The following is a 125,453-nucleotide window of genomic DNA, read 5'->3' on the forward strand; positions in this document are numbered from 1 at the left end:
GGTTTCGACTCCCTGGTCCAGCTCCTCAGGGCTCTTCTCACCCCACAGCAAGTACATCGTGCCATCCCCTGATCCTGGCACCGGACTCCACAGGCCCGAGGGAGGGTCCGGCTTGCGGCGACACACCCTCTGTCCCCCGACCCTCATTGAACCGCAGCTGTCTCTTGCGCCCTCGTGTCTGCGCCCACCAGCACCGCAGGCCCGATCAGAGTCCTCAATCTCGGAAAGGCCGCCGCTCCCAAAGCCCCGCGCAGCTTCCATCCGGCGAGAGGCTCGAACCCTGCTCCCCGGGGCGGACGGGGCGGGCTCCCGGCGGCGGTTGCCCGGCAACGCGGTGTTTGTTAGCGCGGGGGGCGGGGCCGGCGCGCGCGGTGACTCACAGCGGCGTGATGCGGCCGGGCAACTCGCCCGGCAGCCTGGCGGGCGGCCCGGCTTCTGCCGGCCCCGGCGGCCGGAGGGGCCCGGCGGCGGGGGCGTCCCAGCCCCCAAGCGGGCGCCCGAGGCCCGTGGGGAAGCGGCCGAGCAAGGCCCCAGCTCTCGGGTTCGGTTCGAACCCGGGCCCCGCCTCTCACTCTCGAGTTACGTGCTCGTTGCCTCAGTTTGCTCATCGATAAAATGGAGTCCACGTTGCAGGATGCAGTAACCCTGCTCTGGCGCACGAGGCAGCTGGGATTATTACCCCGTTAACACTCCGGAGCAGCGCTTTTGGTATAGCCCCGACCCGGCTTGATCTCCTGTGTCTTTGGGCCGCAAGGGAATCACACCGAGCCTCAGTTTCCCCATCTGGTAAAAGGAGGTAGCAAGAATTCCCTACCTCACGGGTGGTTTGAGGATCCATGAATCAATAGTGAGACAATGGCTGGCGCATCTCAGTGCCAGGAGGGGAGGAAGTGTAGGAAGTTTTCTCAGTGGTCTGAGCCCTACAGGGCAAGGAGGTCAGCGCAAGGCAGGTGCCCCTGGAAATGGGTGTGGGTCACAGGCTCAGAGTAGGATGCCATGAAGACGGCTGCAGAGGCCCCCATCCCCAAGCCGGAGCTGGCAGCACCTGCTGCAAGCTGGCCAGAGGGGGGCCTGGGCTGAGTCACCGCCCAGCAATGAGGAGTGAGTCACGCAGGGCGGGGTCCCCCCCGACAGACCCCCCCCAGCCGCTCCCACAAAGGGCCTTTGAGAAGAGTTCCCCACCCCCTCCTCCAGTCCTTAAGCCCCTCTGGAGGGTGGGATGTGGGCCAGGACCCTGATGGGCTACCCCCAGGAGCCCTGCCTGGCAGGCTACCCCCAAGGAGCCCTGCCTGGCCTGGGAGGCGACAGCCGGTTTCCGCCATGTCTGTGAAAAGTCACCGTGGGCAGCCGGGGGTCCCCCCCCCACGGAAGGGGGTTCCAGGCTGCCTGAGTCATTCCGGGGACAGCAGAGGGTCACATGCACAGAGTGGACAAACTTGAGTCAGGCTGTCTAGTAAGGCTGGCAGGCGGGGGGGGGGCCTGGATTCTGGCTTTGTGAAAACCCCAGGAAGAGCCATCTTTCCAACCAACCCCCCCCCCCCCCCCAGCTTGGGAACCTGCAGCTCAGGGAAACCCATGGCTTTTGGCAGGAAGAGGGGTGCACATCTGGCCATGTCTCCTTGGCTTTACCACCCCTCTGCCTTGTCTACAGTGGGGACTCCTTGTCTACAGTGGGGACTTCTCCCCACCTTAGCTGTCCTTGAACTTGGTGTGGAAGGAGCAGCAGGGCCCTGTGGCTGAGGAGAGTGAGGCTCTCTCTGCAGGATCGGGTCCCACAATTCACAGCGACACCCAAACACTCAGTAATCAAGATGAAACTTTTTAAAAAAATATTTTATTTTTAAGTAATCTCCACACCCAGTGTGGGGCTCAAACCTACAACCCCAAGATCAAGAGTCATGCTCAATCGACTGAGCCACCCAGGCACCCCCTGAATCATTTTTTACAACCGCTTTATTGAGATAAAATTTACATGCCATACAAATGCCTTATTTAAAGTATACAACTGGGGGGGGGAGGCACCTGGGTGGATCGGGGGCGCCTGGGTGGCTCAGTCTGTTGAGCGTGCAACTTTGGCTCAGGTCATGATCTTGGGGTTCGAGAGTTCAAGCCCCGCATCCGGCTCTGCACTGACAGCTCAGAGCCTGGAGCCTGCTTTGAATTCTGTGTCTCCCTCTCTATCTCTGACCCTCCCCTGCTTGTGCTCTCTCTCAAAAATGAATAAACATTTAAAAAAATTTAAAAAATGCACAATTAGGTGCTTTTAGTATATTCACCCCCACAATCAATTTTAGAACACTCTTATCCCCCTAAAAAGAAACCCAGATACCCATTAGTAGTCACCCCCCATTTCCCCTTCATCCTCCTTAGCCCCTGACACAACTAATCAACTTTCTATCCCTGTGTATGAATGGACTCCTATTGTGTGACTTAGGACTGGCTTCATTCACTTTTCAAGGCTCATTCGTGTTAGACCATGTATCACTACCTTGTTGCTTCTAATTGCCAGATAATATGTGGTATGGACACGTCCCCCCCCCCTTTTTTTTTAAGTTTATTTAATCATTTGAGAGAGAGGGAGGGAGAAAGAGAATCCCAAGCAGGCTCCGAGCCATCAGCACAGAACCCGACGCAGGGCTCAATTCCACAAACTGTGAGATCATGACCTGAGCCAAAACCAAGAGTCGGTCACTTAACCATCTGAGCCACCCAGGTGCCCCGACATCACATTTTTAAATCTATTCATCAGTCGATGGACATTTGGGTTGTTTGCACTTTGGGGCTAATATGAATAATGCTGCTGTGAACATTCTGTGTAAGTTTTGTGTGGGAGATTAAGTAAGATTTGAGAAAAATAAACTTTTTGTAAGTATATTTCCAACACGGGGGCTTGAACTCACGACCCGGAGATCAGGAGTCACATGCTGTGTCGACTGAGCCACCCAGGCGCCCCTCAGGTGTAGACCTGAGCCTTCCAGGAAGGTTACCACTGATCACCCAGGGCTATTGAGATATGCCGTCAACGTGGATTTTTAAAAATCTTTTAAGTATTTTATTTCTTTCTTTCTTATTTATTTAAAAAGTTTATTTATTTTGAGAGAGAGGGAAAAAAACAATCCCAAGCAGGCTTGAGCTGGAAGCATAGACTAACCTGGGGTTCGATCTCACAAGCCACCAGCTGATGACCTGAGCTGAAATCAAGAGTCAGACGCTTAACCAACTGAGCCACCCAGGTGCCCCTAAGTTTTCATTTATTTAAATAATGTCTACACCCCACATGGGGCTTGAACTCACGGCCCCGAGATGAAGAGTCTCCCCTCTCCTCCGGCAGACCCAGCCAGGTGCCCCCCAGTGTGGATTTTTTTTTTTTTAAAGAATGTAAACAATCTGCTTAATTTTTATTTTTAGTATATGTGCTGCCGAAGCGAGCACAACAATCTGCTTAATTTTTATTTGATTGCATGTTGAAATGGTACTGTTTGGGGTATATTGGGTAGATGAAATATATGATTAACATTCATTTCACCTGTTTCTTTTGCCCTTTTTTTTTTTTTTTTTTTTTTTAATGTGGCTGCTCGAAGTTTTTAGAATTCCGCATGTGACAGCTTGCGTTTGTGGTTTGCCAGAGCCTTCTGCTGAAGAGCGCTGTGCTGGAACCACTGCCTTGGTTTCCTTCCCTCTCTTTTACTTTTTTTTTTTTTTTTTTAATGTTTATTTATTTTTGAGAGACTCAGAGAGATAGACTCAGAGAGATAGAGCACGAGTGGGGGAGGGGCAGCGAGAGGGAAGACACAGAATCTGAAGCAGGTTCCAGGCTCCGAGCTGTCAGCACAGAGCCTGACTCCGGGCTCCAACTCACGAACTGTGAGATCATGACCCGAGGTGAAGTGGGACACTTAACCGACTGAGCCACCCAGGCGCCCTTCCTCTCTTTTGCTTCTCAAGGAGCTGCCTGGGCACATCGCTGACACCAAGTTGCCCAGCCCACCCGACTTCCTCAGCCATCGCTGTCCTCTATCTCTGGGTAACATCTGTCACCTTTGCTCTCTTCTGCCTTGGCCCCGGGACACTACTTTCTCCTGGTGTCCCTCCTCCTCCCAAATGCCATCCTCCCCAGGCATAGCTGTGCTCACCGTGTATTGATGACCCCTCCTCTGAATATCTCCTCCAGGAAGTCCTACAGGTGTCTCTGACTCACCCTGTCCCCATGCACGTCCTTGGTTCCTCACTCCCTCTCGCTCGCTCGCTCTCCCTCTCGCTCTCCCTCTCTCTCTCTCCCTCAGCCCTGTCGGCCCCAGTTCCTGGGCTCCCCATTCCCACCTTCCTCCAGACCCCTACCTTAATCCAGTCCCGTGTGTTTTCTCCCGGACAGCCACACTGGTCTCCCCGCTGGCCCTCTGCTTCCAACCTTGTCCCCTTTGCAGGGTGCATGACCTGGTACATGTGACGTATTTTTGCTTAAAACCTCCCAAAGACTCTGCTTTTTCATGATCCAGGCAGTGATTGCACAGCTATATTTATTTATCAAAACTCATAGAATTGTATAAAGGCTGAATTTTACTCTCTGTAAATTATACCTCAATAAACTGAACTAAAAATAAAAACCCTCCAAATGTTCCTGTCTTACTTATAATCCAAACTCCTCCCTGGCCACTGCATGGCCCCACCTCCTCCAGAAGGCTTCCCTGATTGCACCCCATACTTAGGCTGGCCCCCATGCCCCCCCACCCCGTACTCACTCGTGCCTCCAGCTCTCAGCCCTGAGAACTCATTACTATCAGCTAGCTATGTGACTGTCCCCCCCCACCCCCAAACAGTGGCGGGAAGGTGCCATATCTATTTTGTTCCCCAGCATGCCAGGAATATGGTAATTATCAATACATCGATGCAACAGATAATTGTCTGAGACTCTGCTCTGGTGCCACAACAATGATCAAGACAAAGCTTCCTGCCCTGAAGAAACTGACACTGACACGTGAGTACAGGAGACAGACAAGAAATGAGATATGCGGTAAAACATATAGTGTGGTCAAAGGTGACAGGGTGATGGGTGAAAAAATAGGGCAGGATAAAGCAAGGGGGTGTGATTTTAAACAGGCAGGGAAGGTGTCACTGTGGAGGTGATCGTTGAGCACAGACCTGAAGGAGGCAGCCATGTGGGTATCTGGGGGAAGAGAGTCCCTAGTAGAGGGAACAGCCAGTGCAAAGGCCCTGAGACTGGACCGTGCCTGGTGTGTTTGAGGAACAGCGAGGAGGCCTGTGTACACAGAGCAGAACGAGCAAGGGAGGAGGTGAGGGCGGGGGTGGGGGGATGGGACAGGATAGCGTGTGCAGGGCTGTGGGGAGGAGTGTGCTCTGAGTGAAATGGGAAGCATGGAGAATTCCGAGCAGAGGAGGGACGCGACCTGACTCGGCTGATCCCAGGTGCCCTCGGGCTTCTGGGGGTGGACCAGACAGACTGTGTGAAGCTGGGGCAGGAGAGCAGGGAGCTAGTGACTGCATGGGACCAGGAGGAGACCTGGTGGGGGCCCTGGGGCGAGTAGGATTCTGATGCATTTAGGAGGGACAGTAACTGAATTTATTAACGGGCTGCATTTTGTTAAGAAGGGTTTTGGCCCCAAGCGGCTGGAAGGATGGAGCTGCCATTTCCACAGATTGAGAAGATGGCTGAGAAGCTGGTTTGTGGTTGGAGTGAGCAAAACTCCCGCCCAGGGCCTCGTCCTGGCCCTGGACTGTCCCTTTCCAGTCTTTGGTGGGGGTGCAAAGGGAGGCATCCTCACAGTCTGGGTCTTGCCTTTTCAAGCTTTTCTCTTGGCTGACTCCTGAGTGTGCGAGCTACGCACCCATCTGGGCACGTGCAGCCACCACCCGAGACCCCCGCTGACCTGGCATGCGTACGCATGGCCACAAACTTGGGGACCCCTTGGGCCTGGGGCTCTGAGCTGTCAGGCACCTGCCTGGCGTACATCTGGGTCTCTAAGAAGACCCCCAGGGGGACAGGAGGTGACATGGGGTGGGAAATCTCTCAAGAAGTTCAAGAAGGGCTGCTGCTGAGTCACAGCCCTGGGTCCCCTATGAGTCAGCACTGGCAGGGGCCCCAGGAACTGGGGGCTGGGGCTGGGGTGGGTAGGGCAGTTCCCACGCCCAGAGGAACCAGGCGGTTGGGGCACTGGGGCTTCCCCTACTGCCTCTCCCATCCTGTTCTGGTCCCCGGGGGGGATATTCGGAGGACTCTAGGGGCAGGAAGCGGGGGAAGGGTGCTGACCACTGGACTGGGCTCCAGGAATCCTCTCTCCTGATCTGACCCGGTTCAGGAATGCAGAGGCCGCCCGCCCGCCCAACAACATGTTGCAGCAAGAAGGAGTAGAGCTAGCCATTAAGAGGGACCACGTGCAAGGGAGGCATTTGTGGGGACGTCGGTTCTATTTACGAAGAGCTCCTTATTTCTGGGGCCTCTGCATTTCGGCAGTGGAGGTTCCAGCCTGGGGGTGCAGGCGGGGTCCCAGCTGCCCAGAGGTAGGGGGTGTGGGAGGCCACGGGAGCTGAGCGCCAGCCTGCCCTCACGGAGGGGAGGGTCCTGGAGTCTGCTGCCCCCTGCTGGTGGCCTCGGGAAGCTCAGCGGGCAGAACTCGGAGCGCTTTTCGGGCCAATCCTTGCAGGGAAGGAGATGGGGAAAGGCCTCGGGCAGAATTCCAGCTCTGCTGCTGTCCAGGCTGTGCCACCTTGGACAAGGGGCAGCCCCTCTCTGGGCCTCAGTTGCCCGTCTGTAAAAAGCACAATATTCATTTCGTTGGCTTGCTGGGAAGAGTCTGAGATGATTGTCCGTGAATGAATGAATGAGTGTTGTACATTTCAGAGTAACCCTCTCCCTCCTTTCAGTTATCGGAGGGAAGGGCGAGGGAGGCGACCCCACCCACGAAGGCCCAATTAGTATTTACTCCTGTCCTCTTCCTTACATGCTCTCCCTCTCAGGGAATTATCCCCCATTTTGGGGGGAGTCAGGCATAGAATAGACCTGGACCCCCGTAGCCTCTGGGGGATCCTAGGGACATCCACCTGCCTGGGCCAGCTGGAGCTTGGCTTTCCGGGCAGACCTGAGGAAGGGTGCAGGGTGTGGGGAAGGTGGAGCTGTGAAGGGGAAACTCGGGCAGGACTATGGTGAGGGGGCCGAAGCGGGGGCGGCGGGGGTCGGGGGGTGGGGGATATGGCCAGGTAGAGCAGGGCCATGGCTCCACAAGGGTTGAAGTCTGGGCTTGAGTGGGGCACACAAAGGCTTCTCTGACGCCTTGTCAGACTGAGATGGGGGGATAAATAGAATGAGAAATCTGTCAGCTCAGCCCTGGACATGGGGAGGCCGCCTGGCTCCCTCACGGTCCCTGAGGTGAGGTGACTTCCCTCCACCAACCAGCAGCCATCATGGCCACAGCAGGCAGGGACTATGAGTGTGTGTTCGGAGTATATGGGAATACCTGTGTGTGGATCCCTGGTGGGAGTCTCAGCGAGTGTCCGTTTCCTGCCGGGTGTGCCTGTGTACCTGATGTGCGTGTATGTGAGGGAACAGGGGAGCCCCCCCCCCCCCCCGGACCTGTGTATAACTGTTGAGTCTACCTTCTGTATGTGGCCTGTGTGCATGCCTATGCCAGATGGTCAGAGGTACACGTGTCCCCAGATATCCCTGTATTTACTGTGTCCTTATGGACCCCTGTGCCCTGGGGACCTGTCTGGGTTTTTGTGTGTGTGTGTGGGTATGACTGTTGGTTTTATGAATTCTAGCATGCCTCTGCCCTTTGTACATGAGTCATTGAGCATATATTTGTGTGTCTGTGAACTTTGTGTGTCTGTGTGTGTCCCTGAGACTGTGTGTGCCTGGCATATCTCTATAGATGTGTTCCTATTCTGCGTGTATATCCATGTGTGTTGGGGTATTGTGTTTCCAGGTGTTCCCATGACTGCACCTGGTGGGTGGGGAGGTATGTCGGTTCTCTGTGTATCCCTGTATGTCTGTGCATCTTGTGTGTGTTCTGTGGCCATCCCTTCGAGGTGAGTCTGTGTATGTGCCCGTTTGGTATTCTCTGTGCATGCCCCTGGGCTCCTCTCTACGTGTATTTCAGTTCTGAACAATCCTGTCCTGTGGAAGCGATGTGTCTGTATTTTGCATGTGTCTGTGTGCTCCCTGGGCCTATTTGTGTAGCTCAGTTTTATGGACATCCTCGTATGGCCGGTGCCCCGGTGTCCCCGCGTGTCCTGACATCCCCTCCTGCGGGTATGTGTGTCTGGAAACCCCTTGCGCACCCTTCCCTGTGTTTGTGGTCCGCGTGCCTTTGTGCGCGTGTGCTCCCCGTGCGCCTTTGAGGTCTACGTGCGTCTGGGTCCCTGCGTGTGCCCGCTCGCGCCCCCGTGTCCCCCGCGCGGGCCCCGGGAGCTGCGTCCTGACGCCCCATGGGTATCCCGCGTGCGTCCCGGTGCGCCTGGCGGGAGGCCTTGGGGCACACACGGTCGCCGCCGGACCCACCGCCCGGCAAGGCGCGGGGAGGAGGGAGGGGGCGGCGGCAGCGGCGGGGAGCGCGGGCACGTCACCGAGACAGACAGGCGGGCGGGCGGGAGGCGGCGGCCGCGGGTTCGAGCCGGCGCCGGAGCCCCGCGGCCCCCTCCCCCGGCCCGCGGCCTGGGGGGGCCTCCCCCCGCCCAGCCCGGGAGCCGCCGAAATGCAATTTCCCGTGCAGGCGCCTCGGCTCAGGGGGCTTTTCCGGGCGGGTTTGGAAAGAAGAGGGGCGACGCGGCCGCGGCCCAAAACGAGGTGAGCGCGGGCGCCAGGCGGGCGGGGGCGCCGCCCGCGGGGAGGGGGCGCGGCGGGGCGGGGCGGCGGCGGAACCCGGCTGCGGCCCCCTCGCGCACCTGCTCGCGGCCCGGGGGCCGGCGCCCTGGCCTCTGCAGCCCGGCCCTCCATTGTTGCGGAGGCTGGAGAAGGGGGGCGGGGAGGCCCCGGCGGCATCTCTGCATCTCGCCTTCCTCGAGAAGGGGAGCCGGGGAGACCAGACGCCCTAAAGAGGACAGGCCCTCAAGTACCCGAGGCTGGGCCGCCGAGGGGGAGGGCAGGCCGAGATGCCCCCGCCGGGAGGGGCTGCATGATGGGGGACACCTGACCACGGGGAGGCCCCGGGGCCGGGCGGTGGCGAGCTTTGTTCTTGGGGGCGCAGAGCGGGTGGGGGCCTCCGATATCCAGGGCTGGGAGAAGCTCAGGTCCGGCGCACGCGTTCGGGAAGGCGCCCCCGGCCAAGTTCACGGGCGCGCGGGCCTGCGCGGGCCCTGCGGAGACCGATCCAGGCGCGATTCGGGCGGGGTGGGGGGGTGCCCCCATAGGGCCTGGCTGCGGCCGTGGCCCCGCGGCTGCAGCGGCGCCGCCTGCAGGAGCCCTGGCGCCCTCCGCGGGCTCCCCGCCGGCCTGTCATTACCTGCGGAGGCTGCAGGGTATTTACTGGGGCCAAGGTTTACTAACAGGAACACGCCCTCCAAAACTGGCCGAAGAAGGGAAAAATGGCCCAGAATCCCACTGCCGGGGAGCCTTTTTAAAGCGACAGGACCCCTTTCACAGGGACTTCGCCCTGGTGGGCATGCTGAGGGTGGGGGGATGAAGACCTCTTATTGGCTGATAGGAGCTGAGAAGTGCCCCCCATCTCCTTTCCCACCCATCCCCCTGCCCTGGACTACTCACAGATACATTTACGGAGCCACAGTTAGATATTCCCAAATCCCAGATGAAGTCTCCCAATCCACACGTTATACGTGGACATACATCATCCCTATTGTTACTCCCATCACCTGCGGGAACAGTCATCCGCACGCTCGCACACACAGTCACTCACGATAACACTGCCACGTGGGCACACACATCACCCACGATGACGAGGACGCGCAGGGCTGACAGCTGGAAAACATTGCTACGCTGAAAAATGCAGCCATCGCCGACAGTGGCCGCAGTGTAGACACCGCCTTGCCTAAAACGTGGACATTCACATAGTTCTCTACTGCACGCGCACACACACCCGGATGCTCAGTGTGGCACGGGCACCCGCAGGCTGTCACCCAGGGTAGCCATGACTACCACAAAGATTTAACCCCCCCCCCCATGTACTGATAGATACCACCATCCATAAGAACTGGGGCAGACACACGTACACATCGTAGACATCCACGTGCCGGCCCAAGCAAGGATCTGCAGTCCCCCAGACGACTGGACACACACACACAGCTGATATAAGGCGTGTGTGGACACTGACATCAGGTCATCATGATCGTGACGTACACACGTTCAGATCCCCAGTAACACAGCTGCACGTGAGGACACACGGTGGCCCATGGTAAGACTGACCTCCTAGACCCCCATTATGACACTGTCACCCACAGACAGATGTGAACCCTTCAGCAGTATCTACACCTATAGTCACCTACCCTAACACTTGATTAGACACCTCGACACCTACAATACCAACACACAGACAGAGTAACACACGCGCAATGGCCCACAGACCCACGGGAAAATGACAGAGGGACAAGCAGAAATCTACAGTCGCCTGGATGTAAAGCCAACACTTGTTTATTGAGCGTCTGTTATGTACCGGGCACTGTTCTAGCACTGGGATGCAAGAGATCAAAATCCCTGTCCTCCTGGAGCTGACATTTTAGTGAGGGCGGTCGGGGGGTACCATGATCAGATGACACACAGACTACAGTCACCCCCAGTGACACTGACAGACGACAGACACCCACACACGCTGGCTCACACGTCGACCTGCAATTACTCACAATTAGCCTGACACACACCCACAGTCATACTGACATCCACACACAAACAGAAGCCCACGGGAGTGCCGACACTTGTGCCGACACAAAGACACCACTGGCATAGACAGCCACCCACCACAGCACACGCCCACCTGGATATACAGACACCCACAGAACCCCCCGAATAGCCCAGCAGAGTAGCTAGGAGCCCAAGCCCACTGCAGACCCCCAGTTACAGGTCCACTGGTAGCTGCTGCCCGAGTTTTGGCAGGCACAGTCCACCCTGACCCAGACCCAGGGTCACCCTGCACCACGAACCTCACTACAAGTGTCTGAATTTCCCATCGACCTGCCCTAGGCCCCTCCCCCTCCCCCACCCCCACCCTCACCCTAGCCCCGGAGAAGCTGGACCCTTCTGCCTCCTCCATCTCTGGCCCCGTATCTGGTAGCCTTGGGATTTCCCAGCCCACCGGCTGCCCCCAGGTCTTGATGGGACAGATGAGCCCCTTGGCTGAGGACCCTGTGTGAAAGGGCGGGCAGGTGGAGAGGAAGCCATGGGGAGGGCAGGTGGGAACCTGAGAGGTCATGGAGGTATCAGGGAGATGAGGAGTCCCCTTCCCCCCAGTCTACACAGCCTGGGCCATCGATGGGACTCCACTTGGGGACCTCCAAGTGCACTTTTGCTACACACTCCATAATGGGCTCTGTCGGCCAGGCCCTGACCAGCTCCTCCTGCACGTGCCCCACCAGGGTCTATCCACGCACACAAGGGCACACACACAGGGACATGTGCACACCGGAGCAACTACGGGGTCGTGCAACCAGGAACACTCACGTGGACATACAGAGAGGGGCGCACAAAGACGTGCAGGCTGCCAGACACCCTCTGGAAGCCATGTACCTCTGACCTTGCGCCCCTGGCCCCTGTTCTTCAGCTTGACAGACCTGCCTCCTTCCGTCTCTACCCATCACGTTCTGTTGGGACCTCTCACCTCCAACTCTGACCCCCAGACCCATGCCAGCTGCCTTGCCTTGCTGCCTTGCCCTTCTGGAGCTCAGGGTGAGGGTGGGTGTGGGGGCAGGTCGGTGTGGTTTTGGGATGGCTCCCCTCACCCATCACTCCCAACCCCCTGCCTAGACAGATCCTCCCAGTTGGGATGGGAGCTGGGGGGGGGGCAGGGAGGGGTGCTCTCCCAAGGACTAAGGAACAGGAAGAGGCAGAATGAGGGCTAAAATGGCCCTGAAAAGTCCTCCTTCCTTGCATCAGGGTCTGGGGTTGGGGTAGGAAACAGCCCCCCATCTTCACTCTGCTGGGCTTCAAAGTCAGATAGGGGGATGCCTGGGTGGCTCAGTCCATTAAACGTCTGACTTTTTTTTTTAACGTTTTACTTATTTTTGAAAGAGAGAGAGACAGAATATGAGCGGGGGAGGGGCGGGGGGGCAGGGAGGGGGTCAGGGGACACAAAAGCTGTGAAGCAGGCTCCAGGCTTTGAGCTGTCAGCACAGAGCCAGACAACGGGGCTCAAACTCACTAACCATGAGATCATGACCTCAGCTGAAGTCAGACACTTAACTTTCTGAGCCACCCAGGCATCCCTGAGCATCTGACTCTTGATTTCCGCTCAGGTCATGATCCCAAGGTTGTGAGATGGAGCCCTGTGTTGGGCTCTGTGCTGGGCGTGGAGGCTGCTTAAGATTATCTCTTTCTCCCTCTGCCCCTCTCCCCCGTGCAAGCTCTCTCTCTCTCTCTCTCTCTCTCTCTCTCTGTCAAAAAAAACAACAACAAAAAAAAGTCAAATGGAAGCCCAGTTGGCCCTTCAGAAAGCCGTAGGACGCTTGATGGGAGGAACGGTCAGCTTCCTCTCTCCCACCTCCCCAAGGGCCCCAAGTCCAGAGAGTGAGATGCAGACAGAGCAGAGCCAACCCTCACCAAGGGCCAGACCCAGACTTGGAGGGGTTAGGCTAACAGATCAGATGTAAAGAGGCAGACGCACACAGGCAGACCCAGACAGCAACAGACAGGAGCACACACAGAGCAGGAGATCCAGACAAATACTGGCCCATGAGGGGCACAGTCAGACCCAGACAGACACCAAGGGCAAGGGCAGAAGCCTGCACTGACCACCATAGACAGACAGGCAGACCCAGGGTAAGCCCCAGGCAACCCCTCCTCCATAGGGCCTATAGGGGCTTTGGGTTTCCTCCCACCCCTTCCTTTGGCTGGAAACCCTGCCTTCCTACCTGGGCTCTGACCCTCCGGACCAGGCACCCTCTGATGGTCCTTGTCTTGGAGACAACCCCTTTAGGGACTTCCCTCTTTGGTAGGTCAAGGTCAGAGCCCTCAAGGAATGACGTCAGAGAGGAGACACAGAAGGAAAAGGGTGGCTTGAGGAGTCTCCCCACCATTGTGCCCAGTACCTTATGCCAGATGACCCCTCATTCTAGCTCCATAGTCATAGTCACAAACAAAGCTTCTGAGGAACCTGGGTGAGTTCTGTTCCAAACTCTTAGAGCCTCACCATCCTCATCGATAAAATGGGTATCCTAATAATAGTGATGTAGGTAAAGCATTATTATTATAAACTTCCCTTCCTGAACCACGCTTCTCCCCCATAGTTTTAGGCATTCTGTTCTTTAGGACCCTGATTTTCACTGCAGGAGACCCCACATGGCTCTCTCAGAAGGGCCTAGATATCCTGAGCCTGGTAAAGGGGGGCCCTCAAACTATCCCCACAATGGGGCCCTTTTGGCTGGATTGATGAGTGGTGGGGGAGGGCTCCCTACTCTGAACTCCAGTCTGGTGTGGGAACGTGGCTGGATCCCTGGCCAAGGTCAAGAACGTAGGCTCTAGGGAAGGGGCTTCATGAAGTAGGGGAATTTCACAGGAGCGAGCATTTCCAGGATCCCCTCCCATGGCTTCCTGTTTGGGGACAGGTCCTACAGGGGCAGAACTTAAGGACCGTGGGCTTCAAGGGGGTGGCCTTGGGGCCTCTGTAGGGAGGGGGTTATGGGGGTCTAGGCAGGCTGACTTTAGAGGTGGGACTGAGGGGTGGGGCTTAGTGGCCTTGGGTGCTCCTGAAGCTGGAATATGGGGGTGCCAGAAGGGGTGGGTTCAGAGGGCGGGGTGTGGAGGCAGGGCTTAGAGGATGTGGGCTTTTTGAAGATGGGCTTTGAAGGTGGTTTTATGAGGGATGACTCTGGGGGTGGGCTTTAGAGGACAGGTCCCGGGAACTGGCCATAGGAGTGTGGGCTTTCAGAGTCAGGCTTTAGGGAGGGGCCGGGGTGGGTGCAAGGGTCTCTGGGGGCTGGCTCTGGGTAGGGATCTGGGGACCTGGCTTGGAGAGTTGTGCTGGCTCAGTCCACCTTTGACAAGGGGCGTTTTGGGGTTAACTTAAGCTCAGCACACTTGGGATCCCTAACCCCCTCAGTATTTCCCAGTAAACTGAGAAGGGACTGGACATTTGAAGGCCTCTCCCCAGGCAGTCCCCAGACCCCGGTTGGAGGTGGCTTTTCCTGAGACTGCGCATGGAGGGTTGGGGTGGGGGACCTTGAGGGGGTGGGAGCCCAAATCTGTGGGCCCCTGGAGGGAGGGACTGGGAATGGGGAGGGGGCAGCATCTTGGTGCAGTTGGGAGTCTGAGCAGGGATTTGACTGATGCCTATTTTGAAGCCCCAGGGTGAGCGACCCTGTACCCCCACATCAAGGGGGCACATGGCCGGGGGGGGGGCGGGGGGGGGTGTCTCTCCTCTAGTCCTCAGGATTCTCCGCTGTCCGGTGGACCAAGTGGCCCTACTGCTAGCCCCGAATTTGCAAAGAGGAACAACCCCCTGGGGTTGTTGTGATTCATAAACAATCTTGCCTTGCGGGGAACACAGTGAAGCTCACAGAAGGTATTACATTGTATTAAAATGACTTGTTTATCTCTGTTGCATCAATGTCCTGGGGCAATAACCGTCTGGCAGCCAGACCTCTTGGGGCCACTAGGAATCCCTCCTTTGCCTCTCACTAGCAGTGGGTGCCCTTTGGCCTCAGTCTCCCAACTGACAAATAGGAGTCCTCTGCACCTTCCAGGACCGTTTTGAGGATGATTTGAGTAGATGCGCGGAGAAACAAGCCCACGGCCCAGTATTGCTGCCTCTATGTAGCAAAGCCTACATAAATATCTACAGTTATTTATATTTATCCTGTGCTTTTTCCAGGTCCTGGAGCAGACAGGTCCTGCTTGCTGAATTACTGAGTTAATAGGTCCCTCATCCCCTCCAGTCTCTCCTGCCCCCCCCCCCCCCCCCCCCCGGCCCCGGAGAAGTTGCCAAGGGTTTGGGGGAACATTCAACCTGTCGGTGAGTTTGGGCAGCTCAGGCAAACCATCGACCGTTGAGTGGACCCCGAGGCCTGGAACTGCCATCCACCCATCATGACCCCTGCCTTCTATATCTGGAGGGCCGGGGTAGCTCCCAGATCCAGCCTGGGCATCCCCTCCTTTAGGCCACAGCGAAGGTCACAATCAACATTCATTGTTGTCGGTGGGTTGTGAGGACGGAGGCCAGACCCACCGAGGGATGAATGTCACTGTGGCTGGGCCGGACACAGCCTGAGGGGAAGGGACTAGGGGATAAGACCCACTCACGCGACGCCCTGACCTCAGCTCCTCACCCCTTGGGGAGGGCTGGCATCTGGGATCCTTATGGACACAAGCCTGATTTGGGGAATAAATCCAGGGGAGTGGGGGGAGTTGGGAGGCACCTGGAAAACCTTCCTGACGGGATAGTGAGCCCTGTTCCCAGAGGACTCAGGACTAGGATTTCTTGAACGAGTCAGTCAACCAATGAATGGGGTGGGCAGGCAGCAGAGCCCCTCTTCTCTGTGTCTAGGTCCTGGGCCCAGCACCCACAGACCTCTGCTTTACCTTTGGTTGCCCACTTAGCACCTCGGTGCCTGCTCATCCCTTCATCTGCCGAGTCTCTGCCCCACCTGGGTAACTCTTGAGGGTCTCATTTGAGGGAGTGGGTGGGGATTGAGGTGCGGGGGGGGGGGGGTCCCCCCCTCCGTTAACCCAGCCTGTGCCTCTGCTGCCCCCATAATGTTTTCTCACTTCCTGTCCACCCCAGGGCCAGCACCTAGCCTTAGGGGCTATGGTAACTGGATGGGGGAGACTGGCTTTTGTGTTGTCTTTGTGAAGTATGGGCGGGTGGCCTCATACCTCAGGGTGTTCGTCCATGAAAGTGGTTCCGCTGAAATAGGTGTGAAAGCTCCCTGAGGGACCCCTGAGCTGGGGGTCTTGATCCTTGGCCTTCCCCATGAACCAGGCACCATCCCCCTTCCAGAGACAGCCGGTGCATCATGCGGCTCCCCACCTTCCCCAAAGAGCCCAGGGGCACCCGGCCCCTCCCCCAGCCCAGGGGAAGGAAGACACAAGTTACTAAGTTACTGACTACATCAGTGCTTGTCTTTGGGGTGGGGCTTCCCCCTCCCCTCCCCGTCTCCCTGTGGGGCAGGACTGGCTGGCCTCACAGGCCTCCAAGAGGGGTAGGCAGGGGTAGCCCTCCCCATGCCCCTCTGTGTGGGGGGTGGCTCCCAACTGTGGGTGCCCCCTGCAGCCTGTGTCCTGTCACTCCCCATCACCCCCAGCCCACCTAGAGACCATGTATCCCCTGGCAGGTGCCTTTATGGGGGAGCAGCAGCAAGCCCCCCTGTGACAATGAGGAACCTCCCATGGCCTGCTCCTCCCCCTTCACACTCCCTTGGAGGTATAAGGAGGGAACTGACAGCCCAGACTCCTAGGCTCCACAGAGGGGAAGGGAGGGGCAGAGGACGGGTTAGAAAGCGGAGCTCTGGGCAGGCAAGGCTTCTTCTCTCTGCCCCTCTACCTGGCACACACGCTGCCCAGCTATGGGAACCTTCAACCTATGGACGGATTACCTGGGTTTGGCACGCCTGGTCGGGGCTCTGCGTGGGGAAGGGGAGCCTGAGACCAGGCTGGACCCCCAGCCACAGCCAGCTCCAGGGCCAGGGGGTCAGAGGCCCAGCCCGGAATCTTCAGCAGCTCCTGAACGCCTGTGCTCTTTCTGCAAACACAACGGAGAGTCCCGGGCCATCTACCAGTCCCACGTGCTCAAGGACGAGGCCGGCCGGGTGCTGTGTCCCATCCTTCGTGACTACGTGTGCCCTCAGTGCGGCGCTACGCGTGAGCGTGCCCACACCCGTCGTTTCTGCCCGCTCACTGGCCAGGGCTACACCTCCGTCTACAGCTATACCACCCGCAACTCAGCTGGCAAGAGGGTATCCCGGCCTGATAAGGCGAGGATGCAGGACTCGGGGCATCGCAGAGGAGGAGCAGCGGGCGCGGGAGCAGCGGGCGCGGGAGCAGCGGGCGCGGGAGCAGCGGCGGCAGCCTGTGCAGGTGGCTGGGGAGACCCGCTGTGGAGGGGACCTGCCCCAGGCTGTGGCTGAGTCCTTCGGGGCCTCTATGAAGTGGGGTTAACCCAAGCACCCACTTTAGAGTGGTGGGGGGAGATGATCTGTGTAGAAACTTTAGAGCAATATTCTATAAGTGTTGCCCAATGTGAGTAAACTGGGGCTGGGATTAACTTGTGGCCTTGGGCAAGACTCTCCCTCTTTGGGCCCATGTGGGAAACGCCTTCTTTTCCAGGCATGGGGGGGATCTGTCGGGGAGGCTGTGGGGACTAGTAGTGGGATCTGCAGTTAGGTATAGCAGGGGCTCCAGTCCTGCTTGGCACTTAGGAGCTGTGTGGCCTGAGAGAAGTTCTCAGCGTCTCTGAACCCTGGCTTCTTCATGCTCCTCCTCTGTTCACTCTTTCGCCAAACAGCTTGGGTGTCTGTTTTGTGCTGAGTGCTGGGCTGGGTCAGTGATGTGAAAATGTAGATGGGAGAGCGGCATTTCAGAGAGTGTGATGAGTGCTGAATGGGAGAGTCCGGAGGAAGCACCTGGATCTGGATGGAGAGGTCCAGGAGGGCTTCCTGGGGGAAGTGACTTTTGAAAGTCTAATTCAGTTTGATGGAGTGCTGAGAAGTGTGGCCCAGGCATCGGAGCTCGTTCAGGAACCCAGTGAAGTTAACGTATCTGGGACAGAATGTGTGTGCATGTATGGTGGAAGAGGTGTCAGAGACTTGGGGGGGACAGCACAAAAGCCTTATAAATCTTGGACTTGGGTACTAGGGAGCCACGGAAGGGGCAAGACCAGGTCTGCATGTTAACAGTATGTTAGACCGTGGTAGGCTGGACTGTCGGGACAGATTTCAGAGTGTTAGAAGGCAGGAAGGAGGCTGGTCCTCCAGGCCGAGGTGTCAAGGCAGCAAGGAGGGAGAGACCCAGCAGCCAGGGAAACGTCTGGTTGTGTGTGGATCAGCTCAGGAGGGCAGCTGGGGCATAAGTTTATGAGAGCTTTGGCTGAAGCCTCCCTGAGGTCTAAACTGGCCCCACACTGCCTGGCTCACCCCATGGGTCACCCCATAGCGATCATCAAATGTGGATTCCATTTCTGCAGGTCTGGGTGGGGCCTGAGCACCTGCATTTCTAACGAGCTCCCAGCCAGGCAGGAAGGCCAGGGACCAGGCAGGCCGCAGGCTCGGTGTAGTTTGAGTTTACGTGGCAGCAGTTATTACAGATGCGAAAGGCCTCAGCTCCTGTGGGGTTTTAAAACAAATCGTTTTAGCAACTTTAATTGCTTTTGTGGAAGATGGCTAACAGAAGAGGCAGGTCCGACTGGGCCATATTGTTGCCCATTTGGGTGCCCGATGTGGGTATAGCCTCTTCCATCAGAGTGTGAGCTCCTTGAGGGAAGTGACTGGACGGGACCATCTCACCCTCACCCCCAGACGCTGTGCTGGGAACATTTGTCCAAAGAGATGAGTCCCTCCAGCAGAAGACCATATTCCCCAAGAGATGCAGTGAAGTCCAACTGGGAAATGGGGGAAGCCGAGGGTACATAGAAATGATGGCCTCAGAATTTGCTTTTTTTCCCCTCTTAAGTGGGAGGGAATAGGAAAACTCCCCAGGTTTGGAGGGTGGGGTGGAGCAGCCCTCACCACAATACTGGCAGAAAGGCCAGCCTCCTGTAACATTCTGGGTGTAACAAATGTGGAGTCCCAGAGCCCTACAGCCGCAAGGGGGCAGCGCAGCCAGCCAGAGTGGGAGTTTCTGGGCTTTGTATCCAGTTCTGGGTCCCACCCTGGGCTGCCACAGGGATCCCTGGCGGCCACAGGGATGCTATTCCAGGAGCGGCCCCCAGGTGGCGCCAGAGCCCCGGCAGCCTTGAAGTTTGAACCAGGACTTTGAGAGCCTTGAATCATACCCTATTATCGTTTTTCTCCTTCCCTCCGCTTTTTAAAATCCAGGTTCCAAAGGTGCTGGGAAGTCTTCTGGACCTTCACCCTCTTCCTGCTGTCCCTCCACTTCTGCCTAGGAGACTGGTGCAGGGAGGATGGAGATGCTGCCTTCCCCTGGGTGTGGGGACCCAAGCTCGATGGAAGATGTATTTTGGGGAAGGTCCACTTTGCAAGGACCTGCCCCTGGGCCCTTCCCCCAGCCTGGAGGCCTGGCTAAGAGAGCAGGGCCTGGGAGCACAGCTGAAAGAGCCCCCCCATGAGGAAGGAGGTGGCTGTCGGTCACCCTGGCCCTCCCTCCCCAGCACTGGCCACCCACCCAGCACTCAATAAATGCTTATGAATGGATCAGCGTCAGAAGAGGCCAGGTCTTGGGACAAGGTAGTGTGAACAGCTCCAGAGGGGATGGGGCACCTCTTTTCTATTCTCAGTGGGAGTGGGCACCACAGGGTGACAGTCCAGCACCTGAGCACGGCACGTGCTGCCCGGTTAGCACCCTGAAGCCATTTCTGTGATGTTTGGTATTTTTGAACTCCCTTCCAGCCATCTCTCACACACTGACATGCCAAATGGGCAGAATCCTCCACCCTGGAGGTGGGGGCTTGATAGGAGACTGTCCCTCCCCCTCCTCCCCAAATCATCCTGACCAAGGAGGCCCTCAGTGAATGTTTAGGTCATCACAGATGTCCCAGCAGCCAAGGCCATGAAGTCACATGCCAGACCCTTCAGAACAGGGAAGGACTTCTTGAGGGGGTTGGCAAAGAATGGGAATATGTCCTGGGGGGTTGGGCCAGCCAAGGCCTTGGGCAGAAGGCATCATGGCTTTGGCTCTGCTTGGGCAGGGGAGGGAGATCTGTCCCTACCAGGTAGTGTGATCCAGTTCTCCTGGGGCAAAGGCTGAGCTTGTGGGAATCCCCACTCCCTGTCTGCTCCCCTGGCCTCCAGAGGGCAGCAGGTGGCAAGTGTCTAAATTCTTCCCCCAAGCCAAGGGCTGGCCTGGGGTCTGGGGTTCCATCCCTAGCTCACACGGTCTCCCAGAGTTGGGTGGAAGCGGGATTTGGATTTTGCAGGGTCCCCTCTGGCCCTTGGCTTTTGGACGTGGACCAGGACCCGAGGCCACCCAGGAGGAGGGCTGGGGATGGGAGATAGTCCTTGAGGACAGCCTGGTCCCTCTGCTTAGAGAGGGGAGGGAAGGAGGAGGAAGAAGACCCAGAGGAAGGCTCCTTAGCAGCCCCAAGAGTTTCAAACTGGGTTAGGGGACACAACATCCCAGCCACCCCCAGCTGCTTGTAAGTGCTCATTGTATAGGCCAGAGCTGCTGGCACTTGAGACCCAGGGTACCAGGAGAAGGGGCATGTCCAGACAGGTTCAAGGAAGAAGCTGCACATCCAGCCAGGAGAAGGGGGACCATGACCCACCTTGTTCTCCTCCAGCATGGGGTTTCCTGGGGTCTAAGAAGGCAGTAGGAGGGGATCTCTGCCTTGACTATAGGAAATGGGTGCAGGAGTCACAGGTCAAAGGACTAATGAAGTCTCCAGTCTGGTCAACGTTTTGGTGACCAATTTAATTGAAGCATCGTGTTCTGTAAAATGGGTTGGACAGCAGCACCTGCAGCCACTAGCTGTGTTTGTATCAGTAACAATCCCCCAGGACTGCCTCCTTCCAGTCTGGGGCCTAGAAGCAGCTTTTTCCTTGGGGGATGGGTAAGGCCATCTGAGCTCTCAAAGCAAACCTGCCAACTCTGCAGTTGGGTGATCAACTATGATGTCTCAGTGGGCTTGTTGCCCCACAGATACGGGTGTGTGTGTGTGCTTGGATGTGTACACACACATGGACACACAGCCACCCACTCCTGGAGACTGACACACTTAGCATCTTGTGGGGACCCCTTGATTCACAGGGCCCGGCAGTGGCCCAACCTGCCTTCCTGGGGAGGATGAGAAGTAAAAGGAGAAAGAGGTGGTTAGGGAGGTTTGTGGGCAAAACATAAGGAACTGAAAATGCCTCAAACCCCAAACAACAGGTCCAGATCCACACTAGGGAATCATTTATTAATGCTCTAACCAGAACAAATAAAATGGAAATCTGGAGAAAAACAAAGGTACCGCCAACAAAGGGAACCCTTTTCTCCTCCAGGAAAGAAACAAATTCTGAACCTCCCATAACCTGAGCTAAAGAACTGAAATTTGCAAATCCAGATAAACGTCCGGGCAGCTATGGGCCCTGCTCAGAGCAGCTGCCTTCCTGAGTGTTGGGGGCACAGTCAGCCTCCAGCCTCCTGCCTCTGGCCTTTGCTGCAGCCCCAGGGAGGAGCAGGTCCCCTCCCGAACCAACTCCCAAGGGAGGCTATTGACTGAGGCCTGGCCTCCTGTGTTTCCCATGGAAAGCTGACTTCTGGGTAGGCTGAGGGAAGGTTTCTGGGGCCCACTGGGGAAACGCTGGAGCATCTTCTAGGGTAAACCAGGGGGCACACACGGCCTGCAGGCTTTCCGGGGTCTGCTGAGGGATTGTTTCCAGCTGTTTGGCAGGAGTGCCAGGCACTTCTGGGGGCCAGCGCAGAGGAAACACGCATAGGCACTGTGAGCTTGCACACAAGTGTGCGCACAGGGCGCTCCTGAGGTGGTCTGGAAGTAATCTACAAATCCCTCCAGGATCGCTCCCCTGGAGGGAGATTCCCAGCTCCCTTTGATGTGTAGGGTGCCGGCGCTTTCCCTGCTGGCCTTGCCTTCCTGTAGTTGAGGCGCCTGAAAGCCTCCAGGTCCCGGTGGGTGCTCATGATCAGCCGGCTGCAGGGAAGTGCCAGCAGGAGCTGTGCTCCACCAGACGTCCGTGCGAGGACCCCACCTCTCATTCGGGCACAAGTGGCTGCTCGCTCTCCCACACAAGCTCACACACCTACACACTCATGGGTCATGGACACGCACACAGGCAGATGCTGGCACTGGGCCCTCCCTACCACCCTCCAAGGCCCTGTCCCCTCCGCCACCCCTCCCACCCCACTCATCTGTGGATCCCTGCCCAATGCTTACTTCAGGTTGGAGAGCTCAACGACAAGGCCACGCACGGTGTCTGTTGCGTCCTCCATCCTGGCAGCTTCGTAAGCTTTGATCCCTACACGGGTCCTGGGGGGGTGGGGGGGAAGGGAGGGATGACATGAAGCCTGACCTCACTGGACAGCTCTGTCAAAGTCTGTTCTGGGGGCTTTTGCTGGGCCTGGAGCGGTCTTCTCTGGATGTTAATACCTTTTACAGATAGGAAGCCACCACAGGCAGAGCCCTCATGGCCAACCTGGCTAGCTGTACCATGAGAAGCACACTCAGAATCCAGCCGCCTCCCCACCACCTTGGTCCTTGTCTGGACAGCTGCCACAGCCTCCCTGGCCCCCAGTTCCTGCCCCTACAGCCTGTCCCCCGTTCAGTGCTGGGGTGGGGTGGGCTGTGAAAATGGAAACCGGGTCGGGCCCAGTACCCCTCCCTGCAGCCCTGCACCATCTGCCAGCACCTCCAGACCCCATCCCCTCCTTCTCATTCCCTTCCCCCCCTGTTCCAGCCACACTGAATTCCTGGCTGTTCCCTGAGCACTTCTTAGGGCCCTGGAATGTTCTTTCCCAAATATCTCCTCCTGGTGGGGGGAGGGGGCCTTCCCTGATCACCACTGTAAATTTTTAACCCCTTCCTCACAGTCTTTTTCTCAACACTTCACCATCTGACTAATTTGCTGGTCTCTCACCCTCCCACCCCCACCAGATGGAAGTTTTGTGTTTTGTCCCACACGGCCTCCCCCATGCCCAGAGCAATTCCTGGAAGAGCTGGCACTGGATGGCATTAGTATCTATGGAAGGGTAGATGCACCACAGCACCCACTGTAACTAACACACGTGGCCTGCGGGTGTGGGCAGTGGGCTGCCCTCCTGGACTCCAGCCAACAGCTGTTCCTAAATCCTCCCACACCCCAGCTTGGCAGCGTCTGCCGGGCTGTCACTGTGGGAACTCCAGTTCTGCCCCACCCACTTCGGTCACCCTGAGCTGGCTTGCCTTAGCCTCTGCACGTCCCACTCAGCCACAGGCCACTGAACCAGACCCATGACCTGCCTGGGGCTTCCAGTCATCCATGTGGGTCATATCAGAGGCCACTGGAGATTCACAACATGAATCTCTCTCCTCTTTGCTCAAGCAATAGTAGGGCCACTGTGACTAAACCGCCACCGATCCCCTTGCGGTGTGTGTGTGTGTGTGTGGCAACACGTGGTACAACAGGTACTATTTACAGATGTTATGCATGGGTAAGAGGTGGGAACGTGGCCACCTCTATCCTGAGGATGAGGGGGAGGAGGAGAAAGAGGAAGGAGACAAATTCTGCCAAGGGCTGTGTCTCTCACCCCTCCTCCACACTTGCCAGCCAGAAACAGAAATTTGGCCATGAATAATCGATAAGCTGCAGCCTCTGCAGAGAGGCCAGTTCAAGTACAAGGTAACAGGAGAGGACTGGCTCAGTGTTAGCGCCTGGCAGGGTGGGGAGAAAGGACACAAAGGGAGGTGATGGGACTGTGAAAGGCTCTGGGGTAGAGACAGAGGACCCCCCAACACACGCGCGCGCACACACATGCTCCATGGCCTGCAGGAGGGAGAAAGTGGCCTGTCTTAGGGCACAGAGCCAAGTGAGGCGACGGGACCAGTCAGGGACCCTGGAGGGCCAGAAGGTGCCAGAGTGGGGACAGACCCCAAGGTCACATGGGCCAACGGTTCTTAGCCCTGTCTGGGTCCTCTTCCCCTCTAGAGATTTAGGGAAAGCTCTAGAACCTCTCTCCACAAAAAGTACATGGTACATCACAACAACCCATGGACCTGGGGGCACCATCCCAGGGGTTCTGGGAAGAGACTGTGGTTTGTCTGTAGATCGATGATCACGATTTTTCCACTCATGGGGATCAGGCGACACGCACAGTTTGAAAGATGGGGCTTGGCTCCCTTACTGAGGCCCATCCAGGGCAAGGCAGGCCTATGGTGAGGGAGAGTGTGGGAAGCGCCAGTTCCAGGAAAGCAGTGACGTTTTCCCCTCCCAGGCACTTAGGGACAACCGGTACTGGGGCAAGGGTCCTGGGTCAGCCTCCCCCCATCATGTCTACCTCAGCTGGAAGTCAGTGAGGGGGCCTCCATCAGCATGTGGGCTTGTGCCAGGCCAACAAGAGTCCAGCCTGCTCCCCAGAGGAAACAACTGTGAAGAGAGAGCACACATATGAATGACCTAGCTGTGAGCCCTGCACAGGGAAGGGTCATGCAGGGGACCTCTTGGTTCCTCCAGGCCATGTCAGGGACATGGAGGCAGAGAATCCTGCAGAAAAGTGGTGTAGGGAAGGGACGGGATGCCGTAACAGCTAGACCCGGGGGCCGCCAGCCCCGGCTGCTCTCCCCACCTCCCCATTCCAAAAGAGCAGACAGGGCAATGTGGGGCCTGACCCTGGTGTCCCCTGCCGGGCCTGTGCTTTCTGAAGGGCTGATCTGTGCTGGCAGATGGCTCTGTCTCTGATGGCTGAGGTGTAGCACTGTCTCCTGCTCATCCTGCAGTATCTGGAAAGATGCAGAGAAGACCCCCAGTAATGGTGACTGGGGTGAGGTGGGCATCTGGTGTTGAGGGGAAGAGGTCAGCCAGGTTTCATGTCAGGGAGAGATTTTGCAAATACATTTTAAGGGAAAATTTATAATTAATAGGGGAGAAAGCCAGATAACCCTGAGAAGCTTAAGTTTCTAAATGTCAACGGTGGTTTAACTTTCATGGAAAATGTCAGGCTCAATCATGGAGGTGACATATGTCCCTCTGAAAAGAGGCAAAGAGGCTGGGCAGAGTGGCCGGCCCAGGGCCTCTTCTGGGGGGACCAAAGTCCTAGAGTAAGACGGGACCCATTCCAAAAGACATCCTTTCAGAACCGAGCCCCTCTCTCCTGACAGCAGTGGGGGATGGGATGAAGGGCTTGAGCTACAGCTTACAGCTGCAAATCGTCCCTGAATCCCAAGGAACAGACGTGAAGAGCTGCTTGTAGCCCAGCGGCTCTCACCAGGGAGGATCACCCCTAGGCACTTCACGCTGGTCGGCACACTTTGGTACTGGGGAAGGTGCTATGGGCGTGCTGTGGGTAGAGGTCAGGAGGGCCACTCAGCACCCTACAGTGCACAGGACAGCCCCACCACACAGAACTATCTGGGGCCAAATGCCAGCAGTGCCGAGTTGGGAAGTCTGTCCAGTTATCTCCCAGGCATCTGGTTGACTTTCATGTAAGTGACTCTGTGGCTTAAAATACAACTTGGCATCACATGTTCACTCAACTCCCTGTGCTGTTCTTGGCCATGAGGAATATTCTCCCTCCTGACAGGTACTACTGCCTCCACCAGGGTTCTGTGAATGTTTGACACAGTGAGGGCAGTTCTCCTCCAGAATGTGCTGGAGGCCACCACTCTAGGACCCAAGAGGGACGTGGAATCAGCTTTTTTTAAGTGACTTACGTGGCAGTGGCCTACAGAGGCCCCAGTGTCTCTGTGGGGAGTGTTACATCCTAAGGGAGCTACTATGAGAAGAAAACACCATAGTTTCCTGTGAGGAGACCTGGGTTTGAAACTGCTCTGTCATTGCTGTGTAACCTCTGGGACACCCCGAGTTGCCTCCTCCGAAGCAGTGCTCATGGCTGTGCCACCGTGAGGGACAGTGGGCAGGCCGCTGCTGCCACTCTCTCCATCTACCTGCACTCTATTCCCAAGTGTGCCTGTCCACGCAGCCTTCCTGCTGGGCCCCATCCAGAAGCTTTCCGTGGGAACCTGCCTGTGCCGGGGTCGCCCCAACTTGTTTGGGAACGCCCATTATCAAAACAAAACGTGCCCAGGCGTCAGCAGCCTTGTCAGGGCAGCGCTTCCGCCCCTGGGGGGCCTGTCAGGTCTGACCACCCCGGCTGTCTGCTGGGTCCCACCACTGCGGATTCCTTGGTGTTTTCAAAGCCCAAAGTCACTGGTGGCCGATCAGGAAGGGCTTGTTCTTTGCCTGCTGGATGCCACTAGATAGCCCAACTGCTCCTTTAGCCACTGCCCAGCAGCCAGAGACTGGGGGTAACTTAGACTGCTCTTCTGTCCAAGGGAGGGGTTTATATTTTTCAATGGATGGGGCTTCAATTATAAAATTTCAGCTGTGCCAGGAGCTGAACGCCCATCTATCCCAGGTACTTGTCTTCAAACGTTATGAGTGGACTGCACGGCGATTGGCTTTCCATGATCTTACTCATCTGGTGATTGAGAAATGGGTGGCACAAGGTACTGGGGGCCCACATGTGGCACCTGGGGCCTGGTCTGGAGCTACCTTGCAGGTAAACATGGTGAAGGGCCAAAGATGACCCTTGGCCATCCCCTGGGAAGGCAGCACCTTGGAGACTCACATTTGCTCAACCCAACCACATTCCCCTCTGTGGCTGGAACAGCTGGCTTTCTTCAGCTAGGCACCAGATGAAATACTAGGCTTGTGTTTCGGGGCCATATTGTATAAAAAAACTAAGTGCTGAAATGATAGGGTACAAAATGTTTACTCTGGGAGAGGCAGGTGGGAACAGTACAACCACAAACCTCACAGGGGCAGGGACCACGCCTGATGTGCTGACTCCTGGAAGAGCAGGCTCTTGATAAGCATGTAACTGAATTAATTTTTTTTTAAATTTTTTTTTAACGTTTATTTATTTTTGAGACAGAGAGAGATAGAGCATGATCGGGGGAGGGTCAGAGAGAGAGGGAGACACAGAATCTGAAACAGGCTCCAGGTTCTGAGCTGTCAGCACAGAGCCCGACGCGGGGCTCGAACCCACGAACTGCGAGATCGTGACCTGAGCTGAAGTCGGACGCTTAGCCGACTGAGCCACCCAGGCGCCCCCTGAATTAACTTTTTAAACATTTCAACAGGACAGCCGAAGAAACAGAGGCCAATGTTTGTGAAGCAAGCTGGGTTCTGTGTTCTAGGACAGGCACAGCTGCAGAATCAGGCCAACCTGGGAACAGACCCAGCCTGCTTCACTCAGCTGCTTCACCTTGGGCAGGTGCCCAACCTCCTTCAGCCTCTTATCCACACCCAGTGTGTGGAAAGAGAACCACCTACCTTCCAGGGTGTGACCACAAAGCACTTAGCCCAGATTCAGGTGTGCCAGTGGTCAGGGATGTGGTGCCTCCCTGGGGGTGGGGCCAAAGCAAGGCTGCCACCTGCCCCAGACAGGTGAACGCCAATGGCCGGTGCAGGCTCAGTAGCCAGGAAAGGTGATTTGGGGCAGCTCTCCCACTGCCTGTTGGGCAGGCAGATCCCTGAAGGAAAGAAAGTCCCTACGAATTCCAGCAGGAAAGCAAAATTCTTGTATATATTTGGAAAAAAATTCATATCAGGACCCTGAAACGACCCTTAAGATGGGCAAAGGCTCTTTTCAGTTGGAGACTGAAGTCCTCTCCCCCATGCCCAGCTTTGACAACACTGGCTTTTTCAAAGGTACCCCTCAAGGCTTCAGGCATCCTCTTTATATCCTTCAGGCACCTGCAGCCAGGGCCAGGCCCTGAAGCGTGGAGAGGGTGGGCACACCTGGGGGCTGCAGTCAAGGAATGGAGGACCTCCATCAACTCTGCCTGGGCTGACGGAATGCATGTGTGTCACTGCCTGGGGCTCTGCAGTTCCCACACAAACTCCTCCAGAAAGAAAGGCAGGACTGTCCTATCTGGAAAATCACGGACTCCATACACACTGAAGCTAAACCTCATTCCCCTAGACCCGTGTGCTGTATAAACAGATGACCACACACCCCAAATTCCCCACCGGTGGGTGCTTTGTGACAGGGCTCATGGCCACTTGACACCTATCTTGGGATGGTCTGGCTATCATGTGGGGAAGCTCTTACCTGCTCAGGTGAGGCTGCAAGGTCAGGGACTTCTAGGGCATCCCGTATCTGGCTGTCTGGCAGGAAGGGAGGTTCCATGGCTGGAGACTCAGACCAGCCTGTGGGATCTTCAGGGGCATCTGGGTGGTCGTGGCAGGCCCTGGTCTCCTGGGAAGGGCCACCCACTGCTTCTCTGTGCACTGGAGGAGCAAAGGCTCCAAGAGACAGATTGAACCAGTCAAGGTCTTCTTTAGGGCTCTGGCTCCTTAACTCAGCTGCTTTTTCACCTTCAGGCTGCAACAGCAAAGGCAGTGCACACATCCCCCCCAGTCCCTCTTCATCCAGGCCAGGCGCCCTTATTTGATCAACAGGTGGGCCCATTTCTGAGGCTAGAAGACTGGAATCTCCAGCACCTACTATGGGCTCTTTTATCCTGCGATCCAGAGCCAGGGAGCCTAAAGGGCCCCCCAAGATGTTGCCAGGGGGCTTGTCTTCCCACCTGGTCTCCCTTCTGCCTCCTGTCTCCCCAGTGAGAAGTGTGCAGCTGAGCAGGGCCCCACTGTGGCCTCCATCAGGGGCCTTCCCACTGGGAGAGGAAGGTGCCCTGGTGTTGGCCTGTTCATCTGGCTTGGCCACCTCTGGAGCCCTCTGTTCTGGCTCAGTGGGGTCTGTCCTCCTGTCTGTGATGACAACGGTCCCAAGGGAGGAGTGACTTGGGCCGCTACAGCTCTGTTCTTCTTCCCTGCTAGTCTTGCTGGGTATCTGCATGGGGTCAGAGAGGGCCTGGTCTGCAGATCCGGGCTCTGGGCCCTGAGTGGAGGAGGGACCCAGGACACTGTCTCCTTTTTCTCTGTGCCCCTCAGGCAGGTCAGCCTCTGCTCCCCCTTGGACACCTGCTTCCTGGAGGCTTCCTCGGTCTGGCTCCTTCTCTTCAGTATCACTGCTCAGCAGGAGCCCTTTCTGGCCATGATAGCCTAGAACCCAACATCCCTTCCTGCTTTCACCATCCGGTGTATTGGTTCCTTGCTCCGACAGGTGGTCCTGGCTGGCCCTCTCTGAGGCCAAGGGTACCATCCCCCATTCTGGAGAGACGCTGGTGGAAGCCGAGGGCGGAGAATCCCCACTTCCAGGCACAGGTGTCACGGGGTTTTGGTCTCTGTGTTCAGGGTGAGTGCTGTCTACCTGGGTCTGGGCTCCCAGCTCCCTGGCCTCCCAGGAAGCAAGCCCTAGTGACTCCTCTTGCAGTCGGCTTCTGGCCTGTTGGCTACTGGGCCCTGGCGGTGTTTCCTATGGAGAGTAAAAGACCCAGCCTTGAGCCTTCAATAATCAACTAAAATTTTTTCTAGTTGTAACTATACCTGTACAAAGTCTCAGATGTTACACATGGTGCACCAGTACCATTCAGTACCAGTGCTGGGCATAGTTAGACCCAGGGGCTGGAGTGGGGACCAGAAGCAGAGGAATCCCTCTTTCCATCAGCTCCTTCTTCCCACCAACACTGCCTCTTGGACAGATCAAGGATATAAAAATCAAGGGGGCCTGTGGATTGTGTCAACGTCAACTGACCGGTGTTGGCAATGGATGCTAGTTAGAAGATGTTACCACTGGAGGAAACTGGAGGAGAGCACACAAGGACCTCTCTGTACTGTTTTCTTTTCTTTTTTTTAATTTTTAAATGTTTTTATTTATTTTTGAAGGAGAGAGAGAGAGACAAAGCATGAGCAGGGGAGGAGCAGAGAGAGAGGGAGACATAGAATTCATAACAGGCTCCAGGCTCTGAGCTGTCAGCACAGGGCCCGATGCGGGGCTCGAACCCACAAACTGTGAGATCATAACCTGAGTCGAAGTCGGACGCTTACCCGACTGAGCCTCCCAGGCGCCCCTGTACTGTTTTTGTTTTCAATTGTGGTCTAATACGCATTATATAAAACTCACCATCTTAACCAGTAAGTATACAGTTTAGTGGCATAAAATACATGTACACTGTTGTGCAACAGTCACCACCTTCCATCTCCAAGACTCTTTTCAAATCTTCCCAAGCTGAAATTCTGTCCCCATTAATTCCTGTCTCCCAGCCCCAGGCATCCAAGCATTGAGCGTCTACTTTCTGCCTCCACGGATTTGACTCCTCTAGGGACCTCCTGTAAGTGGAATCCTATAGTATTTATCCTTTTGTGGCTGGGTTATTTCACTCAGCATAATATTGCCCAGTTTTATTTATGTTGTAGCCTTTATCAGAATGTTTTTGCTTTTTAAGGCTGAATAATATCCCATTGTATGGATATGCAACATTTTGTTTATTCATCTACCAGTGGACACTTGGGTCCATAGTATTTTTGCAATTTTTTATGAGCCTATAATTATTTCAACATAAAAACTTAAGGGACACCTGGGTGGCTCAGTCAGTTAAGCATCTGACTTTGGCTCAGGTTATGATCTTGTGGGTTCGTGAGTTCAAGCCCACATCAGGCTCTGTGCTGATAGCTCATAGCCTAGAGCCTGCTTCAGATTCTGTATCTCTTCTCTGTGCCCCTCCCCCACTTGCGCGCGCGCGCGCGCTCTCTCTCTCTCTCTCTCTCTCAAAAATAAACAAACATTAAAAAAAAAACTTAAAAGAGATATGGGGTGCCTGGGTGGCTCAATCGGGTAAGCATCCAACTCTTGGGTTTTGGCTCAGGTCATGATCTCACGGTTCGTGGGTTCAAGCCCTGCATCAGGCTCTATGCTGACAGCACAGAGCCTGCTTGGGATTCTTTCTCTCTCCTTCTCTCTCTGCCCCTCTCCTGCTCTCTCTCTCACAATAAATAAACAAACACTAAAAAAAACCTTAAAAGAGAGAGGGAGAAGCGAAATGTCCCTAATGGAGACAGAGATGACCAGAACAGGGTGGGAAAGAGGGTTCTGACTGGGACGTAGATAGATATCGTCCCCTAGGTAGATGGCAGCTCAATCCAGGCATTCAGACCTAAACCTGCAGAACCACTGTAGCCCTTGGATCTCCCCCAAGTCGAGACACTGGTATCTGGAATCTCCCTCTGGTATCTCCTGGTGACATCCAATGTCACATGACCGACACGAGCTCCTGAGTATGCCCTCAGAGGTTCCCTGTTTCAACTACAGCAACTCCATCCTTCAAGCTATTCAGGCCCCAAACCCTGGAGTCAACCCATCACCTTCCTTCCTCTCACAACCATGCCATCAACTCTCCTTTCAAACTGGACTACAAGTAATTACATCTGATAGGTAGGGACTGAGGTCTGTACCCAAGGGCACCCTATAGACAGCGATTGTCCCCCCCTTCCCATGCTTCTTCCATACAGTTATCAGCACTGAGGGAGATGCCTCCTCCACAGTTACCTCCCTACATCAGTCAAGTCCAACCTTTCTAGGAGGGTGTGTGTTGCAAATATCAGAGCATTGAAGGTCATGGCCTGTCAGTCTGGCTTCAGTAAAGCCACTGGCAACCAGCCGCTGAGTTACACATAGCATTTCCTGCACATTTTCAGTCGACAGTGAAGCTAAGACCCCTCTTATTAGTTAGTTAATATTATTATTTTTTTAATTTTTTTTTTAACGTTTATTTATTTTTGAGACAGAGAGAGACAGAGCATGAACAGGGGAGGGGCAGAGTGAGAGGGAGACACAGAATCTGAAACAGGCTCCAGGCTCTGAGCGGTCAGCACAGAGCCTGACGCAGGGCTCGAACCCACGGACCGTGAGATCGTGACCCGAGCTGAAGTCGGACGCTTAACCGACCCAGCCACCCAGGCGCCCCTTTAATATTATTTTTTTAAGTAAGTTCTACACCCAACATGGAGCTTGAACTCACAACCCCAAGATCAGGAGTCTCATGCTCTACCAACTGAGCCAACCAGGCACCCGACCTCTCGTTTGTATGTACGTATGCACGTATGTATTTATTTATTAAGTTTATTTGAGAGAGACAAACATCGCACGAGGCGGGGGAGGGACAGAGAGAGAGGGAGAATCACAAGTAGACTCTGCGCTGCCAGCACAGAGCCCAACATGGGACTAGAATTCACAAAGCCGCAAGATCATGACCTGAGCTGAAACCAAGAGTCAGACACTTAACTGACTGAGCCACCCAGGCACCCCCCGACCCCTCTTGTTTTTAAATTACACTTTTTGTGAGATCATTGTAGATTCATATGTAGTTATAAGGAAATGGCAGAAAAAGATTCGTCATGCCCTTTACCCAGTTTCCCCCAGTGGTATCATCTTATATAACTTGAGTATAATATCACAGTCCAGATACCAACACTGATCAAGTCCACCGACCTTACTTGGCTTTCCAGCTTGACTTATGCTTGTTTGTGTGTGTGTATGAAGTTCTACAAAGCTTTCTCAGTGGTGGAGGCTGTGCATCCACCACACAAATAAGATATGGGAAATCTCCAACACAGGGTCCCTTGTGCTGCCACGTGTAGCCACACTCACCTCCCCACCCCACCCTGGTCCAACTCCCTGCAACCACTAACCAACCCATCTCTATAAGTTTCTCATTTCAATAACGTTATGCAAATGAAACCCTACGGTATATAACCTCTTGGGACTGGCTTTTCTCACTCCACATAACGCCCTAGAAATCCATCTAGATTGTTGCGTGTATCACTGGTTTGTTCCTCTTTTGTTGCTGGGTTGTGCTCTATGGTGCGTTCAGCCATTCGCCCATTAAAGGATATCGGGTCTTCTCCACTGGGGATGATTACAAACGTGGCTGCTGGGAATGCCCATCCCTCACTTTTGTAGGGGCCCCTGTTGCCAGAGACATCATCACCCTGGGAGCTCATGGTAGAAAGGACAAGAAAGTACGCTGTAAGACCCATCCCCTGCCCCCAACCACACAAAAGCTTCCAAGAAGTAAAGGGGTTCAGGGACAGAATGTGGATTGTCTTTCTGCATTTTTACTACTATCATGCAACCTGGGGAGAAGGGCTGTGGCCTTGACCACTTGGGTGCAGGCACAGCTGTCCTGAGCGCCTCACACAGGCGTGGCACACGCTCCACACACATCTGTAGCATCACGCACTGAAAAAGGGCATGCAGACAGATGCAGGTCTAGCCGATGCCAAAGAAAACCAAGGTTGAACTCAGTAGCCAAGGCTGGTCCAAGCAGCTACTGGGTGTCTAACGGGCTCACCTGGCTGATTTTAGGGGTTCCACTCCTGAGGTCCTCTTCCCTCAACTCTGCTGGTCTTGTCACTGTCTTCCTGGACTTTGCAAACTGGGGGACAAACCTCCTGGCTGAATTCTGTGAACCAGATACAAGAACAAAGCAGCAATAAAGATAAGGGCGGAATGAGGTCTCAGAAAACAAACGCCAAACCAGTTCCTTTCTTGCAGCTTCAAATGCAGTCCTTGCCCTCCACTCCATCCCCAGCACACAGTCTCACCAACCTGTCAGCCTGTTGATGCTGAATGGAGATAAGAACTCCAGATTAAGGGAGGCAGCGTTTGCAGTACATATATGAGGCCATAGAACAGGCTCACCTGGGAAAGAGGAAGGGGTGCTGGCTCCTTTTCTGGTTCCCCGAGGAGACTGGAGGGAGCTTGTGCTTCCTCAGCAGGGGAGCTGGGTGGAGAAAGGCAAAACAGAGGTGGTTCTGAAGTTCTGGAAAGCTGTCCGTGCGCGTGGTAAGACAAACAGAATAAATCCAAAGGCAAAGTAGTGCTCAGTCTCCTGCAAGGGAGGTCCTGGAGCACCTGCTTGGAGAGGGTGGGGTGGAGAAGGGGAGCTGCGCCTAGGGTGACATGTGACTGCCAAGAAGGGTGCAGAGTCTCACATCTAGAATCCAAGCTTCCTGCTCTGGCAGCACTTTACCCTTAGAATCCCAGGAATTGGCTCCTGAAATAAGAATAGGATTTCACATTTGGAATGACACTCTAACCCCCAACTCTGCAAATTCCAGAGAAAGGAAGTTGTAGATGCAAAAGACACAATGTCAGAAAAAACAGGTGTATTCATTAATTGCCAAAATGCAGAAACAACTGAGATTGCATTTAGTGGGTGAATGGATAAATAAACTGTGGTGCATCCAGACAATGGAATATTATTCGGCATTAGAAATGAGCTATCAAGCCATGAGAACACAGAGAGGAAGCTTAAACGCGTGTTACTAAGTGAAATAAGTGACCTGAAAAAGCTACATATTGTATGATGGAAACGCTATGACATTCTGGAAAAGGCAAAACTATGAAGACAATAAAAAGATCCGTGGGGCCAGAGTTGGAGAGAGGAGAGATGAACAGGTGGAACGCAAAGAATTTTTAGGCAGTGAAAATACTGTGCATGAGATTCTAATGGTAGATACATGTCATTCTATGTTTGCCCAAACCCACAGAACATACAACACAGAGTGACCTCTAAAGTAAACTGTGGATTGCAGGTGATTATTATGTGTCAGTGCAGGTTCATCCTGGGTAACAAATGCACAGCTCTGGTGAGTGATCGTGACAATGGGTAAGGCTATGCATGTGTGGGGGCAGGGGTCTATATGGGAACTCTCCATTACCTTCTTTCCAATTTTATTATAAACCCAAACACCTTAAAAAATTAGGTCTTTTTTTTTTAATGTTTATTTATTTTTGAGAGAGAGAGAGAGAGACAGAGCGCAAGGGAGAGGCAGAGAGAGAGAGGGAGACACAGAACCCAAAACAGGCTCCAGGCTCTGCAATGTCAGCGCAGAGCTCGACACGGGGCTTGAACTCACAAACTGCGAGACCATGACCTGAGCCGAAGTCGGACACGTAACCAACTGAGCCACCCAGGCGCCCCCCAAATATTAGGTCTTTTTAAAAAGATTGTGAGACTTATGGTTATATCTAAATAAATGTGGATGTATGTGTTGTTAAAAAAAATCAAAATCTGGAACTAAACCTTCACGATTTCACCTTTATAAGTGGAACAGGAAAAAGCACGAAGATACAGTAACAGGTTTAAACCTTGTCAGGAGGTTATGGAGACAGAATAAATCTAGATACTGACAGCAAGAGTTTGAAAAAAATTTTTTTAATTTTTAATGCTTATTTATTTTCGAGAGAGACAGAAACAGAGTGAGAATGGGGGAGGGGCAGAGAGAGCGAGAGAGAGAGAGAGAGAGAGAGAGAGAGAGAAAGAATCTGAAGCAGGCTCCAGGATCTGAGCTGTCAGCAAGAGCCCAACATGGGGCTCGAACCCATGAACTGTGAGATCATGACCTAAGTTGAAGTTCAATGCTCAACTGACTGAGCCACCCTGCCCCAAGAGTTTGAAAATTTTTAATTGGAGTGGATTATTTGGGTGGCTGCTAGGGTACTGGTAAAGATTTCATTTCTCAACATAAATGTGTTAAGCTTGTTGGCTTTGCTTTTTTCTGTTGTACTTCTATGCACATGGAATTTCTTAATTAAACATTTTGAAAACAAAAACAGAAAAAAGAGAGTGGGAACCCACTTCTGTAGGTTCTGACTATTCTTATGGACTTAGACAGTAGGGTGGGCAGTGCCTGGGACCCCATGAGCCCTGCTGGCCTCTCCAGGAGCGTGAAGCACCGTGACATCATGCTACCTGTCTGGGAGAACGGGTTAGCTGTGACATGCGGCCCCTCTTCATATCCCGCACACCACAGGGCTGCCTTTAGTCTTAAGATTGCAATGACCTGTGACCACACAGCCCCCACCGCCAAAAACAGCTCTGTTGGTCAGACCATGTGCCGCAATTGTTTACTCAGAAAATTTGGTACACTGATCCATGATATTTTCTTTTTTTTTTATTTATTTTTTTTTTTTAAATTTTTTTTTTTTTTTCAACGTTTTTTTTTTATTTATTTTTGGGACAGAGAGAGACAGAGCATGAACGGGGGAGGGGCAGAGAGAGAGGGAGACACAGAATCGGAAACAGGCTCCAGGCTCCGAGCCATCAGCCCAGAGCCCGACGCGGGGCTCGAACTCACGGACCGCGAGATCGTGACCTGGCTGAAGTCGGACGCTTAACCGACTGCGCCACCCAGGCGCCCCCATGATATTTTCTTTGAAGACTTCTGGTAGCAGGAATCCTCCTCTTAACTCCTGCTAACCCTTTCTACTTTGTTGTAGTTACATGTGGTTTAACTCCATGAATAGACTATGCTCCAGATCTTTCTTTTTCCCCCATTGTGCTTAATTACATATTCCTGAAAATAAAAATAAGGAAGCTGGGAAACCATGGTGGTTAGGAACACAGGAGCCAGACACAGCCAGACCCCAGCCTGCCCTGCACCAGCTCAGTAGCCTTGGGCAAGTAAGTCACTTGACATCTTGAAATTTCAGAGTCCTCACCTGTGACACAGGGATAAAAACTTACCTCACATAGCCACGAGGATTAAACGAACAGACAGACATAAACTGTTTATTATTAGCACACTGTCTGGCACATAATATTTGCTATCCCCTTTCATGGCTTCTTAGTTCGCAGACCCACAACTCCATCGATCCTTTCTTGATTAAGAAGGAATGTGGGATAAACATGGATTTGACCAGCAGAGGACAAGATGCATTCTATTACCAAGTGACCTTGAAACATTCAAGGTTTTCCTTGCCCGTGGTTAAAATATCAACCTTTCTCCCTGGAAAGGAGATTCCTAGGAATGGCTTTGAGAAGCCACCTGAGGGGACCTGAACCCGCAGAGGGAGGCGTGGCATTGGATGGGTCATGGTTGTCCCCACGCTTTTGCATCCTGCCTACTGGACGGCTGTGCTGTGCCCACTGTTGGTGGGAAGGCTTGCTGGAATGTTCCAAGCCACCTACCTGGAGGCTGCCTGTACTGGTTCCTCTGTCCTCTGTTTGGCAGAGGGAACAGGTCCTGATCTGCCTTCTGACTCTTCAGGGAGACACAAACAGCCCCACTCAGAACTCTGGGGGGGCCTGCCAGAGTCTCCTAGCCTTGGGTTCTTTGGGAGTTTTGGAGGACGGATTCCTTCTCCACCTAGTTTAGAGAGAAAGGAAAATGAAGGGATGGGAGGTACAAGGAGCAGGCACTTCCATGGCTGACAACCAACATGGCAGGGCCACTGCTGCAACATGAACAAGCTTGTTCCAAGAGCAGGAAACCCTTGCTCTGACACCAGCCTGGAGAGAGAGATGGGATGGAGCCTTGTCCAGGAGCTTAGGTGGCCATGGGATTCAAAGGCTTTTTACCTAAGGACTGGTCATGACTGAGACCAAATCCTGATGTGGCCTGGCACCAAACTGCATAAGACAACCTGGTCCACCCACCTGTCTCTCTGGGAAGGTGGGGAGAGATGTGTACTGGCTTCCTTGAGTCTCAGCTCAAATATTCCTGCAGAGGGCCATCCCTGACTTCTCTATAGGGCACCCCCTATAGAGACCCACGGTCTGTTTCATTCACTTCACAGCTTTTTTTTTTGCCAGTATCTGATGTACTGGTTATTTTCTGTCTCCCTCAATACAACCTGCTCCATACAAAGAGGGGTCTATCTCACTCTCTACTGAGTCTCAAGTGCCTAGAAGATCATCTAGTATACCACTGGTGCTCAATAAATACTTGGTACATGATTAAATAAACACACGTGTAAAACAGAGATCACCACCAGGAAACACTGATAGGACTAAATTATGTACCACTCTAGTTTTCTGTGATGCCTGCAGAATATCCATCCTGGGAAAACTGGGACCTACAGTTATCGAGTGCTAGGGAGGTGACATCTCAGCTGCTCCTCGGCCCCTTGAATATCTGCAATACCTTCCCCATCACTGAAAGCAATTAAGAGCCTAACACCTATTTGCTGAATGAAGGGAACACCCTTACACGGAAACTGCCAGTAGTGGCTGACTTGTAATACCTCTCCAAACCTGGCCCCGACCTACTCATTTATTCAAAAAACAAATGATAAAGGTTGAACCTAGACAACTCCATGACAGACGCTATCCTGAGAAGTTGGGTATGTTATGATAAAACTTTGAGGCAGCATCCCACTGTTCTGCCCATCTTACAGATAAGAAAGCTGAGGCACCTGGAGGCCAAGGAATCTGGAAATGGGATCCAGTCAGTCCAACTCCAGAGCCTGCATACTTAAGTGCACTTGAGCATTTATTGAGTACCTACTATGTACCGTGCCTCTGACCAGTGAGAACAAAAAGGCAAACCAGGTGGTCTTTCTGGAGTTCAGTCAGGTAGATCCTTTCCAACCTCAGCTAGAAGTAAACCCACTGAATGAGCCCCCCATCCCCAGCATCTATCACTAGGGTCCTCGTTAGCATTCACTTGGCTGTTTGTGCTCCAGTAGACCACTGTGACTTTTCCGTAATTTTTTTGATTCTGTTATGGTTCACGTGTACCCCTTTAGAACTTTACCTTACTGCTGTGTATTTGAATTAGTGCTCCCGGCGAGAAGCAATTTTCTTTCTCCCCTGCCTAGACCCTGAGGGTCATGAGGGCAGGACCTGAGTCTGCGGCACCCTTGGATCTCATCCTTGCCCCGCCTGCCGGTGCACCCTGCTTAGGTGCCCGCGCCAGTGCTGTACTTAGAGCAAGGCTCCAACGAATGCTTCTTACACAAGCATATTCCCACCCTGTGGTCTGCCAAAAAAGGCAAAATCGAGCAGCTTTGTTTATTTGGTTTCTTACGATGCCCAAACACCAGCTCGCTTTACTCATCCAATGGACATGTGTACCAAATAAAAAACAAAAATATCAACAGAAGTGAAGAGCCTCCCATTTCCTTCCTGTGATCTATCCCCACAGGACTAATTTAAGAAAAACTAAGGCAGAACCTTATGTTCAACGCCAAAGGCCAAAGACGTTGGGAGGGAAGGGCTTCTTTCACCACCTGCCAGAATCATCTTCCTCTGTCCCCACCCCTTCCAGGACACACAGAAACAGCTGTCCTGGGCCAGCATGGGGTCCACCGAGCTAGGGAGGCCACTGCCAAGAGAGGCCCCAAATGACATGCTGTGGGTGGGCCTGGCTGTCCCCAGCTTCCCCCTCCAAGGTCAGTGAAATTCCTGTGTTTCCAAGCAGCCTGTTGCTCATTTCTACACAAAACATTTTCAATCCGTTGCTAATTTTTGTCCCACATAGTTGGGGGGGGTGGGGTGGGAAATGAGTGCTACTCCTTATGTTCATTAGCCAGTAAGTGATCATTTCTAAACTTCTACGAGGTTTAAGTTATCTTAGACAAAGACAGGGAGGTGGTGCTATACTATGTAATGTTGGGTATTTTTCTTTTCGAGTGAAGAAACGTACATGTAGGTTGACAAATAAAGAGGATTGTGATATCCCATAAAGCAAAAAACAGATTATAGGTCGATATGTGTGATGATTCTATTTTCCAGTGAAAACACTATATTGGTGTATATATAGGAAAGTTCGAAACAAGTAGTGTAGCGAGGTTCATTTCTTGGCTTCATATGCAATATTATGATTGATCGTTGTCCTGTGGTTTTGTTGGACATTAACCTCATGGGAAGCTGGAGGTAGGGTAGACAGAACCCTGAACTATTTTTGCAAGTTTTCTGTAAGACCAAAATTACTTTAGAATGAAGGTGTTTTTTTGTTTGTTTTCTTTGTGTGTGTGTTTTTTTTTTTTTTTTTTTTTTTTAAGTCTGGGGGGAGAATCACAACAGCAGCATATACTTGTGTATACCTAGGGTCTATCCTCTGTGCTTTACAAATACTAATCCACATGTGAGCTCTAGGGCAGAGTTCTCCACCTTGGTACTGTTGACATTTGAGGCCAGATCATTCTGTGTTGTGGGGGGCTGTCCTGCGCATTCTAGGATTTTGAGCACATCCCAGGCCTCAACCCACTAAATGCCAGTCCCTGCCACCTTCCCCACATATATCAGTTGTGAAAACCAAAAATGTCTGTAGACATTTCCAGTGTCTTCCGAGGAGCAAAAAATCCTCCCACCAGGTTGAGAATCATTGTTTGAATGGACAGGGTAGGTGCCTTTATTATCTTCTATTTACAGAAAGGGGAAACTGAGGCACAAAGTAAGTCATCTGCAATCACAGGGCCAGCATGAGAGCTAGGATGAACCCAGTTTTTTTTTCTTTTATGTTTATTTGTTTATCTTAAGAGAGAGAGAGAGAGAGAGAGAACGCGATCAGAGTAGGGGCAGAGGGAGAGGGGGAGAGAGAACCCCAAGCAGGCTCCGTGCAAATCCCAGCACAGGGCCAAAATGTAGAGTTGGATACTCAACAGAATGAGCCACCCAGGCTGCCCTCAACCCAGGATTTTGGTTCCAGAGTGAAACACTTAGCCACCAACCGATGACCCTATAGTATATCAAAGACCTTGTAGTTGGGGGCACCTGGGCGGCTCAGTCGGTTGAGCGTCCGACTCTGGCTCAGGTCGTGATCTTGTGGTTCATGAGTTCGAGCCCCACGTCGGGCTCTGTGCTGACAGCTCAGAGCCTGGAGCCTGCTTCGGATTCTGTGTCTCCCTCTCTCTCTGCCCCTCCCCTGATCCCACTTTGTCTCTCTCTCTCACAAATAAATAGACGTGAAAGGGGCGCCTGGGTGGCTCAGTCGGTTGAGCGTCCGACTTCAACTCAGGTCACGATCTCGCGGTCCGTGAGTTCGAGCCCCGTGTCAGGCTCTGGGCTGACGGCTCAGAGCCTGGAGCCTGCTTCCGATCCTGTGTCTCCCTCTCTTTCTGCCCCTTCCCTGTTCATGCTCTGTCTCTCTCTGTCTCAAAAATAAATAAACTTAAAAAAAATTAAAAAGTTAAAAAAAAAAAATAGACGTTAAAAAAAAAAAGACCTTGTAGCTCTATTCACAGGTTGTCTCTGAGAGCGCACCCCTGCCCTAAGCTTGTGGGATCCCACCCGAGGGTGGAGGAAACTCCAGAAAGCTTTCACTTTTTTTTACCATATGCACTTTCCACAATTCATACTTTTCTCACCAGCTCGTATGAAGTCACTCCCCCCCCCCCCCCCCCCAGGGGCTTGGCGGGGTCGCGTTAGCATTTCTACAACAAACAGACCCACGTCCTCCTGTAACCGGAAGCAGCAATAAAGACGGGTCAACTTGAGTGTCCAAATACCTGAAGTCCGAAGCTTTTTCCTCTTGGTCATTTTATCCCTCCTTTGAGAAATCTGAAAATGAGCACAATCCCATCGTTGTAAGCAGTCCTTGCCCCTGGGTACAGCCCCAGTGACCTTGGCTGAGGGCAGAAGCCACCCTCCCCGCACCTTGGCCCATCAGGCTGCTGGGATGCGGGGTGGGGGCAGGGGGTGGGGGGGACGTCAAGCTGGGCCCCGAGGGAACATGGTGGGGGGGGAGTCACAGCCACCTCAGGCCACGGCCCGCCCGCCTGGGAAGCCCTGGGGACACGGCTCTAGTCCCCACGTCGGGGCAGAACATGGGAAGCCCCGTCCCTCTCCGCTCTGGTCGGAGGCCCTTCCAGGGACACCCGAGGACCCTGGAAGGAGCCACCTGGGGCCCTTCAAAGGGTCAGGGAGCCCTGTGGGGGATGCCTGGGGCCGTCCAGACAAGCCGACACCGACCTGGGCCACAGAAGTTGTCAAGGTCACTCTGTCCTTATCAGGAACTGGGTAGGTCTGCCTGGATCTGTCGGGGAACAACTCGGTTAAATTACTTGCATTAGAATTTTCTGAGAAAATAAAGGGCAAAAGTTGGCCCTCACGGAGGCCGGGGGTCTGGCGCTGACTGTCGGGGGCGGGGAAGGGCGGAGAAGGCCCGAAGCCCGAGCGCTGTGGGCCCGACTTCCGGGGGCCGGACCCACACTAACCCTACCCCGGCCACCTAAAAGTATGGAATGTCCAGACCCGGGCCGCCAGGAGAGGCCAGAGCCCGCAGGTGGCCGCGCGACGCCGCGAACCGCGCGGCCGACACCGCCCCTCACACCTGCGCGCGCGTTCCACCTCTTTCCCGCGCATTCACGGCACCGCCGTGCGCAGGCGCGATGGCAGCACCGCCCCCGCACACGCGCGCACGCCCCGCCTCTTTCCCGCGCGGCCCGCGGCCCGCCCACCGCCCGGCAGTGCGCACGCGTGCCCGCGCACTGCCTGCCGGGAGTTGTAGTTTCAGTGCGGCGGGCCCAGCAAGTCCAGTGGCTGCGCTCCGGTGCCGCGGCGCGGAGGCCGAGGCGGAAGTGGGGCGGCCACCCCCGGGGTCGAGGGCGCGGGGTCAGCGGTCGCGGGGCGCCAACCAGGGGCGCGGGGCTCAGGAAGTGCGCGTGCGCGGCGATAGGCCCCAGGGGAGGAGGCAGGGCAAGGCCAGGCGAGGTGGCCAGTGGTCTGGGCATCCTGCCTGGAAGATGCACAAGAGGAAGGGACCCCCGGGGCCCCCCGGCCGAGGTGCCGCCGCCGCCCGCCAGGTGAGTCTATACCCCACGGCCCCGCCTAGAGAACCGTTCTCACCCCTATCACAGGTTCAGAGGAGGGCCCCACCCACCAGGGGAACCGATCACCACCCCCAGGTGAGCCCCGGTCCCCGCCTTCCAGATGAGGTTCTGCCCCCAAAGTGGGGCCTAGTGGCCCCGGCTCCCCAGCTCCTCAGCTCTTGGCGCCCCGCCCTGGGCTCAGAGCCACCTGTTGCCGAAGCCTCTCCGGTTTGGGAGGGGAAGGCCTCGGACCTGAGATAAGGATAGTTAATGTACTCCTGGTTTGGACACTAATGGAACCTCGCATCAGCCAGGCCAAGTCAGACTTTCTATCCCCACTGTACAGATGAGGACACTGAGGCCCAGAGAGGTGAAGACAGCTTCCCAAGGTCATAGGGATTAACAGCTTGGCCAGGGCTAAGTGCAAAATCCAGAGCGGCTGCCATGAGCCCACGGGACTGTGTCTGGTCGTCCTTTTCCCTCTTCCGTCTCCTCTGCCCCAGGCACCTGGAAGGTTTGATTTTTCTTAGCTTTGGTGGAAGGAGCTCAGGCCATAGTTTAGTGCCCGGGCATTAGAATCTGGCCAACCTGGAGTTCCCTGCTGGCCTCTGCATGTTGGACACTCAGCTTCACAGCTCTTACACCTGTTTCCTCGTCTGTAAAATGGAGGCCCTAAGAGTCCCTATGTCACAGCACAGTTGTGAAAATTCACTGGAATAGTTTATGGAAAGTGCTAGAACCTAACACTCAATAAGCATAACTTATTTTTTTTAATGTTTATTTATTTTGGGGAGACAGAGAGACAGAGTGGGGGAGGGGCATAGAGAGAAGGAGACACAGAATCTGAAGCAGGCTCCAGGCTCTGAGCTGTCAGCACAGAGCCCGACGCGGGACTCGAACCCACAAAGCACGGGATCATGACCTGGGCCGAAGTCAGACACTCAACTGACTGAGCCAATAAGCATAACTTATTACTGTTGAAAGGAGCCATACATAATAGCCAGTGTTTGCCCATTCTGACCGACAGAAAAGGCCGTTTTGTGTAGTTCAGTGTAATATTATCACATCACGATTGGTCATTAGCTGGGACGGGATAGGAAGACAGGTCTGTTACACAATGAAAACCCCGCTTTCAGTTTCTGTGTTGTCCGGGCTTCTATGTGCTCTTGATAACTCCAGGCTTCCTGCGTGGCCCCCTCTGCTGAGTATGCTGGAAGGAGAAGCCCAGGTGTACCGAGTGGCTTAGCTTTGGGCAGGGTGTAGGGCCTGTCTTTCCCACTGAACTCAGTCAGCAGCACATTGTGGGTGTGGGCTCGGAGCAGGAAGCAGGGTCTCTCTGCCTGCCCTTCGCCCCGGGTTGATCTAGGCCAGAGGGCCTGGCCCATCTTGGAACACCTGTTGCATTCTCAACCCATTCCAGCCTCCTGGCACTTCCCTGGGGAAATTGCTTTCCCTCCGAGACCTGGGTTTCCTTCCTGAGGGAAACCTGGGTCTGTCCCGGTTGCCTCTGGACAGGTGGGGTGCATTCCAAGGTCTGACTGGACCCTTACTGTTCCCTCAGCTGGGCCTGCTGGTTGACCTCTCCCCAGACGGCCTTATGATCCCCGAGGACGGAGTTAACAATGAGGAACTGGAGGCCGAGTTCTTGGCCTTGGTGGGGGGCCAGCCCCAAGTCCTGGAGAAGCTCAAAGGCAAAGGTGAGACTCTCAACACACCCCTGAACATTCTCTGAGCACCTGCTGTGGGCAGAACTCAGCCCTGGGCCCTGGGGAGAAGGGGGAAAGGAGACGGAGAAGGTCTCTGCCCTCCTAGAACCCGCAGCCTGGGTTAAGAGGTTAAGCGATCAACTCTGGACCCAGAGTGAGGGTTCAAATCCCAGTCGTGCTGCTTACTGGCTGTGTGACTGATGAGTCCCAGCACCTGTGTGGACTTCGTTTTCCCCGTCTGTAAAATGGGAATAATAATTGCCCTTAATCACAGTAGTTCATCTTCTCGTGTGTGTAAAGTACTTCACACAGGGTCTCACATTTCCTCCAACACGCTGTCCCATGATCAGGTTGGGGTGAGGGAAGCACAGAAGGATGGGGGAGACCTGTGAGCTGGGGCCAGGTGCCCGCAAGAGACACCCACAATAAGGATGATCAGCAGAAGAGCTAGAAAGTGCGGCTGGGGGGCCCAGCGCATGCAAAGCCCTCCCCCCTCGCCCCGTGGGAGGCGACAGGGTCAGCAACACTGCAGTGGGGTTTGGGGCTGGAGCTCCAAGGGGAGACGGAACCTTTATACTTGTTAGCTAATTCAGTGCATTCTCATTATTAACGGATTCCATATTTGTGAATTCACCAACGGGCTAAACTTTATTGGTAACACCAAAATCAATAGTCGGGGAGGTTTGGCAATTCCTGGCGGGCGTGCACAGAGCTGCAGAAAGTTTGAGTCGCTCACCTTGCGCGGTCCCAGCTGAGAGAGAGCAAGATGACCGTCGGCCTTCATGTCTCAGGGCTTCAAGTAAACACGGGTCCTTCTCACAGTCTGTGTAAGGCTGCATTTTGCTCATTTTGGCACTCTTTGTGGGTACTCTTTGTGTGGTACGTTTTGCTGTTGAGAATGGCACTAAAGCGTGGCGCTTAGAGATGTCTCGTGTCTTCAAGGGCAAGAAGTTTGTGATGCGCCTTATGGAGGAAATACGCTAGCAGATAAGCTTCATTCATTCAGACACGAGTAGCCTTGAGTTCAACGTTAACAAACCAACAACATGTATTTAAAAAGGTATAGTTAGATAGAGGCACACATTGAACTAGGTTATGCATCGGCTGGTTGACGAAACTATGCCCAGAGGCTCATGGGATCCTAACCTTGTATTTCCTCTAGGGGCAGTGGTCCAGTACTTGCTAAGTCAGTGTTGAAAGCGCTTTTATAGGACGTAGGTAATGCAAATAATGAGAATAATTCGAATGACAAAGTGCTGATGACGTGCTTTTCTAGAACCTCATTTACCTTGAGTCCTCACGATGCATGTGTGAGGGAGAAACTTGCCCTCGTCTAATAGGTGGGAAGGCTGAGGCCCAGGGAGGTCACGTGACTTGCCCAGGGCGCCACAGTAAGAAAGCTGCAGAGCCAGGGTTGGAAGTCCGGCTTGATAAGCATGAGAGGAGGCCGGCAGGATTAGCGGGATCATACCTGGTGGGCCTGAGGGCAGTGGGGTGCCATGGAAGGGCCAGTAGGGGGGCATGCTGCCCTATTCTTTAGGGCCATGGGTAACTGGGACAGGAGGCTGGGGACTCTTTTTTTTTTTTTTTTAATGTTTATTTATTTTTGAGAGAGAGAGGGAGACAGAGCATGAGGGGGGGCGGGCAGAGAGAGAGGGAGACACAGAATCCGAAGCAGGCTCCAGGCTCTGGGCTGACAGCACAGAGCCGGACGTGGGGCTCGAACCCACCAATCGCGAGATCATGACCTGAGCTGACGTCGGCCGCCCAATTGACTGAGCCACCCAGGCGCCCCATGGGGACTCTTGAAGGATCCCAGTCCATCTGGGGCCTGTCACTGCCACCAGGTCCCCTGCCCATGGAGGCCATTGAGAAGATGGCGAGCCTGTGCATGAGAGACCCGGATGAGGAGGAAGGTACCGACGACGAGGAGGATGTGGAGGCTGACGACGACCTGCTGGTGAGCACCCAGGGCAGGGCAGGGGGCCACCCATGCTGTCATTGCCCCGTGCAGCAGGCCCTCATGCCTGGCCTATGGCCGTGTGTCCCTGCAGGCAGAACTAAATGTGGTCCTTGGGGAGGAGCAGAAGTCTTTGGAGTCCCAGCCTCCTGTGGCTCAGGTATAGCCCGACAACCTGCTCCCCATAATACAGGGTTCAAGGCCCTCCCTTGCCCCTCAGCCATGTTACCTTGGGCAGGTGACATGGCACCTCTGAGACCCAGTTCCCTGCACCCGGAACAATGATGATGATTTCTACCTGGGGGGTGGGGGGGGGGAGGCGGCGGGGACAGCTGGCCCCCGGGGCACCATGCCTTGTGTGTGGTAGGCACTCGCCCAGGGGAGCCCCTGGGGAGAGCCCAAGTGGGGTCACCACCCAGACCTTGCCCCGGTCCCTCCTGCAGCCCAAAGCCGCAGCCCCCAGCCCCGGGGTGGAGGCCACCTTGCAGGAGAGGCTGGCCCTCTACCAGAGGGCGATCGAAAGCGCTAGGCAAGCTGGAGATGGAGCCAAGATGCGGCGCTACGACCGGGGGCTTAAGGTGAGCGGGCGGGCGGGTGATGGGAGGGCGCTGGCACCCTACCGCCGGCCCACCGCACCCAGCTGTCAGGCTCCTCGGAAACCCGTTTCACACCTTCTCTCAGACACTTGAAAACCTGCTGGCCTCGGTCCGCAAAGGTAACGCCATCGACGAAGGGGACATCCCACCGCCCGTGGCAGTGGGGAAGGGTCCGGCAGCCACCCCCAGCCACACGCCCGCACCCTCCCAGCCGGCCTCCACCACGAGCCAGCCAGCCCCGGAGCCCAGGGTCACGGTAGAAGGCCCGCCTTCCTCTGCCCCGGCCTCATCCATAGGCTTGGCTAAGCCCCAGCTTCCTCCAGGTAGGCCGGGGGCAGGGCTGGGCTGACATGGGATGTTGCAGGCGTGGGGTTTACTCAGCACTTGGCCATTCTGTGGGGGTGCAGGCCCTGCACTGACTGTCAGATATCCTTAACGCCCCTCGCCTCCCCAGGTCCTCATGTCTCTGGAGTTCACGAATGCCGTTTTTTGTACGTGTGGTGGTTTAATACATACAACATGACATTGGCCCTTTGAACCCTTTTTCGGTGTGCAATTGAGTAGCACGTTCACCATGTGGTGCACCGGTCTCCTCTGTTTCCAAGACCGTTTCATCAAACAAAAACTCTCTTCCCGCGAAACACTAGCTCCCTGTTTCCGCTCCCCCGGCCCCTGACAGCCGCCATCTACGCTCTATGAGTCTGCGTCTCCCGGATACTTCACGTAAGTGGGACGACACACGAGTTGTCCTTAGGTGCCAGCTTCTTTCACTTAGTGTCACCTTGCAGCACGCGTCGGAGTCCCTTTTGAGGGCTAACGCGTAAGAGCTATAAGTGGATAATTCCCCAGCCCTCAGCATGTCTGTCTTCTAAAACTTACCTACGGGCTTATGAGTTCAAGCCCCACGTCAGGCTCTGTGCTGACAGCTCGGAGCCTGGAGCCTGCTTTGGAGTCTGTGTCTCCCTCTCTCTCTGACCCTCCCCCACTCACACTCTGTCTCTGTCTCTCTGTCTCTCTGTCTCTCTGTCTCTCAAAAATAAACATTAAAAAAAACCAAACAAACCCTCACCTGCAGGAGGTTTTCCTTCCCAACCTCTCCCTCTCCGGTGGCCTTCCTCCCGCTACCCGAAAGGAGTGCCCGCCTCTGTTCCTTCTAGAATATCAACACAGGCACTGCCCCAGGGGCAAACGCTCCCCAAACATACGAAGAGACACTTAAAACTGGGCTGGCCCGGTTGAGAAAGTAAACACCAGGTCTAAATCTTTCCACAGCCCGGCTGGTTTCTAAGCTATTGTTTTGGCAAAGTTCAGGGAAGGTTGTTGGAAATCGTCACCCGAAATGCTCAGCCAAAATCACCAAAGCTTTTTTCACGATGGGGTTTTGGCATACGACTTGGGTAGGGTCCAGGGAAGCCCGCAACATGGTGATAACAGGACCCCGTGTCTTCCCGTCTATTTGTTGGTATGAAGCAGGTTTCCTGGTGCTTTGAAAAAGAAAAAGGGGAAGTTGGGAAACAATGAACAGGGAAACGGGAGTTAATTGGTAGAAGGCGGACCCAGCCCCAGCCCTGTCAGCAAGAGGTGCCAGTGCGATAAAATTGTGCTCTTGGCGTATAAAAATTCTTTATCAAAAAGCCTGATATGTTTAGGCTTTGTTCAGTGCTATGCTAATAATACCAATGATTCAACCTGGAAGAATGTTTTCACTGCCCCCCCCCCCCCCCAAGAGGGAGCACAAGCGGGGGAGGGGCAGAGGGAAAGAGAGAATCTTAAGCTCTTAGTGTGGCCTGGATCTCACAACCCTGGGATAATGAGCTGAGCCCAAATCAAGAGTCAGATGGACGCTCAACTGACTCAGCCACTCAGGTGCCCCCGGAAGGACATTTTCTTAACTCTGAGAGACTCACTGTGATCGGAGATAAAACCGATCAAATGTCAACGCTCTTTTGCTTCCACCCACGGATGCCTTTTCAGGCAAATACACCTGAACTTAAAGCTGTAGGTGCAGTTGTCAGTCTGAAAAAGTACGATGCATGCAGCTTGCCAGGCGTTTCTAGGATTTGTGGATCCCGGTGGTCGTAAGTGCAATAGCCCTTTGTTTTTTAGGTCAAAAATTGCACCAGTTGCCTTAAATTTACTGATACTTCTCCTGAAAACCTATCGAACGTGTCATTTAATACTATAACTAGGGGCGCCTGGGTGGCGCAGTCGGTTAAGTGTCCGACTTTAGCCAGGTCACGATCTCACGGTCCGTGAGTTCGAGCCCCGCGTCGGGCTCTGGGCTGATGGCTCGGAGCCTGGAGCCTGTTTCCGATTCTGTGTCTCCCTCTCTCTCTGCCCCTCCCCCGTTCATGCTCTGTCTCTCTCTGTCCCAAAAATAAATAAACGTTGAAAAAAAAAAAATTTAATACTGTAACTAGCATACTGTTTAAAAAAGCAATTTAGGGGGGCCTGGGTGGCTCAGTCGGTTGAGTGTCCGACATTGGCTCAGGTCACGATCTCACGGTCTTTGAGTTCGAGCCCCGCGTCGGGCTCTGGGCTGACGGCTCAGAGCCTTGAGCCTGCTTCGGATTCTGTGTCTCTCTCTGCCTCTGCCCCTCCCCCACTCATACTCTCTCTCCCCCCCCCCACCCAGTATGAAAAAAAAAAAGAAAAAGAAAAGGCAGCTTTAAACTGAGCAGGCCCCCTGTTTCTTTGATAAACACAGTGCAGCACTGTATCTCTCTTCCTTGTGGCTTTCCTGGTATCATTTCTTACAGCTTCGTTTATTATAAGAACAGCATATAACGCGCATAACGTACGAAACGTGTCGATCGGTGGTCTTTATTGGTGATGCCTGCGGTCAACAACAAGCTATGAGTAGTCAAATTTGGGGGGAGTCAAAAGTAGATTTCCAACTGCATGGCGGGGGCAGGGGGTGTTGGTGCCCCTGACACCCTCATTGTTCAAGGGTCAACTGTACTTGATGTACTGAATTGTACACTTAAAAAGGGTTAAGAGGGTAAATTTCATGTGTATTTTGCCGCAATTAAAGAAAACAAGGGGCACCACCAGCTCATTCGGTAAAGCGTGTGACTCTTGATCTCGGGGTCATGAGTTCGAGGCCCACAGTTGGCATAGAGCTTGCAAAAAAATAGAAAATAAAAATAAGTGAATACCGGTGAGTTTCAAATCACCATGGTAGTTAAAGTACATTAGATTAAAAAACGTTAAAAAAATTTTTAACGTTTATTTATTTTTAAGAGAGAGAGAGAGAGTACAAGTGAGGGAGGGGCAGAGAGAGAGACAGGGAGACACAGAATCCAAAGCAGGCTCCAGGCTCTGAGCTGTCAGCACAGAGCCCGATGCAGGGCTCGAACCCACAGACCGTGAGATCATGACCTGAGCTAAAGTCGGACACTTAACTGACTGAGCCACCCAGGCGCCCTTAAAGTACATTAAGTTTTAAAGAGTGATGTGATAGTTCTGTTTTGTGAATGTCAGTATTTGCACGACACTGGGAATGACAACTGTGGCCACTTTTTAAAGTTAAGATGAGGGCCGCCTGGGTGGCTCAGTCGGTTAAGTGTCCGACTTTGGTGCAGGTTATGACCTCACGGTTCGAGGGTTCAAGCCCCACGTCGGGCTCTGTGGTGACAGCTCGGAGCCTGGAGCCTGCTGCGGATTCTGTCTCTTTCTCAGGTCCCGAGGTAGAATCCCCGCCACACCATCTTGGGGAGACGGCATGGCCTCTCAGCCTCGGTGCTCACATCTGTAGGTCAGGCCTAAGGAACAGGCTTCGTTGTGACGGTTAAACAGAGGCGGTTCGTACGCTGTTCCCCCTTCCAGGTCCCTGCAGCCCTGACCTCCTGGCCCAGCTGCAGAGCCGCCAGCGCGAATATAAGTTGGCCGCCCTCCACGCCAAGCAGCAGGGAGATACTGCCACTGCTGCCAGACGTTTCCGTGTGGCCAAGGTGCGTCCAGACCGGTGGGAGAAGACACGATGCTTCCGACTTTGCGTGGTGGCAAAGAACAGGAGCGCTGTGGTCAGACGGACCCCAGTTTGACTCCTGACCCTTAGTCACTCTGTACGTGTAGTTTTCCGTATCTCTTAAAGCCCCGGTTTACCCTGCCTGTGAAATGGGCGTCAGTATTGGAAGGGGCTTAAGCAAGATGCTGCAGAGGAATGGACAGAGGCTCCCCACAGGGTCCTGGCCCCCAACCGCAGCCTCTTCCCCTCTTCTCCTTTCTCTCAGAGCTTCGATGCCATCTTGGAGGCCCTGAGCCGGGGGGAGCCTGTGGACCTGTCCCGCCTGCCACCTCCCCCTGGTGAGGACCCCACCACCCTGCCCGGCCTCCGGGACTTGGTGCTGCCACCCTCTCTGGTCACCTGGGGACCCCCTCAGACCACACCGGCGTGGGGTAGGGGGTCCCCGAGCAAGCCCCTCACTGGACTGGACCTCTCTGCCCTCAGACCAGCTGCCCCCAGAGCCACCCTCGCCATCACCGCAGCCTCCGGCTCCCAGCACGGTGCCCTCCACGCCAGGTAGGCTCTTGGAACCCTGTGTGGTGGGCAGGCCAGGGCGACAAGTCTCTCCCTCCCAAGACTCTTAACCCTGCCCCTCTGCTCCCCCTCGGCCCCCGTCTGGCCCAGAGGTTCCCCCACCTCCGCGGACTCTCCTGGAGGCATTGGAGCAGCGGATGGAGCGATACCACGTGGCCGCGGCCCAGGCCAAGACCAAAGGGGACCAGCGGAAGGCTCGCATGCATGAGCGCATCGTCAAGGTGTGTGGGGGCCCAGTGGGCAGTCAGACAGCGCCCGGGGGCCTTGCCCAGGTAGCCCTAATCTCGTGTCCACTACAGCAATACCAAGATGCCATCCGAGCCCACAAGGCGGGCCGAACGGTAGATGTGGCCGAGCTGCCGGTGCCCCCAGGTAGGCACAGCCCCCACCCCTGCCCCTCCCGGCCTCTGAGCCTCCGTAGGTGCTGTTCCTCCTGACCGCACAGGCCCAGGGAGCTGTGTGCTCCGCGTTCGGGAATTCTGCAAACTTGTTAGATAATTAGTACCTTACAGTTGGGTCCCAAGAGGAGTGTTTATACCACGGAAATCGGCAGACGCTAAAAATCGGGGGGTTTTACTTGGAGAGCCTGTTCACCGGCCCACCATCGTCTGTCTGATTTCCTCCATTTCTTCTGTGTTCGACTCCTCCTTTCGCACCACCTCTCGGCCTTACACTCTACTCAGCCTTCCAGCAGCCTCCCAGTGGGTTCGGGGCCTCCTCTGGGTTCTCAGAGCTGCCCGCGCATCCCCGGGAGAGCAATTATTCCTCAACACCTTGGTCCCCTGGGAATCCCTCCAGGCCTGTGACCGCCTCTTGTGCCTGGTAGCCCGCCTCACCCCCTGCTTGCCCGTTGGCGTCTGGTTCAAGGCCCGGGGTCAGGTGAGAGGCAGCAGGAGATTAGGTTGGAATAATCTGGCATCTACACAGAACCAGCAGCAGCTCCTTCCTGGATTCAAAGTACATCCAAAGCCCCGAGGCTCCTTAGGAAGGGGAGGAACCCACGTCTCCGCCACCGCGGCATGGGTCCCTCCCTCCTGACTGGGCCCTGACTGGCCGCCCAGGCTTTCCCCCCATCCAGGGCCTGGAGGCCACCGAGCCCACCCAGCAGAGCCTGGTGGGGGTCTTGGAGACCGCCATGAAGCTGGCTAACCAGGATGAAGGCGCAGAGGATGAAGAGGATGAGGAACCTAAGAAGGTGGGAGGGGCTGGGGTCTTGGGGTGAGACGGGAGTGGCAGCAAAGCCCTGACAGAGCCTGGGAAGAGCTGGGCTCCCTCCCGGCCTGGCCACTTACTTCCTGGCTGTGCAGCCATGGGCAAGCTATTTTGCTCTCTGATCCTGCCTCCTCATCTGCAAAGTGGGTACAGGGGCTGTCTTTGTCTCTGCGAAGATTCAGTGAGAATGAGACTATATGGGGCATTCGTCGCTGAGGAAACAGAAACTAAGACAGTCACCATTGTCAGTTTCGGGCCCCAGCCCCTTGGGGAGTGGAACCATTGCGAGCGCTGGGAGAGCTCTGATTCCCTCCCTGTCTGTCAGCAGCCCACCAGCCCTCCGGCCCCCACGGCCCAGCCCAAGGCCCCACCCTCAAGGGCACCCCAATCAGGCTCCACCCCAGCAGCCAAAACAGCCCCCAAGGGCACATCCGCCAGAGGTAGGTATGTCCTCCCTTCCTGGGCTGCCTGTTGCTTGGCTGTGGGCCAGGCCGCATCCACAGACACCCCTGTACCCACAGCCCAGCAGCAACTGGCCTTCCTGGAGGGCCGCAAGAAGCAGCTCCTACAGGCCGCACTGAGAGCCAAGCAGAAGAATGATGTGGAGGGTGCCAAAATGCACCTGCGCCAGGCCAAGGGGCTGGAGCCCATGCTGGAGGCCTCACGCAATGGGCTGCCTGTGGATATCGCCAAGGTGAACCCTCTAGGCCTGCTGGACCTCCCCAGGCAGCCACCTGTTGGGCTGTGGCCACTTAGCAGCCACGTAACTTGGAGTATATTAGTCAGGATCCAGGTTAAGCTTCTGTAATGGATAAGTACCCCCCCGACTCAGTGGCTGAAAGAAGACAGATATATTTCTCGCATGTAATACTCGGGGCAGTCTGGGCTCTGGAAAAGACAGAGCCCTCCAGGGCCCAGGTTCCTTCCATCTTGTTGCTCTGTCATACCTTGGAAGGTCATCTTTGTCCACGTGGTCAGAGTGGACTGATGCCCTTCCTGCCTTCAGTCCATGGGAAGCATTGAGAGAAAGAAAGGGCAAGGCAAGCAGTTCCATTTAAAGCAAGTGACATGGAATGCCATCACTTCTCACCTTCCACTGGCCGCAGCTGAATCCCATAGCTGTGCCCGGCTGCAAGGGATGCTGGGACATGTAGTACCTGGGCTGTGTGCCACTTTGGGAGGAACCATCCACTTCTCTCTGAGCACCACTTTTCTCCTTGGGGAAGAAGAAAGACCAGGGCTGGGGCAAAGCAGTGGTCCAGGAAGGCCTCTCCAAGAAGGGGTGACATTTCCATGCGTGGGTCTGTTTGTTGCTAACCAGCAGGCCCCTCCCCATGAGGCTTGTCTTCTCTAGGTGCCACCCGCCCCCGTCAACAAAGATGACTTCTCTCTGGTCCAGCGGCCTGGCCCAGGTCTGTCTCAGGAGTCTGCCCGGCGCTACGGTGAACTCACCAAGCTCATAAGGCAGCAGCATGAGGTGAGGTGGGCCCCTGGCCCAGATCAGCAGGCCTCAGGGTCGTGGCCCCCCACCCCTCCCCTCACTGCCTTCTGCTCTTCAGATGTGCCTGAACCACTCTAACCAGTTCACCCACCTGGGCAACATTGCCGAAACCAGCAAGTGAGTACCCCTGTCCCTGCCTCTGCCAGACGTCTGTACCCCCATCCCATCCCTGGGACCAGGGACCTGAACAGGGCTCTCTTGCTGGCAGATTTGAGAAATTGGCAGAGGACTGTAAGCGGAGCATGGAGATTCTGAAGCAGGCATTCGCCCGAGGTCTCCCCACGCCCACTGCCCGCTTTGAGCAGAGAACCTTCAGCGTCATCAAGTAAGGCCCTGATGCCCCTTGGCCCAGATGCCCCTTTGGAGAGGGGCTTGCACTCCCCAGAAGCCAGCAGAGGACTTGCCTCTGGGGGAGAGTTTGGTTGCACGGTGAAAGCACAGTATATGCAAGGGTCCTGAGGCAGGCATGAGGTGCAAGTGAAAGACGGTGTTGGGGAGTTGCCAGTGACACATTAAGAAATGGGGAAGACCGAGTGAGTGCAGAGATGTGCCTTGTCCCAAGGCCCGGGCGAGCCCTCAGCGTGGTTGTTGTTGGTCCTGCTCCTCTTAAGCCTTCCCACACCGTGGGGAATTGGGATCATTTCCCCCACTTACAGATGGGGTTAGGCACAGCCACTGCAATAACCTAGGATACCCCACACCCCTTACCTTGGCTCTCCCACATCTGCACAGCCTGGCTCCCCATCACCTCGTCCCCACCCACTGTCCCCACGTTGCTTGCCTCCTGCCACACAGGCCTGTTTTTGGTCCCTCAGACAAACCAAGCATGTTCATCCTCAGGGCCTTTGCACTGGCTCTTTCCTCTGCACAGACCCTCTTCCCCAGGTCTCCGTGTAGTAGCGCCTTCTTGGCATCCGGAATCACCTATGATGTCGCCTCCCTTGAGAGGCCCTCTTTGACCACTCCCGTCTACAACAGCCCATCCTGAGCATGCTCCACTCTCTTCCCCTATTTTAATTTTCTGCAGAATTGCTTTGTTTTCTCTGTTTATATATGCATTGGTCTTCTCTTCACTCAGCTAGCTTGGGCTCCATGAGCACAGGGATGGGGTCTGTCTCACTATATCCCCATCAGTGAGGACACCAGCAGGCACATAGTAGGGGCTGCAGAAATATTGCTCTTTTAAATTTGTTAAGATGTTTATTTATTTTTGAAAGAGAGAGAGAGAGAGGGACAGGGTGCGAGCGGGGGAGGGGCAGAGAGCGAGGGAGACACAGAATCTGAAGCCGGCTCCAGGCTCTGAGCTATCAGCACCGAGCCTGACGTGGGGCTCGAACCCACGAACCCTGAGATCATGACCTGAAATCGGACTCTTGACCGACTGAGCCACCCAAGCGCCCCCCAGAAGTATCGTTAAATGAAGGGAAGGTCCCCCAGCAGTGAAGCCGCTGGCTGGCGCAGAGTGGGTCCCAGACTGAAGAAAAGTCTCGAAAATAAGCCATTGGCAGATCTGGACAAAGAATTCCAGTCTGTCCAGATCCTAAAACTGGAGCCCAGGAGCCCATATAGCTACAAAGGCCAGCATGGGGTGTGTTCCCTGGATCCACAAAGGGAAAAGAAGGCGGGCAGGCGTTGGGGCTGACGTGCCTCTGTCTCCCCACCTGCCCTCCCGGAAGGATCTTCCCTGACCTCAGCAGCAACGACATGCTCCTGTTCATCGTGAAGGGCATCAACTTGCCCACGCCCCCAGGTGAGGGGCGCCAGGCAGGGGTCAGGGCTGCGGGACTGCCTCACTGCCCGGCTCTGACCGTTGTCTGCCCACAGGGTTGTCTCCCAGCGACCTGGATGTCTTTGTTCGGTTTGACTTCCCCTATCCCAACGTGGTATGTAGAGAGCCCAGGAGAGGAAAGATGGGCTCAAGCCTCATCCGCGGGAGTGGGTCGGCAGGGGTCCAAGGGCAGGCCCCAGCCCCTGAGCCTTCCTGCCTCCTATTTGATTTGGCTCTAGGAAGAAGCTCAGAAAGACAAGACCAGTGTGATTAAGAACACAGACTCCCCCGGTGAGCGGAGGAGGAGGGGGAGGAGGCCGTGGCTGCTGGGAGGCACCCCAGCCCTGTGCAGAGAGAACCTGAAACCATAGCCTGACCCCTCCCTCTTTCCTCCTGGGCCTGTCCTCATTCCCTGAGTAGAGTTCAAGGAGCAGTTCAAACTCTGCATCAACCGCAGCCACCGCGGCTTCCGAAGGGCCATCCAGACCAAAGGCATCAAATTTGAAGTGGTCCACAAGGGGTGAGCTGGGGGTGCAGGTGCTGGGCGGACTCTGGGGGAGGGGGAGCTGCCCTGGGCCAACCGTCCTGTCCCCCTCACGCACACAGGGGGCTGTTCAAGACCGACCGGGTGCTGGGCACAGCCCAGCTGAAGCTGGACGCCCTGGAGACCGCGTGTGAGGTCCGGGAGATCCTTGAGGTGAGATGTGGACATTTGCCCACAGGCTTTGGTGTGGCTGTGTCACTTGTTAACGTTATTCAAAAGCTCCCTACAGGACCTGGGCCTCCTAGGGGTCTCTTCTACTGACCCAGCTTCTCCCCCAGGGATCCCAGACCTCCATACTACCCAGCCCTAAATATGCCCAGCACCCTGCTCCATTTTGACCAATTGGTGTCTCAGCTCTATCTATCTAGGGGCTCAGATTTTGGAAATTACCCTGGTTCTCTCTGATCCCGGCCCTGGGCCTCCAGCCACTGCCTGCTTCTCAGTAGCCTCCCCTCATTTCCACCCAGGTCCTGGATGGTCGCAGGCCCACCGGGGGGCGGCTGGAGGTGATGGTCCGGATTCGGGAGCCACTGACCGCCCAGCAGTTGGAGACCACAACTGAGAGGTGGCTGGTCATTGACCCCGTGCCAGCAGCCGCGCCCACAGTGAGACTCCTGCCCATCAGCAACCCCAGGGAGGGAGGCTTGGTTCAAGCGGGCCGGGAATCACAAGACTGGTTCTGTCCACTGAAGCAGGTTGCTGGGCCCAAAGGGAAGGCCCCTCCCGTACCCACCCCTTCGAGGGAGCCAGGGAACAGGTAGGTGGCTGGGTCAAGCCATGCTGGAGAGAAGTCCCTTCTTCCTGTTTCAGCCCCTCCTGGACAGTTTCCCATCAGGCACGAATTGTAGTGCATCCCTTCCCTGCTGCAAAACGTCTCCTGGCTCCCCGTCTCCTGAAACGTCCTGACACTTCTCAGCCTGATTTTTAGGATCTTTTGTGATTGGACCATTATCAATATATCCAGTAGTCTCGCCCCACCCCACTTCCTCCTGTTCGTTCATGGTTATCTACACCTCGTTTTCACTGGCCTCTGGGCTTTTCTGTCTTCTGATGATGCCGTGAGCCCCCCTACCCAGCACTTGCTCCCCACTCCCCTGCCCGGCTCTGACTCCTCTGGCTCCCAGCTTGGCTGCGTTCTTCCCTGGGAAACCTTCCCTGACCACCGGGCACGGCAGTTGCCTGAGTGCAGAGCCCTCAGCCCCACTAGGTCGTGGGCTCTGCAACACCAGGGTGGGCCTAGCTTATCTCCTGCCGTTCCCCAGCGCCCAGTGCCGTCTGTGAGAATTAACGAGGTCAGGCTTGGGGGGTCCTTGCGGCCCTTCATCCCTCCCCAACTCCACAGATCGGCCCGGCCCCTGCACAGCCTCAGCGTGCTGGCCTTTGATCAAGAGCGTCTGGAGCGGAAGGTGGGTGCCTGCTTTGACAGGCTGGCTGGGGCAGGATTGGGGGTTCGGTAGGCCCCGGGCAGGGCCGTCACAGTCCCCCACTCTGCACCCCCCAGATCCTGGCCCTGAGGCAGGCGCGGCGGCCGGTGCCCCCGGAGGTGGCCCAGCAGTACCAGGACATCATGCAACGCAGCCAGTGGCAGAGGGCACAGCTGGAGCAGGGGGGCCCGGGCATCCGGAGGGGTAGGGTCTCGGGGATGGGCGCGTGGGGGGGGGGGGGCAGGGCAGGGCAGCAGCCCCCCATCCTCACCCCTCCCCACCCTCAGAGTACGCGGCCCAGCTGGAGCGTCAGCTGCAGTTCTACACAGAGGCGGCCCGGCGCCTGGGCAACGACGGCAGCAGGGTGAGCCAGGCGAGGGCCGGGTGGGCGCTGGGGGGCCGGGGCTGCCCGCGGCTGCCCGCTGACCGCCTCTCGGCCCCCAGGAGGCTGCAAAGGAGGCACTCTACAGGCGGAACCTGGTGGAGAGTGAGGTGAGCAGCCAGGCCGGGGGGTGTGGGGCACGGCTGTGGCCATGAGTACCCCCTCCCTGACCCTGGCGGTCTCCCCCTTAGCTGCAGCGGCTCCGCAGGTGAGGGGTCGGCCGGATGGGCGGCCCCTGGAGAGTGCCCAAGGCCCTGGCACCGGGAGGAGCTGACCAGGCCACAGCCGGAGGCCAGACAAGCAGACAATCAGCAGACCGTCAGCTCCAGATGGACGTGTCCTCCGCTGGGTCCTTCCTGGCGGGGGGCCCTGAGGATGGCACCACCAGCCAGCCTGTGCCCCTTGCCCCGGCCTGGCTGGGTGGGCCCTGGAGAGTCCCATTTGCACAGCCTGGGGTGTCCGGCCCCTGGCCTGCCCCAGAGGTGGGGGGGGGGGGGGGCAGCTAGGACCAAGCCCCGAGGGCCCCTGCAAGCACTTTACTTCCTATCCCTCCCCAGCCTTAACCCTGAAGCCCACCCACACCCCAAAGAAGCCACTGAGGTCAGCCAGAGCCCAGCTGGCTCCCCAGGGCTGACACAGGGAATAAACAGCCAGGGCCACGCCTGGCTCACTCTGTCCTGTTGATGTTTCTTGCCCCCGCCCCGTGGCCAGCTGGGTCTCTCCCACAGTCCCCCGGGGGTTGATGGCAAGGTGCCCATAAGAGGGGCAGGCCGTGGGGGGAGAGTGCCCGTGAAGGATGTGTTCGATTCGCACACTTGCTCCGGGGACATGTGTGAGGGCTGTGGCCTGCTTGAGGGCGTCTGCCGTGCCGTGTGTTTCTGTAGCTGGTGGCCTTGGGTGTGTTCAGGTGTATACGTATGGTCAGCTGTCACGTGGTGGTTCTTGCTGACCCCTCGAAATCCAGCCCGGCCGCTCACTGGCCCCGGGACTTGGACCAGATTGCCTGACCCTCTTAGCATCCCACAGCGTCAGTTTCCTCCGTTGGATGCTGGGATGGTGAGAGCCCCTCCTGCAAGGTGAAGGGCATCTGGCAGGTGGTGAGCACTTGACAGGGTTATTAGGCTTTATTGTTGCCGCCTCCACTTGTGCGGGGAGTGGGGACCGCGTCGTCCGGCAGGGCTGGTGTGGTCTGCGTGCCTGGCGTGCAAGCTGCGTGCTTGAGTCTCTCCTGGGGCTCCCTGTGTGTGGACGCAGCGCCCCTGTCCCCAGCTTCCTGGCCAGGCCCTTGAGGCCTGGGAGAGCCTGGTTGAGGCCCCGGATGGGCACCGTCTCCTCGGTCCGTGACCCAGTGGAGCCCCAGGGGTCTGGGCTACACTGCTGGACCCCTCCGGGCTCGGGGGCTCCCTGCCCGTGGCTGACGTGGAGTTGTGGGTGGCAGCCGGACCAGGACCTGCTCGGGGTTGCCCGCCGTATCCACCACACTCAGGTGCAGGAGGCCCAGGAAGGCGTCCGGTGCGATGCTGGTCATGTGAAGCCTGTTTGCCCTGTAACCGAGAGGCAGGCGTGAGGGTGGGTGCAAAGGAAGGGGGGGGTGGGGCACAACCGTCCTGGCCCATCCAGGCCTGCTGGAGCCCACCACAGCCCTTCAGGGCCCCCTGCCCCCAGGACCCGCTCTCCCCAGCCGCCTCCGGGGCACCTGAGAAAGAGGGCGCGCAGGCGGGGAGTGCTGAGGAAGGCTTCAGGACCCACGTGGCTGATGCGGTTGCCCTGCAGGTGCAGCTCCTCCAGGGCCTCAGGCAGGTCAGGGGGCACAAAGGACAGCTCGTTGTGGCTGAGGTCCAGCACCTGGGCAGAGATGATGCCACGGCGGCCCCGGGCCTTGAGCCCCAAACCTCTCTGCCCGGGCACTCCACACCAGCCTGGGCCTCCTCCCCTCAACCCCCTCCGCGTTGCCAAATTCCCTCCAGCCCCGACAGAGGTACAGTGAGTTCCGTCTGGGGCAGGCTGGGCTCTGGGTGCTGGGGTCCCAGACAGACGGGGACCTGCCTGCTGTGGGAGAGATCGAAGCAGTCGTTTGCGAGGATGGCACTTCCCTCACCGGGCACCCTCCCGACACCGTCTACTGACCAACCGCTCTCTCCCTAACTAGTGCGTCGGTGCCACGGGCCCGGAGCTGTGTCGCTCTGTGCCCACCTCTCCAGCGCCTAGGACAGCGCCTGCACCCCCAGATGCTCTAAACTCTGTGGAAGCAGCCGTGTTCAGGAGGAACCAGGGGGCCGTGTTCCCCGGGGAGGCGGAGGGGCTGGTTGCCGAGGACCTGGTGGCAGGGACGGCAGGGCCCAAGGCCCGGAGGCCGGCTCTGCCTCACCCACCCCGGGTCCGTCTGCCGGGCTCTCTTTGAGGCATCTCGGGGCCTTGTGGGAAGACGCTGCAAGGCGTGGGGATGGAGGGGACGGAGGAGCGGTGGGGACAGTGTGGCTGACCGGCCGGCGCCTGACCTGGAGGGCCTGGAGTTCGTGCCAGGTGCCGGGCCCGATGTCTCCGACCCGGAGCCGGTTGTGCGCCAGGCTGAGCTCCCGCAGTTGGTCCAGGCCGGCCAGCGGCTCCGGCTCGAGGGCCCGCAGCTGGTTGCGCTGCAGCCGCAGGGTGTGCAGGCCGCCGGGCAGGCCGCCGGGCAGCCGGGTCAGCAGGTTGCCGGCCAGGTCAAGGCTGCGCAGGGCACGCAGCGGGCGGAAGGCCCGGCGGTGCACGCGGGCGCTGACCAGGCGGTTGTAGGCCAGGTTGAGTTCGGCCAGGCCCGGTGTGCCAGCCAGGTCCCGGGCGCCCAGCGTGGTCACGTGGTTGTGGGGCAGCACCAGGGCCCGCAGGCGGCGGGGCAGCGCCAGGGGCACGCGGTCCAGCCCGTTGCCATAGAGATGCAGCGTGTGCAGGCCCCGCAGCGGCCGCAGCGCCCCTGCGGGCAGCCCCGTCGCCCCCAGCTGGTTGTGCTGCAGCAGGAGGTAGCGCAGGCCCCGCGCCCCGCGCAGCCGGGCCGCCTCCACCCTGCGGATGCGGTTGCGGCCCAGGTGCAGCACGGCCAGGGTGCGGGGCAGGCCCGCGGGCACCGAGGCTAGCCGGTTGTGGGACAGGTCCAGGTACTCGAGGTGGTGCAGCTTGCTGGTGGGAGAGAGGGCTGGCGTGGGGCTGGGTGCTGAGCGGGGGAGGTGGGGGGGGGGTGGGGGTGGGGGACAGGTGAACCTTGGGGGTGAGGGTTGAGGAGTGCTCCCGCGATAGAAGCCGGAGACCCCAACTTGGGGGTGGGCGAGTCGCGAGATCTGGGTGGGAGGGGCACCTGCTGAGATCAGGGCAGAGTCCGGCCCCGGGGCTGGATGTGGAGGTGACCAGGACAGAGTTCTGGGTGCAAGTCTGCATGCGGCGGTGATGACGTTTGGATAATAGAACCCAGGCACAGAGGAGCTGGGAGCAAAAGGGTGGCTGCTAGGTGCTCCGATGAGCCTGGTGCACAGCAGGTGCTCAGCAAATGAGGCCTCGGTTTGGGGGTCATACCCCGGAGGGGGCTGGAGGGTTGCGGGGGGTGGGGCTTGGACTCCGAACCTTCAACCCCTCCTGCCAGCACGAGGCTGCACCTGTGTCCTCCCCTGTCTCAGGCCCCACCTGAAGGTGGTGGCATCCAGGCCGCTGTCCGTCAGCTGGTTGTGCTGGAGGTAGAGCTCCCGCAGGTGTGTCTGGCGGCTCAGTGCCCCTCGGGGCACCTTGGAGATGAGGTTGTTCTGGGAAAGGAGGAGACAGTGAGACCAGGGGTCGGGGGACAGACAGCAGCAGGGAGCTATGGAAGGCTCTTGAGTAAGGGAGTAGCAGGGAGCTAGCTTTGGCAACGCGGGTCCGAGAGCGCGGGCGTGAGTGACCCGCGCCAGTGGGCAAGACTCGAAGATACTTGTGACTACTGGCATTCTCGGGAGGGCGGGGGGGGACTCCCCCAGGAGAGAGGGAAAGGGGGCGGGCAGGGGGCTGGCAGGGTGGAGGAGGGGCACCTGCAGGTGGAGCCGCTCCAGCGAGGGTGGCAGACTGGGCGGCAAGTAGCTGAGCCGGTTGCTGGAGAGGCTGAGGATGACCACGGCTTCAGAGCCGTGGAAGGCGTCAGGGGGCAGGCCGGCGTTGCTCAGCTGGTTGTTGTGGAGGTACACGGACCTGAGGGGAGCCAGGCTCCGGCCACCAGCCTGCCCCCGGCCCTCCCACCGGCCCCCGCCCCCGCCCCCTGCACCCCAGCGCGGCCTCCACTGTGAGGATGCGCACGCGTCCGCGCACTGTCTCTGCCTGGCGTCGCGGTTCTCCAGACGGCATCCAGGGTGTCCTGCCTCAGATCCCCCCCCCCCCCCCGCCCCGCCCCGCACCTCCCTCCCAGGGTAGGACTCTGCCCCTGCAGACCCTCAAGGGCAGGCTCATGATCCCCTCAGGCCTCCAGGGGTAGGGAGTGACCCCAGGCATATCTGAGGTCGGAGAGGTCCGGGCTGGGCCAGGGGCTACCTGAGCGCGGGCTTCTCCCCAAAGGTAAGCGGGAAGATCTCCGTCACTTGGTTGGCAGCCAGATCCGCAACTCGGAGGGAGCGGGGCAGAAACTGGGGGGCCACCGAGAGCTGTGGGGACGCGGCCATGCTTGGTCAGGGAGCCCTGCCCTCCACCCCACCCCCGCCGTGCCCTCCGCGCCCTGCTGTATGTCCCTGCGGGCCAGGCCTCAGGGCCGGGGCAGGGGTCAGGTGGGGGTGCTCACCTTGTTGTGGGCCACGTAAATGTGCTGCAGCTGCGTGAGGGACTCAAAGGCCTCATCGGGCAGGCCTGGGAGCGGGATGGGCAGTGAGGGGACCCCCCCCCCCGCGGCCCCGGAGCCCAGGGAGGGGGCAGTGGGGGAGTCTGTGCTCCCAGCTGCCCCAGGGCTCTTGGCTGGCGACTGGCAGGGGCTCCTCCAGGCACCCTCCCACACACCTCCCCACCCGTCCTCCAAAGCCACAGCCTGAGTTTCCATCCTGCTCAGCAAAGGGCAGTTCTGGGAACTACCGCAGAACTACCCACAGACCCAGCAGGGGAGGGAAGGGGCCGCCTCCCGAGGTCCCCTCACCCCTCACCCTCGGAAGAGATGAGATTGTTGTGGAGGTTGAGGGTCCGGAGGCTGCTGAGGCGTGACAGCTCATTGTAGGGGAGCTCCTGGAGCTGGTTGTTCTGGGGGGGGGAGGATTCACACCCCTGAGCCCTCTGCAAGTGGCCGGAGCCCCGATTCCCAGCTCCCCATCGCCTTAAGCAAGTAAGCCTTGACACCCCTCACCCCCACACTTGATCCCCAAAGCCCCATTACCCTGCAACCAAAACAACCCCGTCACCACAAACAACCCTGTGATCGCCAAGATGTTGACCCCCCGACACCCCATCTGCCCCCATAATTGACCCCTGACACCCATCACCCTGACCCCAAACAACCCTATAAACCAAAAAGATGTCTGATATTCCATCACCCCCCCAAACCTGTAACTGCCAAGACATTGACCTTGTAACACTGCCAAATGCTCAGCCCCTCCTAAAAGTTCCAGTGTCTGTCCCCCCCCCCACCTGCCCTCGCCTCCAATGCCCAGACCCCGACGCTCTCACCCAGGCCAGCTTCCATCGCTGCCAAGACCTGCACGCCCAACGCCCCCATCACCCTATCACCCCGAAACCCGGCACTTGGCGTGCTCACCCCGGCCCCCGGGGGCCCCACCTGCAGGGAGAGGTGCTGAGCTGCCCGGGTGATGTTGTCCGGGAACACCTGAAGGTCCAGGCCATTGCAGTCCACTGTGTCTGCCCGGGGGCAGGAGCAGCGCAGGGGGCAGGCCCGGGGCGGGGGCTGCGAGCTCTCCCCCAGGTGGGGGAAGGCGGCGTCCTCCATGCCTGGGGTGGGTGGGGGGCCGGGCAGCAGCAGGAGCAGCAGCAGCAGGCTCAGCCGCTGGGAGTAGAGGGACTGATGGGTCACGGTGGCCCCAGGCCCAGCACCAGGTCACCATGGCGACAGGAGCATCCCCGCGTGGGGGGGGGAGGGGGGAGCAGGCAGGCTCCCCTCCCTCCCCTGCCCTCCCGCCCCCACCCCACCTTACCATAGCCAGCCCCAGCTCTGCCGTCTCGCCTGAAATGCCGACCAGGGCTCCCTAATGGAAACCAGGCGGTCACCTCCTGGAGCCTCTTCCGTGGCCGCCACCGCCCCCCATCTCTTGGCACAGGCCACCCTCCACCCGGCTTGTTCTCCCAGGGGCTGGGGGTTGGGGGTGGGGAACTAGCCGGCCCACCCCCTTCCCCGCCCTGGGGAGGGCTGCCGGATGGGGCGGCGAGGACAGGCCAGCCCGTCCCCTCGGTCCCACCCCCACCAACCACCCCTGCTCAGCTTGCGTAACCTCGGCCAGCCTGGGCCGGGCCACAGGAGCATGGAATGCTTGGGGGAAAGCTAAGATTCGCCCTGTCTGGTATTTGGGCCAACCGCAGAAATAGGGGTGGGGGCAGAGGAGCGGAAGATGCTTCAGGCCACAGGAGGGTCCCCAAGGAACTGGGGCTGGCAGCAAGGGGTCAGGGCAGGCCTGGGCTCAGCCTGCCAGCGCAGATGCCAGCCTGGGGGCTCTCAGCCAGGCCTGCCATTTGGGCCCCTCCTCCTCCTCCCTGAATGGCCACAGCCTCAGCTGCCTGAAAGGAAATTACACGTATTGAAGCACGAGCCCGGTGGTTAAGGGTGGTTAAGGATATGCACTCAGCGCCAGCCTGCCTGGGCTTGAACCTGGGCTCTGGCACCTCTCTGGGCCTTGGTTTCCCACTCTGCAAAGTGGGGAGTGGTCGTCTCATCTCCCAGGAGTGGTATAAGGATTAAATGAGATAACGCATTTGAGGTGGGTGAGAAGGTTCCCGGCACATTCCTTGGCCTTTACACCAGAGCAGTAGCGTGGGGAGAAGAAGCCAACCTCTGCCCCAGATCCCATCTCCCAGGATGCACCACTTACCCGCAAGGTGTCTTCAGGCAAATCGTTTTCCTGCCCAAACTTCAGTTTTCCCACACATAGGACAGAGATGACAGAATACCCTTCCTTCCTCAAAGGCAAAACCAGATTTTGGACAGAAAATTCTAAGCACCACATCTGCCCCTTACAAGTGCTCAGCTCAGAAGTGGCCAAGCCGATGGGCTGTGTGAAGGGCATGAAAGAGGTTGAAGGTTGGGGGGGGGGGGGGGAGGTTTCCCAGAAGCAGAGCTTGAGACAAGGATTGAGTGCATTTGTCTTGGACAAAGAAGCTGTATGGGAGCAGGGAAATGACAGAGGGAAGGAAAGAAGTAGTCAATGACGAGTTGTCTCCGGGGTAATCAACTTGCCTAGAACTCGCCAGTTTCAGCACTCAAAACCCTGTGTCCCAGGAAACCCTTAGTCCTGGGCAAATTGGGACGGTTTGTCATGCTTGTTATCAAACAAGTTCCCACCAGAGGCATAGGGCTCGGTCCTGCTGGGGAGTGCTGGCAGATTTTGTAGGACACACGTCCTACCTGAGGGGTGAGGGAGCTGGGTTATTGATTCTCCAACTCCCTCCCTCAGGCACTGGTTGAGGGCTGAGGCTGCAGGATCTGAATTCCCTGGCACTTTGGGTAGAACAGCCCCCAGCCCTAAATAGATATAAATGCCTGATGGTGAGGCTTGGGGGCGCCTGGCAGGCTCCAGACATCACCTGCCAGGGAGAGTGGGAGGTTGAGCCACGGAGAGACGGCAGTACATCAGGGGAGTGGGAGGAAGGGCCCAGTGTGGGGGAATGATGGACACAGAGGGTATCTGCATTAGTAATCCCCCTCCCACAAAGGAAGAAGCTTGGAGGTGATCATTTGCCCACATTTCCCAGGACAGCGTGCACTCATGACAGGAGACACTCAGGGTCCCTCAGGGCTAGGGCAGGAGACAGGTCTGAGTTTCAGCCAGAAGAGAGAAACAGTCCTCAGCCCAAGATCTCCATGTGGAACCAGTGGCTGCTGGCTCGGAATCTCCTCAGTCTCCCTAGCAGAGTAATGGGACTAGCCTCACAGAGCTGCTGAATTTACTGCCTTGATGCTGGCCCCGGTGAGAACCAAGCTGCTTCTGGCAGGCCTCTTTCAGTTGCAAAGGACAGAGAACCCAAACGAAACTAGCTGGTGCAAACGAGGGCATTTATTGACTCATGAACAGAAATATCCACTGGATGTATCATTCAGGCATAGCTGGATACAGTGGCTCAGATGACATCCTCGTTCGATCCTTTGCCTCTTGGCTCTCTCAGCAGGCTTCTCTGTTTAGTGCCAAGATATCCCCAGCAGCAACATGGGCACACTCTGAGCTTCACTCCAACTGACAAGTCTCAAGTTTCAATCTCATTGGACTAGCTTCGGTCACATGTCCGTCTGGAACCAGTCCCCGTGGCCAGAAGGATGGACCCCGCTGATTAGCTAGGAGCCTAATCACTGCTCTTGTAAATGACCTGCTGGCCTTATCTCCCTGCGACAAACTCCATTTTCTCTACCTTGCACTGCCCTGCCCAGCCCTGCCCTGCCTTTCCTAGCCCTGCCCTGCCTGGTCCAGCCTTCCCCTACCCAACACAGAGTTCTGCAGGGACAGCACTGGAGGACTATGGTCCGTGAATATAGAGCCTGGCATAATCAGCATTTATGACACCTTCATGGAATGCATGCGTGGAGGATGGTGTCTTTGTGTGCGGGAGAGGTTTGCATGGAGAGGCAGTGTTGGCTCTGATCTCAGAGTAGGGAGGACTGTAGGGTCCTGGGGACAAGGGACAGTTGCAGGAACACTGTGGGCAGCTAGGGCAGCAATCTGGTCTCATTTTGCTTGCTGGGGCGTATGGGGAAGACGTGGGGGTTGATGTTAAAGAGAGCAAGAGGATGATGAGAAATGTAGTCTCCCAATTAGAAAAGGAAAGGGGAAAAAACCGCGGTGGACACCTGGGTATCAGTTGGTTGAGCATCCGACTCTTGATTTCAGCTCAGGTCAGGATCCCAGGGTCGTGGGATCGAGCCCCATGTCAGGCTCCACATTGAGTGTGGAGCCTGCTTGGGATTCTCTCTCTTTCTCTATGTCTTTCTTCCCTGCTCATGATCGCTCTTTCTCTTTCTCTTTCTCTCTCTCTCTCAAATAAAAAAAAAGAAAGAAGGAAGGAAGGAAAGGAAAGGAGGGGCCTTAAATCAGTATGCACTAATGATCCCAAGGTGCCTTGGGCCTGCCCCTCATGCTCTGATGGCATTCAACCTCAAGACCCAGGCTAAGGCCACCTTCTCAATCAGCCTTCATCTGGCTAATTAGCCCTTCAAGATCTGAGCCAAATTCATAAAATCACTGATACTTATCTGGGCCTATGGCTGCCTAAGATAAAGTACCACATTTCCCAGCCTCCCTTGCAGCTGGGTACAACCATATGACTGTGTAAACAGAGGTGGTCTGTGCCACTTTGAGGAAAAGGGAGTGCGTTTCTCCTCCCTACTGTTGGAATGTGGATGTGACGGCTGGAACTCCATCAGCCATCTTGGGCCATGACGTCAAGACCACTATTCTTGAATGGTGGAGGGACAAGATAGAAGCAACCTGGGTGTCACATACAATGGAAGGCCATCCCTGCAATGATGAGTGTTTTGATCACCTCCTGCCCACCCTGTTGGTGAAGGAGGGGTCTGCTCTAAACGATACAAGATAGCCACATGGGGGTGGCGCACGTGGGAGCCAAGTCAAGAAACAGGGTCAAAACAACTAGAATAGTCACCAAATTCGCGATTAAAATTAGCATAGTTATTTGAGTTGTGGCCTCCAAAGTTTAGAATGGAAATTGCTTATTCATAACACAACATGCTCAAATTAGCGCAAATTTTGCAAATAATCACCAAGAAGCTGGGATACATTTTTTTTTAAGTTTATTTATTTTTGAGAGAGAGACAGAGACAGAGACAGAGTGCGAGCAGGGGAGGGGCCGAGAGAGGGAGGGAGACACAGAATCCGAAGCGCGTCCCAGGCTCCGCGCTGTCAGCACAGAGCCTGACGCGGGACTCGAACTCACCAACTGAGAGATCGTGACCCGAGCCGAAGTCAGACGCTTAACTGGCTGAGCCACCCAGGCGCCCCTGGGATAAATTTTTTAATAAAGAAAAAAATGAAAAAGCAGGCGCTGTGGCAGGCAGGCTTTGTAGTGACGAAAGGGGGAGGTGAGACCTCTGGTTCCCATGAGGGGGTGTGATTGGCATGTTTGGATGATTTCTCAGGCTGCCAGGGAGGTGACCCATTAGGCAGAGGACCCGATGGGGTGCAGGTGGTCTGGCTGATAGAGGAGGTAGCTGGGTGGGGAGCCTCTCCCTCCGGATGGAGGACATGTCTGACAAGAGCAGGGAAACTCCTGGTTGGGCCTTTGGGGCCCTGTGAGGCTCAGAGATAGGAGAGGAGTCACGGCGTCTCAGGCTTTTCAAGACCCCCGGCTCCAGCGGTCTCGAACGCGACCGAGAAACAGACGTCTCTCTTGGGTAAGCCACTGTTTCCCTTTTCCTCTCCTTCAAAAAAACAACATACTCTAAATCCTAATGGGGGCGCCCGGGTAGCTCAGTCGGTTAAGCCTCCTACTCTCGGTTTCGGCTCAGGTCTCGATCTCGTGGTTCGTGGATTCGAGCCCCATGTCGGGCTCCACACTGGTGATGCAGAGCCTGCTTGGGATTCTCTGTCTCTGTCTCTGTCTCTTCTCCCTCTCACTGCCCCTTCCCTGCTCTCTCTCTCTCTCTTTTGAAAAATAAAATAAATAAAATCCTTAAAAAAATAAGTCCTAATGGATACGGAGGCTATCTACAGAATGAGAGTCGCAGCCAAGGTGTGGATGGCATTGGCCAAAGAGAAAGTATAAAATGGAAAGGGAGGGGCGCCTGGGAGGCTCGGTTGGTTGAGCGTCCAGCTTTGGCTCCGGTCATTATCTCAAGGTTCGTGAGTTTGAGCCCCACGTCGGGCTCTCTGCTGTCAGCACAGAGCCCTCGTCGAATCCTCTGTCCCTCCCCACCTCTCTGCCCCTCCCCTGCTCACACACTCTCTCTCTCAAAAATGAATAAACATTTTTTAAAAAGGAAAGAAAACGAGCAGGGAGACCCAAGGGACACTGCTGAGGAAAGCTTGATGGCCGAGGGGTGGGCAGGAGACAGCCAGCAAAGATCATGGAGGGAGGAGGGTCCGGAAGAGAGGACGAACCTGGAAGTATCTGGTGAAACCGAAAACGTGCCTGCCGTGTACTTGTGATGGTTAACCGTACAGGTCCAGTGAAAGGTTATACTATAAAGTGATACTGACCCATGGGCTGCACAGATTAAACCTGATTTGTGGGTGCATCTGTGACAGTGTTCCCAGAAGAGATTAGCGCTTGAATCTGTGAACTCAGTGAAGTAGATTGCCCTCCCCCAAATGGATGGGCATCATCCAGTCCATGGAGGGGCTGAACGGAACAGAAAGCAGAGAAAGGGAGGCCAGGGGCGCAGGAGTGCCAGAAGACCGGGCTCCAGAGGTTCCCAAATATACCGGCTTCCGCTGCTCGCCGGTGACAAAATCCAAAGGCAGGGAAACCAGTGGTGATGAAACAGGAAAGGAATTTCTGTCAGTGAGGCCAACACCGGGAAGACAGCGGACGAGCTCTCGAAGACTGTCTCCCAAGTGCCAAAAATACTTCCAGGTCTGTATAAGGAAGATGGGGGGCAAAGGTGGGTGGGTGCATGCAGGTGAGCACTGAAGGTCAAATCGATCACGGCCTTGGCATCACTCTCGACTTAAAAAAAACAAAGTTTATTTATTTTTGAGAGAGCGGGGCGGGGGGGCAGAGAGAGAGGGGGACAGAGGATCTGACATGGGCTCTGCACTCACAGCAGAGAGCCTGACATAGGGTTTGAACTCATGAACCGTGAGATCATGACCCGAAGCCAAATTCAGAGGCTTAACTGAGCCACCCAAGTGCCCCTAAATCTTTCTATAGATTAATAGGTGTAGATATAGGTATAGATAGATCAATCAATACATAGAGATAGAATTCTATGTCTATAAATAGATTGAAAGAGGAAGATACATATATAAAATGATATATACATATGTACATACAAAAGGATATATATATATAAAGAATAAAGGATAAACATATACATGATAAGATAGATATAGATGATTTAGATATGGATATCTTACTGGTTCTGTTTCACATGTGCATATATAAAAAGATAGATATATATACACATATCTATCTATATATAAAAAGATAGATATATATACACATATCTATCTATATATAAAAAGATAGATATATATACACATATCTATCTATATATAAAGGATATATATACATGATAAGATATATCACATACAGATACACATATATGTAGATACATTCGTTATTGGTTCGGTTTCCCGTGGGTATTAGATGGGCAGGCAAGATCATTCTGTGTAACAAGCAGCCCCAAGGGTCAGCGACTAACCCCAGAGTTGGTCATCCACACAATATGATCTCAACGGGTCAGCAGGGTCACTCTGAGCCACACAGTCACTCAGGGATCCAGTCCACCAGAAGCCGCACCGTCTTGAACAGCAGCCCCCACACTTGCTGGCTCTGTGGAAAAGAGAGGACTCCCAAGTCAGCTTTTCAGGGTTTCCACCCAGAAGTACCTCCTGCTTGCATTTCACTGGCCAGGATTAGTCACGTGGTCCTGCCTGACTGCAAGGGACAGAGAAGGTGGGGGTCGGGGTAGGGACTTGGGAGGAGCAAGGGGACTATTTGGAGTATTACTCTCTCTGCAACACCCAAGGACCAGAAATCTGCTCTGGAAAACCTCTTACACAGCCGGTAACAGATACATACAAGAGCTCCCTGTAGGCTCGTTTATTACAGTGAAAATTCTCTGCCGCGTGGGATCACACACGGCTGGTGATTGTAATTCACGTCACTTCCTCGGAGGGCCCCTCACCAGAACCCCCAATCAGAAGCAACATTTTTTTGTCTCTCTCTCTCTCCTCTTCCCTGCCTTACTTTTCTTCCTGGCATTTCTCACATCCTGACTTACATATCTGCCCACCGTCCACTGTCCTCCCCCGCTGTGGAGGTGGGCACTTGGCCATAGTCACCTCTGTCCCTCAGCACCTAGAGCAGTGTCAAATACAAACCAGGTGAGTGGTGAACATATGTCGTGCGAACAAGTGAAAAATAATCTCCTAAGAGAGGGGAATAAACAAACCAAACGTGTTCCTGTTAAAATAATAGAGAACCAAGGGCGCCTGGGTGGCTCAGTCTGACTTCGGCTCGGATAGTGATCTCGCAGTCCGTGGGTTCAAGCCCCATGTCGGGCTCTGTGCTGACAGCTTGGAGCCTGGAGCCTGCTTCGGATTCCGTGTCTCCCTCTCTCTCTCTCTCTCCCTCCCTCAAAAATAAATAAACATTAAAAAAAAACTAGAGAATCAGATCTAGGACACACAAGGGACTCTATATACGTAATGTATCAGCTTCCTGGAACGGTCGTACCGATGCTCACAAACAAGGTAGCTTAGAACGGCAGGCATTTATTCATTTCAGAAGTCCAGATTATTTATTTGGACCTGTGGAGAGGGCCTGGAAGTCCCAAGTCAAGGTGTTGGCAGAGCTGTTCCTTCTGGAGTTTCCTTCCTTGTACCTCTTCCAGCTTCTGGTGGTTGCTGGCAATCTTTGACGTTCTTGGGCCCGTGGCTGTGTCAGGACCATCTCTGCCTCGGTTTCCATGTGGACTTTTCCTCCATGAGAGTGTCTGTGTTCCTCCTCCTCTCTTTTAGAAGGACACTGGCCGTGGGCTTTAGGGCCCAGCTGGTTAATCCAGGATAATCCCATTTCAAGATCTTTTACTTAATTACGTCTTTTTTTTTTTTCCCCCAAATAAGGTCATATTTGCATGTTCTAAGGGTTAGGACACCAGGATACCCTTTTGTGGGTCACTGTTCAAACCATTACATGGATTAGTGTGGGTAGGGCTAACCTCGTGAGGAGAAAAAGGGTACAGAGTGAGGCTGACAGTTTTGATCATTTTCATAAAGTGAAAAAGATATTGGGGCGCCTAGGTGGCTCGCATTTTTTTTTTTAGAAGCTGAGATATAATTGAGATACAACGTGAGTTTTAGGTGCACAATACTTCATTTTGTTTATTACGTGAGTTTATTACTCATTTATTTATCACGTGTTGATAGACTTTTACTTGTTTCCCGCTTTGGGCGATTAACAAATAACACGGCCACGATCAGTCCTGAGCGAGTCTTTGAGGACACATGTCTTTTTTAAAAGTTCTCCTGATGGGGCGCCTGGGTGGCTCAGTCGGTTGAGCGTCCGACTTTGGCTCAGGTCACGATCTCGCGGTCCGTGAGTTCGAGCCCCGTGTCGGGCTCTGTGCTGACAGCTCAGAGCCTGGAGCCTGTTTCAGATTCTGTGTCTCCCTCTCTCTCTGACCCTCCCCCGTTCATGCTCTGTCTCTGTCTCAAAAGTAAAATAAACGTTAAAAAAAAAATTTTTTTTAAAAAGTTCTCCTGGGTAGGGGTGCCTGGCCGGTTCGGTTGGTGGAGCATGTGACTCTTGATCTCGGGGTTGTGGGCTCGAGCCCCACATTGCCTGTGGAGATTATGTAAAAAAAAAAAAAAGACGTTCTCGGGTGAATACATCGGAGTGAAATGCGCTGAATCACACAGTAAGTGCACATTTCACTTTTTATGAGACTGCCAAACTGCCTTCCAACGTGGTTGTGTCATTTTGCACCCCCACTGGCGGCTGTGAGAGTTATGGTTCCTCCGAGCCCTTGTCAACACTTGTGGTCAGTCTTTCATTTTAGCCATTTTGGTGGGTATGTCCTGCTATATTATTGTGACTCTATTTGTAGTTCTTTGACGACTAATAATGTTGAACATCTTTTCACGTGCTCACGGCCCATTCTATGTCTCCTCCGTGTTGAATTGAAGACTGTATAAAGGTAATACCTATTTAAAATAAGTGAGGGGGCGCCTGGGTGGCTCAGTCAGTTAAGCGTCTGACTTCGGCTCAGGTCATGATCTCATGGTTTGTGGGTTCAAGCCTCGTGTCAAGTTCTGTGCTGACAGTGCAGAGTCTGCTTGGGATTCTCTCTCTCCCTCTCTCTCTGCCCCTCCCCACCTTACACATGGGCACTCTCTCTCCCTCTCGAAATAAATAAACTTAAAAAAAAAGGAGGGGCACCTGGGTGGCTCAGTCACTTAAGCGTCCGACTTGGGCTCAGGTCAGGATCTCACGGTTCGTGAGTTCGAGCCCCACGTTGGGCTCTGTGCTGTCAGCTCAGAGCCTGGAACCTGCTTTGGATTCTGTGTCCCCCTCTCTCTGCCCCTTGCCTGTTCACACTATGTCTCTGTCTCTCTCTCAAAAGTGAATAAACATTTAAAAAAATGTCAATGATAACACCCATTAGGATGGCTTCTATTGAAAAAAAAAAAAAAAAAAAAAGAGATGACCAGGGCACCTGGGTGGCTCAGTCGGTTAAGTGTCAGACTCTTGGTTTCAGCTCAGGTCATGATCTCGCAGTTTGTGAGTTTGAGCCTGCACGGAGCTCTGCACTCACAGCACGGAGCCTGCTTGAGATTCTCTGTCTCCCTCTCTCTGACCCTCCCTACGTGTTCTCTATCTCTTTCTCTCAAAATAAATAAATAAATATTTTTTTAAAAAACCCAGAAGATAACAAATATTGGCAAGGATGTAGAGTAACTGAAACCTACTTCTTCTTCTTCTTTTTTTTTTTAACATTTTTATTTATTTCTGAGAGACAGAGACAGAATGTGAGTGGGGGAGGGGCAGAGAGTGAGAGGGAGACCCAGAATCCGAAGCAGGCTCCAGGCTCTGAGCCGGCAGCACAGAGCCCGACGCGGGGCTCGAACCCGCGAACCGCGAGATCATGGCCTGAGCCGAGGTCAGAGGCCCAACCAACTGAGCCACCCAGGCGCCCCTGAAACCTACCTCTTATCTCTACCCTGACACCCGGTCCTTGAACATGACCCATGGGCCCCGAATACAGCCGCTTTTCTCCATGTTCACTGCTATTACTCGAATCTGAGCCACCATAACCTCTCCCTCTGGCCTCCCTGAGGCCATTCTTGCCCCACCACCCCTCTTCCCCTCAACATCCTCCACACAGAAGCCAAATGAACTTTTGAAGAGTCTTCTCTTCAGAAACCTTGGTATTTTGAAATAATGTTCAATTTACAGAAGATTTGTGCTATGGACTAAATGTGTGTGCCTTGCCTAAAGGCATATGTTGAAATCCAGCCCCGATGGGATGGTACTGGAAGGTGGGACCTTTGGGGGTGTTTATGTCATGAGGATGGAGAGACTTCATGAATGGGATTAGCGCCCTATAAAGGAGCCAGTGTTCGTGTGCCTTTGCTCTCTCCTCTTTCTCGCTGTTTCTCTCAGTCATGGGAGGATATAGCAAGGATATACAATCCAGGATTGGCTATGCCAGTGCCTTGATCTTTGACTTCCCAGCCTCCAGAACTATGGGAAATCAAATTTGGTTGTAAACCCTACCCAGTCTACAGTAGTTTTAATATGGCAGCTCAATGAGTTAAGATAATTTGCAAGGAGGCACAGAAAGTTCTTGTCTACCCATTACCCACTGGCCCGAATGTGAACATCTTTCATAACCACGGTACAGTTGTCACAACTAAGAGGTTAGCTAACCTTGGCACAAGACTGTTCACTAAACTACAGGCTTAATATGAGTGACACCAGTTTTCTCTCTGATGTCCTTTTCCTTTCTGGTCCAGGGTCCCATCCAGGACACCACATTTCATGTATTTATCACGTCTCCTAAGACTTCTCTAAGTCGTGCCAGTTTCTTGGTCAGGCTTCGTTTCTCGTGATCCTGACGTTTTTGAAGTATCCTAGTCAGGTCTTTGTAGACTGTCGCTCAAGTTGGGACAAACATCTGATGGTTTCTCACAACCAGATTGAGTTTGGGGGTTTAAGTGACGATATTGAGGAGGCGATGTGTCCTCCTCATCATATCATATCAAGGGTCCGGGCACATGACTCATCGCTATGATGACAATGTTGATTACCTGGTTGAGGTAATGTCTGCCAGATTTCTCCACTGTCAAGTTAGTTGCTTCCCTTCCCATAACTTTATTCCTTAGAAGCAAGTCACTAAATCCAGCCCGCACCCAACAAGGTGGAGAATTAAGCTCCACCTCCCGGAAGGAGGCATATCAAACAATCTGTGGACATACATTTAAAAAAACCGAGTAGTTAATAAATATTTTGGGAGAGATACTTTTGGGGTAGGTGTTTCTCCTTCCAGTTTCATCCACAAATTTTAGCACTCATTGGTAGATCTCGCCTGCTGCAAATTGTAATTGTGGTGTTTGCCTGATGATAATTTCCTATTTCCCTCATTCTTTCTACACTTATTAATTGAACATCTTCTATATGGAAGAGTGGTCTCTTCCCCCCCCCCCCCCCGCCCATTTTTTATTCAATCATTTATTTACACCAGTATGAACTCATGGGTATTTATTTAATTCTTTGGATTACAATGATTATTTCTTTGTTTGTTTATTTATTAATTAAAGTAATCTCTCCGCCCAATGTGGGATTTGAACTCAAGACCTGGAGATCAGAAGTCGCACGCTCTACCCACTGAGACAGCCAGGTGCTCCATGGATCATAATGATCTTTTAAATCTCATATCAGATTCCATCATCTTCTACTAAAAACCTTCCAGAGGCTCCACTTTATGCTTAAGAGTAAAATCCAACTATCTTGCTCACCCGACACTCCCTGCCCACTTCCCGGTCCTTGTCTGTTTGACTTGCTTACTTTCTTCCTTGCTTATTCCTGCTTTGGCCCAACTGGACTTTTTGGGGTCTTTCAGTCATGTCACCCTCATCCCTCTGAAGGCTTTGTCTTTACTGGAATATTCCTCCTCCTCACCTGCATGGGGACCTCTCTCTAACTGGCCTGAGCAGCCTTCTTCCTTCTCTTTGATTTCTAATCCTACCTGGAATTAGGTAACTGAAATCTATTTCTTTATCATCTGTCTTGTTCACTGCTGTACCCCTAGAACCTAGAACATAGTAGGTGCTCAAGAAATATTTGCTGCATAAATGAATGCACGGAATGCATTCAAGAGGCTGGGAGAGTACAAAGAACAAGATCCATTCACTCCCTCTCTGATTACAGCCATAATTGAGGCATATGCGTGCCAGGTACTCAGGAGCGCTACACAGTAAGCCTCAGTTTCACCCTGTGTAAAATGGACGTAATAAAAGGACCTATCTAGGGGCGCCTGGGTGGCCCAGTCAGTTGAGCGTTTCACTTCAGCTCAGGTCATGATCTTGCTCACGGGTTCGAACCCTGAGTCGGGCTCTGTGCTGATGGCTCAGAGCCTGGAGCCTGCTCCGGATTCTGTGTCTCCCTCTCTCTCTGCCCTTCCCCCTGCTCACGTCCTGTCTTTTTCTCACAAAATTAAAAAAAAAAAAACATTTAAAAAATCTCTTTATAAAGGACCTATCTACAAAACTGTTGTGAAGACTAGATGAGCTAACACATATGAAAATGATACTCAGCAGGCATTCAACAATTATTAGTATTGCTATCTGTAAAATGGGCACAACAGCGACTTACTACGTAGAATTGTTTGTAAGCTCAGAACCGTGTCTTGCACATGTGAAGTGCTATATAAGCGATAGATTCTACCATTATCGTCATCGTCATCCCACCAGGCCGTCCCTACTTTCGACGAAAGATGTTTTTAATCGAATCTCATTTTTTTTTTTTTTTTTTTTTTTTTTGCAAATCCCTTTCTTCGGCCTGCCCTGGTGGTCTCAGGATACTGTCAGGCCTCTGCACCTCCGTATAGAGCGCCGACATCACTAGGCTGGGGACTCTGGCCCTTGTGGACCACAGACTCCCATCGCCCCGCCCACAGGCCTGGACCGCCCGCGGTCTCCATGGAAACCCACTAGCCGCAGGGGGGCGTGACGCCGCCGAGACGGATAGGGGCCTTCGCCTATCCGGTCAAAGTCATCTCGGCAAGGGGCGCAAATGGGGCCTCTGATGGGTGCGTCCTTGCGGAAAGGCGGGGATACGGCGGCGGACCACGGGGGTTGTGCCGTTTCTACCAATCAAGTGCCGAGATCGCATTGATGGACAGGCGTAGCGGGAAGAGGCCCCAAGTGCGGGCTTTCACCCAACAGACTGGCCGCAATGCCGAGAAAGGGCCAATGAGGAGGAGGCGGGGGTGGGACGAAAAGGCCGGTTGCTCCGGAAGTGGAGGGAGGGGGTGAAAATGGCGCCCAGCTCGAAATCGGAGCGGAACAGCGGGGCCGGGAGCGGCGGCGGCGGCCCCGGGGGCGCCGGGGGGAAGCGGGCAGCGGGGCGGCGGCGGGAGCACGTCCTCAAGCAGCTGGAGCGGGTCAAGGTGAGGCCTGGAGTCTGGGGAGAGCTCGCTGGAGGGTGGGGAAAAGGGACGAGGGAGGCGGAGGGAGGGAGGGAGGGAGTTCGCGGGGTGAGGGGTTGGGGGCGGAGCCCCGGGGGAGGGGGCTCAGAGGAAGGGGGCTGGGCGGGGCCCAGGAGAGCGGACTTGGATGGAGGGGGCTGGGACGGGGGCTTGGATGGAGTGGGCTGGGGGCGGGGTCCGCGGTAGGGGGCTTGGATGGAAGAGCTGCTGGAGGTGGCCGGGAAAGAGCTTGGGTGGAGGGGGGTCGCTGGAGGAATAAGGAGAAAGGGGGCGATCCAGGGTCAGACTCGTTTTTCAAAACCCTGCTCCCACGGCCCCTCCGTTATGGAGCCTTTCCGCCCCCTTGGCAGAGCCCCTGCTACCGGCTTTGGGCTTCCTCTGCCTGGTGTTCCTCTCTCTGTCCCGGCTCTGACCACACGGGAGCTGGGAGTTCCTGTACCTGTGTCTGCCTCCCCCATCGAATGGGAGGGATCTTCCTGGAGAAAGCCTGGTCTTCTCCCTCGACTGGGAGCTTCCTGAGCAGGGCTCTGACTTCTCCATCAGACTGTAAACTTACAATGTGTCGGCGTATCTATCTCCCATCAGTCTGGGAGCTCCGGGAGGGCAGACATGTGAATCTGCTGTGAGGTCAGCAGCAACCTGGGCAGAAATGTTTCCCTGTGGGTAGCGAGAGTGCCTTCTCCATTAGGTTGGGAACTCTGTGAGGGCAGGGCTGTGTCTCCTCCTTTTGACGAGTTCCTTGGGCAGGGATAGCCGCCACCCTCAGCCTGGTTGCTCCCTGGGTTGGTCTGTGGCTCCACCCTTAGCTTGGAAGCTCCCTGGACTGGGATTGTGTCTCCCGTCAGCCTGGGCCTCCCCAACAGGGCTGTTCCATCAGACGGGGATCTCCTTGAAGAGTGTGCCAGAGAGCTCCCCAGATAGGGCTGTTTCCCATCAGACTGTAACCTCTTGAGGGCAAGGCCAAGTATCTCACTCAGATTGGGCTGTAGGACCCGGGTGCTCTGATCCCCTAGCACTCAGCTTGTGCCTGCCTGTCCCCCCCCCCCCCCAAATTCTTCCTTGAAGTTTTTGGGATGAGGGAGTCGGTTGGAAGGCGGCTAGGTTAATTGAGAAGGGGGAACTGGGCAGAAATTGGAAGGTCACTGGTCAGCCCCACCCTTCTGCCTCCTCACCTGTCCCTGAGGCCAGGGCTGTCCCAAAGGCCCTGAGCACCCTGTGTGTAGGCTAGTGGGTGAGGAATAGGTGAGTGCAGTTGGTCAAGCCTCTTTAGTGGTGGAGGACACCCACTGGAAACAGCCTTTAGGAAGGCAGCCAGTGTGGCCCCGTGTGACCAAGGTTGACTGGGGAACCTTCCTGGAGGAGGTGATGCCAGTGCTGGTCCTCAGGACCTGGGTGCTTGGGCAAGAGGGGCTCTGAGACTGAAGAGGTGTGAGGCTGGGAGGGTGGCATGGGTCCTTCGTGGAGAGCGAGGCTCAAATGAGGCCCAGCTGAGCCATCTTCCCCAGCTATTCCCACCTTCTGGAGCTTGGACCCCTCTTGACCGTCATAGTTGGCGGGGGGGGGGGGGGGGGGGCGCTATGTGTCTGGGCGAGAACTTGGGGGTGCTACTCTGCTTTAGGTGAGGGGACTGGGGGGCGATGGTGCCTTAAGAGCCAGGGCCACCCCTTCCCCAGATCAGTGGGCAGCTCTCCCCTCGCCTCTTCCGGAAGCTGCCGCCCAGGGTCTGCGTCTCCCTCAAGAACATTGTGGACGAGGACTTTCTCTACGCAGGGTGAGGCTGCGTGAGGCTGGGCTGAGCAGGGGGGTGGCTGGGTGGGGTGGCAGGCTGGCCCTGACCTGGCCATTCTGCCCCCACCCCCACAGACACATCTTCCTGGGCTTTTCCAAGTGCGGCCGTTACGTTCTTTCCTACACCAGCAGCAGCGGGGATGACGACTTCTCCTTCTACATCTACCATTTGTACTGGTGGGAGTTCAACGTGCACAGCAAGCTCAAGCTGGTAGGGCTGGGCCCGGTGCTGGGCTGTCCCTTCCAGCAGCAGGACCCGCAGATCACAGCACCCCTGAGCCCCAGTTTCCTTGTTTGTAAAGCAGAGAAATCGTACTCCTAAGGTCGTTGTCAGGACTTACCACGTGTGAGGTCAAGCCACACGAGATTGCCGTTTTCGTAGTTGAAAGCGGGTAGACAGCAGCACCCTCGTGAGGTTCGGCTCAACATCTAGCCTGCGGAACACGACGGGCTCAGGCCAGGGGGGAGCCGTTAGCTTTGCTACCCCATTCGCTTAACCCTGACTTTGACTCCTTGAACCCCCCCATTCCAGCAGGTGAGTGCTGTCAGACCAGCTGATACGTGAGCCCAGGGAGGTGGACAGGGTTCAGGGTGGAGCCGGCTTGGAACCGATGTGTCTCGCAGGGTCCCCTTTTGTGAGGCAGGGCTTCTATCCGCTTCCTCCCGTGCCAGGCCGCCTCCCTGCTTCCCCTAGTTGTGAGGGTAGCTTCCCCTGCCCGTCCTCAGGAGGGCACAGGCTACGGTACAGGGGCTGCTTAGACTCCCTGGCTGGAGTCACACACACCCTCACCCCCCCCACCCCCCAGAAAGGGCGCTCCTGCCAGCTCAGCCCCAGCTCGGATTCCAGGCCAGCATCGTGCGGCCTTGGGCCCCCTCTCCCCCCACCCTACCTGCTCTGACTCCATACCGACCCCGGCCGTGCTGCTCAGGTCCGGCAGGTGCGGCTCTTCCAGGATGAGGAGATCTACAGCGACCTGTACCTGACCGTGTGCGAGTGGCCCAGCGATGCCTCCAAGGTCATCGTCTTCGGCTTCAAGTAAGACCCGGGGACAGGGAAGGCCCGGCGAGGGTGGTGCGTGGGCCAGGCCGCTGAAGGTGTGCCGGCCCCCAGCACCCGCTCGGCCAATGGGATGCTCATGAACATGATGATGATGAGTGACGAGAACCACCGAGACATCTACATCAGCACCGTGGCGGTGCCGTCGCCAGGCCGCTGCGCCGCCTGCCGGGAAGCCAGCCGGGCCCACCCGGGTGAGCGGGCTGGGGGCCTCGGGGTGCGGGCTGCCCCCCCCCCCCCCCGCCCCGCCCCGCGGCCGGGAGTGAGCCTGGGTGGCTTGTGTTGCTGCAGGCGACCCCAGCGCGCAGTGCCTGCGGCACGGCTTCATGCTGCACACCAAGTACCAGGTGGTCTATCCCTTCCCCACCTTCCAGCCTGCCTTCCAGCTCAAGAAGGACCAGGTGGTGCTGCTCAACACCAGCTACTCTCTGGTGGCCTGTGCGGTCTCGGTCCACTCGGCAGGTAGGCCCCCGGGCCCGACGATGGGCCGAGCACGGGCTGTAAGCCTCAGAGCCCGTGACCTGCCGACTCCGCCCAGCGGCCCCCCGAGGGTGGTCCTGTCACTGCCCCCCCCCCCACGGCAGATGAGGAGGCCGGGGTGTGCAGAGGTGGAGTCCCTTGTCCAAGGCCACACAGCTGGACAGCAGGAGTACGGGATCCGAAGCTAGCCATGCTCCACCCCGGCACCGTCCACTAGAACTTTCCGTAGGGGTGTGATGGTCTATATCTGCCGTGTCCGCTCCAGCCGCCACCGGTAGCCACTTGGAAGCGGCTGAGTGACCCAAGAACTGACTTTTAAATTTTATTTAATTTTAGTTGAGCTCAAGTAGCCCCATGTGGCCACAGCTACCATGCTGGACAGTGCAGTGCCCTTTTCGAGCAGAAACGGTCACTTAAAATTTCAGTTGGTAGACAGAAGGCCATCTTATGTCTTCGGGAATAGGAAAAAACGCCAGTGAAAGTCACAAGGTGATGTCCCTTGTAGCTAATGTTAAGAGTAGCTAATGTTAAGCTGGTTGATGTTACCACTGGCGGCGATGGGGGACCCTGGGGCCTCACGTGCACCCTCAGGGCCACAGGGCAACAATGTGACCGCAGCCCGGCCTGAGCCCGGGCACGTCCAAGGCTTTGGTGGTAGGGGCTACCTGGCGTCCATCCCTGGGGATCGGGGAGGTAGGACAAGGCAGTGATTCCCTTGGATCGGCAGTCCACTGAGCGCCCCAGCACGCGTGTCTGTGGAGCATGCCTTGAAGACCCATCCAAACGCAAAAGAAACCAAGGAGATCTGTAATGTCAATGACACCACTTACGTCCCGATTTCGTTAAGAATGGAGTCAGTAAGAAGACACCCACTAAGTACATTAAAATGGTTGTCCCTGGGAGAGGGAGTGGAGTGGATATAAAAAAAGGATTAAATGTATACAATTAAGCCACAAACCAGCAAGGGCCAGGATGTCCTGTCCCCAGGCCCACGCAGGGGCCTCCTTCCCTGGCTGCTTGTGCCACTGTGGGCAGGGCCCTCTCCAGAACCCAGGCCTCGTTGAGGCCGATACCTGCGCCCGGTACTTGTGGCTATGGGTCCCTGTAGGAAGGGTCACGTGGGACAGGATTCAGCTTTGTGCACACTGGGGTGAGGGGGACATCGTCACCCGTGTCTAACACCTCGCCATAGGACACTGTTTACACAAAGGGGGAGTTTTGACTTGGCCGTCGTCCACTCTGGTGGACAGGAGTGCCTTGGTTCACATCGTCACGCAGTGTGCCCTTGGACAAGTTTCCCTCTGAGCCTCGTTCCCCAGTCTCTGAACTGGGAGGACACAGCCCCCGCCCTCTCAGTGTTGATTGTGGGGGGGGGGTCCTTTGGAGGTGGTGCAGGCAGGGCCCAGGGCTCAGCCACAGTGCTCCTCCCTGAACACACTGGGGTTGTCCGTGGCGAGCCCACATTCCTGATGGTGCCCATAGATGGGCACTGTGTGCCCAAGTCAGTCAGGCTCCCGTTGGGGAGGATGGAGGGCTATGGAGTAAATTTTCAGACTTTGGTGATTTTTAGCTTTTGTCACTGTAAACCGTGAACTCCCCAAGGGCAGGGATTTTTGCGTCTCGTTCCCTCACGTCCTCAGTGTGGCATCTGGTAGATGCTCAGAAATAAAGCTTGAAGGTATTGTTTATGCACGTGTTTGCACGCGCACGTAAGGCCTTTTCCCCTTCTGAGTGTTTTCAACTGATCTTTCAGCATAGGGAAGTCTTCTAGAAGGGTGTCCCCAAGGTGGATTTCTAAGAACCACCCGCCCCACCCCCCACCGCCCTGCCCCCGGGCAATGAGGGAGGTCTGCAGTGCCCTAGATTTGAACTTGTTTATTGACATTCCCCCCCCCCACCCCGCCCCCCTTCACTGTTTTCGTTTCAGGCGAGAACAACTTCTGCCAAATCCTGTATGACCACACCACCTCCCCTCCGGCCCCTCCCAGCCCCCCTGGGCCTCAGAGCCCTGAGGTGCCCCCCACCCTCCCCAGTCCCTGTCCCGAAACAGCCCCCGCCCGGGTCCCTGGGGCCCCTGAGCCCTCGCCCGCCATCGCCAAAGCCAAGGAGTTTGTGGCCGACATCTTCCGCAGGGCCAGAGAGGCCAAGGGTGGGACCTCGGAGGAAGCCCGGCCGCCCCCCTGCCCGGGGCCCTCGGGCAGTCGCTGCCGCCCGCCCTCAGAGCCCCTGGCCCCGTGTGGGGAGGTGGTACCCCGAGACAGCCCCCCTGCGGCGGAGGCACCAGCCCCTGAGCCCGGCTACGTCAACTACACCAAGCTGTATTACGTGCTGGGGTCCGGCGAAGGGACCGAAGCGGAAGATGGTGAGCTGGGAACCCACCCGGTGGGCAGGGCCCCAGGCATGGGAGGCCAGCCAGGCCTCCCACCACCCCTACCCCCACTTCCTGCCCCCTCAGAGTTCGAGGATGACAAGATCTCCTTGCCCTTTGTGGTGACTGATCTCCGTGGCCGCAATCTGCGGCCCATGAGGGAGCAGGCTGCCGTCCAGGTTGGTGCCAGTGGGGGGGCAGGCCTAGGGGCGGCCCCTGGGGAGCCTGCTGGGGTGACAGCTGATGCAGTCTTGCCCTCCGCCCGCTGCCCACAGGGTCAGTACCTGACGGTGGAGCAGCTCACGCTGGACTTCGAATACGTCATCAATGAGGTCATCCGCCATGATGCCACCTGGGCCCACCAGTTCTGTTCCTTCAGTGACTACGACATTGTCATCCTCGAGGTGGGCCCAGGGAGGGAACGGGGGGCGGGGGGGGGGGGCGGTGCCCAGGGCCTCTCTGTTCTGGGCATCACCCCCAATAACTGTCACTGTCCCACTGCCTGCCCTCCCCCCCGCGCCCCTGCCCCCCAGGTCTGCCCGGAAACCAATCAAGTCCTCATCAACATCGGCCTGCTGCTCCTGGCGTTCCCGTCCCCCACTGAGGAGGGCCAGCTCCGGTGAGTGAGCGGGATGCCCCTCGCCCCACCCCAGCAGCGGGCCGCGCTCGGATACTTCAGGGGAGTGGGCGAGTGGGGATGTGAGAAGACTTCCCCTGCCCCCCAAACTCCATTACTGTTCCAAAGACAGAAGCCCCTCAGGGTTGCCTGGGTCCCAGCTGAGGGACCCGTTGGTCCCGTCCCTTTCTCCTTTGCTCCTCACCCACTGCAGACCAAAGACCTATCACACCAGCCTCAAAGTGGCATGGGACCTCAACACAGGCATCTTCGTGACAGTCAGTGTAGGCGACCTGACCGAGGTCAAGGGGCAGACCAGGTGAGGTGGGACTGGGGCCGGGGGGGGTGGGGGGGGGGCCTGGGACGGGGGTGGGCGGCCTGGGTGATGAGAGCCCTCACCCCCTTGCCCTCAGCGGCAGTGTCTGGAGTTCATACCGCAAGAGCTGCGTGGACATGGTCATGAAGTGGCTGGTGCCTGAGAGCAGCGGCCGCTACGTCAACAGGATGACCAACGAGGCGCTGCACAAAGGTGGGCCCCGTGACCCGACGGCGGTCAGGACTGAGGTCCTTACCCTGGTGCCATGCCAGGCCTGGAGCGGGTGCTGATTCCTCAGTGTTCCTGAGCGGAGGAGTCCGCTGGCTGTGCCACTGGACACGGTGGAATGGGGGTGAGGGGAGGAGGGCAGGCCCGGCGAGGCGAGGGGCCGGCTAGGAGAGGACGCGGCAGGCGTGGCGCCCGGGGAACCGCGGCCAGTCCTTCGTTCAGCAGACCTTTGCCGGGTGGCTGCAGGGTAACGCAGCAGGCTCACTGCCTTCTGGAACCTCGTGTGGCCCAAATCGGATCGGGGAAAGAGGCGGACCCCTCCCACAGCCTGGGCCCGCAGAGACCCCACGGCTCCCTTCTGCCCCTTCCCTGCAGGGTGCTCGCTGAAGGTTCTGGCAGACAGCGAGAGGTACACGTGGATTGTGCTGTGAGGGCCCGGCCGCTCTGGGCACTGACTCCAACTACCTCCGCGGCCTGGGAGCTGGCCGCCTTCCTGGCAGCCTCTCCCCGGCTGGCCGGCCGACCGGTGACCGACTGACGACGGCGCTAGTGTTAGGCTGCGGGGAAGGGGGCTGGGTGGGGCAGCCCCTGGTGGCCTGAGAGTCTGGACGCTTCTTATTTATGCCTATTTAAGTTGGGAAGGGGCAGAGGGAGGGAGCCCCCTGCCCCACCAGCCTCAAGCGCCCACCTTCACCCCGCGCTGGGCACAGGCCCTTGCTCTTTGCGCGTCTGCCCCTTTCCTTGGCTACAGGTGTGGACGTTGCCCCCCGGGGAGGCCGAATGGACCCCTTTCCCCTGCCCTGCCCGTCCCCGCCTCCCCCACCTGAGGTGGCAGACCTCGTGGCCATCCCCTCCCCCTGCCCGTCATTCCTCTTCATGTAATAAATGTTTTATTTCTGAGCCTCACTGAATTCCCTTTGCTGCCGCTCGGGGCCCAGTTGGAGCCCCCAGCCCCGAGGCCCCTCGAGTCAGCAGTAGCCAAATATCACAGCGGAATTTATTGTGTTTTAAGAAAGACTACAAAAAGGTAGAAAACAGCTCGGCACACTAGACTACCACACGCGTGGACACTTTCACGGCCAGGAGAGGGGAGGCCCCGAGGGCAGGGGGGACGGAGTGGGGGTGGGCCACCCCAAAAGCTGTAGCACGCGGAGCACACAAAATAGTGATTTTTATACAATAGGTTCAGGTTTTTCTTTTTTTCCTTTTTTTTTTTTTTTTTTTTTTTTTTTTTTGCTTTTTGCTTTTTGCTTTTTGCCATAAACATCTATCTCACAGGTTGAAGACACTGAGAAAACCGGAACAGATAAGGCCATGATGGTTGGAAAAAAACCAACAAGTTACCAACTCCGCTCGGGCGGCTCACAAAAATCGCACAATAGTCGTGTGGGGGGCGGGGCGCACTGCACGGAGGAGAAGCACAGTCTCCTGGGAGAGGAGGAGCGCGGAGGTTCCATTACAAACCAGAGGCGGGCGGCCTGGGACACTGCGGTCTTGGATCTGAGGGAGTGGAGCCCCCAGCCTGGGCCGGGACGGGCGCGGGCACTTCTGGACCCCACTGCCGGCAGCAGGCCCCTCGGGGCTCCCACGCCCAGCCCCGCCTGCTGCTCTTTGGAAGCTGGAGGCGGCATCCCCCCGGCCACCCTACCCCCCGACCAGGCCAGGCAGTGCCCCCCTCTAGGGCTGCGGGGCAAGGGAGGGCCCAGCTCTGGAGAAGATGCGACACCCACGGCTTTAATTGCACTTATACCAAGGAGTGGGGAGCGGTGGGGTTGCTGGGGGAGGGGTCCCGGGGCTGCTGCTGACAGTGGGGGTCCCCAGGTGACGCCCACCTGTGCCCACCTGGGGCTCAGGGTTCGGCCCAGGACAGACTGTGCAAAGCCAGCGAGCTGAATAAGTTAACGGTTCCACAGGGGAGGGGGGGGCCTGCCTGCTTGCCCCCTGGGATGGGAGAGGGAGATGCTGAGGCCTCGGAGGCCAAGGAGCCAAGCTGGCTGTCCCACGGGGCACCTGGGCACGGAGGCGGGTTCCTTAAGGCACGTCTTTTGTGTCAGTTTGCAGCTGCGGCTCCGCCCCGGCCCTGTGATTGGTGCCGGCCCCACTGGGGGCGGGGACCCCCTAGCCTTCCCTGTCTTGGAGGCCCCCATCCCGGCCCTGGCCGAGGCTGGAACGGTGACAGCGAAGCCACAGAAGCTGTGAGGGACCCTGGCGTGGATGGGCGGCGGGGGCGGGCGGGGCGGGGTGGGGGGAGGCCGCGGGCTTAGCTGGAGGGCAGCGCCTGCACGAAGAGGCCCCGTGTGTCTGTCCTTGCCAACTTGGCCGGCGGCTCCAGGGCGTCCGGGCCCAGCGCGGGTGACTCTCCGCCGGCTGCCAGTGAGATGTCCTGTGGCAGCTCGTCCTCGCTCTCCTCCTCCTCTTCCTCCTCCTCGTCTGGGGCACACAGAGCAGATCCGGCTCAGCGTGTGGCGGCCGCACCCCCAGAGCACCGTGGGCACCTCCTCCGCCCCGATCCCTCTGGGTCACCGCCCCTTGGACTCAGGCCCTGGGTAGGGATGCGCCCCGCCTACCTTTGTCCGGGTCAAGGGGGTTCAGCGAAGTGGTCAGGTTGGCGAACTGCAAGGAGGCAAGACAAGGGGTGAGGGTCCCGCCAAGGGTGGGGGGGGGCCCGCCCGCGCCCTGGGCGCCCCGCCGCGCGCACCTCGCCCATGACGGCGATGGGGGTCTCGCCCTTGGCCTGGGCCACGCGGTGCTCGATCAGGTAGTACATGTACTCGTCGTAGAGCAGCCGGATGAGGTGGAAAGACCCAAAGCTGGCAGCGCTGCGCAGGGTCAGGTCCCGGATCACCATGGAGCTGTAGGCGGCGGCGGGAGAGGAGACCGTCAGGCCCGGCCCCGCCTCTCGCCCCCGTATAGTACCGCAAAGACCCCAAGCGCCGGCAAGCCCGGCGACGCGGGCCCGGCCTCGCGCTGGCTCCCCAAGGGCTTCCGTCAGTGACAGCAAACGGTCATCACCCAGCCCACCGCCAACAGGGCCTCCGCCTTCGTAAAAGGGCACCTGAGCCCCAGGGAAGGCGGGGGCGGGGGCGGGGGCGGGGGGGGAAGGTCTTCTCCCATCTCAAATTCCCCGAGGAGGCGGGGCCTCTTGTGATCCCATTCTGACCCGCCCCCGGAGGGGAGGAGCCGTCCCTAAGCCCCCGCCCTCAGATCAAGGTCCTCCCACCCCGCCCCTTCCCGCCCGGATCGCGCAGGGCCCGAGCGCACCTGTAGAAGGACCACTTAAGGAGGAAGAGCTTGGCGGCCTTGGGGAAGCCGGCGCTGCCCTGGTAGGGCTTAAGCACCTGGCTCACGACGCCGTCCAGCCAGGCCGCCCACTGCTCCAGTGAGTTCTGCTGCTGCAGGGTCACCTTGAAGTCCTGCTCCAGACGCTGCACCACGCGGTCCTCGCAGCGGCACACCCACGAGGCCTGCTCCTGCAATACAGCGGGCACGTGCCCGCGGCTCAGCCACCGCCCCGGGGCCGCCCCGCGCTCACCGGCTCCGCCGCGCGCTCACCTGCACGTTGGCGAAGTCCACGCGGTTGAGGTCGCTCAGCATCTGGTTGATCTGCGCGGTGTTCTGCAGCACTGCCCGCGCCGCCTGCGCCAAGTGGTTGAGCGACGTGTAGCGTCGCAGCGTCTGCGCGAAGGCACCGGCCGCCGCCACCTGCGGGGCGGGGGGAGGGGGGGAGGCTTGTGGCTTGTGTGGAACCCACCTCCACCCCCGCCATCCCCTGCCCCACACACTGCAACTTCTCTGATCCTTTCTTTCTCCTGAAAGGGAGGGATGTATCTTGTCGTTTTTGTTGGGAAATCAAGGGGTTTGGGATTTTCAAACTTTGGGTGGACACCCAAAGTATGGGACAAAAAAAAAAAAAAAAAAAAAAAAAAAAAATCAATGCAATGTGTCTGACCAGATTATTTCTTTTCTTTTAAATTTTATTTGAGCGAGAGAGAAAAACTGTGCACATGAGCAGGGGAGAGAGGGGAGAGGGACAGAGGGAGGGAGGGAGGGGGGGAGAGGGAGAGAGAGAGAGAGAGAGAGAGAGAGAGAGAGAGAGAGAGAGAGAATTCCAAGCAGGTGCCACGCTCAGCCCAGAGCCAGATACGGGGCTCAATCCCACAACCCTGGGATCATGACCTGAGCCAAAATCAAGAGTCAGAAGCTCAACCGACTGAGCCACCCAGGTGCCCCGTGTTATTATTATTTTTAATTAAAGGACACAATACAAACTCTGAGGGCACTGCCTAGAAAGGGCATTGCTTGGATTGTTATTCCTTTGAGTGTCAGGGAGGGTGGGGTTTTGTTCATCTCCGTCATTTCTGTGCTCCCAGCATTGAGAACTGTGCTGGCACACAGCAGGTGCTCAATAAATGCATGCTGAATAAATGAATGAATACATGAGTCTTGCCAGTTCTGAAGGGCTTCCCCCTGGATCCAGCTTCTACTCTTTCCACCCATCACCCCCCCCCCCCCCAGTGTGCAGTGCACTCAGGGGTGATGCTTCAGATGTCCGGTTCTGTACGACTGTCTTGTTACCATTTTAAGGACAACAAAACAACCCTTTTCTTCCTTTTACTTTTTTCGCTCAAGAGCAAGCACGTCGCATCTAATCCCTCACATCTAAGCAGTGAATGTGCAGCATTGATGCAGAGGGCCATTATTCTGTTACCTTATAGATGGTGCTTTTTTCCCCCCCTGTTGAAACCGTCTGAAGAGAACTACTTCAAGCTGCATTTGGTTTTTATTTTTTTAAGATGTTGGATCGTGTACAAAAATACCACCAAGGGGTTGCGTTTCAGAAGTGGGCACCTGAGGAAGCCGGTTTGTAAAGACAACACCCAAAGCTCACTCTGAGGGAACAGGAACTGCCTCTCTAACGGGGAGGGGAGACCAAGGCCCCCAGCCCACAGTTCCATGGCCAGGAGGGAGGAGCTGGGCTGTGCACCCAGGCTGGCCGCTCGGCCCGCCCTCACCTTCACACGCAGCATCTCCTCTGGGATGTTCACCATGGCGTGGGTGAGCCAGCTCTCCAGGCTCTTGGCAAAGTTCCGGATCGCTTGGGTCAAGGCACCTGTGGGTGGCAGCGGGGGCGTATCAGGACCGCAGGGGGGAGGGGGGAGGCGGGAGGGTGGGGGGGGGGGTGTGTGTGGCCGTGGTGCACTCACTGGGGATGGGCCGCAGCACGTCAGGGATGAGGATCTCCACCAGGCCCTGGTACAGCACGTTGTCACAGTGCTTGGTCCACTGCAGCACTGGCTCAAACTTGGAGAGGAGCACCAGGCTGGCCTTGGGCAGCCGCTTCTCAGCCTCGTCGTGCCTGTGGACACCCACCCCGCCCCTGAGGTCAGGCTGACACGGGCCCCGATGCCCCCGGGGTCAGACGGGCACAGGCACCCACCCGCTGCGGGGAGGAGACGGCCCGGCGAGGCGCGCTATCCCCCCGCGCCGTCAGACCGACACACAGGCACGCTCCGGGGTGGGGGTCACAAGGCCACGTACACCCCCCAGACTGCAGGGGTTCGGGCAGATGCCCCCCTTCTACATGATGGCCGAGGTCTGGCTGCCCCGGCCCCGGGTGCTGCTGACTCACACAGTGCCCCACGTCCTTCCCTCCTCCCCACTCCCACTGAGGGACTCACACGGCCAGCGGAGGCGCCTCGTTGGGCTGGCTGAGGTTGTACCTCCAGAAGGTTTTCCACAGCGTCTCCACCAGGGTGAACTGCAGGTTCACCATGACGTCGACAATGGCCTGTTGGGGAGGCTGGATGCTCAGGGACGGGGCGGGCGTGGGGCAGCATGGCCTTCCCTCACCCCTGCCCACCCAGCCGGCTGCCCTACCTCACAGTGTTCCCGGTACAGGACCTGGAAGGCCTTGATGTCCCCAGGCCCGACGCCCTCGGGGAGCACTTTGCCCTGGAGGTCAAGCTCCGAGAAGTCAGGGAGACTCCTCGAGGCATCTGGAGGCGGGAGGAGACACCATGAGGCCTTTATCCTCTCCCTGCGCGCACCCCCCACCCCGCCAGGCCTCTCCCTGGGATCGTATCAGGTTGTCATCACCCTCCTCCCCAGCAGGGCCCCCCCCCCCCCGCAGGCAGTGGGGGACGGTGAGGCTCTGCGGCAGGGGCGGGGGGACAAGGGAACCATGTGCATGCTCTCCGGAGGCCTCGGACCTGCCCCAGAGCCCGCCCCGCGGGCCAGGACACTCTCACCCAGAAACTGCTGGTACTGCTGCACCTGCGCGCTGATGTCCGACAGCCCCGCGGCCTGCTGCGGCCCCACAGCCACGCCGTTCGTCATGCCCTCCATCTTCTGGAGGGGCTTGAGCCTGCAGAGGGGGCGGTTGGGGCCCTGAGACAGGCCAGCAAGCCCTGCCCCCCCCCCCCCCCCCCCCCGCGCGGGGCCGCCCCTTCCCGCTACCTCTGCTTCTGTGAGAAGGGCTGGCCCCGCATGGCCATGTGCTGCTGGTCCTCCATCAGTCGCAGCAGGGGCGAGCTGGCCTTGATCCGCAGGCCGTAGTAGTGGTATTTGGAGTTGCCCCTGGGGGGAGGCAGAGGGTGAGGGCCAGGCTGCGCCCGGGGTGGGGGGGGTGGAGGGCTCCGGTTGTTCGCCCGGCCCTTCCCGTCACCCCTGCCTCCTCTCTGCTTGGGGGACGAACAGCCCGGGGGCGAGACCCGTGTTCCACAGAGCCGAGCGGGCGCCGCGCTGGGGAAGGACAGGGGCTGTGGGTGTCAGGCGAGGTCCCCACGTGCCAACGGCCTTCTGGGAAGGCGGGGCCGGCATCGGAGGGCACGCCTGGGCCCCTGACGCTGGCACGGGCCGGGAGCTCCGCACGGACTCGTAGACTAATAGTTATAAGGACACCGCGGGCCCTGGCCTGAGCGCTCCGCACGCACAAAGGCCCGTGTTCCTCAGCCCTATCCCCTGAAGGGTGCTCCTGGCACCCTCCACAGACAGGTGAAGAAGAAACCGCGGCACAGAGAGACGGTCAGGCACGTGCAAGCGAATGAGGCAACGCCTAAGCTGGGAACTGGACCGGAGAGATGAGCAGGGCTCACCCCAGGGAGGTGTGGGCGTTGCAAAGGAGAAGAAGGGAAGAGTGGGTTCGTGGGATGGCTCCTTGTTCCTCCCTACATGAATGCACTCGAAGGCCCTGATTTAAGCACCAACCGTGTGCAGCTCCTGCATTTTAGCATTGGGAAGCCAGATCAGAAACAAGAGAAGGGAGTAACCCAGAGTCATGTTGGATGGTGCTCCTCCGTAAGGAGAAAAAGCAAGCGGGGAAGGGGGCGGTCTGGGGAGTCAGGGAGGCGGGAGGTGGGAAGGCTGCAGTTTTGGTTAACGGGGCCAGGCGGCGTTTGAGGAAGAATACGGGGGAAGAGTGCGTGAAGGAGAAGGCGTAGCTGGTGCAAAGGCCCTGGGGTGGGAATGCGTGGGTGTGACAGGAAGGGGCCAGTGAGCGAGGGCGTGACAGGGGTAGCCGAGGCCCTGGAGAACTTGGGAGACAGGGCGGGCTTTGCGGCTGTCGGGGGTGGGCGGCCCACCTGGTGCCCAGCCGTCGGGTGCGCAGGCCCATGAACACGGAGCGGATGAGCTTGCCGAAGGAGGCGGCGTTGACGGGCTCCAGCTTCTGCTCCTGGCAGTGCAGCAGGTAGTGGCAGTAGAGGGTGCTCCGTGGCAGGCTCACACCCTCGGCCGTCTCATAGTTGTCTAGGAGCCACTGAACCTGGGGCCGGACCAGGGACCGAAGAGCATGAGGCACTGCTTTAGTTTCTGGAATACTCATTGTGAAGTGTTCTCTGTACCTATTTTCTTTTCTTTTGTTAATGTTTATTTATTTTTGAGACAGAGAGAGAGAGAGCACAAGCAGGGGAGGGGCCAAGTGAGGGGGACAGAGGATCCAAAGCGGGCTCTGCGCCAACAGCAGTGAACTCACGAACCCTGAGACCGTGACCCGAGCTGCAGGTGGAGGTTCGATAGACTGAGCCACCCAGGCGTCCCTTCTCTCTGTGCCCATTTCCAATTGTGACGCTGACAACCACGTTGTAGGTCACATCGTAGCATAATCACCGGTGGGAACTAAATCTCATGGAACTCTCTAGAACTGCACCATCCAACAGAGTTGCCTCCAACCACACGTAGCTATTTAAATTCATTTATACTGAGTGGAAAAGGCCAATGTCAAAAGGTCATGTGGAGTATGATTCATAGAACATTCTCGAGATGACAGCATTATAGAAATGGGGAACAGATTCATGGTTACTGGGGGTTAGAGACGTTGGGAGGGAGGAGGGCGGGGGTTACCATAAGGGGTAGTTGGAGGGTGATCTTTGTGGCAGTGGAACAGTTCTGCATCGTGATTGTAGCGGTGGTTTTCCAAATGGACACCCGTGATAAAAAGATAGAAGTAGACCCCCCGCGTTGTACCAAGGCCAGGTTCCTGGCTGGATACTGTACTGTAGTTACGTAAAACGTAACTAGTGGGGTAATCTGAGTGGGCGGGGTAACCTGGGTGAGCCGCCCACAGGGGTCTCCCTGTACTATTTTTGCGGCTTCCTATGAATCTACAATTATACCAAAGTAGCGTAAGGAAAAACAAACAACTCAGTTCCTTGGTGACCCCAGCCACATCTTAGGCACTCAATAGCCACATGTGGCCAGAGGCCTCTGTATTGAACAGCACAGAGGGAATACTTCTATCAATGGGGAATGTCTAGAGGACGGCAGCGTTCTAGTGAAGCATGTCTGCAAACTTCGGGTAAGGACCCGTTACAGGGTCATGAAATCAGCTGGGTGGGTCACAACCAGCATTCGAACAACATAGACCTGAAGCCGGGCTACATGGGGGGTTATAAGGGAGGTTCAGCCTGCCTTCTGAGAAAGCTTCTGTCTCGGTTATGTGGTCCATGATGGGTGGCTATGTCAAAGGGCGGTATTTATTTATTTAATTTAAAAAAAGCTTTTTTTAATGTTTATTATTTTGGAAGGAGAGAGAAGAGAGAGTGAGCAGGGGAGGTGAGGGGCAGAGAGAGAGGGAGACACGGAATCTGAAGCAGGCTCCAGGCTCCGAGAGCTCTCAGCACAGAGCCCGACGTAGGGCTTGAACTCACGAACGGTGAGATCACGACCTGAACCGAAGTTGGAGGCTCAACCGACTGAGCCACCCAGGCGCCCCCAAAGGGCGGTATTTAAAATCGCTCCAGACCCCCGGGGCACCTGGGTGGCTTGGTGGGCGAAGCGCCTGACTTCGGCTCAGGTCATGATCTCACGGTTCTTGAGTTTAAGCTCTGCATTGGGCTCTGTGCTGACAGCTCCGAGCCTGCTTCAGATCCTCTGTCTCCCTCCCTCTCTCTCTGCCCCTGCCCTGCTCGCTCACTCTCTCTCTCTCTCTCTCTCAAAACTAAATAAATATTAAAAAATAAAAATAAAAATAAAAAAAATCACTCCAGACCCCAAGTTCCAAGAGGACAAGGACCACCCTGAGACTACTAGGCCCTGATCCAACCACAGTCACAGGGCTAGTGAGAGGCCCGGCCCAAGTGACTCCATACAGCCCACCTCTGGGCAGAGAGAGGTTTTCTTGTCACCTTCTAGATGGACAAAGTACCTTGCTCAGGGCAGCTCCCCCCATGCGGGTGCCTGCCTCTCCCTCCCCTTGCTATACGCCTGCCATCATCAGTTCTGATCACAGGAGACAACACTTCTTGGGGCCCTGGTCTAACAGCCTCATGCATATGAGCTGAGGCCCAGAGAGGCTGAGTAACTTGTCTGAGGCTACACAGCCAGGATCTGATCCCCGGACATCTTCATCTGAGGATTCCCCCTCAAGGGTGCGAAGACTCCTGCTGCCGGTGACCAGTGACCACCCACCGCCCGCACCCAGCACCTCCCCCCCGCCCCCGGCCCTGCAGGCCTTTTCTGGGGCCCGAGTTGGCACTTACGGTGGCTGGCGAGGCACGCGTGGTGTGGGAGTAGGACTGGCTGGCGCTGCCCAGCATGTAGCCGCCCTGGATCACATAGGTGCCTGCTCCGCTGCCGCCGCCGCCGCCGCCGCCGCCACTGCCTCCGCCGCCGCCGCCCCCGCCGCCGCCGCCCCCGCCCCCGCCGCCGCCACCGCCGGTGCCGCTGGCGCCGCCGCTGGCCCCACCCGCGCTGCTGGCGGAGCTGGTGACGACCTGGCTCCCGGACACGTACATGGGCACGGAGCCGCTGCTGGCCACCGCCTGGGAGGTAGCGGGCGTGCTGACCTGCGCAGCTGTGCCTGCAGCTTCGTAGTAGCTTGCGCCCGCTGTCTGCGTGTACAGCGGCGTCTCCGGGTAGGGGTAGGTACTGGAGCGGCTGAGAGGGAAACAGAGGCAGGAGTCAGCGGGCAGGAGCTGGGCAGCCGAGGGGCGGGGCGGAGGGGGCTCCTGTGGCGCCGGGGCCCTCCCAGGATGGGAGCCAGAGGCCGCCAACATTTACCCATGCCGGACCAGGCACCACTCTGAGCGGGTGCCTGATGGGGCGCAATTTTCCATGTAATCCTCAGAACGGCCCCTGGCATGGGAGCCCACACCTCAGATGTGAAGAAGCCAAGACAGAATGGCTAGGTCACTTGGAATAGGGCACACACTTCACTCAATTAAAAAAACAAAACAAAACAAAACAAAACAAAACAAAACAAAACAAAACCAACTCATCAAGCACCTACTGTATGCTGGGCACTGTTGCAGGCACTACAGACCCAACAGTGGGTAAGAAAGAAAAAGCCCTGCCTGGGGGAGTTCACGTTGTCACCGGGAAGCCAGAGGAGAAGCAAGCACAGAGGTGAATCAAGGGCATTGCAGAACGTGGTCGGTGCCCAGGTAGTAAACGAGACGGGAAGAGGGGGCTGGAGAAAGGGGAGGGGTTCTACTTTCAATCCTGTGGCCACCCTGGGGGCCATTCAGCGATGACTTCTGGAGTGCAGAGCATATCCCTTTGAGGCAGAGGAGCGTTCTCCTCCAACCGTCCCAGGACCCGCGTCAGATGATGCGGGGGCTCAAGGCTGCAGTTCATAGCAAGAGAGCAAAAACAACTGGGGTCCCTCTTTGGAGGACAGTTAAGTGAAAGGTGACAGAATCCTAAGAAGGGGTAAGAAAGAGGAAGATCCTGCCAAAGAAGAAGCTCCAGAACATTTTTTCAGGTGAACGAAAGAGGTGGGGAAAGGTAAGGATGGGGTTTCCGGAACAGGGGGGAGACTGTGCCCCATTTCCTATCTATGTCTGCATCATGCGGGTGGAGGTCCCATGGATGGGGAGTAGGCATCTCACAAGACATCGTTGGACACAGTTTTGGTTTCTGAGTCCTCTTAACTTATTAGTGATTCAAAACAACATCAAATTTTAAAAATCCAGAAAGGGAGCAAGGCCGGCCAGATGGGACCCGCCGCAGAAGGCTCTGTTGTAACAGGCTCCTGAAGGAAGCTGGGGAAGGAGACTTGCAGGCCTCCAGGGCGGCAAGGAGAAGGCGGGGGGAGGGGCAAGGGGGGAGGGGAGGGGGGGGGGGAGGCTGGTCACCCGAAGTGGGCGCCCTACCTGTTGGACACCAAGAGGCAGCTCTTGACTGCGGCATCCTGGTCCACGTCTACTGAAGTGGCACTGGGTGGCACCAGCAAGTGCCCTCCACCCCATCCCCAGGCAGGGACCACAGCCAGCCCAGCCCAGCACCCCACCCCACCCCACATCTGGAGCCACACGTGCTCGAAAAATGTTGCTCTGGCAGCAGTTTGCTGCATGATTGAACGAATGTGTGCATCTCTGGACAGAGCCAGAGCCAGAGGTGCAGGGACTGTGGCTTTGGCCAGGGAGGGGGTCCAGGCTGGCAAAGGGCTGGGAAGCCGGTTAAAATCCACTGCAAGAGACAGACAGGGGACACAGTGCTACTAACAATTTCACCAGAATCCGATGGCGGTGATGGGCCACGTGTGATCCCACACGCGATAACCACGGAGGGGAGAATTCAAACAGAAGCAAGGACAGACACTGCCAGGGGAGGCAGAAGGAGCCAGCCCGGCACCACAAGGCCTGGGCTTGTGCCTCCCTTCTACTTTCTGGGGGCCCTATGGGGGCCACTCTTCTTTCCAGAATGCCCTGTATGGTCCCTACCCACTCTGGTTAACTGCGTGGCTAAGAGACTGGCAGCACGGGATAAGTCAACGGAACTATGAGGTAGCTGGAGGCCGTCGACCATGACTCAGGTGCCAGGGTCAAGCCCCCTGGGATAGGCCACAGCACCACGATCCGGGGACTGAGTTGCTCTATGAGCTAATCCCCAGCATCACGCCCTTATGGGACAGGTGGGTGGGGGATGTAAGGAAAAAGGTCAGACACAACACAAAGAAAACCGGATGAAGCTTCCGACAATTAAACCGACAATCACCGTGATCCTGGAACTATTACTGTGAAGGAGGAGAGAGCGACGGTGGTGTGAGGGGTCTCCCGGACAAGACTGAGCCAGAGCGGAGGCTCGGGCAGGCCTCGGGCATGGCATCTGCCTGACGTGGCAGGCGTGCAGGGCACGCAACAGCAGGGAGAGGAGGGCCCCCAAGTGTCGGCCGGGCGGGCACGGGCTACGTCGTTCACGCTATGTCTGCACCGTGGAGTATTATGCAGCCGTTAAACAGGGTGACTGGGACCCGGTCAGAGAAACAGGCAAGAGCTTTGAGACACACAACTGGGAAGAAATAAAGGACAGAACATTCTGCCTGTTTCTGAACAAAAAAGGGGCTAGTTTCTATTCTCAGGGTGCCTCTAGGAGGAAACAAAGAAACTGGTCACAGCACTGCCTTTGGAGCAAGCTTGGGGGTCAACAGGGAAGATTTCTTTTTCTTTAACATTCCCTACTAATTCAGAAAGCTTGTCTTATAAAAATTAAATTTTCTTTTTTTTTCTTTTCTAAAAACCAGGCCCATCTGACCCCAAGGTCTTAAGTTATACTGGGATGCCTTTCCCAACCTGCGAGGGTCCCCTCTGCTCTGCCCCTGCCTGATGGCTGCTGGTTATCCTGGGGAAGCACCTATCACCTGTCACCTGAGGCCTTGAAGGCTGGCTGGTCTGCTAGGGGCAGGGACTCTCAGGCCTCAAGTCCCAGCAGCAGGGTCCTGAGCCGACCTAGGCCCCGCCCCCCCCAGCCCACTCACATGGCACTGGCCGTGTAGCTGGCGTCACCACCCTCCACATACTGCACTTGGCTGGAGTACACGTGTGGGACGGGCACCTGCTGGAGCTGCTGCACCTGGTGTGGGAGGAAGGGCACACAGAAGGTCAAGGGTGGGGCGGTTCCTCTGCCTCTGCCTCTGTCTCTAAAGGGCTGGTAGCTGTCCAAGCTCGCAAGGACACCTGGCTCCCCGGCGGGGAGGCTGCGTTTCTGGACTTTCTGAACACATCCTGGACAGGGCCAGGGGTCAGAGGCCCGGGGGTTGTGGCCTTGGTCAGGGCTGGGAATCGGGCGGAGCTGTGTCAGAAGCCAGGACTCTGTGCTTAGGCTACGGACGGCAAGGATGGGGCCTGACGTGAGGCGGGCTGAGGAGACCCCGGAGTCCTACTCTGAGCGTGAAAGCTGGACCCCACAAGTAGAGCCAAGCACTGGGACAAGGCTGTCACTAGAGCTAAAGCCAAAGCTGGAGCCTGAAAACCACATACAAACAGGGCCTCAGGGGTGGAGCCTGCATCAAGGGAAGGATCCCCGTCCGTAGGGGCGGGGCCTGGAAACTAAGCACAGGATGTCAGGGGAGGAGCCAGAGGCCAGGGGTGGGGCTCCGGTTGGCGGGACACAACCTGGAATTACTGACAAGGTTTGGGGGGCGGGGCCTGGATTCCCCACCCCCATCCCCCGCCCGTCTGTTGGAGTGGAGGCTGGGACCTGGGACCGCCAGTCTTGGGGGTGGGGGTGGGGGGGGTGGGGGTGGGGTCGGAGGTGGGTCCCCACACTGGCCGGGCGGAGGTGGGGTCTTCAGGGCCAGCAGGGCCAGGCGGGCAGCCTGGGGCCGGGCGCCGGCCGGGGCCGGCGGATCCCGCCCCCGCCCGCCCGATGCCCCCCGCCCGTGCGTCGGCCACCTACTTTGAGGGCCGTGGCGGCCGTGCCGAACACTAGCACCTGGGGGACTCTCTGGATCCTGACCCTCTGGTCGGGGCTGGCTCGGGCCGGGAGCCCGGGCAGTGGCTCGAAGACCACTTTCTGCTGCGGCAGGAGCAGGTGCGGGGGCATCACGCCCACCAGCTCCACCCACTGCTCGGCGCCCGGCTCGTAATGGGGCGGCGGCGGCTGGGGGCTGCCTAGCTGCCGGACCTCGCCCCTGCACGCGGGCGGGAGCGGCGGCGGCTCCGGGGCCAGCGCGCTCGGCCGGGGCCCGGGCGTGGGTGGCCGGGGCGGCGGCTCCGGCGGCGGCGTGGGCCGGGGCTCCTGCTGCTCTGCCTTCCTAGCGGGAAACTGACTGCCTGAGCTCTGGAGGACAAACAGAGACACTGGGGGGTCACCGGGAGCGGCCGTGGGCGGGGCTCTAGGCCTCCGCCGCCCACCGGGTCGCTGAGCCCACGCGGCAACCCCACGGAAGATCCCGCCCGGTGCCTCAGGGAGGGGAGAATCCAGATCTCTCTCTTAGCAAAACCTGGGCCCTTGAACCGCCAGGTGCCGGGGAGAGGGGAGGCTCCAAGACAGTCTAGAGCCCACAGCCCAAGCCCTTGAGGAACTCCCCGCCCCCCACTCCCCGCCCCAGCCCCGCCCCATTCCCTCCCTGCAGCCCGATGGGCCCGCACCCACCCCTCCCCAGCCCGGGCCTAGTCCCAGTTTGCCCAGAGGTAAGTGGAGAAGACACGCACCTCTTGAGCCACGTGAACTGGCTGGAGCCCCTGCACCGTAAGTTGCTGCACGGGGCCGGCTTTGGGCGCCTGTGGAGTGGCTTGGACCACGGACCTCTGGGATGGAAAAGGCAAGTCAGACTGTGGTAACCGTGGCGACCAAAGGCCCACCCATCCCTGAGCACCCACCCCATGCCCCCATGAACTCCCGTAAGCCTCACAGCAGCCCGGTGAGAAAGAGGCCACCATTCTCCAGCTCTTCCCTGCCGGCCCTGCACCAAGTGCCTTTGAGATTCAGGACCACATTGACCCCGGGCGTTCAGTTAGAGGCGTGAACAGAGGCTCATCAAAGTGAGGCTGACAGGAAGTGGCAGAACTGAAGTTGAACTTGGGACTGACTGCGGGAGTCCTTGTCACCCACCCCCACTCTGGACATGAGTTATCGCACACCCCCACATCCGCCTGCCTCCACATCCTTGCTTTAATGCTACCGCAGGAATACGGACATCGCCCTCAGGGCACAGAGCGAGGGGCAGAGGCGGGGGGTGGGGTGGGGTGGGGTGCCGAGTGGTGGATTAGGACTCGGACCCAGGCCTGGAGGTTCAGAGGGTGCGTGGTGCTTGGCAGGACACCTGCGAATCCTTCAGGATGGGGTTTCCGCTTTTCCTCTGGGGGAGGTCTGTGCCTTTCATCTGGTTTTGCGAGGGGTTTGGGACCCCGCAACGTGTGTGATGGCGACCAGATGGCAGACGACCCTTGCCACTTAACCTGCCCCAGCAGCTCAGAGCATAGCCTCCTCCCAAAGGCTGGCCGTGCATTTGGAGGCTGGGCCTCTCCCCGAGCTCCTTAGGGGTAAGCCTGGACTTGGCCTCGGGGCTTCCTCCCGGCGAGTGGGCCCAAAGAGGCAAGGTTGTTTCTCAAAGTTGTTTCCAGCGCCCGTTCAGTGTTAGGTGCCACCTGTGAGGACCACATCTCATCCCCCAGCAACCCCGACCACCCTGCCCCCAGACTCCCAGGGCAGAAGCCATTATGCAGATAAGGATGCTGTGTCTGAAGGAGAGCAGAGGTGCTTGCCAGAGGCCCCGGGGGGGCCGGCTGAGGATGCACCCCTACCTGCTTGGCTCCCACAGACCTTCCCGACCGCAGCTCTCACAGACAGCCAAGGAGGCCGCAGAGGCTGCCTGGCCAGGACCCCCTGCCCCAGCCACCGCCCGCCTTGGCCTGGCACCTCTTGGGTGACGGGGACACTCTGCTGAACGCCACAGACCTGCAGCTGCTGCGGCACGGCACCCGCGGGGGCCCCAGCCGTCTTGCTGGAGGAGCTGTTTGCCTGCCCCGGCGACCGCTGCGAGGGAAGGAGACACGGGAGCGTAGTCTGGGCACCCAGGCCCTGGAAAACCCTTCTCAGGAGGGCTGTCCCAAGAGCTACTTGGGGAGGGTGGCAGTCTACAGAGGTCTCAGCCTCTTAGGCTGGTAACTGGCCGCGTTTCATGAATCCAAATGCCTAGTCCCTGCCGTAGCCCCGCTCACTCCCAGGCAAGGCTAGGGGTTCGGCTCACAGGTGCCGGTGGGGGGACCCACCCTCCGCAGCCCAGATGGCCTCAGCTCAGAGGACACCTGTGCCTCCGAAATCAGAGGGACTGCCGCCTTGAGGTGAGGAGGGGTAGGTGAGGCGAGCCCCACTTTCCAGATGGGAAGGGATGTCCCAAGGCCACACAGCTGAGTGGCGGCACCGGGCACTGACCCCAGGCAGACTGGCGACAGAGTCCCTGTGAGCTCTGGGCCCTGCTGTGGCCACTCGGAGCCGACGGCCCTTGGTATTATTAGCTGTTTTACACAGAAAACACTGGGCTCAGGAGGCTCCAGGGGCCTGGCCAGAGTCCCCCAGGAGAAATGGCTGAGCTGGGGGTCTGACCCCAAGCTCCTGATGCTGCCACCTATGCTCCCAGCCACCCGTGGTCTGCCTGCCTCCAACACACTCATTAGTGCTTAGGGGGTCCCCAGAACCCTGTAGTCTGGGGAAGAGCCTCTACCAGCCCTGAGGGGCGCAGGGGGACCCGCTTTGCTTCCCGGGATGCGGGGTCCTGATGCGGAGCTGCGAGGCCCATCTCAGGCTGGGGTGGGAAGCGGCTCAGAGCTGGCAGGGCCACGAGTCAGGCAGCCAAGCCACCCGACCCGGGCTCAGTAAGGACTTTGGAGGAGCGAGTGGGCTTGGGGGCGCAGGGACCCCTCCAAGTATACTCTGGGGGTACATGCCCAACCCGGGGAGAGAGGTACAGAGAGGGCAACCGACGGGGCCACCACCTACCTCAGGGGGCGAGTGCACCTGCTGGGTGCCATGCACTGTCAGGGAAACCTGGCCACCCTTGCCGCCTGGGGCCGTGCTCTGCACCACCAGACGCTGCGTGGGGAGAGCCTAGAAGCAGGAGGAAAAAGGACCACAGTTCACTCACAACAGCCCGTCCGGTTCCCGCGAGCATCTGCGCCACACCAGGCGATGTCCTGGTGGTGCTCACCGTCAGCTCACAAAACTGCCCCGACGGCCCCCGGGCAGCACTGTTACTACCCCCACCGCACACAGGGTGACAGCGAGGCCTGGGACGGCGAAAGCGCTTGCCCGAGGCCCTGGAACCGGTAAGTGGCCGAGCCAGGGTCGGCGTCCAGGGAGCCTGGCTCCGCAGGCCATGCGCAATATGCTCTCACCCTTGAAGCCCGTTCTGGGCGGAGCCCCGTCACACCGCCGGCAGCCTTCTGGGGGACAGGCCACCGTGTACTCACGGTCCCCGTGCTGGCTACGGGCTCTTGGCTCCTAACTGGCATTGGGTTCTCTGCTTTGAGATATCGGGGCTGGGCCTGAAAGCCACCTTCCTTATTGCTACTCCTTGGCTGTCTATTAAGATGTCTCGTGCAGCAACTCCTTCCCCAACAGGCCCTGACTGCCACCGTCTCACTGGCCGGAGGCGGCGGTCATCCCCCTGGATGGGGCCTAGGTCCTTGATGCTGGTGAAGGCCCATCTGAGCAGGCCACCAGGAACTGGCTCTGCAACCCAGGGGGAGGCCGGGCCTGGTGTGGCACCCTTACCTGCTGGGGCACTGAGATGTTGGTGAGCTGGAGGGGAGACACGTGGCCCGGCTTGGCCTGCACGCTTGTCTGGACCAGCAGACGCTGTAGGGGCAGGGAGTAAGGACCTGAGCCATGCGGGCTTCCCCAGGGCGGGGCGGGGGTGGTGGCTGAAGCGAACATCTTGCTAAGAACAGGTGAGCAGATGGCTCTGGCAGCAGGGTGGGAGGGGAGGCCAAGTACCTGTGGCCACCGTCACCAATGCCCCTCTCGTGTGCCCTCCCGCCCTGCCCCCTGGGGGGGAGGGGAGTGCGTCCTACCTGCTGGGTGCCCTGCACCTGCTGAACCACCTGAGTGGGGACTCCGGTCTGGCTGGCTGTGGAGCCCGGGCTGGCTTCTGATACAGTCTCACTGGCCCGCATGGCGCCTTCTGTGAGGAAGGGTCACCGGGTCAGCTCCTCCTGCTGTCCCTGTCAACCCTGAGCCTGAGCCCATCAGGAGGGGACGAAGTGGCCTGAAGCTGATCCTCTGACAGAGCGGGGTCTCTCCAAGATCCTGCCTGTCTCCTGGCAGGCCCTGACACTGCACACTGGGATAAGCCTTAAGGACCTGTGGCCCTTGACAGGCAGAAGCAGCCCCACCCCACCCCACCCCTCCTCGTCCCAACGCTAGACCAGGAGGGGTGACTGAGGAGCCGTGATGCTCAGGCCCAGAGGGCTGGATCCCTTTCCCCAACAGATAGGACTTGTGGACAGCCAGTGACTGACCCCCTTCCCCAGGGTCTCAGCAGCCCTGGAAGGACCAAGGTGCTGGGGCCACCTTCCTCAAGAGGACTCTTGGCTTCCCAGGAATGGGAGATGGTCAGGAGTGAGCTCAGAAGGCCTTGCCAGCCTGTGGCCAAGCACCTCCCCTCTCTCTCCACTGTCCCAGCCTCCCTGTCCTCGGTGGGGCGGGGGCAGCGGGGGGGGGGGGGGGGGCGCTTGGAGGTGGGCAGGCAGGTACTCACGCTGACAGGCAGCCGAGAAGAGGCAGTCGTAGAACATGGTGCCCACCTGTCCCCGCCCTGCCCCTGCCCCCGTCCATCCAGGGGAACCTGCCCACGGTCCTCACTCCTTGCCCACCTCTTTGGGAACAGCAGGGTGCGTGGGCAGCTTTCTACCCGCAACCTTGGGGAGCTAATCCCTCCCGGTGGATGCAGAGCTCCCGGCTGCCCTCTTAGAATAAACACTCTCCTCCCAGCAGACATGGCCCAAGCAGGGCCTTCTCTGGGCCGGGGCCTTGCTCTGAAGTCAGGAGGGAGGCTGGTACCCGGAGACGCTATCGGGCAGGCGCAGGTCGAGTTTCATGCACGTCTCGCTGAGCGATTAACAAGGGAGCTGAGAAGGGGAGGGGCATGGGGGGCAACTGTCCTTGAGGGATGCTGGCTGGGAGTCCCCCGCCCCAGTCAGGATACCATCCATCCTGCCCCCTCCCTGTGGCCTGGCTTGGTCCCAGCAGTTCCAGAAGCCAGGGTAGGGTGGTGGGGCGCATATGTGCCTGCCTTCCTCCAAAGTGCTACCAGGAACTAAGCTGCCAGTGCCACCTCCCCGGGGAGTCCCTGGCAGGACTGGAGGGTGGTGGGCAAGGAGGAGGGCTACCTATCATGCTTCTAGTGCCCCAAGTGTTGCGCTACGGTCTTCCCGGGTAGCTGGAGACAGAAAGAACTTTTATCACCCCTGTTATTAGATAAGGCAAGCGACAGGGAAAGAGGAAGTGACCTGCTTAAGGTCACCCAGATGGGAAGTGGCAAGACAGGATGCTGGCCCAGATCTGTGCCCACGTAAACCTCACATTGTGCGTAGAATCCAGAGTCTCAGGTCATGCTTGGGCTGACACCCCAAGGGCCGTGGTAAACAGTGAGGGGGGGGGGGTCAATGGGAACCCCAGAAGGACCAGAGCATCGGGAACTGGGCCTTGGCTATGTGGGGACACAGGCTTGGGAGAAGAGCCTGGCCAGGGCAGAAGGGCAGTGCCAGGGAGCAGCGAGAACCTCAGGGACCAAGTCTGGAGCAGAGCTCAGGAACGTGTTATGCATTGGGGGGAGGGGGAGTGGTGGCCAGATGTGGGAGGTGGTTGTTGGGGGAGGCCTCTGATTGGCCACACGTGGGACACACATTGGGACAACCTCAGGCCTGCTTGGCCAGCTGCCTCTGCAGCCAGTTCCAGGAGATACCAATCCCTAGATCTGGCTAGAGTCCTCCCTCGTATCCACTTAGGCTTCCCGGAGCAGTGAGGGAGGCAGCCATCACTGAGATGGGCCCCTGGGAGAAACCTGAGAAAGCCCTGAGTCACGTGAGGGGCCTGGCACACCTGGCCGTCCGTGGGACACGGGGAGCCAGGCCCAGCCCAAGGAATGGCACCCAACCGAAGAGGTCTCTGACAGGTTTTGCCTAGTTCATGGTGGGCCAGTGACTGGAGGGCTGGCGCCAGCTACCTCCTAGGCCCGGGGCCTCCGATGAAAACGCCTTCAGTGGGACCTTCAGCAGGACCCTCGGCAGCTGGGAGGCCTGGGGACCTGCTGAGACCAGGGGATGGGGAAGCCCCAGGAAACAGTCTGGGATGGTCCTCAAGGCTGGGAGCCCCGCATCTGCCAGGCCAGGAGGGGGTGCCAGGCTGCACCATGAAGTAAGCAGGTGAGATTCCAGAGAATAATATTTGGATGAGGAGCTTCGTGTGTGTGTGTCTGTGTGTGTGCGTGCGTGTGTGCGTGTGTGTGTGTGTGTTGGGGCCTCTGCATCTGTCTGTCTGCTTTCTCCATTCTGGGCATGTGCATGAGACCAGGGAGGGCCCTGCAGCCTCAAGTCTATAGTCAGGAAGTGGCAGCTGGTTTCCTGTCCCTCAATCTGATGAGCATCACTTCCTCCCCGGGCCCTGCAACTTCCCCATTGAGACCTACTCACATCTCCAGGACCACGAGCTATGAGGGGGGAAGACTGAGGGAAGCCCCAGAGGCTTGATGACAAGCTGTCGTCCTCACGGACGACAGACGGGGCAGTCTGGCTCTCTCCCTCCCGATCCTTTGATCCTGGAAATGACTTCCGTCAGGCGCTCTTGGAGCGGCCTGTGGGTCCTGGGTCCCTCGTCTGCCCTGACCTTGGCTTCCCCGTCTGTAAAGCTCTCTTTTGGACAGAAGTCTTCCTGGACTCCCAAGGACTCCAAGTGTGAGCGAAGCAGGGAAGACGGGCTGGCCGCAGACCCTCCTTCAGCCCAGCCCTGTCTCCTGCGGGCCGGCTCAGTTTCACCTTCCTGCCGGTGGCAGCCAGGGCCCGCAGTGCCCTCCTTCCACCTCGAGTTTCGGCAAGAGGCTGGCAGCCTGTGAGGACAGGCACTTATGGATCTAGAGGGCTGGTCCTGAGCAGGGAAACGAGTTTCCTTCCCATCACCTCCAAAGACACCTTCGGGCAGAGCCCATAAAGTCTGGCGTGTGGTGTTGCTCTCAGTTGGGCTTCCAGCCTGGGCTCCAGGTTGGATCTGGCCCGTGACACCCCCCCCCCCCCACCTCCTCCCTGTGTCCCCCTGGGTCCCTGGTCAGCTCAGATTGCTCTGGCTCTGGAGGAGCCCCTGGCACCTTGCTGCAGCCTTGACTGGTGTCAGTTACCTCCCCTACCCCCGCTGCCGTGCCTGGGATGGGCTCACGTGACCCAGAGGCCACCCTTAGATGAAAAGAGACACTAACCCAGGAGAGGGTCATGGAGGAACCCTGGGAAATCACTGCGAGGGGATGGGGGAGGGGCCAATGGAGCAGCAAGTGGAATGACAAGGTACAGCCAACCTCCTCTTCCTCAGAACAGACGAAGGAAGCATCACCCAGTAACCCTTTGGGGGACGGGCTCCCCGCCACCGGGACAGGGAGCAGCGGGGAACAGAAAGCCCCCAGCACCACCGTGAAAGACAGACCAAAGAAGGAATCCCTAGTGTCACCCCCGCGGCCCGTTCACTGCAGCCCACCAGCATAGAGTGGCCCCACGGTATAACGGGGGACCAGGGGAGTGGGAGCAAAGGCCTGACCTCTATGCACCAGGGGCTTGCTCCCTGGGCATGCATCAGGGAGCACAGGAGAGGCTGGGGGCGGGGATAGAGGAACATGCCAGGAGTTGGGGGTGCCCTAGGGCCTGGAGCCATGTGCCCTTTCCAAACCCTTGCCCTGAGGGCCCTGGACCCCCAAAGCAGCAAAAACCAGCACCCAGGAAGTCCAGGGCCAATCAGATGCCCTGTATGCTGAGCGAAGTCCTCCGGCAGTGACAGGCGAGGCCTCCCGCCTGCTCTCGGCTGCCCAGGGCTGACCGAACGTGAAGGCTGTGATGGGTCAGGCTGGCACTCACGTGGGTGCTCACCAGTCATTCCACAAAGACCCAGTGGACAGAGCCCCGCCCTCAGGGATAAGGGGCTGGGCGTCATCACTTCAGGTGACGATGAGTGTTAAGAAGAAAAATAAAGCAAAGTCAGGAGACGGAGTGAGCCGTGCAGGGTGGGGAGGTGTGGGCGTCAGGGAGGTGGCATCTGAGCAGACACCAGAACAGAGAGGACGAGCCATGGGAAGGTTTGGGAGGGCAGCGCTCCAGGCAGAAGGCGCCGAGAGCGCAAAGACCTGGAGGTCAGACTGAGCCTTGTGGGTTTTTAGAGCCGCAGGAAGGCCAGTAGGGCTGGAGCAGGTGTGGGAGGGGGCAGGTGGGACCCGGTGGGGCTGGGAGGCTGGCAGATCTCCCAGCCAGAGTTGGAACGCTAGGCAATTGTCGGCAGGGGATGTAGGAAGGGCGGAGCTTTGAAAGCCCTTTCCTTGTGGGAGAGGCCACAGGGGGCCAGCTCTCCTCAGGTGAGAAAGCCAAGGTCAGGGTTTCTCAGAGAGGGTTCCCAGGGCCACCTGCCTCCAAATCACCTGGGTTGAACTGGGTTGTGATGCGATTAATCAATAGTTGCCATCAGGCTCCCTCTTGGGCGCTGTGGGGGTGGACGGTGGTGGGTGAGGGCAGGGGCTGGATCAGGGTGGGGGCCGTGGAGGTGGGAGAGATGGTCGGTGCTGGCAGCATTTAGGATGTGGGGCCAAGAGGTCTTGCTCAGGGATGGGTAGGACGGGAATCCAGGCTGGCCTGGGCCCGGGTGTGGTATTTATTAGGACGAGGAAGTCTCAGGAGAGGGCGGACTGGATGAGGGGAAAACATCCAGAGTTCCATCTGGCCATGCTGGCTTGGGAGGCCTGTTCAACCCTGAATGGATGGGTCACAGGTGGCTGGGGTTCAAGGCCCTGGCCCAGGGAGTGCTGTTAGCACCGAGGTGGGAGTGAAAGCAGACACACTGGACAAGGCCACCCTGAAGGGACGGGAGGAGGAAAACAGCAAAGGGGGCTGAGAAGGGAGGCAGGAAGTGGGCAGAGACCAGGGCAGGAGGGTGCTTCTGGGAGGAAGGGGACCAGTGTGTCAGGTGGCTCCCAGGGACCAAGGAAGCAGACCAGCAGACAGACAAGGTGGAGCTGTGGGCGACTCCCAACTGGGGCCCTGGGCGGGGGGTGAGGGAAAGGCACAGGCCAGCAGAGGAGAGAAAATGAGTTAAGGAAGGGAGGGGGAACCCTTCAAGGAATTTGAACTTAAAAGGAAGTGAAGCCATGGGCAGCAGCTGGAGGGGTGCAGGAACTGGGGTTTCTGGTTAAAATGGGAGCTGTTTCACTTTTGCAGGCTGGTGGGAAATGTGCAAGAGAGGGACTGAGCCACGAGGCCCTGGAAGGGATGGCCTGGGATTTTCAGAGCTGGTGGGCACAGACCCACCCTGAGAGCTGTGAGGCCAGCTCAGGGGAGATGGGGTCCTTCTTGATAAGTGATGGCGCCTGTCCCCAGTCCCCAGTGAGGTAGGCAGCAGGGTCAGGGATCAGGAGGGAGGAGTGAGATGAGATGATGGAGGTGAGGGTCGGCTTCTTGCAGAGTTGGGAGGTGGGGTATGCTGGTGAGAAAACCCAGCAGGATAACTGGGCAGTGCTGGGAACCTGCTGGAGATCTGCGACCTGGGGACCCTGGCCATGTCCATGGCTGGTGCTCTCAGCATGGCTCTCACATGACATCCCTCCAGGCCAGTCCCTGTGGTAAAGAGTCACCACTTTGAGCCCCTGCTTGCCCCCACCCCCACCCCTCTCTGGAGACCCCGACACTGCCAGGAGCCTAAAGGATGCTGCTCAGGGCTCCGGCTACATCCGCTCTGGTCCCCTGGGGTCATGTCAGTTGCCACATATCACTCTATATTGTCCTATCTTCCTAAACCTGGCCTTGACCTGCCCCTTCCACAGCCTCCCAGGATGGCTTTGCGATTCCCCCTCCTTCCCTTTCCATTCTGGAAGGATTGAGGGGCTTCAAGACATTCTCCCCCCGCCCTACTCCCACCCCATCCCTGGGTGCACACTGGAAACCACTGAAGATGCCCAGTCCTGGTCTGAGCTCTGCCTCCTCAGGGGCGTGACTCCCTGTCCTGACCCTCTGCTCCCAGTCCCTCCTGCTGGGCCCATCTCTAGGATGTGGGAAAGATGGTCCAGGCAGGAATCACGGACGCCACGACTCAAGCTTCCCGGCCACTTTCTCTACAGCCACAGGGGAGACTGCAGTGAGAAACAGGGGTCCTTGGCCACGCGATCAAGAAACTGCCCAACCAACAGCCTCCCTCGGCCCCTGGGTCCTGCCAGAAACAAAAAGGGTGCACCTCTGGGGAGGCCTCCCAGCTGACCTCCCCAAAGTGCCCCCACGAACGCCTCGCATGAAATGAGGGCAGGCTGTTCGCCCTCTGTCTCCAACAGACGTTTGCAAACTTTAAGTCCCCCGCCCAGTCCTTTCCTCAAGTGGCAGTTTACTTGGGGACAGAGACAGAAACAGCTCTAAGGGCCGCCCTGGTGGAAAGGAGTTCAGGCGCACAGAAGCCTCGTTGCTTGGCCTGACCCCTCCTTCCCCAGAAACGTCCCCCACCACGTCCCCCCCTCCCCCGGGAACCCCAGCAAGTTTGAAAGCTGCCGTGCTGTTGACAGGCACAGTGACAGAGGGAGGGCGTCCCTGTGCCCCCCTCCATCCAGGACGCAGGGCTCCCCAAAGTCCTGTCCGAGTCGTTCTCAGAGCACCCCCGGCTCCGAGGACATGTCCACTTACCAGAGACGGTGACCACGATGTACTGCTGGGACGCCGGGGTCGGGGTGGGGGCGCCAGCCGGCTGCGAGGGCGTGGGGGTGGCCGGGAGCTCCGTCACATACTGCTTCTGGCTGCCTGGTGGCTGTGCCTGGGGCTGGGGGCTCTGCAACTCAGTGACATATTGGGGCTGGGGGGTAGCCGCGGCGGCAGGCGGCTGGGGGGGCTGGGGCGCCGCTGCTGGCGGCGGTGGTGGCTGGGGCTGGGCCTGTGGTGGCTGGGATGGTTGTGGGGCTGCCTGGAGCTCAGTAACGTACGCTGGTGTTGCCATGCCAACAGTGGGGGAAATGATAATAAATAAGGCTTTTTTTTTTTTCTTCCTTGGGAAGAAGGGGGGGGGGAACAAAAAAAAAAAAAAAAAAAAAGAAGGAAAAACAAGAATTAATCTACAGGCGGAGGAAACCAGGGGCAGCTCCTGGCTCCCTAGAGACACGGTTAGGTTCATCGCTAACTTAATTAAATCCTGAGGCTGGTGGCCAGAGACAACCAACCCATCACTGCAGGGGAACTGGTTATGGACTGGGGCTGGCCCACGCTTCTTCCACTCACCCCTGTCCAGGGCTTCTGCCTTCTTCCTTCCCAGCCTCGGCTGCCTGGGGGACCCCTGTGTTAAAGGAGGGTGAGGGAGGGTGGGGTCTTGGGCCCTCACCCAGAGACAAATAGTACACTTCTCCTGAGGGCTCCTGCAGACTGGGCAATGTGCTGAGTGCTTTCTCTCCATTATTTCATTTTAAACTTTGCAACAACCATGCCTGGGTTTGGGTTTGCTCCTGCCAGGTGAGGAGCTGAGGCTCAGAGAGGTTAAGGAGCTTGCCCCAGGCCACACAGCAGGCTGAGGCTGAATCCTGGGCACTCTGAGCACCTGAGTAGCTGGCTAATTGTTGGAAGGTAAGGTCGTGGGGAAAGCTGTCTCGCAGCCAGCCTGCCCCAGTTCCCTACATGCCTGCTATTTGGACTTGGATTCTTGGCTGGGTATCATTCCCAGTGGGGTGCCAGACAAGGGAAGAGTGTTTTTGAGTCCAAAAAGCTCTTAGAGCAGCTTGTGGCCACAGAGGCTTTCAGGCCCTTGAATGGACCGTAATGGGTTACCATAGCAGATGTGAGCTCATCACAGGAAGAGTGCCCTTCCGAGTCTAGGGGCACCGGGCTGGGAGCAGGCCCCGGCCACAGGGCAGGCTCAGCAGTCACCGCTGACCTCAGAACGGGGCCGGCCCAACCAGGCAGAGGCAGCTTTTCTGGCTGCTGAGGGGTCGTGGGTCCCGCTCCCAGGTACTGGGCTAGGCACCCGCCCCTCCTGATGAGCCCGGTCCCTTCTAGCTGACCGCGCCCCTCCCAGTGCTAAGCCCCACCCCCGCAAGCCCCACCTCCCTCTCACCAAGCCCAGAAGATGGGCAAACGGTTTCCCGGGCCGCCGCCGCCGCCGCCCACACTAACGGGTGCCATCCCCAGCCCCTGAACATCTGAGGACAGCGGAACAAACACTGGGGTGGTTAACAGAAGCTCCAGCCCCCGTATCTTCGCGGCCCCTGCCAGCCCAGGGAAGTATTTGAGTTTGACAGCCCTGCCCGTGGTCGCCTGTGACACCCGTGGGCACTCCAGGCCCCGCTGGCCGCTGAACCAGAGGCTCTCCTGCGCTAACCCTTGAGCACCTGTGTGCCATCGCGCGCCAGCAGGCAGCCCTCCGGCCACTGGTGACGAGGAGTGGGATTTGCAAGGGGAAGGGTTTGCAAGTGGGATTTGCAAGGGGAAGGACGCGGGGGTGGGGGTTTGGGGGTGGGGACAACTCTTGGTTGACCGGAAGCGCCAGGAGCCCTGGCTGCGATCACCTCTGCACAGCAGCCCCATGACGGAGGAGCCACCATGGCCATTTTACAGATGAGCAAAACCGCGCCTAGGGTGCCCAGCAACTGGTAAGAAGAGGATTTGAACCCGGGTCTCTCTGAGCTCCAGATGTGTGCTCTTAACTGCTAGCCCCACCCCGGGAGCCAGGCGCAGGGCTCACTTACTTCTCTCAATCAGTACATAGCGTGTTCCCTGTTTTCCAGACGGGGATACCTGAGCCCCATGCACAGAGATTAAACACCTGCCACGCGCAAGAAAATGTCATCATCCTGCAGCCCCTGCCCTCCCAAAGTCTTCATGCCAGCATCAGAGGGGCTGCCTTATGGGGGCTCCTCACACCATCAGGTCCAAACTCCGGCCGAGCTCAGGTGCTCAAGTCACGGCTGCTGATCAGTGTCCGTCTGTTTGGGGTCAGAGCCACCTCGACACGAACCCTGACTGGTCTCTTAATTCATGAACACGTTACTGACCTTCCGCTGGGCCTCAGTTTCCCCATCTGTACCTGGGGATGAGGAGGACACTGAGGCATAGGGCTGGTGTAAAGGTCCGACGAGACAAGCCCAGCACCCAGTAAGCCCTGAGAGGTGGAAACCACTATTCTCCTTCTCCTTGAACAAATATCTGTGCCAGGTAGAGATGGAGGGGGAAGGGGAAAGAGGTCTTAGAAAAGAGGTGCCCAGGGGGACTCCAACCCTGGTGTTTGTTCATCAGCATCACCTACGGAGCTAGTTAAATGCAGGCTCCTGGGCCCCACTGCCCAGAGTCTGGGATGGCCCCAGAGTCTTGCTGTTTGAGCTAACTCTCCACCAGATGGTTCGAGGCAGGTGGCCCTGGGGGACGTCTGTGAGAAACCCTGGCCTGGGCTTTTCTGAGCCCCAGCTCGGCTTGCTCCTGGGGTACCTCCCACAAGGAAAGAACTTTAAAAGCTCCACACTTGCAGGTGCTTTCTCCTCCTTGAGGTGCAAAGCCCGAAGGCCTCATTCCTTCCACTCAGGGGCAGCGGAAGGGAGGGACAATGAAGGCTGAACAGCGAAATTGAAAAGGAGGAGGGGAGGGGCGCCTGGGTGGCTCAGCCTGTGAAGTGTCTGACTTCGGCTCAGGTCACCATCTCACTGTTTGTGAGCTGGAGCCCCGCAGCAGGCTCTGTGCTGACAGCTTAGAGCCTAGAGCCTGCTTCAGATTCTGTGTCTCCCGCTCTCTGCCCCTCCCCCACTCGGAGTCTGTTTCTCTCTCTCTGTCTCTCTTAAAAATACATAAACATTAATTTTTTTTTTTTTTTTTGAAAAGAAGAGGGCCATACAGGATCCCAAGTTTCCCACAATTGTGTGACCAGGGAGCCCTTTTCTTTCCATTCGTGGATGAGTAGGTTAAGCACTGTTTTGCAAGGTGCTCCCTAGACAGAAATAAGTCACAAATATTTATACGGCATGAGACCCCTGTCTTTACAGAGCAGGGCACACAGAACAAGGGAATCACTCAGCAAACCTGTTCCTTGGCAGTGAAACTGCCAAGAAAGTCGCCAATGGCTGTATCTATCTTTCAAAGTCAGTATCTGTTTTTGGAGAATGTTTGCCTCAATCATTGAATCAATCTGTGGGCAGGCAGCCTCTATTGCAACTATTCAACTCTGCCCTTGCAGTGAAAGCAGCCATAGATAATATGTAAATAAATGCACGCAGCTATGTGCTAATAAAACTTTATTTATAGACACTGAAATTTGAATTTCATATCCTATCACGCCAGGACATTTTATTCATGCCACACAATATTCTCCTTTTAGATTTTTCCCCCCAGTCTCTTAAAAGTGTAAAAATCATTCTTTGTTCACAGGCCACGCAAAACCAGGTGGCAGTCAAAGTTTGCCGACCTCTGTTCTGCATGCCAGATTCTACAACGAGATGGTTTACATCTTGGACAAGGCCCTCCGAAGGAAATGGAAAGAAAGCTCACTTTCTTCATCCGTAGAATGGCTTCAATGGGGAACTTGCAGGGGAACGGGGAATTTAAATATCATGCTGTGCGTTTCCTTGATCCTCTATAGCCAGTTAGTTTTTAAGACTTCTCTGTAATTCCTCCAAAACAGATCCTAAGACTGGACACTTCTCTCCACTTTCATCAGCCAATCCCAGTTGTCGGACCCCCACAACACTCTCATTACTGGCTCCTAGCTCCAGTCTCGCCTCTATAGTCTTTCAGATCCTTTGAAAACACAAATCCTATCTTGTCACTCTTGTATTCAGGAGGTTCCAAGGCTCCTATCACAGAAATTAAATAAAATCCAGAGCCCGTCCCAAGACCTCTGGGCCTTGAGGCATCTAGCCCCTCAAGTCTCTCCTTCTCACTTTGAATGTTCTAGTCAAACTGGCTCTTGCTCCGAGAATGTTCCATGCCTCCTCCTGCCTCAGGACCTTTGCACCAACTCTTCCACCTGATTGACATCCTCTCCTCACCTCTACTCCCCTTCTCCACTGCTGGCTGCCTCATATCATTCAGGTCTCAGCTTATATGTCACCTTCTTGGGTCTCAAGTGTGCCTCCCACCCCAAGTACTCTCAAGCACAGACTCCTGTTTTATTTTCTTCCTGGACCTCTATTTCCTTATTTGCTTCTTTTTTCTTTTTTTAAACATTTATTTTATTTTTGAGAGAGAGAGAGAGAGAGAGAGAGAGAGCAGGGGAAGGGCAGAAAGAGGGAGACAGAGGATACAAAGCAGACTCTGCTCTGTGAGCACAGAGCCCAATGAGGGGCCCAAACTGACGAACCGTGAGATCATGACCTGAGCCAAAGTTAAGAGTCAGCCGCTTAGCCGGCTGAGCCACCCAGGCGCCCCCCCCCCCCCCCCATTTTCTTATCCATAGTTCCTCTTCCTTCCATGACCAGAAATGCAAGCTCTCCCAGGGCCGAGACCTGGCCCGCCTTGCCCATCACTGACCTCCGGGTCCAGAACACTGACTGGCACGTAGTAGGGACTCAACTTTTACTGTCAAATGAGTGTCCACGTGCCAGGAACACACTGTTAATGAGTGTCAAAGGTCACTGTGAATCTACCAATGGACGAGACCTTGTCGAAGAGTTACTGCCTCCTGCCTCTGCCTGCCAGCAGCAGCCTTGTGCAGCAGGGCTGGGCAATGCCCCCTGGTCCAGAACGGGCTGCCCAGCCCAAGAAGAGCATGCAGTGTGCCGTTGCTGTCTGCAGGCTGCATCCCTGGGGAAGTCTGCCTGGCCCATCCCCGAGATGTTGAGATGTGTATGGGGAGGGGAGGGCAAGGACTTCAGCTCCAGGGACACCATTCCCACGACACCCACATCTCTGGCTCACCCAGCTGCCTCCTGGAAGCCTTGGGGCTGAGTCTGGGCCCAGGCCCAGGAGAATTTTTTTCTGTTTGGCTGCTCTCCTGAAGCGGGAGAAGGACTATTCAGGAGCGAGGGGAATAACACTTTCCCACTAGAAACTAGAGTCCTGGTATCCAGCTTCCCGGGATCTCTGTCATCTCTGTCATCTGCCCACACGGCCCAACAAGTGAGTCAACCTTTAAAGCCACTAGGCTCTCACCCAATTCAAAATGATAAAAATAAATACAAGCGGAGTAATTCAGAGGGCTGAGCAGGAAAGGACAATCGTGATAATAAGGGGAGCCGCTAACACAGTTTGAGCAATTACTCTGTATTTGATGTTCAACATGTATTCTTTCATCGGGTCCATAACACAGGAATATGAGATTAAGAGTGTTACCGATGGTCACTGTCCCTCGCTTGGACAAAAGGAAACTGAAGTTAGAGAAGTACAGTAACTCATCGAAGGGCACACAGCGACAGTTGATTGCGAGAAAGCAGCTGATTGCTTCCACAGGCGAACTAAACCAGTGCCCTCAACCCTAGTCACAAGACCCCTCTGGGCCTGGGCCCTTCAAATGTAAAAGTTATGGGGGGGAGGGGGCAGTTAACAAGCCTAGATAACTGCTAACATCGCCTTCTGCTCAAAGTTTGCCTTTCCAACGGGTGGTGATGACCTTTCTGGCGACTTGGTATTTCCAGTCTGGCTCTGAAAATTAATCTCTAACTTTCTGAACTTTCAAGGGGTCCTGTCACCTCTCAAAGAGGAACGGGTCTAGAAAAAGTCTCCGAGAAGTGAGACCCCCCCCACCCCTCCCCCCTTGTCTCAAATTCCCGACGGAAAGCCTTAGGAGAGCCTGAGACGATCCTTTTCCTCGAAGTTTACTGACTTTAAAAGAAAAGGGCTACAGTTTGCACACCGCCACTCAGCTCTGCTGATGCCGAGCTCCAAAGCAAGACAGAGAACAAGTAAAGTGGACTTGCCCAGCCGGCTATCTGAAAAAAATAAATCCTTCCCCAAGCAGGTAGATCCTGTTGCCCGCCAAAGCAGTTGCTCAGATTCTCCTGTAACAAACATGGAACACTTCCCCTTTCCTCTAATCTTGATGTGCCGCTCCTGCCCACGTGGCTCTGGAGGCTGGTACCTCCTCAGTGACATGTGACCCAGCTGACACCAACTTGATTGACACAAAAACATGTGTCTGGCCAACAGAGGCAGCTTAACAAATCTAAGAAACTTCCCCAGGCGCCATTTGCTTCCCGTTCCCAGAAAGGCAGACCTTGATGGGCAAGAAGGTTAGAAATCGTCCCATCTCCAGAAACAAGTCCTCTGGCCAGGGACGATACGAGGTCTAAGAGAGCAGCGCACAGAGAAGCAATCAAGTTTCTGTTCGTCTACCTCAGTCACCCCAGATCACTCCTCCCCTACCATGGGCTTCGACTTCTGCAAACCAGATCCTCCCGGCTGAAGCCATATTCCTAGCCCACAGTTTCGCCATGAAACTTTGTTTTCCTTTGCTTTCTCTCCGAGAATAAGAGAGATTTAGGAACAGACGGCAGTGTGGAAATCAAGATTAGCTAACAGTTCTATCAAACCATATTCAAAAATAGCACATAGCAGTAAAAGTTCAAAGATGAGGCCTAGAGAAATTCCTGAAAGGAGTCAGAAATCCCTGAAATGTAGAAAAGGGACGATGGCAATGATTCTCCCCACTTTACAGAATGGAAAACTGAGGCCTCAGATGTGGCAGACACGGAGTACTGGGAATGACTGGGGGGGGGTGGGGGGGGTGGGCTCTAAAGCGACGCAGCACAGGTGGCTTTCCATCCCTTTGGGAGGCTGTAAGGCCCTGGCGGCAACTGCCCCACCCGGTTCCCCCGCCACCGGCACCCGCCGGCCCCGCCCACACCTTACGACCTGGCCCCGCCCATTCACCTCCGCCCCGCCTCGCCCCTCCCTCGCTCCCATTGGCCCAGCCTCCCCAGGCCCGCCTCTCCGCACCTCCCAACATATAAAAGCCCCCCGCCCCGTCCAACCGACCTCCACTCGCCGCCGGCCTGCTAGCGCCCGCCCCTCGCGGGGGCTGGGCCCCGGACCCCAGGGGCGGGTGGTGTCGCCCCAGCCGGGCCCCGGCCCCCTCCCCCACGGCCCCGACAGTCGCCGCCGCCATTTTGACCGCCCGCCCCTTCCCCCCGGACTATGATTACAGCGACACCCGCCGCCCGGGCCCCGCCGCCCTCCCTGGCCGGGCCCGCCACCCCAGGGCCGCCCGGGTTACCTCGGCTTCTTCCTACTTCTGTCCGCAGAAGGGCTTTCCAGAGGTCTCGGAGGCGATGTTGGGAGGGGGACGGAACGTGCCGGGGTCCCCGGGCCGGGCAGGGGGGGGTGGGGGTGGGGGTCGGCCGGGCGGTTGTTGTTGTTGACTCGCGTTGCCGGGTTGCTTGGTCGCCACGACTACCGTGGCTATGGCGCCTCCGTTTCCCTCACCGGGGCAACTGTTGCTACCCACCCTACACACGTCATGGGCGGGGGCGGAGTCCCGGGTGATTGGCGGCGCCAGGAGAAGTGATTGGATGGCGCTAGGTCCTGCTGCTAAGCTATTGGTCCTAAGTCACGCTTTTCAACACCCTCTAGACTTCTCGGCGCTCTGATTCATCGGTGTGAATGTCCGTCAAAGGAAATTGAACCCTCAAAGGCAGAAGAACCCGTCACTCCCGCAAGGAAGCAGCGGCCTAAGAATAAAGGGGTGGGGTCTGTGAGGTTGGGATTGGCTTGCGGCTGTAAAACCTGCCTTATGGTTCAGCTAAAGGGATGTCAATCCATTCCAAAGGTTTGCCGCGCTCTCCAGCTGGGAACCGTGCGCATGCGCAGCACGCAAAGCCAGCTGGGAGTGGTAGTCCGCTCAGCGTACTTTAAACGCCTTACCAACTATAAAAGGCGAGAAAGGAAAGCTCTCTTCCTTCAGACTTCTTCCTGCCCTGGTGGGTCAGTTCCTCGCCTCGCGCGCTTACGTCACGGGAGGAATGCAGTGACGCGCGCGGCTCGTCTGTGACGTCAGCGGCGGAGCTGGGCTAGGGATTCAGTGACGTCACTGGGCGCTCTTCCCCTCCCCCCCCCCATTGCCCTACGTTGGTAAGATGGTCGTGGGATGTGAAGGCTGGGTTCGATCCCAGGTCCCATCCCTCGAGCAAACTTCCCCCGCCACCTCCGCCTAGACCCGGCCTCCGCGAGGGCTCCCGCCTCCCCCTCCTATCGGGCCGGAAAAGGTCACCGCTGCCGGGACAACCGCGGCTATCTCCGCCCCGCAGGCGGTGCGGACAGCCCTGGGAAAGGTCTCCTGCAAGCGGAGGACTTAATTAGAGGCTTCTAGCGCGGGCGATAAGCAAAGGTCGGCGCCCAGCACCCCCAGGGGAGTGCGGGCTGCTCACCAAGGCTCCACACCGCACCCCGACGCTCTTCCCCCTCCGTCGCGCCGCCCCCTCAGCGTCCTCCCTGCCTCAGTTTCTCCAGGAGAGAAGAGACAGAAGCGGGAGAGAAGAGACTAGGTTGAGGGAGCAAAAACTCAATCATCAAGATAAATGACATTCTATCCAATATTTTTTAAGTATCAAAATTAATGGGGAAAAAATAAATCCATGATGACCAAACTACCAAAATTTTAAATAAAGATAGGATCCTGCCAGGAGTGGGATCAGGACGAAGTGAGTCACGCAAGTGCTGGATCGGATCTTGTCTTTTACTTTTTCAAAAACATATTTTAATCATCAATTTTTTTTTTGCATTAATTTTGATTTCTCAAAATAGTAATTATCTTGATAAATGAGTTTTTTGCCCTCCCCCCACCCCCCCACCCCCGCCTGCCGCGCCACCCTCTTCAGTTTTGCGCCGTGGTCTCCACCAGAGACAGGAAAATGGAGAAAAAGCTCAGAGCCCATGGTTCTACTTGTAGTCCTGCTGTGTGACAGTGTGACAAAGCGGCTCTGTCTCTGAGCTGCTGTTTCCTGGTTCAACCAACTTCACCCCTCTTGTGTGCAAGGCCGGGGCTGTAAAAGTAAAGAAAGCAGACAAAACCTCAGGCTTTGCATTTTATTAAGAGAGACACAATTACTAGCGAAATGACTACATAAGATAGGTTTTTAAGGGGCTGTAAGAGTGACATGGGAGGGGGTGGGAGAGGAGTGACAGGATGCAGTGGCCTGTGTCACTTGAGGGAGGGGTCCTGCAGTCCTGAGTTGTGAAAAGAAGCAAACTCCATAAAACCCAGGTGGAGGGAACGGCGGGGAGGAGGGGAGGCGGGAGATAAACATCAGGCTGGGGCAGAATGAGCAAAGAGGAAAGCGTCAGGAGGTGAGGTCAGAGAAGTAAAGGCAGCCAGGTGATTCCCCAGAAACCCTCCACCTCCCAACAGCCCCGCAAAGTGGAATATCCACCCCCCCCCCCTCCGCCCCGCCCCACTAGACTGGTAAAGCAAAAAAGCAAATAGAGTCTCAGAGGTAGAAGGAGATTCTTCCGGGATCACACAGCTGGGAGGCAGCAGAGCCCAGACAGCCTATCTCCTTTTCTGGGCCTTTCCAATGTGCTTTGATGCCCCTGGGTGTGACCCTCCACAGTAGAGGAAAAGCAGCAGCAGTTTCAATCGGCCTGGAAATGCTTGAGGAGCCCCAGCCCTGATAAGTCCACCCAAGAATTAATGCGACTGGCAGGGCAGGCATAGGGTGGCCAGGATAAATCCCAGCCCGCAGAGCCATTCAGCCCCTGCAGCTGCGTCTGTGAGACAGGTGGAGGTCCCAGGGCCAGCCCTGTGTGCATGGGGGCCACGGGGGGGGGGGGGGGGGGACGGACCAGAAGCCCTATTGCCACCTCCCACCCATTTCCCCACCTCCCTGAAGTCCCTAACCCCCCAGTGAGCACAGCCAAGCCTGGAAATCATTTCTTCAATCGCAAATATTCATTATAAGCCTTTGTGGCAGGGAAGGCAGTGTGGGCTAGAAATGTTCTATTTTTTTTGATAGTGTTTGCATGGGTTTATAGATATAAAAAATTCCCTGAGCTCTCCATTCGAAATCTATGTCCTTTATGTATGTTATACCCCAATTTGAAACTTAAAAACACATGTTATATATACCATTGGAAGTCAAGTTACACTCTTGACCAACTCCTTTCTGAAACATTGGTAATTAGGGGGCCTGGGTAGCTCAGTCCATTAAGCATTCATTTCTTGATTTCAGCTCAGATTATGATCTCACAGTTCGTGGGATCAGGCCCCATGTCCGGCTCCTCGATAATGACGCAGAGCCTGCTTGGGATGCTCTCTCTCCCTCTGTCTCTTTCCCTCTCCCGCTTGCTCGCTCTCTCTCAAAAAAAATAAACTTTTTTTTTTTTTTTTAATGCAGAAAGAATGAAAGAATTAGAAAAAATGCCATTTTGGGGCTTCCGGGTGGCTCAGTCCGTTGAGCATCCGGCTCTTGATTTTGGCTCAAGTCATGATCTCATGGTCTGTTGAGTTCGAGCCCCATGTTGGACTCTGTGCTGACAGTGCAGAGCTTGCTTGGGATTCACGCTCTCCTTTTCTCTCTCTGCCCCTCCTTCCCTCTTCCTCTCTCTCTCAAAATAAATGAACTTAAAAAAAGAAAAAGAAAAAGAAAATTTGCCGTTTTGCAAAAGCCAAGGAAATCATTGATCTGGGCAATGATCGTCGATGGGCGTCATAAAGCAGCAGGTGAGAGAATGACGGGGAGCAAACTATGCACAGGGTGCTGGATGCTCACGAAGCCCAGGGGTGTGGACTTGATCACGGAGGCCAGGCTGTCACCAGCATTAGCTGCCAGGCAGCTCAGCAGCACAGTAGACGGCCCTGGGCCTCCCGATGTGATGCGAAAGGAAGTTCACAGCTTCCCCTAGGACACGTCTTGCCAAAACGTTAAACCTGACTCTGATGAAGTCTGTCAACCTCACATCCAGTTTGCAGGAAATGGAAAGGGTAGAGAAACAAGTTAAATGACAATATCAGGAAGCGACAGACAGACAAATCCACAGTCGGGGGGGGGGGGTGTACCACATGACAACTGTCCCTGTGTCTTCAACAAGTCAGTCATGAAAAAAAGGGACTGGGGACTTTTCTAGGGCAGGCGGGCACCGTCGACACTTGGGGCCAAATTGTTCTTTGTGGTGGGAAACTGTCCTGTGTGTTTTATGATATTAAGCGGTGCCCCTGGCCCCCACCCACTAGATGCCAGTAGCCTCCTCCCCCAGCCAGGTATGACACCGAAAGATGTCTCTAGACAAACGTCCTTGGAGATACTACCCTAGAGGTGGTACAACAAGGGACAGAAGGACACGGGCTTCCCAGCTATCCACCAGCAGAGACCAACCTTCTCTCACATTTAAGCCAGTCATCCGGTCTCTGTTAAACCAAGGGAACCGCGCCTCGGTGGTTCTGTTCCAAATTTTTATATTCATTGAAAGTTTTGCACCGGGTGAGCATACTCACTGAGGTGGGTCACTGGAGGCAACGTACATGTCCATCTTTCTAGCAAGATGAACTAAGAAAGCGGCATGATCCAGACTCCTCAGCCAAGTAGCCCGGCGGCAAAAAGTAGCTTACAAAGTATCGTGCTAATGGGCGTGAAACCCAGACACCATAGCATTTTCAGACCTGGCAACCCTGCTCCTCCCCCAAGCGGCAGGAGAAAGAGATCTCCGTGGAGTTTTGCTAAAAGGGAGAAAAAGAAGAAATTTAAAACTATCTACGAATGTGCCAGCTACTAAGGAGAATCTGACCCTCGGTGCATTGGAATGCAAACAAAACATCCTCCTGTTACACTGGCAAATCATCATCAAAGCCGGTGCATTTCTGCTTATTATTAAGTGTTACGCTTAGCAGGCTAGTTCTAACTTTTCAAGCCACACAGTGGGGTAAGAGGGAAAAAAATATCGTAAATGTGTGAATACTGTGCAGATATATCCATGGATAAAATGGAATCGGGTGTCAGAGGACACCCAGTCCAACAGGTTTGGGGAACTATGTTGCAAGCAGGGTTTTGATGAGTTAAGGTGATCTTGGGAAAATATTGTTGAAGGTATTGCATCATCGAGCCGAAGGAAAAGTTGGGGGGAAATAAAAAGGAATGAACTGAGATTTACAAAATAACAGGGGCGCCTGGGTGGCTCAGGCGGTTAAGCATCTGACCTCAGCTCAGGTCATGATCTCACGGTTCGTGGGTTCAAGCCCCGCATCGGGCTCTGTGCTGACAGCTTGGAGCCTGGAGCCCAGAGCCTGCTTCGGATTCTGTGTCTCTAACTCTCCCCTGTTCACGCTCTTTCTCTCTCTCTCTCTCAAAAATAAATAAACATTAAAAAAAATACAAAATTAAAAAACAAAAATCTGAGATGTGAGGGACACTTGGGTGGCTCAGCTGGTTAAGCCTCTGACTCTTGATTTCAGCTCAGGTCATGATCTTGAGGTTTGTGAGTTCAAGCCCCACGTAAGGCTCTGTGCTGACTGCACAGAGCCTGCTTGGGATTCTCTCTCTCTCTCTGTCTCTCTGCCCCTCCTCTGCTCTCTCTGGCACATGTCGTCTCTCTCTCCCTCTCTCTCTCCCACCCCCCCCCCCAGTCTTTCAAAATAAATAAATAAACTTTTTAAAAAATCTGAGAGGTGATCCCCTAAATACTTGGGCTTTGAGAAAAAATGCTTGGGACACATGCGTATCCACATGAACTTGTGTCAACCTATTCCCACCCTCCACCAAGTGGTAAGACAATTTTTGGTGGGGAGAGGCTGAAGGAAATCAGTTAATAACTGCTTTGACTCTCTTAACAAAAATGCAATATATCACTGAGCTAAAAGGGTACAGATGGAAATCTAGTACACAGTCCCATTGTGCCAGTCACAACATACTTGCACACAGTGGTTTGGGAAGAGCAAGAAATTGGTTATCTGGGATGAAATTACACCAGTGGGCGCTTTGCCTGGACCAGTGAGGGCGTGATAGTGTTTGGGGAGAGATGGGACTGGGTGAGACCTAGGTTCACTGGCATTTGGGGAGCATATAGCAGATTGCAAAAGACTGAGGGCCAATTGGGAGGTGAATGGAGACAGTGAATGTAGGTTAGATGTATTTGGGTCAGGAAGACAGATTTGAAATCTACACTAATATGGTGGCTGCTGGAGGTGGGGGGGCGGGGGGGAGGAAGGGATACCTTTTATTTATTTTTTTAATTTTTTTGAAACATTTATTCGTTTTTGAGAGGGCTGGGGGCAGAGCAAGGAGAGAGGGGGACAGAGGATCTGAAGCGGGCTCTGCACTGTCAGCAGAGAGCCCGACGCGGGACTCGAACTCATGAACCGTGAGATCATGACCTCAGCAGAAGTTGGACTCTGAACAGACTGAGCCACCCAGTCGCCCCTACCTCCTATTTCTTTTTCTGCCAAATTTCTCTGGCTGGGACTTGCGGTACTGTGCTGAATAAAAGTAGTGGGAACGGGTACCCTTGTCTCGTTCCTGTCTTAGCGGAAAAGCTTTCAGTGTTATACTATTATGATGTTAGTTGTGGGCTTGTCGTACGTGGCCTTTATTACGTCGAACTACGTCTCCTCTATGCCCAGTTTGTTGAGAGTTTCCGTTACGAAAGGATGTTGGATTTTGTTGAATGCTCTTCTGCATCTCTTGAGATGATCATTTATGATTTTTGTCCTTCATTTTGCTAGCGTATTACACTGATTTGCGGATACCGAGCCGTCCTTGCATCCCCGGAATAAATCCCACTTGATCATGGTGTGTGATCCTTTTAATGTATTGTTGAATTCAGTTTGCTAGTATTTTGTTGAGGGTTTTTGCACCTACGTGCATCGGGGATCCTGACTAGTAATTTCCCACATGCTGTCAAAATTAAAAGTAACTTGGGATGCCTGGGTAGCTCGGTCAACTAAGCGCCGGACTCTTGATCTCAGCTCAGGTCATGATCTCACAGTTCATGAGTTCGAGCCTGGCGTCGGATTCTGTCTCTTCCTCGGCCCCTTCCCCACTCTCTAACACACACTGTCTCTCTCAAAATAAATAAATACCCTTAAAAAAATAAAAGTAACTAAAATAAAATACAACGAACAACTTAGTTCCTCATCGCTATTGGACACATTTCAAGCGCTCAGTAGCCAGCTGGTGGCCACCATGGTGGAAAGCACAGATATAGAACACTCCCACCATCGTAGAAAGTTCTGTTGGTCTGGGCTGTAAATCAACTCTGAAAAGACATTTCACAGACTCAGGGAAATTTGAATATGTGTTCGGCGTAAGATGATACCGAAGAATGATTGTATATTTGTCAGTGTATAAATATCCTTATTTTCTAGAGATGCATGTTATACGTAGTATTTAGAGACGAAAAATGATGTCAGTAAGGTTGACTAGGGTGTTTAAAGCACCGCACAAGACCAGGCGTCCATCCAATTCTCAATAAATGTCAGTGTTCATTAATTTAAAAGTTTGGAGAAACGGCAACCTGGGAGAAAATATTTATCCCCCATGGGATAACCAGATAAGAGATCTCCTTCATATATAAAGAACTCCTAGAAATCAAGAAGAAAAAGATCAACAACCTAAAAAATAACGGACAACGAAGGTGACCAGAGAGGAAAGAGAAAACTATAATAGCTCTTGAACACATGGAGTATGTCCCACTGTACTTATGGAAGGGAAGTGTAAATTTTCTCTATTCTGAGATACCATTTTTCACCTGTTATGCTGGCAAAAATCCAAAGGTTGACACACTCTGTGGGTGAGGCCATAGAGGAGCGGAACACTCATTCATTGCTGGAGGGAGTGCGGATTAATCTATCCCCCAAAGGGGAAATTTGGCAATATCTATAAAAAGCACAAATGCGCATATTGTTCGAGCCAGAAATCTCACTTTGGGGAATTTTTCTACTGATCCACTTGCATATGTGCGAAATGACATTTCTACAAGGTTTTTCACTGCAGTGTTAGCTCAAGAACAAACGATGAAAAATGTCGTCCGTCTCTGGGAGTGAAATTAACTACGGGACATCCACACAGCAGAATACTACCCAGCTGTGGCACAACAACAAGGTGTGTGAAGAGAGTTTCAATATGGGGAGATCTCCGGCATTTGTTGTTAAGCGGGGCGGGAGGGGGGGGGAGCAAGGGGTAGCAGAATGTATAAAACGTGCAACCCTGAATTGAAGTTTTGACACTTGCTACAACATGGATGAACTTGAAAACGTCGTGCCTGGGGCACCTGGGTGGCTCAGCTGGTCCAGCATCTGACTCTTGATTACAGCTCAGGTCATGGCCTCGTGGTTTGTGAGTTCAAGCCCCACACCAGGCTCTGCACTTGACAGCATGGAGCCTGCTTGGGATTCTCTGTTTCCCTCTCTCTCTCTCTCTCTCTCTCTCTCTGCCCCTCCCCTGTTCATGCACACACTCCCTTGTTCTCTCTCTCTCTCTCTCTCAAAATAAATAAATTAACTTAAAAAAAAAAAAGGAAAAGAGGGACGTCTGGGTGGCTCAGTCAGTTAAGGTTCCAACTCTTGATTTCCGCTCAAGACAGTGATCTCACGGTTTGTGAGTTCGAGCCCCGCATCAGGCTCTGCGCTGTGTCAGCTCAGAGCCTGCTTGGAAGTCTCTCTCCCTCTCTCTGTGCCCCTACCCACCCCCTCTCTTTCCCAAAATAAATAAGTAGACTTAAAAATTAAAGAAAAGAAAAGAAAATATTGGGCCAAGTTCAAGAAGCCAGACACAAAACGACAAACGTCATAGGAGTTTACTCACACGAGGTACCTGAATGGGCAAATCC

General features: G+C 56.4%; 6 protein-coding genes and 3 long non-coding RNA genes across 35 annotated transcripts; 5 read left to right on the forward strand and 4 right to left on the reverse strand.

Annotated features, from left to right (window-relative positions):
* Window positions 1-6,401: 6,401 nt before the first annotated feature.
* LOC144615739 (uncharacterized) lies at window positions 6,402-10,293 on the reverse strand. The gene is made up of 2 exons (XR_013554298.2): window positions 10,177-10,293; window positions 6,402-6,764 (listed from the first exon to the last, which is right to left on the reverse strand). It is a non-coding gene; the product is annotated as an uncharacterized LOC144615739 (long non-coding RNA).
* Window positions 8,684-15,259, forward strand: LOC132678288 (uncharacterized). Its single transcript, XR_009609542.3, has 3 exons — window positions 8,684-8,797; window positions 11,718-11,842; window positions 14,982-15,259. It is a non-coding gene; the product is annotated as an uncharacterized LOC132678288 (long non-coding RNA).
* Window positions 15,260-15,285: 26 nt separating this feature from the next.
* NANOS3 (nanos C2HC-type zinc finger 3) lies at window positions 15,286-20,101 on the forward strand. Its single transcript, XM_060630461.3, has 2 exons — window positions 15,286-17,182; window positions 19,138-20,101. The coding sequence occupies exons 1-2, from the start codon at window positions 16,672-16,674 to the stop codon at window positions 19,203-19,205; spliced, it is 579 nt and encodes a 192-aa protein (XP_060486444.1). The 5' UTR covers window positions 15,286-16,671; the 3' UTR covers window positions 19,206-20,101.
* BRME1 (break repair meiotic recombinase recruitment factor 1) lies at window positions 16,788-41,966 on the reverse strand. 6 transcript variants are annotated; one of them, XM_060630458.3, is made up of 11 exons: window positions 41,878-41,966; window positions 41,517-41,580; window positions 41,054-41,105; window positions 36,792-36,969; window positions 33,518-33,599; window positions 33,168-33,278; window positions 28,028-29,293; window positions 24,582-24,692; window positions 24,251-24,339; window positions 22,155-22,247; window positions 16,788-18,426 (listed from the first exon to the last, which is right to left on the reverse strand). In XM_060630458.3, exons 1-11 carry the CDS (start codon window positions 41,907-41,909, stop codon window positions 18,420-18,422), a joined length of 2,085 nt encoding a protein of 694 aa, XP_060486441.3. In that variant the 5' UTR covers window positions 41,910-41,966; the 3' UTR covers window positions 16,788-18,419. The 6 variants fall into 6 exon arrangements, with proteins under 6 accessions (XP_060486441.3, XP_060486440.3, XP_060486439.3 ...); XM_060630453.3 differs by lacking the exon at window positions 16,788-18,426 and adding an exon at window positions 20,379-21,052; XM_060630454.3 differs by lacking the exon at window positions 16,788-18,426 and adding an exon at window positions 21,158-21,911.
* A 78-nt stretch (window positions 41,967-42,044) lies between these two features.
* CC2D1A (coiled-coil and C2 domain containing 1A) lies at window positions 42,045-58,666 on the forward strand. 4 transcript variants are annotated; one of them, XM_060630449.3, is made up of 29 exons: window positions 42,045-42,349; window positions 43,917-44,052; window positions 45,909-46,021; window positions 46,116-46,181; window positions 46,465-46,599; window positions 46,703-46,940; window positions 50,446-50,570; window positions 50,853-50,925; window positions 51,071-51,142; window positions 51,251-51,381; window positions 51,460-51,532; window positions 52,222-52,355; window positions 52,698-52,812; window positions 52,894-53,066; window positions 53,727-53,849; window positions 53,932-53,990; window positions 54,082-54,198; window positions 55,550-55,623; window positions 55,698-55,756; window positions 55,881-55,932; window positions 56,062-56,161; window positions 56,248-56,338; window positions 56,653-56,790; window positions 56,878-56,942; window positions 57,528-57,591; window positions 57,687-57,813; window positions 57,897-57,973; window positions 58,054-58,101; window positions 58,183-58,666. In XM_060630449.3, the coding sequence occupies exons 1-29, from the start codon at window positions 42,290-42,292 to the stop codon at window positions 58,201-58,203; spliced, it is 2,859 nt and encodes a 952-aa protein (XP_060486432.2). In that variant the 5' UTR covers window positions 42,045-42,289; the 3' UTR covers window positions 58,204-58,666. The 4 variants fall into 4 exon arrangements, with proteins under 4 accessions (XP_060486432.2, XP_060486434.2, XP_060486433.2 ...); XM_060630451.3 differs by having other exon boundaries at window positions 56,881-56,942; XM_060630450.3 differs by having other exon boundaries at window positions 52,701-52,812.
* A 54-nt stretch (window positions 58,667-58,720) lies between these two features.
* PODNL1 (podocan like 1) lies at window positions 58,721-64,361 on the reverse strand. 4 transcript variants are annotated; one of them, XM_078443322.2, is made up of 10 exons: window positions 64,111-64,361; window positions 63,738-63,962; window positions 63,112-63,205; window positions 62,760-62,824; window positions 62,516-62,625; window positions 62,023-62,092; window positions 61,646-61,761; window positions 60,490-61,147; window positions 59,688-59,836; window positions 58,721-59,535 (listed from the first exon to the last, which is right to left on the reverse strand). In XM_078443322.2, exons 1-10 carry the CDS (start codon window positions 64,111-64,113, stop codon window positions 59,361-59,363), a joined length of 1,665 nt encoding a protein of 554 aa, XP_078299448.1. In that variant the 5' UTR covers window positions 64,114-64,361; the 3' UTR covers window positions 58,721-59,360. The 4 variants fall into 4 exon arrangements, with proteins under 4 accessions (XP_078299448.1, XP_078299447.1, XP_078299449.1 ...); XM_078443321.2 differs by having other exon boundaries at window positions 62,023-62,179; XM_078443323.2 differs by lacking the exon at window positions 62,760-62,824 and having other exon boundaries at window positions 62,023-62,154.
* Window positions 64,362-77,287: 12,926 nt separating this feature from the next.
* DCAF15 (DDB1 and CUL4 associated factor 15) lies at window positions 77,288-85,260 on the forward strand. Its single transcript, XM_060630460.3, has 13 exons — window positions 77,288-77,468; window positions 79,181-79,278; window positions 79,371-79,506; window positions 80,225-80,331; window positions 80,407-80,546; window positions 80,644-80,814; window positions 82,760-83,194; window positions 83,288-83,379; window positions 83,476-83,604; window positions 83,734-83,819; window positions 84,031-84,135; window positions 84,230-84,345; window positions 84,736-85,260. The coding sequence occupies exons 1-13, from the start codon at window positions 77,337-77,339 to the stop codon at window positions 84,789-84,791; spliced, it is 1,803 nt and encodes a 600-aa protein (XP_060486443.3). The 5' UTR covers window positions 77,288-77,336; the 3' UTR covers window positions 84,792-85,260.
* Window positions 85,261-85,343: 83 nt separating this feature from the next.
* On the reverse strand, window positions 85,344-117,635 carry RFX1 (regulatory factor X1). Of its 16 annotated transcripts, none has more exons than XM_078443320.2 (23): window positions 117,564-117,635; window positions 110,013-110,067; window positions 109,428-109,779; window positions 102,594-102,703; window positions 102,295-102,378; window positions 101,521-101,628; window positions 100,441-100,557; window positions 99,234-99,329; window positions 98,476-98,859; window positions 97,556-97,650; window positions 94,338-94,734; window positions 91,941-92,122; window positions 90,817-90,936; window positions 90,609-90,724; window positions 90,238-90,356; window positions 90,039-90,148; window positions 89,565-89,716; window positions 89,373-89,470; window positions 87,913-88,062; window positions 87,622-87,830; window positions 87,059-87,212; window positions 86,928-86,973; window positions 85,344-86,790 (listed from the first exon to the last, which is right to left on the reverse strand). In XM_078443320.2, the coding sequence occupies exons 3-23, from the start codon at window positions 109,732-109,734 to the stop codon at window positions 86,621-86,623; spliced, it is 3,324 nt and encodes a 1,107-aa protein (XP_078299446.2). In that variant the 5' UTR covers window positions 109,735-109,779; window positions 110,013-110,067; window positions 117,564-117,635; the 3' UTR covers window positions 85,344-86,620. The 16 variants fall into 16 exon arrangements, with proteins under 16 accessions (XP_078299446.2, XP_060486418.3, XP_060486426.3 ...); XM_060630435.3 differs by having other exon boundaries at window positions 109,428-109,783; XM_060630443.3 differs by having other exon boundaries at window positions 109,428-109,569; window positions 117,564-117,633.
* On the forward strand, window positions 116,375-119,473 carry LOC144615738 (uncharacterized). Its single transcript, XR_013554297.2, has 2 exons — window positions 116,375-116,959; window positions 117,273-119,473. It is a non-coding gene; the product is annotated as an uncharacterized LOC144615738 (long non-coding RNA).
* The last annotated feature ends 5,980 nt before the right edge of the window (window positions 119,474-125,453 follow it).

Source organism: Panthera onca, chromosome A2 (genome assembly GCF_046562875.1).
Source record: "Panthera onca isolate mPanOnc1 chromosome A2, mPanOnc1 haplotype 2, whole genome shotgun sequence".
Classification (NCBI taxonomy): Eukaryota; Metazoa; Chordata; class Mammalia; order Carnivora; family Felidae; genus Panthera; species Panthera onca.

Excerpts from the sequence above, each read along its gene's own strand:
- NANOS3 (XM_060630461.3), top strand. The coding sequence starts at position 16,672 with ATGGGAACCTTCAACCTATGGACGGATTACCTGGGTTTGGCACGCCTG. Across the intron at positions 17,183-19,137 it reads AGCGGCGGCAGCCTGTGCAG|GTTCCAAAGGTGCTGGGAAG; the intron begins GTGGCTGGGGAG and ends TTTAAAATCCAG.
- BRME1 (XM_060630453.3), bottom strand. The coding sequence starts at position 41,909 with ATGCGCGGGAAAGAGGTGGAACGCGCGCGCAG. Across the intron at positions 36,970-41,053 it reads GAAAAAGCTTCGGACTTCAG|GTGGAGAAGGAATCCGTCCT; the intron begins GTATTTGGACAC and ends TCTCTAAACTAG. Across the intron at positions 33,279-33,517 it reads CACCCCTTCCTCTTTCCCAG|AATTCAGCCAGGAGGTTTGT; the intron begins GTGAGCCTGTTC and ends TCTGGTTCACAG.
- CC2D1A (XM_060630449.3), top strand. The coding sequence starts at position 42,290 with ATGCACAAGAGGAAGGGACCCCCGGGGCCCCCCGGCCGAGGTGCCGCC. Across the intron at positions 50,926-51,070 it reads CCGCCTGCCACCTCCCCCTG|ACCAGCTGCCCCCAGAGCCA; the intron begins GTGAGGACCCCA and ends CTCTGCCCTCAG. Across the intron at positions 55,933-56,061 it reads TAAGAACACAGACTCCCCCG|AGTTCAAGGAGCAGTTCAAA; the intron begins GTGAGCGGAGGA and ends TTCCCTGAGTAG.
- PODNL1 (XM_078443321.2), bottom strand. Across the intron at positions 63,206-63,737 it reads CTCAGCACCTCTCCCTGCAG|AACAACCAGCTCCAGGAGCT; the intron begins GTGGGGCCCCCG and ends TCCCCCCCCCAG. Across the intron at positions 61,762-62,022 it reads TGGAGCGGCTCCACCTGCAG|AACAACCTCATCTCCAAGGT; the intron begins GTGCCCCTCCTC and ends CTCCTTTCCCAG.
- DCAF15 (XM_060630460.3), top strand. The coding sequence starts at position 77,337 with ATGGCGCCCAGCTCGAAATCGGAGCGGAACAGCGGGGCCGGGAGCGGC. Across the intron at positions 79,507-80,224 it reads TGCACAGCAAGCTCAAGCTG|GTCCGGCAGGTGCGGCTCTT; the intron begins GTAGGGCTGGGC and ends CGTGCTGCTCAG. Across the intron at positions 80,332-80,406 it reads GTCATCGTCTTCGGCTTCAA|CACCCGCTCGGCCAATGGGA; the intron begins GTAAGACCCGGG and ends GCCGGCCCCCAG.
- RFX1 (XM_078443320.2), bottom strand. The coding sequence starts at position 109,734 with ATGGCAACACCAGCGTACGTTACTGAGCTCCAGGCAGCCCCACAACCA. Across the intron at positions 90,149-90,237 it reads TGTACCGGGAACACTGTGAG|GCCATTGTCGACGTCATGGT; the intron begins GTAGGGCAGCCG and ends CCTCCCCAACAG. Across the intron at positions 89,717-90,038 it reads GAGGCGCCTCCGCTGGCCGT|GCACGACGAGGCTGAGAAGC; the intron begins GTGAGTCCCTCA and ends GGGTGTCCACAG.